Below are 136418 nucleotides of genomic sequence, written 5' to 3' on the forward strand. Positions count from 1 at the left end.
CAGCTCCGGGGGGGCGGGGGGGGCGTGAGGTGCAGCTGTTGTCAGGGCTGGTTTCCCCGGAGGCCTCCCTCCTTGCGTGGAGACCGTTGTCTTGTCCGTGTCCTCACATGTTGGCCCTGGGCCTGCCTGTCCTAATGTCCCCCAACGGACCCCAGTCTTATCGGATGAGGGTCCACCTTAATGTCCTCGTTTTAACTTACTTACCCCTTGAAACAGCCACCTTCAAACACAGGCACACTCTGTGGTCCTGAGTGAGGACTTCAGCGTGTGACTCGGGAAAACAGGCTAGCCCGTCGCTCCAGCCCGAGGTGGGGACGGCATGCGGCCCTCGGGTTTCTGCAGTAAAAGCGGGCACCGCTCTCCATGAAGACTTCCCAAGGTCGGCTCCCCCGGGAGAGTGAGGTGCTGGTAAGAAGGGGCTCCTGGTAACAGAGATGCTTAAAAGGACCAGCGTTCACTAAACACTCTTGTTTCTACTCGGTCTTCAACCAGCACTCCTCAGGCCTCTGTCCCCAGCCCGGCCCCTGAGATTGAGCAGCAAACATCCTAAGCGCCTCCCCAGGGCCACGCTGGGCTCTGCTCAGCCTTTTGCACTGTGACTTCTCCCTCCCTGCAGAGGGGCCTCTGGGCTCCCCGTTTGTTTTCCCCGTAGCCCGCCTCCCGATCTGCTCCGTCAGCAACTCTCGGCTGGTGCACGCTTCCAGGGCCAAGTTTCTGTCACGGCCCTGCCCGGCGTCCCTGTCCTCCTGCTTCCCCTTCTCCGATCCTCTCCAGTCAGATTCGTGGTTACCCTGACCTAGAGCCTCTGGCGGGCCTCACAGGGAGCTCCTCGAATTACAGGGAAAAGGGGTACATTTTCATTTGTTCTTAGGAGAGGACGAAAGCTTTTACCAAAAGTTTAAAACATCCACTTGTCTCCTAAACTTGTCCTCTGTCCAGACCTGTCCTCTGCGCTCCAGGGCCACGTGTCCCCTGCCTGCTTGACATCTCGCCTGAAATCACCACAACCACCTGCACCCCACACTCTCCGCCCCCAGCCTGCTCCTCCTCCCCGTCTCCAAGTCCATGAAGTGGACACCATCCTCCTGATCACCCGCATCCAAGCTGAGCCTCGCCCAGACCCCTCCGCCACCCCTCCTGGCCCATTGCTCACCCACATCCTGCCCACTCTACCTGCTTCCACGTCTCCAGTGCAGGCCCACTGCCCTGACAGACAACCCTGACTCTCGCCTGGGCTGTTAAAATAACCCCATGCCTGTTTCGTTCCCACGGCCAGGGTTTCTTTTCACAGACCATGGGAACCTGTGCTCAAATTCACATGGAAAGTTAGGAGCCCCTGTGGGTCACGACCCCAGGGCATGGGCATTTTAAATTTGAAAGAAAATGTCGATGGAGTTACTATGGGGTGAGGGACACTTGCAGGTCTGAAAACTGAAATGCCTGCTCTCCGTACAGAGGCAGCGGACAGGAGGGAGAAGGTCTGAGATGGAGACAGAGACCCTCAGGGACACCCTCCCTCGTCCCAGTCTTGTCCCCAGGGTCCAGCTATCCCCTTCTTGGCACTGGGTGGCCCCAGCCCCGCTGGGTGGGGCAAATGCCCTGAGATTTCTGAGGATGCCCCAGGGACTGTCACCTGGTCTCAGCACAGACCCACGTGGGGCAAAGGGACACGCCCACCTCCGCTTCTCCCCCAGGCTCTGCCCCCAGCCCCCCCCTGGGCTCCCTTGTCCAAGTTTCGATCGGGAGTAAATAATGCTCCCAGAAAAAGGAACTGCTGAGTAATGGGGTGCAGGGGGGCTGCTGACTTCCTCTCTCAAGCCAGCTCCTCCGGGCACTCGCTCACCCTCACGGCCAGCATGTGGCAGCTGCCGCTTCCCGCGGTCCTGCTGCTCCTGGGTAAGTGGCCTGCCGCTGAGGGAGACACTCAGGACGCCTGGGACCGGGCCCCGGACGGGACCCTTCTCAGTCGACAGGCAGCCAGGCCCAGACTGAGCTCGTAGGACAACCCGCTGGGAGGCTAGAGACAGGGAGGCGCGCTCTGAGCTGGGCCCTGTCAGGAGGTGAAGGGACTGCGACGCCTCCGTCCCCATTTCCCTATGGGCACGTGGAGAGTCCGGGCCAGACAGGCGGTCCCTGAGGTCTGTCTCTCCCATGGGACCCCTGGGCCTCCGCTCCAAGACTTGGATCTCTGTTCTGTCCAGGGGACTTGGGTTGAGGTTGTTCCTATGCTTTCGTTCAGGGAATCCAATCCGTGCCATTAGTTAGGGCGTTGGAACGGGACCAGGAGTGACGGATGCTTTTGAAAACAGGGACTTGGGCGGGCCACGGGGCAGGGCAGGAGTCACAGACTTCGGAGACCGAGGGTAGGCAGCGGGACAGCTGGCCACTGTCTGTGTCCTGGTGGAGGGCCCAGGGGCGAGGCAGGCAGGGGCCCGAAGCTCAGCCCCCTGCAGCCCCCACTCCCTGCTCTGCTCAGTTTTTGTTTCACTCTTTTCTCTGCAGCGTCAGCCGGCCCCCGAGCTGGTGAGTCCGCTTCCAGGTGTCAGACTGACCCAGTGAGGCCCTGAGGACGCAGTAGCCACGGGCTGTGGCCACGCCGGGGGAGGGCCAGCGGGGACGATTGCCCCCACTCGGTGGGCCTTGGCGCTCCGCTCCTTTAACCCGTTTTCCTCAACATAGAGAGGCCGGTGTGGGCCGTGCCTCCAGGCCAAGATGCTCTGAGGCCGAGTCCCAGACGCGGAGGAGCTGCCAACTGTGGTTTGGCCGGGCTGGTCCGGGGATGCAGGGCGGGGACCCCCCTCGGCCGCCCCCGCCCCCGCCGCCTCACCCACATTCTCCTGTCTCCTCAGATGCTCTCCAGAAGGCTGTGGTGTCCCTGCATCCGGAATGGGACAGGCTGCTCGAGAGGGACAATGTGACTCTGAGGTGCCAGGGGGCCCAGGCCGAGGGCCACAGTTCCACACGGTGGTGGCACAATGGCCGCCTCCTGCCAGGCCGCAACTCCAACCACGTCATCGCCTCCGCCAGCGTGAACGACAGCGGGGAGTACACGTGCCAGACCGGCCTCTCCAACCTCAGCGACCCGGTGCAGCTGCAAGTCCGCGCTGGTGAGCGGGCGAGGGGGCGAGGGAGTCGCCAATAAAGGGTGACCCGGGCCGGAGAGGCTGGGGCAGAGCCGGGTGGTGTTCGAGGGGCGAGGACTTAGTGAGGGGACCCGTGAGCCCCGTGAGGCGCATCAGCGTTGGGTCCGGCCCCTGGCGGGACCTCGAAGTAGAGACACAGGTCTGCTGCCCGGGCCGGCCGCACGCAGAGGACGCACAGTAGCTTCATTGCAGGAGGTAATGGGTCTGTTCTCAGGGCCTCCGCCTCCTTCTCGCTCTCAGGCCCACAAAGCCCTAAGCTGCCCCACACCACCCCTATGGCCGAGCTAGGGAGAGCCCATGCGAGCGGACCTGCCACAGAGTCCAGGCAGCTGAGCCCCAGCTGGTTTGCGGCTCCCCTGCCGCTGCCTGTCCGGAGCTGACACGTCGCGCACAGAGCTCCGGGGGGAGTTAGTAGCTAGCTGGGAGCAGAGTGCCACCGAAGACCAAATAAAATGGGGATTTGCCAACCGGAAGCAATAGAAAAGTCAAGTCTGAGAGTTCTCAGTTTGTCTAGAGACGGGCTTCAGAAGGCCAGCCAGTGAGGACTGTGTTAAACTGCGACCCGGCCACTAACCTCTCCAGGGGCGTCCCTTGGGGACCCATCTCACTCCTCTCCTCCGAGGGCTCCCTCTGCTTCACTTCCCTCTGGGGGACCCCTCGGCTCAGCCCCGCTGCCCGCAGCCCCGTGACTGCAGCACTCACCCCTCCACTGGGATATTTCTGAGTCTAAACTGCAGGTGCTTTGGGGTTAGGATCACGGTCCTGGTCATCGGGGTGTCCCCAGTTTGCACATCAGAGTACATACTTGATGTTTGTCAGATGAACACATGAGTCCAGGACAGGACAGACTTTTGGGAGACAAAAGTCACCAGGCCGCATGCACACGCACATCATCTTACAGCCCCACGTCCCGTTACTGACGGTGCCTCTCCTCACGCAGTGAGTGGGTCTAAGGGCGTGGCCTCTTCTGATAAGTGATATTTATTGGTGAATGATGACCGTTACCTTCTGTTCGGCAGATATTCCAGGTAGAGAATTTTTATGTTCTGCCAATTTTGTTTAGCACAAGGTCACCTATTCTTTAAATTATAATTAGTTCTATTGTTTTGTTCTGCTCTCAGAAGCCATTTGGGTTTTCATAAATGTGTGGAAGTGAAAGGGAGACACGGTCGTGTCTGAAAACCAAGTGCACGGCTTCCTTTGTTTCCGTGGGTGTGTCCTTTTTGCAGGAATATTTCTCATGTCATTTCAACTATATTTGTACTGATTTCAGAGAGGAAGGGAGAGGGAGAGACAGACACATCAATGATGAGAGAACCATCGCTCAGCTGCCTCCTGCACCCTCCCCCTTCCCCGGCCTCTGACGGTGGCCTGGGCGAGCGGCTCTGTCACCGCCCTCGCAGCCCCGCAGCCCCGCAGCCCCGCAGCCCCGCAGCCCCGCAGCCCCGCAGCCCCGCAGCCCCTCCCCGCAGGGTCGCCCTCGCCGCTGGACAGCGGCCGGCGGGTGGCTCCTCCTCCTCTTCCCACCGCGGACCCGGGCGCTGAGCCGCCTGTCTTCCAGCCTGGCTGCTGCTGCAGGCCCCGCGCTGGAGGCTGCGGGAGGGGGACCCGCTGGTGCTGCGCTGCCACAGCTGGAAGAACGTCCCGGTGCGCAACGTCCAGTACTTCCAGGACGGCCGGGGCCGCCGCTTCTCCTACCGCAACGCCGCCTTCCGGGTCCCGCGGGCGACGGGCGCGCACAGCGGCTCCTACTTCTGCCGGGGCCTCATCGGGAAGCTCAACGTGTCCTCCGAGGCGGCGGTCGTGCTGGTGGAAGGTGAGGCTGCAGCCTGGCCCCGCCACCGAGTCCCCTGACCCCGTCCTGTACCTGGGACAGTGACGGCTGCGGGCCGACGGCCGCGCACCCGAGCGGATGAGGCCGCGGGAGGCTGGGGCGAGGGGCGGTCACCTGTCCTGTCACACAAAGGCCCGACCCGCCGATGCAGCCAGGCCACCACGTGGGGGCGCTGTTCACGCACCCTGTCTTCTGGTTGGCGGCCCAGGACGGGTCAGAGCGCCCCACCCCCGTCACACACACACACCCTCTCACACGCGCGCGCACACACACACACACACATTCACACACTCACACTCACATGCGCACACACACATTCACACACACACACCCTCTCTATCACACACACATTCACACACACACACACACACACTCACAAACACTCATACACACACGCTCACACACACATTCACACACACGTACACTCACACACACATTCACACACACATCACACACACATTCACACACTCACACATTCACACACACATTCACACACACACAAACACACACACTCACAAACACTCATACACACACACACGCTCATACACACACATTCACACACACTAAAACACACACATTCACACACACGCACACTCACACACATTCACACACTCACACATTCACACACACATTCACACACACACTCACAAACACTCATACACACACACACGCTCATACACACACATTCACACACACTAAAACACACACATTCACACACACGCACACTCACACACACATTCACACACTCACACACACATTCACACAGTCACACATTCACACACATTCACACACACTAAAACACACAAATTCACACACACGCACACACACTCACACACACACACACACACACACACTCACACACATACACACACACTCACACACACACTCACACACACATTCATTCACACACACATTCACACACACATCACACACACACATTCACACACACACATACACTCACACACACACACACTCACACACACAGCGCTCCTGGGCTCCTGGTACCACAAAACGTCCACCTGGAACCAGACTCAGACCCAGAGCAAAGCAGAGATAGACCCGCACCTAATGCGACTTTAACACAGCAAAGCCATCATTTGTGTGAAAATAATCTCATTGTGTTTAAATTTAAAGTAAAAAACATTCTCAACTGGTGAGGGAAAGAAAAGACAAATAATGCAGCAGCTGGGCCAGAACGCCAGCACTTAGCAAATGCAGGGAAAGAAGGGCGAGTGTTCTCTGTATGATTCTGGTAACGTTTGATCAGTTTGAAATTAAATCAAAATTAAGAGTTAAAAGTTGAAATTAAAAATCAAGTATAGCCTGGTCACAGTGGCCCAGTGGTTGAGCGTCAACCTGTGAACCAGGAGATCATGGCTGATTCCTGGTCGGGGCACATGCCCACGTGTAGGCTCGATCCCCAATCATGCAGAAGGCAGCGATCAATGATTCTCTCTCATCACTGATGTCTCTATCTCTCTCTCCCTCTCCCTTCCTCACTGAGATTTTATACACTATAGCATAGGCCTGGTGCACAAAATTCGTGCACGGAAGGTGTGTGTCCCTCAGCCCAGCCTGCACCCTCTCTAATCTGGGACCCCTCCAGGGATGTCCTACTACCCTCTCACAATCCAGGACTGCTGGCTCCCAACTGCTCGCCTGCCTGCCTTCCTGATTGCCCTAACTGCTTCTGCCTGCCAGTCTGATTATCCCCTAACCACTCCCCTGCCAGCCTGATTGATGCCTAACTGCTCCCCTGCAGTCCTGGTCACCCCTAACTGCCCTCCCCTGCAGGCCTGGGTTCCCCCCAACTGCTCTCCCCTGCAGGCTTGATCGCCCCCAACTGCCCTCCCTTGCAGGCCTGGTCCCTCCCAACTGCCCTCCCCTGCAGGCCTGGGTTCCCCGCAACTGCCCTCCTCTGCCAACCATCTTGTCGTGGCCATCTTGTGTCCACATGGGGGCAGCCATCTTTGACCACATAGGGGCAGCCATCTTGTGTGTTGGAGTGGTCAATTTGCATATTACTCTTTTATTAGATAGGGTATATAATTTCTGTATTTTTAAATCCAGTATAATGTTTCCAGTCTATACACAGCAGCAAGGAATGAGTCTAAAGCTTGTCATCAGGGGCTCAGGGGTGAGAGCCCGAGCCCACCTCACTCCCTTTGGATTAGTTCCTGCCGATAAGGAGCAAATATCAATGGCTCGCTGTTTGTCAGATTTCCTTTAGTGACAACGAGCAACGTGCGGGAGAGCAATGAGTGTAAGTTTGAGACACCGAAATTAAGAAATAATGTTCTCACACCAACTTAAACTTTGACAACGTTCAAAATCCACACCAAACCCCACATCCCAACGTGCTTGGCCCTCCCAGTGGCGGCCTCGCTCAGCCCAGCCAGGCAGAAGCCAGTGGGAGGAGCAAAGGCAGTGTCTGCGTGGCCCTCCACTAATGACCTTGCTCTTGATTCCAAATTTCTGCCTTAACAACGGCCGTTTCTCCGCCCCTCTCCTCTCGCACAGCGCTGGCCATCTCCCGCATCTCCCCAGGGCGCCTCATCCTGCTCTGCCTGCTGCCGGGACTCCTGTTTGCCGTGGACACGTGGCTGTATTGCTCCGTGCGGAGAGGCCTTCGAAGCTTATTGAGGAACAGGACAAATGTCACCGTCACTTGGCGCAAGAGCCTCCAGGACAAGCAGGAGCAATAAAGCAGAACCGCTGACCTTCAGGCCTCAGAGGGAAGGCGGGGGGAGGGGGCGGGGACAACTAAAGGACTGGTGTGCATGCGTATCAGCATAGCCAATGGGCACAGTCGTAGGGGGGAGGGCACGTGCTGGGGGGCAGGAGTGGATGGGGAGAGGTCAATGGGGGGAAAGAGACATATGAAATGCTTTCAACAATAAAGAATTAAAATTTTTTTAAAAAAAAAAGCAGAACCTCTGAGCCCCTCTGTGTTCACAGCTCCATCGTCCCAGACCCCCCTGGCAGGGGCAGGAACTCCACCCATCAGCCTGGGCTGAGGGGCCTTCCCCCAACTCTGTTTTCTCTTGCTCTGTGATGGAAAGGAACGGCCTGCAGTGTTTTTTTATATTATTGTCATTTTTAGTTCTCAATCTGTTTTTTTAATTTTATTTTTAATTACAGTTGACACAGAACGCCATACTATTTCAGGTGTGCACACCACAGTGAGGTCGCAGAGCCGAACAGCACCTGGCAGGGCAGAGCAGAGCGCAGTCTCTCGGGTGGCGAGCCTTGCTGTAGGAACCTGTTTTTAAGTGACTGGGCCAGTGGAGAAGAGCATGGATGGCGAGTGCCGGCGGGCAGTGGTCCGCATCCTGCTGTGGGACGGGCGCCACCGGCTGCTCCGAAACTCCTCCGGACAACAGTGGGACTGCTGGGGTCTAGGAGAAGCGGCAGGACGGGTGAAGGGGGGCTGAGAAACAACAGGCGGTACAGGACAGACTAGAGTGTTGGGGACACAAAAGACTTGGTTGGAAAGTTGGAAGGAGGACATTCTGAGAAAAGGGGAGTGTGTGGAAGGTCTCCTGCCCTGTTTATCGGAATTCCGACTTAGGGGAGTGCTGGAGGCTAAGACCAACAGTAGCTCGCATATTAATGGATATTCATCAGGGCTGAAAATCAGCATAATATTGCCCTGCTGTTGGCCAAATGGCTCAAGGCAATTCCCTAACCTGATACTTCTTTTACTGTTTACCAGACTTTACCTTTGATTTGCCTGTATGCATTCCTAAAGGGCAAATGTGTATTCAAGTGAATAATAAGCTGACAGGACCCAGTTTTCAGGGAGCTTCTCCACTAGAGGAAAGTTTTCCCCTGGCCCCATGCCTTCTAAATTCCTATTTCTTGTCTAGTGTTTTCATTTGTGCATGGCCCCTTCTTCAGATCCTGAACCCTCACTGCAAATGGATGTGGATTCACAGGGGAGAGTTAGGGGTGTGTTGAAGGCAGCACCCCTGATTATTCCTTGACCTTTCCAAACAAGTCTGTGCACGTGCAGACCCCGGGTGTTCACTGGAATCCTTACGCTTAATCCCTGGATGTCCTTGCCTAGAAGACAATGTAAACACATGTGTCCTCCCAAGATTACCCACCCTACGGATTGCACCTAAAGATAAAAATTCCAACAAAGGCCTAACCAGGCAGGCCCCTTAGCCCTCTCTTGCACAGTCAGACTGTGGCTTGAGTAATCTGTTCATCCATCGTCAGGGGCAACCCCCGGGCTGCCTGTGCCGTGTCCAATCAGGAAGGCAGGGTTGAATCATAGAAGGCATTTATTGAGAAGGCCAACCACAAAGACAGGGCGCTTACAAGCATCCAAAACCTGCCTTTCCACAAGGGGAGGGGACAGGATTACACAGGAAAAGTGGGCTGGGGCGGGGTTGGGAACTATGCGGTGGCATGCAGTCCTGGGATCAGCAGAATCCAACCACTGTGCTTGGTTGTCAGGCGATGAGATGACAGCTTGGCTCCTGGTGGGGTGGGCCTGGCCATGCCTAAGGGTTCTGCTTGTGCGCTGGGCACCGTGCACCTCTCAGTCACTTCGCCTGGGATCAGAGGGAGTGCAGGTGCAGGGCCTGAGGAAGGAAACTTAGGAAAGAACTTAACCCTACACAGATGTTCTTCAGAATTTCAGACTGATGTGATCACCTCTCAGGTTAACTCAGGTGTCTGTCTGTCAGATCATAACCCCTATCACTTCGAATCCCTCAGCGTGGCCCGCGCGGGGGTGGGAGGGTGGAGCAGCCGCTGCGGGAAGGGAAGAAAGCTGCCGTGCGCTCTGCTTTAGAAGCTCCACAGGACAGCTGTCGGCTCCAGCAAATCATTTTATCAGACCTTGCTTGCTGCTCTGAGAGAAGACGGAAACACCGTGGAGAGAAAGCATCAAGGACAAGATCCTTCTGTCCTCCCGTGGGGCGGGCTGGATGGACACCCCCTCCATCACAGCCTCCGGCCGCAGCTCCCATGAACCAACCACTCAGCTTGCTGATTCGCCACGTCCTGTCCGACACGTGGCCCCGGGGCTTTTGCAGGTGTAGGGAGGGGAGGGCGAAGGGGAACAGAGGCGGTCCAGAGCCCGGGCAGGTAGGAGAGGCGCCGCGGGAGGAGGCGGGGGCCTGGGCAGCCACGCTGCTGGGGAGAGCTGCGCGCCAAGACTGAGCGCGGTGTGAGCGCGAGACGGGCCGCGGGCAGGAGGCGGTCCACCGGGAGCCCTGCCCGTTCCCCTCCGCCTGTTTGGTACCTGCGCTGGACGCCGGGAGCACCGACACAGCGTCACCCCGGGTGTCATTCTAGTGGGAACAACTAGTGACGAAGGAGGTGAAGAGCTTCCTTTGCGGGTGTGTGTGTGTGTGTGTGTGTGGTGTGTGTGGTATGTGTGGTGTGTGTGTGTGTGTGTGTGTGTGTGGTATGTATGGTATGTGTGGTGTGTGGTATGTGTGTGTGTGTGTGGTATGTGTGGTGTGTGGTATGTGTGTGTGTGTGTGTGTGTGGTATGTGTGGTGTGTGGTATGTGTGGTGTGTGTGTGTGTGTGTGTGTGTGTGTGGTATGTATGGTATGTGTGGTGTGTGGTATGTGTGTGTGTGTGTGTGTGTGGTATGTGTGGTATGTGTGTGTGTGTGTGGTGTGTGTGGTATGTGTGTGTGTGGTATGTGTGGTATGTGTGTGTGTGTGTGTGTGTGTGGTGTGTGTGGTATGTGTGGTGTGTGTGGTATGTGTGTGTGTGTGTGTGTATGTGTGGTATGTGTGTGTGGTGTGTGTGTGTGTGTGGTGTGTGTGTGTGGTGTGTGTGTGTGTGTGTGGTGTGGTGTGTGTGTGTGTGTGGTGTGTGTGTGTGTGGTATGTGTGATGTGTGTGGTATGTGTGTGTGTGTGTGTGTGGTTTGTGTGGTATGTGTGTGTGTGTGTGTGTGTGTGTGTGTGTGTGTGTGTGTGTGTGTGTGTGTGTGGTGTGTGTGTGTGTGTGTGTGTGTGTGTGTGTAGGACGAGCGGGGGTTGCCAGGCAAGGAGAAGGCTGATCCAGGAGCAAAGAGAGCCAAGATGCAAAGCCGGAGTAAGAGCGAGGGCGAGGCGGGATCCAGGGCCCGACGGTGCAGGGCTCCGCCTCCCAGGCTGAGGGCCAGCGCGGCCGGCGGCCCGGGGCTTGGAGCGGAACGGGTGGCGTTTAGAAGCCTCTGCGCCGCGGCTGGGGAGGGGGCGCTGAAGGCAGACACCCGCCAGCTTCCCGCGGGGTCGGGAGTGGCGGGGAGGGAGGGGCCGCGGGGCTGGAGGGGCGGCGCCTACTCCGCCGTGACGCGGGGAGCGACAGGACGCGGCGTGGCTGCAGGCCCAGGTTCCCACGAGCCAGGAAACAGTGGCGGTCAGGCGGGAGCCGGCTTGGGGGCGCCTCCCTGCGGGTTATCGGGACGCCCCGGACGCACTCGGTAAAGAGCCGGTCCGTGCAAGCTCAGTAGAACCTCCGTCCAGCAGCCAAGGGTTTTATTCCCGAAGACAGCCCCGCGCAAGTGCGGCCTCGTCCCCGGGGCCGGGGGGGCTGGGGGGGGGGGGCGCCGGGGAGCCTCATCCAAAAGAGGTCGGCCGGCGTCTGGACTGGACGCACGACCCAGGCTCAAAACGGACACCGCGTCCCTGGGTGGGCTCGAACCACCAACCTTTCGGTTAACAGCCGAACGCGCTAACCGATTGCGCCACAGAGACAGGCACAAGCAGCTTTTCCTGGCAAGTCAGTTAACCGACAACAAAGCCCTAGCGCCCGTCTCCAAACACCGCGGCCGAGGCGGCCTGGGAGCTCGAGGACGGTCCCGCCCCGCGCCTGGCGCGCAGTTGCGCGTGAACCCAGCCGGTCTCCACCCGCGCTCCCCTCTGGGATCCGGAGGCTCAGGAAGGGGGCGTCGAGGGTGGATGGACCAGGGGTCTTTGGGGAGCCAAGGTGAGTGCTCCCTGTGCTCCGGAGTCCACTGGTTCTGCTCAGAGAAGTACGTCCACAAACTCTGTTGCTGATCTAGACAATTTACTAATTCGTGTGTACATGTGCGAGTGCTAACTCACAATACTCTCGTGGCGAAGATTTAAAGTACCAGCTGTGTCCTGCAGAACACAAAACCTCAGGGAGGGGGCCTGGCGCCTCCCGCCCAGCGGTTCTGAAAGGTCCCTGCTGGGTGTTAGGGCCCGGGCAGAACACGCTTTTTAGATGCCTGTGGTTGAATGACTTTCACAGGCTCCATCGAACCCAGATCTCGGAGGGCAAAAACTCCTTTCCCAACATCATCAACCCGGGCTCCGGGTCAGCGCCCCCGCCCCAGAGGAGAGAAGCTTCTGCCCGTGTCCCTGGGCCATTCCAAGGCCACAGGGTGCGTGAGTCCCATCACCTTCCCCGGGCGTGTCTGGGCACTTGCCACACCGAGTCCTCGCCGCACTGGGCACGGGGGCACCGTCTGTCGTCACCCGAGTCCCAGGCCCCTCGAGGCCTCCACGCAGAGCCTCCCTCTCCGTCCTGCGCGCCCTACGCCCAGGGAAAGGAGCGCCTCGTCTGGGAAAGCCGAGCCTGCACACGCGTCTCCTCTCACGTCCGAGGCTGACCCTTGAACTGGGTACGGACTGAGCAGACTCCGGGGCCGGGGAAATCATGGCAGAAGGCCAAAAGCTGCCGCCCCAGAGGAGACAGGAAAATACTGGAAACTGCATAACTGTTCAAAAGTAGGAGAATTGTTTAAAAAAATTATTATGTAGCCATAGGGTACAACACAATGAAGTCATTTAAATAATGTTTTAGACTAATATTTAATGAATATAGAAATATTCACATTTTAAAGTAAACACTCAAGTAGGTTTAAAAAATATGCACAGTATGATTCCAATTTCTCATTTCAAAATGCCAGGGGTAAACATACAGCAAAATATGAATAAGGATTTCCTGGATAATAAAAAGATGACTGGCTTTTCTTTCTGTTTATTCTTCATATTTTCTACAAAGGCTATACATTACTATTATATCCGGGGAAAATAGCATTTTTTAAAAAATGCGCATATACTATGTGCCAGGTGCCGGTGCAGGGATTCCTGCGGGAACTCAACGCCGCCAAAGGTCTCTACACCTTAGAGGTGGCCCCGTCACACTGCAGACCGGAAGCCAGCGCCCAGGGAAGCTGAAGGCAAAAGCAGCCTGTTGGTCGGTGATAAAAGCAGGTCTCCGTCTGAGCCGCGCTCACGTCTCGGTGCCGCCCGAACAGCCAGAAAGGCGTTTCCGGGAGGCCGGCGCGCCGGTTGGCGCGCCTTCGGGTTGTCACGGTGGGGACTCGGCTGCCACCGCCGCACATCGGTGCGCGAAATGAACCAAAAGGGACGGTGGGAATTTAGAGTTTGGGGCTGAAGGCAGAGCTGGGACCCTGGGGTTCTCCTCGGGTGGGCGGGAGAAGGCAGGTCGGGGGGCAGCGGCCGGCAGATCAGGTGGAAACTTGATTGCAGTGTTAATGATCCAACGCATTTCCCGCAGAACCAGAGTCAAACCGCACTCACCAGAACTGTTGCCCGTCACCCACGAAATTCTCAGGCGAGACGAACTCTGCAGAAAACCTAGCGTTCTGCAAGAAGAATTTTTGTTTCAGCAAAAGGAAAACGTAGACAACAGCTTGGAGCGAGAGGGGGGTAAAAAAAAAAAAAGCGTGGACCCTCCCCGTCGGGGAATCGAACCCCGGTCTCCCGCGTGACAGGCGGGGATACTCACCACTATACTAACGAGGACAAGCACATCAAGGGCTTCAAAATCACTGTTTAGGAATGTACTTCTAAGCTTCCAGAGCGATTTCTTCTGGGACAGATGCAAGCTGCTGGCAAAGTTGCACATTTGCTGTCTAGAACGGGCGTCAGACCCTGTTGGCGATTGGGACGGAGGATCGAGGGGAGACCGCCCGCAGGGGGCACAACGTAATGGGAGTCCGATTGAAATTTAAATTTCCCAATGGTCACATTAAAAAAAAAGTCTGAAGAAGCAGGTGATAATTTTCATAATCTACCTTATTTAACCCAATATATGCAAAACATCATTTCAGCATGCACACATTAATCAGATTCCTTTCTGTACTTGGTGCTACACTCACACAATTTAGCTCGGACGTTACATTTTCACTGGTCAGTGCTTAGATTTCATAATCTCGCTGATGGAGGGAATGAGAGAGCTCACCAGTCTGTTCTTGGCGCGGGGAAAAACACGTATGCGTTGGCCGGGAATCGAACCCGGGTCAACTGCTTGGAAGGCAGCTATGCTCACCACTATACCACCAACGCCTCGAGTAGTTTCTTTTCGGAAATCCATACATGAGGCTAGTGCAAGCCGTGCACTTTCCCCTTCTGTTTTCTTGTGTTTTGTCTGTGACCCCGAGGCGTCCTTTGAGAAAAATGCATCCCGTACTCACTCCTCCTGTCCTCTCGGCCATGTGGTGCCCCAGCACCGGGTCCACCGGGCGTTGGACCCTAACCACGATTTGAGACGAGGGTGGAGTGAGACCTCCCGCAAGGGGCCACCAGGCGTGGCTCGCCCGCCAGAGAAGAGGCGCCAGGGAAAATAGGTCTTTACCGTTTAGGATGGTGAAGAAGGTGGGGGGTCGGAGGCAGTTCTATTGGCGAAGGAGTCCAGGAACAGTTCCATTTTATTTAAAATCATAAACTTCACACTGATGTCACCTGACATCATGACACCGCGTTGTAAGATATGTAACCTTAGGGTTAAAGAGAAACTCTTTCCCGTAGTGTCAGGATGGCCGAGCGGTCTAAGGCGCTGCGTTCAGGTCGCAGTCTCCCCTGGAGGCGTGGGTTCGAATCCCACTCCTGACAAAATGAATTTTTTTTTTTTCCCCCTCCAAATCGACCTGTGAAGGTTGTTCTGCATTTCAATATGGAACTCGGTATTTCTTCTGTGGGCAGGAGACTGGTCTATGAAATTAGGGAGCAGTTGAGACTAAAGTCTATCCCTAACTATGAAAAACACTTTTTCTTTAGACTCCGGTTTCTCAGTGCCTATTTATTCTTTTTTTTCTGTAATATTTCTTTCTTTAAAAAAATCTTTATTGTTGAGAGTCCACACTTTGCTCCCCATTGCCCTCTTCCACCCGGCTCCGGCCCCACCCCAGGCCTTCACCACCCATTGTCTGTGTCCACAGATAATGCATATAAGATCTTTGGTTAATCTCTTCCTGCCTCCCCCTCCCACTTCCCTCTGAGATTCATAAGTCTGTTCCATATTTCCATGCCTCTGAGTCTATTTTATTCATCAGTTTATTTTGTTCGTTAGATTTCTTGTTCGTTTATTTTGATTTTTAGATTAAATTGTTGACATATCTGTATTTATTGCCATTTTATTGTTCATATTTTTTATCTTTTTTTCTTCTTTCTCTTCTTAAAGAATACCCTTCAACTTTTCATGTAATACTGGTTTGGTTATGATGAACTCCTTTAGCTTTTTCTTATCTGTGAAGCTCTTTATCTTACTTTCAATTCTAAATGATAGCTTTGCTAAGTAGAGTAATCTTGGTTGTAGGTCCTTGCTACTCATCACTTTGAATATTTCTTGCCACCCCTTCTGGCCTGCATAGTTTCTGTAGAAATCAGCTGATAGTTGTATGGGCGCTCCCTTGTAGGTAACTAACTGTTTTTCTCTTGCTGCTTTTAAGATTCTCTCTTTGTCTTTAGCCCTTGGCATTTTAATTATGATGTGTCTTGGTGTGGGCCTCTTTGGGTTCTTCTTGTTTGGGACTCTGCACTTCTTGGACTTGTTAAGTCTATGTCTTTCAGCAGGTGGGGGAAGTTTTCAGGAGGTATATCTCAGCTGCAGAGGCTTCCTGTGAAAAGCAAGGAGTCCTTCTTTCCAAACACCTGCCTGATCATGAACAAAGCTGGGTCAGCCTCACTGCGGGGCCACCGCCGTAGCTGCAGGGAGGGTCCGTCCCGCCTGCCAGGGAGTCAGCAGGTGGAATAGGGTTGGGTGGAGTCACAGAAAGGAAAGGTAAAGTCATGGAGTTGCTTATTCCAACTCCTTTTTCTTGATGATGCAAAGAAGCCAGTTTCTGATTTGGGAGCAGCTGGCGATGCAGAAGTCTTGCTGTCGTTTGGGGAAGAGGGAGCGTGTCAGCGGAAGAGGCTGAGTGTGTGAGGTCCCTAAGCGTGAGGACAGAGGGCCTTGGGCTGATTAGTGTAAGTCGGCCAAACTGCACTCTTGGTTATTTCCTAGACTCTGCTCTTAGAAATGCCTTTGACCTCTTCCTCTGCTTGGAGTAAGTGGAGGTGGCATTGCTGGTAGTGAGGTAGCCTAGGAGCTTATTAGCAATGCAGACCTCAGACCTGGGAACCGCATTATAAGACCTCCAGGGGCTCCATTGCTTGTTGAGTGTGGTTAGCACTGGGCTGTCTCAGCTATCTTTGTGACGGCTGGCATCTAACTTGGGCTGTTCTGTCCCTTCTGCTCACCAGGCCCCCTTTCTCTGGATCATCTGAGCACTTACACGGTGCCTAGAACAAAGGCTACAAAAGTTAAATTACAAAATGTGAACTGAACACGACGGCGGTGCACTCCCAGGAGACAATGAACACTGAAGCCAAGCTGGACCTGCGCCTCATGGTCGAGGTAAATGTAACAGGCCAGTGAGCCGGGACAAGTGGGACAGGGAGACTGAGGCAGAGAGCGGAGCACACTGCAGAGCAATGCACAGCAGATGCAGAAGGTCCGCTCCCGAGAGATGACGGACAGCTACCCTCCTGGTATTTCAGCTCCCGGCGCACCAGGCCCAGCGGTGATGACTGACGGCCCCCTGTCCTGACCTGACCCATCGGTGGAGACCACGGCCCTGGAGGAGCCCACCGGAAAACTGGTGAATATTCTGCCGAAACCCTCCCCTCTGGCCTCCCCTGAGGTTCCCGCCTGCAAAGGAGAAACAAACGCCTCCAGACAAAGGACCAGGGCCCGCTCTCCCTCTGGAGGGCGGCCGCGCCAGTCCCTTCCCCTCCTCTCCCCCCACGGCCGCCCCCAAAGGCACCTCCTAACCCCAAAGGACCCCACCAGGCTTGCAACCAGGGAGCACGGGCAGCGGCAGCTCCCCCCAGGCTCCCCGGTGCTTCCGGAGGAGTCACGGAGACTCCACACACGCTGATATGACGCGGTGAGACAGGCACTCGCCCTGTGACCTTCTTCCCAAACCCCTGCCTGATCCTGAACAAAGCTGGGTCAGCCTCGCTGCGGGGCCACCGGCCGTAGCTGCGGGAGGGTCCGCCCCGCCCCGCCTGCCAGGGAGTCGCAGGTCGGCGGCAGGGGCGGTGGCTCACGCCGGCAGTGTGATCGCTGTTTTAAAGTCTTGGCACCGTTTGGCCTTGAAACGGACCGGCAACCTTCCAGATTGGGAACAGAGGGGCCCCGGTCCCGCCGCTGCTGGAACCGGAGGTGTGCACGCGGAGAAGGGTGATGCGGAGAAGGACGCCGCCGGGGGCATTGGTGGTTCAGTGGTAGAATTCTCGCCTGCCACGCGGGAGGCCCGGGTTCGATTCCCGGCCAATGCAACGGGCTGTTTTAACCCTTTTCCCCTTTTACCGCCGCGCAGGCAGGAGAAGGCAGCCCCCCCGCTCCCCTCGGGCTTTGCTTGGCGTCAAGGACTCGGAGCCGCGGAGGTGGAGTCGGAGGAGAGAAGCGCAGGGGCCGACCGCCCCCCGGGGTGGGACCCGCCTGGCGGCGCAGGGGCGCCCCGAGGCCCCCGGGCCGGCCCGCTGTGGAACGCCCCAGCCTTCCTGTGACCGTGGTGATGTGCCGATTCAAATGAAACTACTTTTACGGAGAAGCTGAAAGTGGCTCTTTTCTCCTCAGATGGCTCTCCTCCTGCAGGGAGCTGGGCCGGGGGCGGGGCGGGGCGGGGCCGGTGAGGAGCCCTCCGTCAGCCCTCGCTTCCTCCAGGCTGCCCTCCGGGTCCCCTTCCTCTCGGGTCCAGGCCACCGGCCGGGCGGAGTTGGGCATTTTAGCCAAGAGCTGAGAGGGGGGACCGGTGGCCTGGCCCCCGCAGGGACTGCCTGTCCCAGCTCCCTCCACCTTCCCCCCAGCCCTGCAAACCCACCACCCACCAGAGCTCCAGCCCAGCCGCAGCCAGCACCTCCGAGCGGGACATGGAGCAGCACCCACCAATCCCACGCTTCCGGGGCGCCCACCGCTCCCCCGTGAGCTCAGACTCCGACTCACAGCCCTGCTCACGTGTCCCCTGTGAGCTCAGACCTCCCGATTCACAGACCTGCTCACGTGTCACCTGTGAGCTCAGACTCCGACTCACAGCCCTGCTCACGTGCAGGAACTTCGTTTGAGCATCGTGGAAAACAGAGCAGACCTCAAAGTGATGGCCTTCAATAGGCGCTGTGAAGTGGGTGAGGCTGATGGCCCGGGACAAAAAGCAAGTTGTAGAACAAAACGTGTCCTATGTCCAGAACCACGTCCATAAAGGTCTGCGTACATACACTTGTGACATCACCCACCTGGACGTCCTGAGCAAGGTCATTCCGAGCATCCGGCCACTGCTTCCTCCGTTTTAAAACGAGGAGACTGCACTGCATCGTTCCTAGATTTAAAATTGCCTACATTTGCTAAAGAATTTACTCATTCCACACACACTGGTTGAGTTCTTTATCGCGTGCCCGGCGCTGTGCTGGGCTGTGGGTGCAGAGCAGTGAACAAAGGCCCTGCTCTCCGGGGCTCCTTTCCGAGGGCGGGAGGCTGGAAATGAGCACCATGAGGAAAAGCACGGCAGACGGGGGTCCGGAGAGGGTGGGGGTGGAGTTATAGTGAATGATCAAAGAGACCTTACGGATAACGGGACTTTTGGGTAAAGACCATGATGAAGTATGATGACACATCTGTAAGAAAGAACATTCCAGAAACAGGGAATAGCATGAACCCTGGGCAGAAGTATGGCCAGTGTGTGGAAGGAAGGAAGGAACAGGAGCCGTGAGGTGGAGGCAGTGAGGCCTGAGAGCACTGCAAAGGCCTCGGCTTTTACTCTGAAGTGCAAGGGGACGCTATGGCGAGGCTTGGAGCGAAGACGCGCCGGTAAGCACATTGAAAGATGGCTCTGGGAGGACACGGTGCCGGAGGGTGCGGGGGTGAGGGCCAGCAGGCCTGGAGGACGGAGCCGTGGTCAGGTGCTGGGCTGATGTGAAAGTGGAAACAGGACTTAGGGAGCGCGTGTGTGTGTGTGTGTGTGTGTGTGTGTGTGTGTGTGTGAGGAGCCTCTGTGAGGGCCTGTGGAGACACGGGTCAGTCCTCTTGACCAGCAGGAAGTCCGTGAGGGCGAGCCTGGGGGTGGTTGGGCCCTTCCTGCCCCAGGCCCCGGCAGCTCCAGCTCGCCCAGCAGGAGGCGGGGAGGGCAGAGGGCGGGCCTGCAGACTGCAGCTCCTCCCGGGGAGAGGAGCGGTTACTTGTCCTCAGGGCTCTTGGTCCATGTGACTGTGTCATTCCTCCCGTCCCGCGCTGGGCTCCGGAGTTCTCTCTGCACCAAGAAGTACAGCCCCGTGTCCACCGCAAACAGGAGCCCCATCACCAGGCAGAACGCGATTTGGGACCACGGAGGCAGGACGGGTGACATGGCTGCGGGGTGGAGAAACGACAGCTGTTCAAGGCCCCGGTCAGAACCCACAGCCAGGTCCCCAGGGCTCCCCCCGCTGTGGAGGCTCCAGGCCAGGGGCCCAGGCCTGCCAGGAGCAGCAGGTCGAGTCTCCGCCTCCCCAGCACAGCCTGCCCGGGTGCGGGTGCGCTGCGCCTGCTTGGAGGGACCTGACGCAGCTGGCGGGCTCCCCACGCGGTGCCACTTTGGCATGTGGAGGATTTGAGCTGAAGGCAATCGAGACCCTGTGGGCTCTTGAGAAACGTTTCCCATTGATTTTAGAGAAAGTGGAAGAGAGAGGAAGAGACAGAGAGAAACATCGATGTGAGGAACTTGGATGGGTTGCCTCCTGCCTGAGCCTCGACCAGGGCCCGGGCCGGGGAGGAGCCTGCAACCGAGGTACGTGCTCTTGACCAGAATCGAACCCGGGACCAAAGGGTCTGCAGGCCGAAGCTCTATCCACTGAGCCACACCAGCCAGGGCCAGAAATAACTTTATGGCCTGTGTAGAGGGCAGAGAAAGCTAGCTCAGTACTGAACATCTGCTCTTCTCATCATCCTGCATGACCTTCCTCCATGCCAAGCCCCCCCCCAGCCTCATCTCATCCTTAGCTCAGAATGTCTTGTCCCTCATTATCCCTTTGTCTCTGATCTCCCATGTCTGTGGGTCCCCATACGTATGTGTGTAATTAAATTTGCTCGTTTTCTTGTTAATCTATGTCATTTTAATTATTAGACCAGATGAGAGAAGCTTCAAGGGTAGAGAACATTTTTCCTCCCCCACAAAGTCATAGAGGAAAAGGTTTCTGTGGTCACGTAGGTTTTGCAAATGCCTCATGAAATTTAGTTTAAAAGTTTTCTTTACAACAAGGCTTCTCGAGACTTAAATGTGCGCCATGAACATAAAACGTGCCTGGGCACCGGCTTGGGGAGAAGTGAGCTCGGGAGCCCGCACACTCCTCAGCGCGTCCTGAGCCAGGGCGGGGCAGCGTCACTGCCTCGCACTCATCCGGCCGAAAAGGCCCCGAATGTCCCTGACAGGACAACTCCGAGGTCACGGCGCACAATTCTCAAGGTCAGAAGGCGGCCTGGTGCTTTGTGTATCAGAGACTGCCATGCCGCCGGCTGCCCGCAGCCGAGATTGGCGCCGGGTGGAGAGGGTCTTGGGGAGGCACAGCCAGCCTCAGGGCCTCCGGAGGAGGTGGGAAGAGGGAAGGCGGCGTGTCTGCTAGATGGTGAGAGGGTGAGAAGGTGGCTTTTATCCCCTGAGAGCTAAAACTCCGAGTGAGTGGCGCCGTCTCTTTAGTCCCTGAGGAGGGAGCTGGACCAGCGCTTCATGCCCACCCAGCCATCAGTCAGCTAGGACGGGAGGTCCCGCTGATGCCCACTCAGGGGAGCGCCGGTGCTGAGGGGGCCCTGCCCTCCCCATCCTTCCAAGGCCTGCAGCTCCCACCTGGGACGGTGATGCTCACGGGCTGCGAGGCGTGCAGCGTCTGCCCCAGGAACCCTGAGCAGTGGTACGCGCCACTGTGGCTGGCGTTTGCATGTGGGATGGAGAAGCTGGAATTCGTATATGAAAACCACTTGTACTTCCCGTCCTGGAAGAATGTGATCTTGTAGAGGCGCCAGTTCCTCCAGCTGTGGCACCGCAGCACGATGGGGTCCCCCGGCGGGACCAGGAGGCGGGGCGTCTGGAGCAGCAGCCAGGCTGGAAGGCACAAGGGAAGGGAAGGGTCTGAGGCTGCAGCTCATGGGGGGCGGCCTCACTCCAGGAGCCAGGATGTGGCCCAGCAACGGCGGTGCCTCTGGCAGGTGTGCGTCCCTTACCTGTGAGTCCGGGGGCCTGAGGAAGGAAGGCTTGGGGAGTCTCCAATGTAAAGAGTAGGAACCCCCTCAGGCGGCGCCAGGAGTCAGAAGCTTCCCCGGAGGGGAGGGGGCCATGCCCCCAGCACCCGGAGGTGACAGCAGGACCTGGACCTGCTGTCTGTGGGCACAGCATTGCGGTCTGGGGCTCCCAATGGAAGGACACTTCTGAACACGCTTGGGAAGTGGAGGAGTGACCGTGGGGGAGGGGAGGCCTCACCCACCTTCCACCCGCGAAGGCAGTGGCAGGTGTGCGCTTGAGTTCAGGTTCAATGTGACTGAACAAGAGCAGCAGTTACACGGGCTCTACGTGTGAACTCGTTTTCCCACCTGCCTGCGAACAGCGCTCCGGACCGCCGCCCCCCGCCCCTCACTGACAGAGGAAGCAGAGACCGGAAGCCAGTGCTGTGGAGGACAAGCTGTAAAGAATGTTCCAGACACTAGAAAAGCCCCATCACTCTAGTTACTATAAAAGTGCATGCCAGAGTTCATGGTGCCTCAGTTAAATGATCGCTTATTTCAGACAACCACATGCTGACTATGCTGGATTAGGGGGAGTTGATGAGACAGCAGGAGACAAATCTGGAGTCAGGATTCTGATCCTGGCTTTTCCCAGGAGCTCCTGGGCTCTGAGGTCCATGGCTGCGCTTCTTTGCACAGTGAAGGGGTGGGACCAGGTGGCTTCCCTCTAACTATCCTTTGCAGGAAACCGACCATTGTCTCACTAATAGAAAAGATGTAAAAGGCTGGTCAAGCCAAAACCGGTTTGGCTCGGTGGATGGAGCGTCAGTCTGCGGACTGAGGGGTCCCGGGTTCAGTTCCAGTCAAGGGCATGTGCCTTGGTTGCAGGCGCGTCCCTGGTGGGGGGTGTGCGGGAGGTGGCTGGTCGATGTTTCTCTCTCATCGACGTTTCTGGCTTTCTATCCCTCTCCCTTCCTCTCGGTAGAAAATCAATAAAATATATTTTAAAAAAAAAAATAAAAGGCTGGTCAACCTTGAAGCTCTGAAAGGTCAGAGCCACTCCCTATCTAATTGGGACAAATGGTAACTGAGGCAACTTCCCCATCTTATAATCATGTAAATCCTTACTGATATGATAATCCGCTTATTACCTGCCTAAGGGCTATGGCTGTATCCCAAACCTGCTTAAGGGCTATGGCTGTATCCCAAACTGCCTAAGGGCTATGGCTGTATCCCAAACCTGCTTAAGGGCTATGGCTGTATCCCAAACCTGCCTAAGGGCTATGGCTGTATCCCAAACTGCCTAAGGGCTATGGATGTGTCCCATAGTCTCAATAAAAGGCTTAGCAAGGCCAGAGCCTAGCGGCAGTCCTCCCACTAGAGGTGGGCTCCCGCCTAGCCACCCATATCGCCAAATTAAATTTCTTCTAGTCTCTTTCATTTGTGTGCGGCCCTTCTCCAGAACCCGAACCCTGAACTGGAACCCTGAACCACGCGGGATGTGAAAGGGTTCCCACATCTGGCGCCTGACTGTGGGACATCTGGAGGAGAAGGTATTTTTCACCTAAGAGCAAAGGAAGGAAAAAGTACACCGAGGAAAGGTGAGGAAAATTCACCAAAAAAAGGTGAGTGAGGTTCAACCGCACGCAAAAGCCCACAGCCAGCTGCAGAGTCACTCTGTAAGTAGGGTGGGAACAACTTTTTTAGCCAGGCTAATGGGGAAGAATTAGGTTATAAATATAAAGTAAACTTTATTATAGACTTTTGGTTTGCATACTTAAAGAATGTGGTTTCTTGTTCAAATTAAGAAATTAGTTTGTATTTGGAATTTAAAATCTGTAATAAGAAATGAAACTCCACTGCTGAAACCGCCTCTGGTGTGGAGAAATTCAAAGGTGGCAGGAGAGGGCAAGGTTATCTGGTCTCCCGCAATGAGATTACTTAAAGTTTCATTTAAAAATTATAAAAGAACTCGCAGGGAAATGCAAATCTTGGCCAAATTGGGTGCTAGTTATTCAGAAAGTGAAAAAGAAAGAAAAAATTTAAGATCTATCTATCTTTTAAGCATGAAAAGAAATTCGGCCAGATCGGTTGTTGAAACTTCCCCTGAAGTAAGCAGGATGTGGGGGAAGGGAGACACGTGGCGAACCAATATGGACGCCCACTCTCCCAGTATACTAATTTAACGTTTCCTTTCTTGCCATGAAAAACTCTTAAAAATTTTAGAAATGTGTCTAGGACTTCTGTGCTCGTGGGGAGAGAACCTAGCTATAAGACAGAATACGCGCATGGTCCGATTTTGGACATTTAGATTGTCTTCAGCTGGAATCTCTCTGCAAAAGCTATAGAAAATGAGAAATCCAGAACTGTTTCTTTTTCCTAAGAAAAATGATGAAAATGTCTTCTTGAAAGAAATTCAAGATAATTCCAACAACAGGATTCGCATTTCCATAATAAAGAGTAGTTTTAAAAATGCTAATGAACCTTGTTAAAAAGTTAACTTTTTAAGGCCTTCAAGAAAATAAGTAAATTTGTCAGTTATAGAATTTATCCAAAGTAAATGCCTTAAAATAATTGGAATTGGATTTGAATATCAAAAAATTGTTGAAATATAGATAAATAATGTATTAATTGTAAAGATCTAAGTAGCCCTTTGTTAATGGAGGAAGGGGTAGACGTCCTTCCCCCAGAAGACAGGTAATCTAGTTTCCCGCCAGGAGCCATCTCTGAAGAATGTGGTAATTTACATTCAAATAAACCAAATCTGGTTTTCCAGAGCTGCTGGCAAATAAAAAGTAAAGTTTAAATTTGCCTCATAAAAAACCTAGAGGACAGAATTGAAGCTATTAATTGATTATGTCTTGTATTTTTCTTAAAAATGTAAAGTGTTATTAATCTAGGAAACACTAAATATATTTGACTTGCCAGCTTTAAAAGTTCAAAGTACAAATTAAATTAGGAGAAATTATGTAGTTGTGGTAATTAAATGTCTAAAGTATAAGAATTTATTTTTGAGCAAATAAAATGTTGTGTTTTCTCTAAAAATTAGGAATTCAAAATAAGTTGCTTATTATTAGTCTAATTAAAAGAGGATTAATTCTGTGATTCCAACCAAAATTTTTCTATGCAAAAACTAGTTTAAAATCTAATTGAGCCGAAACCGGTTTGGCTCAGTGGATAGAGCGTCGGCCTGCGGACTCAAGGGTCCCGGGTTCGATTCCGGTCAAGGCATGTACCTTGGTTGCGGGCACATCCCCAGTAGGGGGTGTGCAAGAGGCAGCTGATTGATGTTTCTCTCTCATCGATGTTTCTGGCTCTCTATCCCTCTCTCTTCCTCTCTGTAAAAAATCAATAAAATATATTTTTAAAAAAATCTAATTGATATCTTAAGATAATTATAAAAAGTATTATAATATTTAAATCACATATAGATATTTGTTTGATGGTGTTTTCCCATGTTAAAATTTCAAGGCTTTAACAGAGATGATTCTTGGAAAGCTCCAAGGGCCTGGAGTAATACAAGAAATTTATTCTCTTATACTTGAAATTGCATGGAAAGCCTTATCAACACATGGCTTGCCGGTCCCCTGGGGGCCACCATCTTGAAATAACAAAGGCCAACCCTTTCCTTTGGAATAATCCAATGCCTTTGTAAGCAATTTGATTAAGTATTCTAAGAAAGTTACTGGAGGCCTCCCATGATCCCTCTGTGGATGCAAAATAAACCTAAGGGGATACTCTTTAAAAAAATAAAATTCTAGCTTAATAAAAAGGAGAAATTTGAAAATTTTGAAATCTCTTTCACTGGTATTTACAGGATAAACTGAGGATTGTTATTAAAATATTAAATCTATTCCATATTAGTGGTCACCATAACCTTAAAAGAAATTGTTTCATGTGACAAAGATTTTTAAATGAAACTCTCTGTAGCCTGAAAAATTATTTTAGAAGAAAATAAAGAGAGGTTTCCTTCAAATATCGTACGGATTATAATTGATAACCAAAGCTGATTGTAAAAAATGCCTGACGCCTCTGAGAAGAAATAGTACCATTACAGAGATGGTTCAAGCATGTCAAAATGTGGGATCAGGCACTTTTCAAACAAATTTACTCGCTGCTTCAGTAACAGGTAGAAATAAGAGGTGTTATAATAAGTGTGGAAAAACCGGACATTTCCAAAAGGACTGTAGGCAACCGAGAAGGACACAAGGTAGCGCTCTAGGAAGAGGCGTGAACACCCCGCCTCCAGATGTAACCATCTCTCCGTGTCCTAGATGTCAGAAAGGGAACCACTGGGCCAGTTTTTGTAAATGGAAATTTCATAGAAACGGGCAGCCTCTAGATCCAGATAGAGGGCATGGTCAACCACGGGGAACGGCCAGAGGGGCGCCCCCGGCCCTGTCATCAATAGGGGAAATCTGCCCTGCAAGGCCCACAGTGGGTTCCCTCATCCCAGCAACTCCAGGAAGCGCAGGCCTGTATCTTAACAGCACTATTGAGGTCACTTTGACCCCCGATATTGCTCAGCAAACTATTCCTATAGGAATTTGGGGACCTTTAGGATTAATCTTAGGGAGGAGTGGAAACACTCTAAAAGGACTAACTGCCCTGCCTGGAGTCATTGATTCAGAGTATGAAGGAGAGATTAAAGTTATACCAGAATGTAATCATGTTATGCAAGTTACTCCAGGACAAAGAATTGCTCAGATACTGCTTTTACCTTATGTTCAGCACAGTGAGGCTACAAATAAGAAAAGAGGAATGCAAGGATTTGGAAGCTCAGACATCTATTGGATACATGAAATTAGCAAAACCCATCCTATGATTAATTTAAGAGTAGAGGGAAAACAATTTAGGGGTCTAGTGGACACTGGAGCGGATGTTAGTGTTATCAGTAAAGAATTCTGGCCTCCAAGTTGGTCCACGGCAGAAGCTATGGGCTCAGTTAAGGGGGTAGGAGTACCTGATGACACACAACGTAGTGCTGCAGTGTTAAGGTGGCAAGATGAGGAAGGACAGACCGGATGGTTTCAGCCCTACGTCATCTCTGGAATTGCAGTCAACTTATGGGGCCGGGATGTTTTAGAGGGTTTACAAGCATGTATTGTTACCGGCAAAGGAAAGCAGTTAATAACTCAGACAGGATATCAACCTTTTTAGGAGCGGTCACTGCTCAGTCTCCTCACCCTCATGCTGATCCTATACAATGGAAAGATGATAGACCTGTATGGATGGATCAGTGGCCATTAACCAAGGAGAAATTAAGTCATATTCATGAATTAATACAAGAACAAATAGAAGCTGGTCACATAGAGCCTTCCAATAGTCCTTGGAATATGCCTATATTTACAATCCCTAAAAAGGCGACAGGAAAATGGCGATTGTTCTTAAAGATTGTTTTTTCACCATTCCCTTAGAAAAGGTATCAATGGCAGGTTTTACCTCAAGGAATGGCCAATAGCCCTACTTTGTGTCAAAAACATGTGGCTCAAGCTGTTCAGCCTTTAAGGAACAAATACTCCCAATGTTACATTATTCATTGGGACCCAGGTAACAGACACAGGCTTGGCCCCGCTCAGATCAGGACCTAGGCAACAGACAGAGACTTGACCCTTACACGGATGACCTGCTCTTAGCAAGCCCCCGGGAAGAGCAGACTTTGGCCATGTTTTCCCAATTAGAAGAGGAGCTCCCTAAATGGGGCTTAAAAATTGCTCCAGAAAAGGTACAGAAAGAAACGCCTTTCCAATATCTGGGAACCATAATTGAAAACCAATGCATTAGGCCTCAGAAGGCGGAGATAAGAAAAGATTGTCTTAAAACTTTAAACAATTCTCAATCACTTGACAACAGGCAAAACAGATTATTAAGGAATGTCCCACTTGCATGTTACATCTACCTCAAGGGCCTAACACAGGAGTCAACTCTAGAGGTTTGCTAAAGAGACCATATCTGGCAAATGGATGTAACGCATTATAATTCCTTTGGACGTCTTGGGGCATTACATGTCTCTGTAGATACCTTTTTCAAAAGTCCTATGGGCTACTGCATCTACAGGAGAAATGGCAAAACAGGTTATTTTATTAATCATTGCCTAGCTGCTTTTGCAACAGCATATTGTACAATTATTCCAAACAAACTTACAAAACCAATTCTTTGAATGATTGGCAGCAATATAAAAAGGACATGAAAGGATTTAATCCCTTCCACTGTGTGGAAGGCCCCTTGGGAAGGCACTTGAGCATTCTATATTGGCCCCTCTTGTCCTTTTTTGCCAAGAGGATCCCTTTTCTTACAATCCAATTGCCCACAGCTGTTGCCTGAGTTTTCTGTTCATGCTGAGGTTGAAACCTCGTGGTGGCAGGTACCATAAATCTGTCTCTCGCCCAATGGTGTGAGCTGGGCCCTCCCTGGAGAAGAAACCTGGGTTCCCCAAGACATGTGATCAGTGCTGGGGCCCCACCAGTGGCCAAGGTGGGATCCCAAGGCAGGTGCTGGGCGTGGAGGCCACGGAGGCATAGGGTACCAAGGAGACAGAACTGAACCTCACATCACCCTGTTTGGCCCCGGAGGATGGCTGGTTAGCCAGAGACGGGTAAGATTCCTCAAGGAAGGAACAACCTAAGACAGGCACAGTCGCAGAAGGGCCATCAGGAGAGAACTTGGGGGTCAACAGAGGTGAGGCACAGACCCTCACCCCCCCCCCCAACCTTGCAGGGGCCTGAACCCTAGCCTCTTCTGAGGGAGGTCTCCTGCCCCATGGCTGCTTCGCTTCCCACGCCCAGCTCAGATTGGGACCCAGGTAACAGACACAGGCTTGGCCCCGCTCAGATCAGGACCTAGGCAACAGACAGAGACTTGACCGACAGCAGCTGCCCTATATCTAAATCTAGCCTAGCATTGAGAATACTCAGAGCCTACTCAAGAACGCAAAAAAGTCCTTTCCACTAATATTTACAGGGTAAACTAAGTTTGTTGTTAGAGTACTAACATTTGACAGTAAGATAGTACTTTTCAGATTAATTAGCTAATTGTAATAAGTAAATATGCAAGAAATTTTAATTGTACTGGACAAAAAGCTGTTCCTAAAGTATTAACTAAAATTTCTATTGGTAGTTCATCTCATGGTAAAATTGCTTAACAAGCAACGAACCTAAAGCAGTCATATTTCTGTGCAAAATTTTAAAATTTAAAGTTATCAAGACTGCATTATAAAAATCTTTCAAAAGCCTCCTAATAATTAGATCAAAAAAGGGGGGATAGTGGAGTAATGTTATGTAAGAAAAATATCCTGAAAGTCAATTACATTTAGAAAATTTTTACTTTGAAAACTAATTTTTCATTTGTAATGCTAACAGCAAGACACCCATGAAAAACACACATGGTGTCAAAATAGGTCAAGGAAAATTCATTTGGGCAAGGACGGAAAGGATTCCAAGTCAAATTTGCAGAAAAAGATTCCTTTATTAACCTTTGGTCGAGAATATGTTTGTGTATTTTCAGAAAACAACTCCAAGACCATGTGGATTCCTGCAACAGAGAGGAATTGACAGAAATGCTCCAGCCATGAAGACAAGAGGAGAAATAGTCCAGAGATGGAAGACACTGACGACGCCTTGCCATGCTAGCAGTCAGCAGCTGTGCATCACTGCAGGTTGCCCAGGACCAAACCAGAGAGGGTCGAACCTGTATTACTACCATTTGTCCACCATCCATAACTGAAATATCATTGCTGACATGTACACATAAGGAACTGTTGGACATTGAAACTGGGACTCAAACATTTTTTGTTCTTATATGTTTATTTCTGGTCTACAGATGCAAGATTTTTTAAAAGAAAGAAACAGGGGAGATGCTAGAAACCGATCATTGTCTCACTAATAGAAAAGATGTAAAAGGCTGGTCAACCTTGAAACTCTGAAAGGTCAGAGCCACTCCCTATCTAATTGAGACAATGGTAACTGAGGCAACTTCCCCATCTTGTAATCATGTAAATCCTTACTGATATGATAATCCACTTATTACCTGCCTAAGGGCTATGGCTGTATCCCAAACCTGCCTAAGGGCTATGGCTGTATCCCAAACTGCCTAAGGGCTATGGCTGTATCCCAAACTGCCTAAGGGCTATGGGTGTATCCCAAACCTGCTTAAGGGTAATGGGTCGGGGGAGGAACCAAGATGGCGGCATAGTTAAACAACTAATCTGCTGCCTCACACAACAATTTCAAAAATACAACTTAAAGACAAAAACGTCTACCACCCAGAACCACGGGAAAGCTGGCTGAGTGGAAGATTTACAACTAAGAAGAGAAAGAAGCACAATCGCTGAAAAGCTGAGGTACGGAGGCACGCGAATCGGGCTGGCGGCAGGCGGCTGGGTGCGCGGCTTTTCTTCAACCCAAAGGGAGACAAGCTCCCGATCACTCTGAAATCCAGTTTCTGGGGACACTCGGGGGACCCAGGCAACTACGGGGAGAAGCTGGACTCTCGGCCATCGGGTCGGAAAGTGAGAGTGACTTTTTTGCGGTGGTGCGCCCAGCAATCATTGTTTACTGCGCTGGAGCGCCGGGCGAAGGGACTTGGAAACGTGGAAAGGCAGAGACGGCTGACGGCAGCCATCGCCGTTGGCCACGCCCCAGCCTAGTGACGCCCTGAGACCCCGCCCAGCCCTGAGGCCCCGCCCCGCCCATTCTACAAACCCGCCCAGGCTCCACACAGCGGCTTTTGCATATAAATGGCCTGTTCTGGAGCAGCTTAACCAACTGCAGCTCCAGTCAGACTGCTCCAAAACCGCCCAAGCAAAGGAGGAGAAAACTAGCCCTTGCTGTAGCTCCTGCTGGGGGACACACAGTACACAAGGGTACACCAAGAGTGTCCACCTCAAGTAACTGGGAGGCTGACCCGTTGAACCAATAGGACACCTAGTACACAATACTACCCTACCAACTCAGGGAAGCAGAGAATATGAGAAGGCAAGGAAACAGATCACAAACCAAAGAAATGGAGGAGAACAAGCGACTGGACATAGAGTTCAAAACCACGGTTATGAGGTTTTTCAAGAATTTCATGGAAAAGGCCGATAAATTCAATGAGGTCCAACTAGAAATTAAACATACACTGACTGAGATAAAAAATATTATACAGAGACCCAAAAGCAGACTAGAGGATTGCAAGAATCAACTCAAAGATTTGGAATACAAAGAGGCCAAGGACACTCTTCCAGAGAAGCATGAAGAGAAGAGAATTCAGAAAGTTGAAGATAGTGTAAGAAGCCTCTGGGACAACTTCAAGCGAACCAACATCAGAATTATGGGGGTACCAGAAGAAGAGAGAGAGCAAGATGCTGAAAACCTATTTGAAGAAATAATGAACGAAAACTTCCCCCACCTGATGAAAGAAATAGACTAACAAGTCCAGGAAGCACACAGAACCCCAAACAAAAGGAATCCAAAGAGGACCACACCAAGACACATCATAATTAAAATGCCAAGAGCAAAAAGACAAAGAGAGAATCTTACAAGCAGCAAGAGAAAAACAGTTAGTTACCTACAAGGGAGCTCCCATACGATTATCAGCTAATTTTTCAACAGAAACCATGCAGGCCAGACGGGAGTGGCAAGAAATATTCAAAGTGATGAATAGCAGGAACCTACAACCAAGACTACTCTACCCAGCAAAGTTATCATTCAGAATTGAAGGGCAGATAAAGAGCTTCACAGATAAGAAAAAGCTAAAGGAGTTCATCACCACCAAACCAGCATTATATGAAATGCTGAAAGGTATTCTTTAAAAAGAGGAAAAAGAAGAAGAAAGATAAAAATTATGAACAACAAATACATATCTATCAACAAGTGAATCTAAAAGTCAAGTGAATTAAAAATCTGATGAACAGAATAAACTGGTGAACTTAATAGAATCAGGCATAGAATGGGAGTGGATTGATAATTCTCAGGGGGAAAGGGGTGTATGTGTGGGGAGTATGGGAAGAGGCTGGACAAAAATCATACACCTATGGATAAGGACAGCGGGGGGGGGGAGGTAAGGGAAGAGGGGGGGTAGGAACTGGGTGGTGGGGAGATATGTGGGGAAAAAGGAGAAACAATTGTAATCTGAACAATAAAGATTCATTTTTTAAAAAAGGGTAATGGGTGTATCCCATCCTACCTAATAAAATGGTAATATGCAAATTGGCCGCACCTTCGCTACGCCCAAGCCACGCCCACCAGCCAAAGCCATACCTACCAGCCAATCAGGACGAATATGCAAATTACCCAACAAAGATGGCGGTTAATTTGCATACACTGAGGGAGGGAGGAGTGAAGACTGAAGACAACTTAGGAGGAAGAGGGAGGAAAAGCGGAAAGCAAGGTAGCTGCCAGAGGGAAAGTCCTGGGTGGGCGGGGTGGGCGGTAGCAACGATCGGATGCAGGCGCAGTGGCTGCAAAGGTGGCGGCAGCGGCAGGGCACGCAGCTGCAGCGGCCGCTTGCAGGATTCTTCCTGCAAATGTGCTACTAGTAGTCTCAATAAAAGGCATAGCAAGGCCAGAGCCTAGCAGCAGTCCTCCCACTAGAGGTGGGCTCCCGCCTGGCCCCCCATATCGCCAAATTAAATTTCTTCTAGTCTCTTTCATTTGTGTGCGGCCCTTCTCCAGAACCCGAACCCTGAACCACAAGGGACGTGAAAGGGGTTCCCACAATCCTTCAGAGCAAAGGTTTTAAAATCTCAAGTTTTACATTTTTGTAGGAAAAGTCAAAAGCACAACCAGCTGTTGCGGCGGCCGTGGGCCAGAGAGCAGACGGAGCTGCGGCTGCTGCTGGCAGGTTTTGAGGCTGAGTTGGGGGAGGAAGAGAACCTTGTAGGTTCTTGTGTGGTTAATAATTAAATAGGCATGAGATAGAGTAACCAGGAACAATGAGCACGCTTAAGTGCATACATACTAGTATGTACAGGAACGCAGACTTGAGGGACAGGAAGGATGATGAGGGATGTACGACCTTCTGACTAAGGGTGAGGCAAGGCACCGGGGCTTCGGAGAGGAGGAAGGTCAGGGCAGGACATACGAAGAGGCGCTGTGCAGTAGTTAGTGGTTTGCCCCGCCCTCTACATAGGCCATAAGCAGTTCTTGCTGGTGATGACTGCATTCCTTTCAGGGAGCGGTGAGGGTTCCTCAGGAACCTGCTGGGTCTCCATCATGTTCAGCTCAAAATAATTCCCAGGCCAAAGTCGCCCAGGCTGGGAGCGCTGTTCTGGATCCCTGGTCAATACTGACTGCCGGTTCATTGGGGCTCCGACAGAAACGGGGCTCTCGGGAAGCAGGATCTAAAAGACGACCCCCAGCCCCCTCACACAGGACTTGGCCCTGCCTGCCTCCGTGCAGCCATCTGCAGGGCAGACGCCCCAAATCAAAGTCCACTACAGTATAAATGTGCTCCCATTTCACACACTGGGTGGGCGTGGTTCGTGTGTAGGAGAATCTCCACAGAATCTATTAGACTGAACACTCAGACATATATGTAACCCTAAGGCAGATCAATTTAAAGCATCTAATGACCTCTCCTTCAGGAATAAAAGATGACGTCATTGCACCAAACTCCAAGCCCCCCCTCTTCTGCCCTCATCTTCCAGATCCCATGGCCCCCTGGGCAGGAGGCCTCCTACTTAGGTCTGACAAAAAATTGAATCAGTACCCCCTCCCCTGGGAGCTGACCTTCAGGCCACTTCACAATGGACAGGCCACCTGCTTAGACCACATTCCACTGGCTGAGACCATTCTCTCTCCCCTCCGGACTTTCCCGGAACCCACACCTGCACAGAGAGTTCTCCGCCCAGAGAAAGCCCGCCCAGAGTCCTTAACAACCTGACTCCCCGTCTTTGGGGGCTCAGCCCATCCGGTGCCCAGATGGCCTAATAAATTCATAATCCCTCACCACTTTGGCCTCGTGAGTTCCTCCTCTGTTGATCCTCACCCTCCTCACCCATGCCCGGCATGCCCACCCGCGGCCTCTGCCTCCTGTGGGTCTCCAGCCGCCGTGCTGACCGCTCTGCCATGAGGGCAGGAAGGCTGTCTGGAACACACATTTCCTTCTGCTGCTCTCACCGCCGGTGGCCTGTCTGTGGCCTTGTCACCTTCTTGCTCAATCAGGACTGAGGCCAAGCACCCTCACACATTCCGAGGCACCCACACAGAAGCAGAGAGGCGGGGTGCGAGGGGCACCCACACAGAAGCAGAGAGGCGGGGGTGCGAGGGGAAATGACTGGGCAGAAACCACTTCCAACAGCTCGGCCACACTTCCCAGAAAACGGCTACCCCTTTCCCAAACCCTCTGCCGGCCGGCCGCTCCCAGGCCCGCCTCCCAGGCTCCCCGCTCCCCCACTGACCGGAAGTCACGTCCAGGTGCACAGGGTCGCTGAGGCCGGTCTGGCCCGTCCGGCACCTGTAGTCCCCGCTGTGGCTGCTGCTGGCCTTGAAGCTGTAGCTGGGCTGGGCCTGGGTGGGGATGGCGGTCCCGTTGTGGAACCACTGGGTGGAGCTGTCCCCCGGGCTGCGGGCCCCCTGGCAGCTCAGAGTCACGTTGTCCTCGGGGAACACCTGCAGCCAGGGGGGCTGGAGGCTGACCACGGCCTTCGGGAGACCTGGCAGAGAGCAGACAGGGCGGGTGAGTGCCCTTGGAGCTCCCAGGGCCTTTGGCCCAGAGTCCACTGTAGACCCAACCACAGCCCCATGTGCTTCCGGCAGCCGCATCCCTTTGTCTTTGTGATCCAGCAGGAGTCTCACCAAGAATCAAACCCCAGGCCCCTCTAAAGCACAGGACTGCCCACGCCCCGCTCTTGGTGGGACAGGCAATAGCACTGTAACTACCAGGCGGCATCCAGCAGACTCACCAGCTCCCCGGTCTGCAGAAGCTGTGAAAGGGAAAAGAGAAGAGGGCGGGTCAGCGGGTCAGCCGGCAGGGGAAGCCCGGGAGCCGATGCAGTTGTGTGTGGGGGTGGGGGAGGGGGAGCCCGCACACCCTCTTCCCGGAGGACCCACAACAAGAGCCTGCTTCCCTTGATGTGAAGATGCTCACTGCTCACTCCCTAGTCTCATCTCTGTCTCCCCTACAAAGCCCACGGGAGTGCCTGGTGCAGGCCTGTGGAAGGGCCTCTGAACTGTGGCTTAGGGACCCGCCGGCGGGTAAGAGGCAGGCTTCTCTCTCTGCTGTCGGTCCGTCCCCAGCTCCATGGGCCCAGCCTGCTCCTCACCAGCAGGTCCCTGGTGGAAACCACCTGCCCCAGAGTGGCCCTCACTCACCCAGAGTGGCCCTCACTGCCCCAGAGTGGCCCTCACTACCCCAGAGTGACCCTCACTCACCCAGAGTGACCCTCACTCACCCAGAGTGACCCTCACTCACCCAGCAGCAGCAAAACTAGAACTGGCCGTGGGTGAAGCAGCCGCAGGCGACTGCAATGTACATTCTGAAGCATTTTGGTCTTCAAAGTCCATGCAGAACTGGGGCTGAGCCCAGCAGGGTTCAGGAGGTGAACCAAGGAAAGAGGAAGGAAGCTGGTCACCCTCTCACAGAACTTCCAACAGTCACCAGACTCCATTTCTGCTAACGAATCAGCAGCACGACCAAACGACAGACCCGTCTGCCCTGAGACAAACCCTTTCCCGTGTAGCTTGTTCTGGACTGGACTCCGGTGGGTTACGGCGCCCAGGAAGCAGCGCTGGGGGCGGGCCTCCCAGGCGCCCTGTGCCGCTTCTCGCCGGCACCCAGAAAGCGCTAAGGGACTGTCCCAGACAAGACAGAGAACCCGTTATGTCCGCAGCCAATAGGATGTCTGCTAAACAACCACAGCGGAGGGAGTAGTTATCTGTGGGCAACACCCAACCCCAGACAATCTCTGAAGACACCATGTCCCTCCTTCATCTGCACTTCAAACCCCGACTCCCACAACCCTCCAAATACAGAAGAAAGTTTTCGAGTTTAAGAAATAATGTTGTGCCCAGATGGCATGGCTCAGTGGTTGAGCGCAGACCCATGAGCCAGGAGGGACAGGCCAGTTGCGGGCTCGATGGATGTGCAGGAGGCTTCTCTCTCATCATTGATGTTTCTATCTCTCTCTCCTTCTCCTCTGAAATCAATAAAGACATCTAAAATATTTTTAAAAAATAATTTTGTTAAGAGAGCCGTACAATAATTTTAAAGGCTATATATCCTGTGCAGGTGGCTGGATAGTGTACGTTAGTAGAACATGAAATAACCATTAGAAGTCAGATTATGGGGGCAAAAATAGACAAATGGAACTACATCAAATGTAAAACTATGTATTAGCCCTAGCCGGTTTGGCTCAGTGGATAGAGTGTGGGCCTCTGGACTGAAGGGTCCCAGGTTTCAATTCCAGTCAAGGGCACATGCTTGGGTTGTTGGCTTGACCCCCAATAGGGGGTGTGCAGGAGGCAGCTAATCAATGATTCTCTCTCATCATTAAAGTTTCTCTCTCTCTCTCTCTCTCTCTCTCTCTCTCTCTCTCTCTCTCTCTCTCTCTCTCTCTCTCCCCCTCTCCCTTCCTCTCTGAAATCAATAAAAATATATTAAAAAATACAAAAACTGTATTAGTCAACAGAGTGCAAATGAGAGAAAACCATTGTCTGGTGAGTTTAAAATCCACAATATATAAAGAATTTCTACAACTCAACAAAAACAAGTAACCTGATTTATAAAATGGGTAAAAGACTTGAATAAACATTTACCTACAGAAGACATATAAAGAGCCAACAAACACGTGAAAAAGACGTTCACTATCACTAACTGGTGAGAAATGCAAATCAAACCACAAGCTATCATCACCTCACACTCAGCAGAGTGGCCACAACACAGGAGGGAGTCCTATGCACGGTGGTGGGGATGTGAGGTGGTGCGGCTGTTACAGAAGTCAGTACGGGACTCTTCGAAAAAATCAAAGACAGAACTTCCCACCTGATCCGGCAATCCTGCTTCTGGTTACTTATCCAAAAGAGCTCAAAGCAAGACCTCAGATATCTGCACACGCCTGTTTACTGCAGCCTCTTCCCAGCAGCTAACCCAGATGTTGCTGACCGGTGAGCGAATAAACAAAGTGGCCTGTAATCCAAGGAATGGAATATTGTTCAGCCTTTAAAAAGGAGCTCCTGCCATGGCTACGACATGGACGAACCTTGAAGACATTATGCCACGTGAAATAAGCCCGTCACAACACGCACCCGCCTAGGAGAGCCTTAGTGGTTAAACTCAGCAGGCAGGAAGCAGATGGTGGCCGCCGGCCGGGGGAGGGGAGCTGTTTCGTGCAAGGGGACAGTTTCAGTTTCCCACGCGGGAGCTCTGGAGGGCTGCTGCTCTGCCAGTGCACGGACACGCACCGCCAGGTGCACGGACACGCACCCCCAGGTGCACAGACACGCACCGCCAGGTGCACGGACACGCACCCCCAGGTGCACGGACACGCACCCCCAGGTGCACGGACACGCACCGCCAGTGCACGGACACGCACCCCCAGGTGCACGGACACGCACCCCCAGGTGCACGGACACGCACCCCCAGGTGCACGGACACGCACCGCTGACTGTCTTCTTTAAAATGTCTCCGATGGCACTTAGCTCCCAAAGCTCAGTTTTCTCGCCTGTAAAATGGACACTGTCTAGTACCCAATAAAAATTCAGTTAAAAGAGGTTTTATTTGTGTGAGTGTTCCCATGGGTGTTTAACCTTCGGCTTCTTCTGGAAGGTGACTCCCCCACGTGACCGGGACTTGGTGATCTGTTTCTCTCTTGGTCGGGATCGTCCCAGCCCTTGGCGGCCCGGAGTCCGGCCCGGACGCTCCGCTCCTGCCAGGCTTCTTCGCAGGCCGAGGGTTGGCGTGAAGTTTCCGTATCTGGTGACCCGCTCACCCTCACGGCACACCTGGGCTCCGCGACCCTGCAGCTTTCTGCAGCGCCTTCCTCCCGCTGCCCTGGAGCGCCGTCCCTGAGCCGACCTAGCGCCAATCCCGTGTCACCGCGCCCACCGGAGCGGTCACCGCTGTGGCTGGACCTGGCGGCGCAGGTTAGCACCCCGAGTAATGGCCAGACGCCCCTTCACTCGGGAGGTGGGGGACAGAAGTGTCCGTGTCCGGATCATTTCAAAATGTGAATTTATGAGAAACTGTGTGGTGGATGTCTGCTTGTAACAAAGAAACAAAAAGGCAAAGTGTGGCGTCTGGTAACAGCGGATTCAAGCTCCTTACACCAGAATTTAAGGGCAGAGATTCACTCACAGAACCACAGGCATCGCACGCTCACGTCCAAGGCCTTCCTTTGTATGAATGAGGAAGCCATGGCCCAGACCAGGCCTGAAGTTGCCCCAGGACACACCCCTCTTAAGTCCTGGGTCGGGGTCTTCACCGCCCCCACTCTTTCACCTGCACTTCCCACTCAGCACCTACCGGTGACCAGGGGACCTATCTATCTGTCCATCTCTCACGTTGTCTGTCTTTCCATAATCACAAGGTCATCAGACTGGGAGTTCCTCTAGGCCAGAGTCCAAAGGCGGTAACGCACTTTCCTGAAGTGGTAAGTGGGCACGAGAAGGCCAGACTGAGCCCACTCCTTGAGAATCAGACTTCATGACCCTGAGTCCACTGACGGCCTCCATTACTGGCTCTCCTGTCCAGTAATGGTCAGAAAGAAGGCTCGGGGCAACCGTCTCCAAAATGACACTGTGGAGGGGATGTTTCCCTGAAGCTCAGGAGTACATTTCCTCTCATTAGCCGATGGATGAGGAAGTGCGTCCAGGCCCGACATCGCGGGAAGCCCATGACGGCACCTGCACCGATTTACAAACGAAACAACAGTGAGGCCCTGGCGCTCGACACCAGGGAGTACAGTCACGGTGGCATTCACCAGAAAACCATCCAAATGGCCGGTCCTCAGAGGCTCTCTGTGCCTCAGAGACCAATGCTGGTGTGCTCATTGATTGGCTGATTCCATAACACGCATCTTTTTATTGCTCCTCCCTCGTAGCTAAGTCAAGCAGGTCTGGTTCCTGAGGGGTCAGGGTGAATGGGTGGGTGTTGGTATATTGGCAGCAAAAAACACCTATGGCTGGAGGTGTATGGATTTCAAGGACAAATTTAAAATTATGTTCAGGAAAGAGTATCAAGTGTCAAAGTCAGAGAATTCTTCCAAATAGACCATCAAGAGGATTTGAGAGTCTGAGAGCTGGAGACGACGGAGAGAATGTTTTAGATGAATATCGAAGGCAATGCCTGCTGCCATTTGCTAGTGAGAGATGGACTGCCACGTTAACCAGGGGTGTGGGTCCCAGGCGTCACCGGGCTGAGGGCGTGGGGAGGAAACAGCTTCCTGTAAACCTGATAGGATCGATTCAGCGCTAACCGCGTCTGCAGAGCAACACGCTCCGACAGAAATGCAATATGAGCCACATGCATAGACTCCAATTTCCCAGCAGCCACGTTTTAAAAAGCACAAATAAACAAATAAATAAAAGCAGCAAATCATCCCATACCTACAGTAGCATTTATGAAATTACAAGTGTATAATTGCTACATTACTTTTTGTTACACATCCAGATACACCGGCCACATCCTAAGGAGAAAATGGGCGCCATCTGTGTGAACACTGGGGCGGCTGCCTCCAGCCCCGCCGCTGAGGGCCGCCAGCGCCCACTTCCTCACAGGCCGCCACCTCCCGCGGCCCCCGCGCAGCACTGCCACGGAGGAGGGTTCGAGTGACAAAGATGAATCAGGTGCAGATTTTCGTTAGATGATGGACAATCACAGAACCAGCCCCTGTGAGGACCATGTGGGAGAGGGAGGGAGAGGGAGGGAGCGGAGGGAGAGCAGAGAGAAAGAAGTACAGAGAACAGCAGAGGGCCTTCTGGTTCCAGCTTCCCAAACCACTTTCAGCTTCCCGTCCAGCCCACGGCGGGCAGCTCGGTGCCCCGCCTCTGGATGTCTTTGCGTTTCCTCCACATGCTTACAGTCTGCCCGTCTTCCCTTAATCTGGTTGGAGTGGGTTTTGTTTTCTTGCAATCAGCATTTTCTCTTGGTGAGGACACGGTCGTTAACATCTTAGGGAGAACAGCTTCGCCGGCTGGGGTGTCATCAGAGGCAAAGATGGAGCATGGTGGCCCGTGGCCGTGGGGGCGAGTCTCAGGGAAGGGATGGGAGCTAAAAGCATGTGACTTACAATCTTACTGAGGTGTTTATTTGCCCAATCAAACAGGATCGCATAAGCTATTCTTCAAACAAAAATACTTCAGAGAAAAAATCCAATAAGTGATGCACTCTCCCAGATTCTGCTGCCATTGCCCACCTCCACTGTAACTCTTTTTTTAAAATATATTTTTATTGATTTCAGAGAGGAAGGGAGAGGGAGAGGGAGAAACATCAATGATGAGAATCATTGATCGGCTGCCTCCTGCACGCCCCCCACTGGAGATAGAGCCCACAGCCTGGGACCCTTTAGTCCAAGCGTGTCAGACTCAAAGGCTAGCACGGGCCACATAAACAAGGTTTAAGTTTATGTGGGCCGCAAAAAAGCAAAAGCTTCCATTTTCATCGAAACGCAGGCTTATTTCTATAGAGACATGCTGAATACAAAGGGCTGAAATAAATGAGTCATCGTTCACATAAAATAATAGAACATTTTAATAAAAATTAATATTTTTCTTGAACATTAACTTACCAGACACTGAATAACTGCACAAATGAATAAGCATAACGCAAATAAACCTATTTTTCTTGTTCTCCAAAAGCGAAATATCTCCTGTTGCGAGCACCAAACAAGTCAGTACAAGACCAATGACATGGCCATCGGCTGCTAAAATATTCGCCACTAGTGTTAGTGGAGAGAAATTGTGCACCTGTGCATAAGGCACGTAAGGGAAATGAATAGAACATGATTATAATAATCAGACATTAGCGAACGTTGTAGTTCGTTATTAATAACTAGAGGCCTGCTTGGCCTGGCAGCCCCGGCTTCATCCGGAAGGTCGTCCGGAAGGTCGTTCGGCTGTCTGGTCTAATTAGCATATTACACTTTTATTATTAGAGATTACGTATAACAGAATATTGTAAAAATTAAGTTATGAACTTTGTATTAAAATGTTTCTTACATACCGTTATATTGACTGGGCCACAGAAATATTCACTGTGGGCCACATGTGGCCCGTAGCCGTGAATTTGACGTGCTTGCTTTAGTCCCCAGGCTGATGCTCTACCCACTGAGCCAAACCAGCTAGAGCTCCAGTGTCACTCTTGCCTGTGATGTTCTCCTCATTACTCCTCGGAGCTCTGAGGGCAAGAGAAGGTGTCCCTTCCTCTGCAGGCGCGGGGAGCGCTGTCCCACGGCAGGAAGTCCTGTAGGTCCACAACACCTTACCCACCACACTATGTGATAAAAAACGGGCTTGTTGTGTTTAAAATGGGTTTGCACAAGTTTTTGGAAACCCATGCACCTGTCCATAGGGTATTGAAGAGGGAAGAGTCAGGGCCGCTTCAAGAGGGAATATTAAGAAAAGGGTAAAATTAGTTTAATAATATATTTGATTTAACTCAGCATACAGGGTGTTCCAATAAATGTATCCACACTTGAACAGCTGAGAGCTCGGTGAGATGACGTGTATCTTAGCAAACAGCCTCTATGGTCAGTCACAGCGCGGGCACACGTCCTGGGGACAGCCTGCATCAGTGCTCTAGGTCTGCCATCACAAAGTACCACAACTCAGGGGCTTAAAGGACAGAAACGTGTTGTTTCACCGTCTCGGAGGCCAGACCTCAGACCAAAGCCTCAGCTCACTTCTCCCAGGTCCCTCCCTGCAGACCAGCTTGGTCACCGCCCGCAGGGGGCGGGGCAATCAGAAGGGCCTCCGGGCGGAGGTGCTGAGAAGAACCCTTCAGCCTCAGGGCAGCTTTGGTGGCACCTGCGTCCCTTGGCTTGTCGCAAAGTAACCTCAGGCTCCGCCTCCATCTCCGCCTCACGTGGCCTCCCTACGTGTCTATGTGTCGACACTCTTTTTACAGGGAGACCAGTTATTAAATTTAGGGCCACCCTAAGTCCAGAATGATTTTATCTTGAGGTCCTTAGCTAATTACACCTGCAAAGGCCCTATTCCAAATAAGGTCACATTCTCGGGTTCAGAGTAGATTCGAATCTTATGACACTATGAAGCCACTGCCACGTGTTGGGAGTACAGTCCTCTCACTTTTGCTCTTAGTATGGAAGTACTCCTGTTATGCTGGATGTTGGGAGCCATTTAATGCCAGTGGTCTTGATCCAACATCTGCAAGGGGGGTTCAGAAATCTGGAGAAGGGGCTGTGCGTAAATTAATAAAGAGTCCAGAGATGAAACCTAATTTTGAAAGGCATATGGGGGGGTGGGGGCAGAGGAGCCTGGCTAAAGAAACCAAGTTCTCCTTGTCTCAGGACCCCTTGCTTTTTATTAACACAATTTGTCCTAAGGCAAGGTGGAGACATACACTTCAAAGGGTAGGGTTTCTACAGAAGCATTGTCAGATTGGGGAATTGCCTTCGGCTGTTCAGGTGTTTGGCCAGGAGGAGGCAATAATGTGTAGATTAAGATGCCCTGAGCTGTCTGCCAGCAAACAATCAATCTATGTATCCTTTTCAGGTTTGGGGGAAATGCCTTCAGCCATCTCCAACAGGCGATAATATATGTGACTCAGCCCTTGTTGAGTCCCCAAGTTCCATCAACCTTTCGATGAAACTCTTGCAATTATGACATGTTGGAACTGGCTTCCGGCACAGTTAAAGAGAGGAGGGTGCTTAAATATCGCAAGCTGGCGTAAGTTAGCCCGCAGGTTACCGCCAGAAGGGCAAGGGGCTTGTCTATCAGAACTCCACTTATGAATACCCTCATGGATGCTACATATTTGCCATCTGTCCTGGTCTCCTTTTCTTACTGATTTCTGAGAAAACATGATAGAGAATATAACTGATTTCCCTTGTTCAAATATTGCAAATGTTTTTGTTGTTCTATTTTTGCCATTTAACCCTGCATATGGGGATTTTGAGCAGTTGAATGTTTTCATTAAAAAAACATGTGACTTTCCAGGCTGGTGTTGCTCAGTGGTTGAACCAGGAGGTTACAGTTCCATTCTCTGTCAGGGGGCATGCCCAGATTTCGGACCCCACCACCAGTGTGGGGCCTGCAGGAGGCAGCTGATCAATGATTCTCTCTCATCATTGATGTTTCTTTTTCTTTTTTTTTCTTTTTTTAATCTTTACTAGTATTGTTGAAAGTATTACATAGGTCCTCCTTTTCCCCCATTACCCTCTTCCAGCCACTCCCATCCCCCCACTAAGCCCTCACCACCCCCCTGTCTGTGTCCACGGGGTATGCATATATGCATACAGGTTCATTGGTTGATCTCTTCCCACCCACCCTCCTCTGCCTTCCCTCTGAGGTTCAAGTCTGTTCATGCTTCTATATGTCTCTGGGTCTATTTTTGATCACCAGTTTATTTGGTTCATTAGATTCCACATATGAGTGAGATCATGTGATACTTATCTTTCTCTGACTGGCTTATCTTTCTCAGTATAATACTCTCCAGGTCCCTCCATGCTGTTGCAAATGGTAAGAGTGCTTTCGTTTGTATTGCCCCATAGTATTCCATTGTGTAAATGTACCACAGCTTTTTTATCTAGTCGTCTGCTGATGGGCACTTAGGCTATTTCCAAGACTTAACTTTTGTAAATTGCACTGCTATGAACATAGGGGTGCATATAATCATTGATGTTTCTCGCTCTCTCTCTCTCTCTCTCTCCTCCCTCCCTTCCTGTCTCTAAAAATCATTAAAAACAAACAAACATGTGACTTTGTCATACAAAGAAATAATCTACCCACACCAATATTATAATTGCTCTGGCACCATGGTTTGAATTATGTAAGTTTGAATATTTGACCCATCACAACTGAATGGAGGTGTACAGAGGCAGTAAAGAAACAATGAGCCTAAGACTCCCATAAGCCCCATCCTGGGGACCCAAACCATTTTCCCATAATGTGTCAGAAAGAAGCATACCAGCAACAACCTAAAGAACCATACATATCTAACAGGACACCAGCTGCTCCAAAGGACAGATCTATGAAACCAGGAAGTAGACTGTAACTATGATTATTTTGATACCAGAGGCCCATTACATGAAATTTGTGCACTGGAGGGAGAGGGACATCCCTCAGCCCGGCCTGCGCCCTCTCACAGTCCAGGACCCCTTGGGGGATGTCTGGGACCCCTCGTTCCTTACCGCCTGCTCGTTGCTCCTCACAGCTAGGCTCGCTACTCTCTAGCCGAGGTGGGAGAGGTTCCCGCCACCGCCACTGCACTCACCAGCCGTGAGCCCGGCTTCTGGCTGAGCAGCGCTCCCCTGTGGGAGCGCACTGACCACCAGGGGGCAGCTCCTGTGTTGAGTGTCGGCCCCCTGGTGGTCAGTACGCATCATAGTGACGGGTCATTCTGGTTGTTCCACCTTTAGGGTAGCTTAGGCTTTTATTGTATAGACTAGAGGCCCAGTGCACAAAATTTGTGCACGGGGGGGGGAGGGGAGGGGGTTCCCCTCAGCCCAGCCTGCATCCTCTCCAATCTGGGACCCCTCGGGGGATGTCTGACATCCCTCTCACAATCCTGGACCACTGTCTCCTAATCACTCACCTGCCTGCCTGCCTGGTTGCCCCAACTGCCCCCCTTGCTGCCCTGGTCACCCCTAACTTCCCGCCCCCCCACCAGCCTGGTCGCCCCTAACTGCTCCCCCCCCCCCTGCTGGCCTGGTCACCCCATGCAACCTGCTTGTTCAGTCATTTGGTGGGCCCTCACTAACCCCCTGCCAGCCTAGTCGCCCCATGCAGCCCGCTTGTTCAGTGGTTTGGTCCTCACTAACCCCCCTGCAGGCCTGGTCGTAGGCAGCCATCTTGTGAGGGCGTGACGATCACTCTGTATATTACCTCTTTATTATATAGATATAGATGAGATAGAGATATACCAGATGATATAGATAGATAGAGATATAGATATAGATATAGGTATAGGTATAGATATACCAGATAGAAATATAAATATACTAGATAGAGATAGAGATAGAGATAGAGATATACCAGATATAGGTATAAATATGGATATATAGATATAGATATAGATGATATAGATATAGATGATACAGATATAGATATAGATAGTGAAATATTTGGAAAGGTTAACATTCACACAACACACTGGAAATCAGGGTGGTCCACAGCACAGGGAACAGGATACCAGCACAGGTGAAGATGCCAAAACGACACCTGTATGCTGGGCCACAGCCAGGGCGGGAACCTGCCACCAAGGAATGAAGGCCGCAAAGGACCGCTTTGCTGAAATGAACTCTCACGCTTGGAACCTAAACTCAACCCCATGGATTAGCCATCCAGGCCCCTGGACCGACCGGCCTGGAGGGTGACAGACCGGGGAGCAGGGTGCGGTCAGCCGCGGGATGGAGCGGACCCCAGGGGGCGCTGCCAGTTCTGTTCAAATCAATGGCCCTGCGAAGAGAAGCCCCCTGAGGGGCAAGAACTCCAGGTCCCCAGACCAGAGGCCCAACGAAAGGACTTGTCAAAACGCGGGGACACGAACGGACGGGTTTCGGAGGTTGTAACCGAGCGTTCGTTCCACCGCGTCCTTCCGACCCTGCGGGCGGAGGAGACCCCCGTGGCCGCCGGTCCGCGAGCCGGGGCTCCAGCTGTGGGCCAGGGCAGGTGCGGGAGCGGGCGCTGGTCACAGCCCTCCGGAAGGAAGGCAGAAAGCGGACCCTCCGCGGCGGTAAAAGCCGTTTCCGCCGGGAACCCCTCTCCGGGCGCCTCCGGGGAGGCGGGGATGGAGGCGTCACCGGGCAGGTGGGCCCCAGGAAAAGGAGGGCGCGGGCGTTGGCTGAAGGTGAATGGGCTGCGGGCTCGCTGAGGACCAAGAAGAAAGCTTCCCTGACCGGGAATCGAACCCGGGCCGCGGCGGTGAGAGCGCCGAATCCTAACCACTAGACCACCAGGGAGCGGCAGGCTGGGCTCCTGGCCTGCGCCTCCTGCTCACGCGCCAGCGCCTCTGCCTTTCCCAGCGCAGCGGCCGTCGCCCCGCCCACCGTGCCCGCCCCGCTCCCCGCCCGCCGCACCCTCAGCCACCGCCAGCCTCCGGCTCCCACGCTCGCCCGCAGCCGCGCGCCCTGCAGGAGGCCCGCGACCCAGGTGCGGCCCCGGGTCCCGCACTCCGCTGCGGCCGGGAATGGAGCCGGGTCAGTACCGGCAGCTGTGCTCCCCCTGCGCCACCGACTTCCCTGTGGGTAAGGGCTCACGCCTGCCCTGCCCTCGACGCCCTCCCTGCCGCAGCGCTCCGTGGCCGAACCCCAGCCTTTCTGAGAGCAGGGCCCGATGCTCAGCGCACGGAGTCGCCCCGCCGCCTACCGCGCCGGCCCCGCACGGCGCTCTCCTCCGCAGGCCGGGCCGCCTCCGGGGCCTCTCGCTGCCCGGCTGCTCCTGGTCCCTGGGTTCCTCGCCGCGGCATCTCCAGCGCCCTGGTTCCCAAAGCCCTTCTCCACCGGGTGACACTGCCCGCACCGACGGGGCTCCCGCCGACCACCAGCGGCACAGCTGTGCTCACGTCGCCAGTCCTTTCCCGCCGCACTCATGGCGGCCGGTCGGCAGGAGCTGCGGCGGCGGGAGGCCTGGCTGTGAGTGGGCGGTGAACCGAGGGTGTAAGGTGGAGGCCGCGTTTGCAGGGGCCCCAAGGATGCCAGTCAGGAACCGGCTGTCAGGCGGGAAAAAAGATGCGGTGGATGGGGGTGCTGGGGCCCAACAGGAAACAGTTGGGGTCTGGCCTCCAAGCGGGGCTGAGGGCCGAGAAGGGCCCACGTCTTCCACCTGCGCCAGCGACCACAAAAAGCTGTGTGACCTCCCCGTCGGGGAATCGAACCCCGGTCTCCCGCGTGACAGGCGGGGATACTCACCACTATACTAACGAGGACGGCACAGAGACCGGCTTCAGAGACTGTCTTGTGTGAAAGGCTCACCCTACCCGTGCCCTCGACGCCCTGCGGGATACAGAAGCTCCACCTGAATCCCTGCGGCTCCCAATGAAGCAGCCGGTGAGCGCGAGCCTGAGCCGACCCCCACCCCGACAAGGCGGCACTGAACCCTCCGAGTGCGCGCGGCCCGTGGCCGCCAACGCGGGGTGCGCCGGGAGGAGGCCCAAGAGGGCGAATGAGGCCCCGAAGCCGAGCCGGTTGGCGCGCGTCGTGCCCGGGCCCAGGAAGGGCGAGAGGCCGCGGGCGGCCGAGCCAGGCCAGTCGGCTGTCCTTGCTCCCCGGCGGCCCGCTGACGGCACCCGACAGCCGCCTGAGCAGAGAGACGTGGGGTGGAGGCCACAGGGGCTCACAGTTGGGTGTCAGCCACGTGAGCGCCCACACGGCCTAACCTGTTGTCAGGATGGCCGAGCGGTCTAAGGCGCTGCGTTCAGGTCGCAGTCTCCCCTGGAGGCGTGGGTTCGAATCCCACTCCTGACAGCTGCCCAAACTTTTGCACGAGCCTCCCCTGGCCGCATTACATCCATCGCAGCCTTTTCCCGCCTTGCAGCCGGTTCCTGACTGGCACCCTTGGGGCCCCTGCAAACTCCGGCCTCCACCTTATACCCTCGGTTCATCGCCCACTCCCAACCCGCACCACAAATAGGCAGAAAACCCAGACGCCGAAGGGACCGTGGGCGCTCAGCTATTCCCTCCACACGTCACCTTGCCGGGGTTGGGATCCGAGCGCGGGCCAGGCTTGGTCCCGCTCCTGGCCTCCTCTGGTGACACTGACACTCTCGCGGCGGCCCTGGACCGCTGAGAACACACAGCATTGGCCGCAGAGTCTGCCTTGGTCTCTTGGTCCTTGGTTGGCTCTGAGCCGCGCGAGGGTCCTAGACGTGCCTGCAGCCTCCGTTTTAGGTCCCGGGCTGCCTCCTGCTCAAAAGAAACAGGTGTTGGCATCGGGGTCTGATACTGCCCTTACTGGTGCATGGGTGGTTCAGTGGTAGAATTCTCGCCTGCCACGCGGGAGACCCGGGTTCGATTCCCGGCCCATGCAGCTAGTTCCACTTTTGGTCCCACCGCTCTGTTCCCGCGCACCTGCGGACTCCTTCCGCCATACCTCTTGCAACACGACTACAGAGCCAGGCCTCCACGCCCGACACCTCTCTGGTCTCTCTTCATCAACCAGATACCGTTTGAGTCACGCCATTCACTACAAAGGAACACGCACACAGCTGGCACCTGCGCACCCCCTTCACTACCTTTCATCGCTCCCTAGCTCTCTCCCACCCTACCTCTCAAAATTACACCGAGCCCGCACAACAACCAAGAGGTGGGATGGACATCGTGTCCTCCTGTAAGGTCACAAGTCAACATGGCGCACAAGTAGGTGGAAAACAATTCCCGTCTCATTTCACAGCATTCCCCACGTTCCCTTTTCAAACACTGGGCCGCTGCTCCACCATTAACACCGAACGTGCAGGAAGCCAGGTTGCATCAACTGGGCCGCGCGTGGGGGGGAGGGAGCAGAGCGCTTTGCCTAAAATGAGTGTGGCCGTGCTGTAGAGGCGGAGGAAAACTTTCCCTGACCGGGAATCGAACCCGGGCCGCGGCGGTGAGAGCGCCGAATCCTAACCACTAGACCACCAGGGATCAGTGCGCTAGGGTTGTGAGCAAGTGTCTCCTGTATTAAAGCACTTCCGGGCCACCTACGTGAAGCTTGCACAGTTCGTTTTCCTTGCTTTTCCAAGTACAGCTGTCCTCTCTCCCCTACCCACACGAGCCCTTGCCCACTTCCTGCCTGCGCACCTGCAAAACTACACGCCTCCTCCTGGCGCTAACACGGCCCAGGTCGCAGGTGCATGGGGCAAAAGTATCACATCGCTGCGTTGGCCGGGAATCGAACCCGGGTCAACTGCTTGGAAGGCAGCTATGCTCACCACTATACCACCAACGCCGCGGGAGAAGGGCGCTTCAGAAACTCTAGTCCTAACTGGCACCAGCGCAGGGACTTGCCGCCGCCAACCGAGCCAGCCTCAAGCAGCCGCTCTAGTTGGTCGCTCCAACTGCCTCTCCGCTCCGGGACGCTCTCGCTGGCCAACTGCTCCTGGTCCCTCCGATTCCACGCCGCTGCCCCCGGGTCGTGTCTCCAGCCCCGGGGTCGCCAAACCCACCTCCACTGGGCGACACCGCCCGCACAGAGGGGCGCGCATCCTCCGCCCACCAGCTGCGCTTCCCCTCCACCAGCCGCCTTGGGAGGGCCGCTCACAGACGCTGCGGTGGCGGGAGGATGCCCCTGCGTGCCTGCGGGAGGAAAAGTGGGGAGAGGGATTGTTGGGGAACACCCGGCACCACCAGTTGAGGCCCTGGGCCTCGACGCAGGGCGAAGGAGCGAAAAGAGGGACTCTTGTCGGCCAGCTACAGGACAGAAAGAAGGCGGTACCAACGACCAAAAAGGACACGCCTCCCGGTCGGGATTCCCCCGTCTCCCGCGGGACGGGCGGGGATACTCACCACTACACAACCGGACAGGCACAGCAGTTCCTACCCCTGCCCTCCCCCCTCTGCCTTGTCCAGTGCGGCCTGGGGTCCCCGACCCGACTTCAAACCAACAGCGCCCTCCCACAGAGCACGACTGATCAGAGCCTGAGCCCGCCCCCACCCGACACGGCGGCACTGAACCCTCCGAGTGCGCGCGGCCCGTGGCCGCCAACGCGGGGTGCGCCGGGAGGAGGCCCAAGAGGGCGAATGAGGCCCCGAAGCCGAGCCGGTTGGCGCGCGTCGTGCCCGGGCCCAGGAAGGGCGAGAGGCCGCGGGCGGCCGAGCCAGGCCAGTCGGCTGTCCTTGCTCCCCGGCGGCCCGCTGACGGCACCCTACAGCCGCCTGAGCAGAGAGACGTGGGGGGGAGGCCACAGGGGCTCACAGTTGGGTGTCAGCCACGTGAGCGCCCACACGGCCTAACCTGTTGTCAGGATGGCCGAGCGGTCTAAGGCGCTGCGTTCAGGTCGCAGTCTCCCCTGGAGGCGTGGGTTCGAATCCCACTCCTGACAGCTGCCCAAACTTTTGCACGAGCCTCCCCTGGCCGCATTACATCCATCGCAGCCTTTTCCCGCCTTGCAGCCGGTTCCTGACCGGCACCCTTGGGGCCCCTGCAAACTCCGGTCTCCACCTTATACCCTCGGTTCATCGCCCACTCCCAACCCGCACCACAGCGCCAGAGGGACTTGGGGTCGCGCGGGGGGGGGGCGCTAAAGGGACTGTGTGCACTTAGCCGCTCCTACCATATGTGGCCTGCTGGGCTTTTGATCCGGGAGCCGGCTAAGCTTGGTCCCGCTCCTGGCCTCCTCTGGTGACACTGACAGTTTATTATTTATTTATTTATTTATTTATTTATTTATTTATTTATTTATTTATTTATTTATTTATTTATTTTAATGCTTCACGAACTTGCATGTCATACTTGTCGCAGGGACCATGCTAATCTTCTCTGTATCTTTCCAATTTTATTTTTTATTTTTGTTTGTTTTGTTTTTGTTTTAAATTTAATAAATCTTTATTGTTCAATTATTACAATTGTTTCTCCTTTTTTCCCCCATAGCTCTGCTCCACCCGGTTCCCACCCCACCCTCTGCCCTTACCTCCCCCCCATTGTCCTCATCCATAGGTGTACGATTTTAGTCCAGTCTCTTCCTGCACCCCCCACATCCCTTCACCCTGATAATTATCAATCCACTCCCTTTCTTGGCCCCTGATTCTATTATTCACCAGTTTATTCTGTTCCTCAGATTTTTAATTCACTTGATTTTTAGGTTCACTTGTTGATAGATATGCATTTGTTGTTCATAATTTTTATCCTTTCCTTTTTCTTCTTCCTCTTCTTAAAGAATACCTTTCAGCATTTCATATAATTCTGGTTTGGCGGTGATGAACTCCTTTAGCTTTTTCTTGTCTTTGAAGCTCTTTATCTGACCTTCAATCTGAATGATAGCTTTGCTGGGTAGAGTAGTCTTGGTTGTAGGTCCTTGCTATTCATCACTTTCAATATTTCTTGCCATTCCCGTCTGGCCTGCATGGTTTCTGTTGAGAAATCAGCTGACAATCATATGGGTGCTCCCTTGTAGGTAACTAACTGTTTTTCTCTTGCTATTTTTAATATTCTCTCTTTGTCTTTTGCCCTTTGCATTTTAATTATGATGTGTCTTGGTGTGGTCCTCTTTGGATTCCTCTTGTTTGGGGTTCTGTGCGCTTCCTGGACTTGTAAGTCTATTTCTTTCACCAGGTGGGGGAAGTTTTCTGTCATTATTTCTTCAAATAGGTTTTCAGTATCTTGCTCTCTCTCTTCTTCTGGCACCCCCATAATTCTGATGTTGGTTCGCTTGAAGTAGTCCCAGAGGCTTCTTACACTACCTTCAACTTTTTGGATTCTTTTTGCTTTTTGCTTTTCCGGCTGAGTGTCCTTTGCTTCTTTGTATTTCAAGTCTTTGACTTGATTCTTGTATTCCTCTAGTCTGCTGTTGGGTCTCTGTATAATATTTTTTATTTCAGTCAGTGTATGTTTAATTTCTAGTTGGTCCTTTTTCATATCCTCGAGGGTCTTGTTAAATTTATCGGCCTTTTCTAGGAAATTCTTGAAAAACCTTATAACCGTGGTTTTGAACTCTATGTCCAGTCGTCTGTTCTCCTCCATTTCTTTCATTTGTGGTCTATTTCTTTGACTCCGCATTTTCGCTGCTTCCCTGAGTTGGTAGGGTAGCTTTGTGTGCTAGGTTTCCTATAGGGCCCAGTGGCTCAGCCTCCCCAGTTACCTGAGGTGGACACTCTTGGTGCACCCCTTTTTGGGCTGTGTGCACAGCCTTGTTGTAGTTAAGTCTTGATTGTTGTTGTTATCACTGGGAGGAATTGACCTCCAGGCCAATTGGCTGTGAGTATCAACTGTGTCTATGCTGGGATACCTTCTGTATTGGAGACAGCCTTATAGGACCAGACTTGCAAAATTGCAAAAGCCTCTGTGCTCAGCTTGAATGGGGCGGAGTCTGAGGGCTGAGCCGACAGTCTTGGCTTCCCGTCAGCCCTGCCCTTGCACGTGACCTCTGCCTTCCACGGATCCCCTGAGTTTCCACCTGACAGTCCAGATTCCCCCTGTAAGAGGATGGGCTGGCAAGTTCGCCCGAGTCCTCTGTCCCCTGTCTCTGTGCTGTGCCCTCGAACCTCTGCTGCCTGGCCTCCCTGTTTCAGGCCCTGCTTCTGTCTCCTGCACACACGGAACGGGTGCCGCAGCGGGGCAGTGGCCGCCTCTCCACGGGCGCTGTCAGCGCATGAGTGGCTCAGCGTAGGGCTCTTGCCTGCCACAGGGGAGGCCCGGACTCCATCCCCAGGCCCTGCATCACCGGTCCATTAGGGTCTGCAAGCTGACATCCAGCTTCCCAGCTGAGGCTTCCCCTTCAGACACCGGTCCTGCACCTGCACCCCCCACACGCTTCTCCTTTTGCTACAACAGGGGACCCACTGGACCTGGGAGCTGAACCCCAAGCCCCAACATCTTGACTGCTCAGCCCCTCCTGCGCCCAACACCTCGCTTGTCCCTTTTCACACGCCCGCCGCCGAGTCAGCCCTCACTACAGAGAACACCTGCTCCTCGCTGACCGGCACCGCACCCGCCTCTCCCTCTGTCACCACCTTCCTAGCGCCTGGCTCCATCCAGCCCGCACTCCCCAAACCCCATCGTGTCGCAGGCACAGCCCGGAGCAGGAACGTGGCCACTCTCAGGAGATGGAGACAGTTCCTTCCTGGAGGGTCCCGGGTCAGCATGCGCCGGAGCCCGAGCGGAACAAGCCGCGGTCTCATCCCAACGCACAGCCCACAGCCACGGGCTTCCCACACCGGCCGGCGGCTCCACCCCAAACCCACTCTCTGGGCCCAGCACGACCACCGCCCCCACAGCACGGGGCCACCCCAGAGCACTGCTGGCCGCCCCTCCGCGGCCCCACCTTTCACCCCACAGCGCACCCTCCCTCTCCCACCCCGAGCGCGCAGCCCAGCGCTCAGCGTGTTTAGGGGGTCAGCTGGCCCTCCCTTCACCCCTCGTGGAAGGCCACCCACGGGCACCACCCTTCATGCCTCACCCTCACCCACCGGGAGGGAACCGCCTCGGCGACAGGGCTCCGGGCCTCGGGGTGCGCGGGCCTCGGGAGAAGCAGCGTGGACAGAGGTGGGGCTCCGTCGCTGAGGGAGGAGGGGGTGCTGGCGCCAGGGGAGCGCGGGCAGGAAAGACGGGGATGGGGGACGGAGACCCCGCTCGGCGAACCTGGTGTGGGGCGCGGAGGGGCCGTGGTAGGAGCCAGGCGCCGTGGGAGTGTGGGTGCGGGTGGGGAGGGCGGGGAGGTGCCTTCCTGACTTTCCTGCGCGTTAGGAGAGGACGGAGAGCGTCCGGGAAGCGAGTTGAGCGCGATGGTGGCCAGGACGCAGCCGTCACGCCTCTGCCTCCACCTCCCCCGCAGCGGGGCGCGGGAGCCGGCGGCCTCCCCGTCGCCCGGACCGTCGGGCAGCGGTGGGCCAGCTCTCCGGACGCCACCCCGTCCCCCCCGAGCGCACACGACGCCCCGGGGCCCATTGCCACCCTCGATGGAACAGCGGTCCGAACCCGCTCGCAGCGGGAAAGGCCCGGCGGCCGGGCTGGCAGGAGCCTCCGGGGGAGGCGCCCGGGCCCTGGCAGGCGGCCCGACTTGAGGTGTAAGTGGTTCCCAACGCCCTGCCCTCCCGGGACCCCCTTCCGAAGGGCGGCCTGTCCCTGCGAGGCGGGTCCCACCGACGCCCGCGCAGCGGTAGAGCGGGAGCGCGCGGAGCGGCCCGGCTGTGTGCGCGGTGCCGGGGGAGGCCGGCCGCGCTGGCCCCTCGGGTGCAGGAGGGGCGAGCTCCCTAGACGGAGGGGAACCGCCGGACTCAGAGGGCGAAGGGAGCCAGCATTGGCTAAAAGGTGGGTGCGCGGACGTGAAGAGAAGAAAAGCTCTCCTGACGGGAATCGGACCCGCCCCGCGGCGGTGAGAGCACCGAATCCTGTGCCCTGGACCACCCGGGGCGGTGGGGGAACCTCGCCGGCGCTCCCAAGCGCCCCTGCCCGCGCCGGCCCCCGTCTCCGAGTTCAGTCTCCGGTGCTCCTCTCCACCGTGCGCCCTCGCTCCCTTCCGGCCTCAGAGCGCTCCGAGCCCTCGTGTCCGCACTCGCACGCAGTCGCGCCGGCGTCTAGGGCGCGGGACCCCAGGGCTCTCCAGGCCCTTCCTGGATGCTAGCATCGGCCCCTCCCCGCGCACACTGAGGTCCCTGGAGCCTCGCAAAAGGTCCAGGCCCCGCCGCCCCGAGGACTCGGGCGGAGGACCAGGTGGGTGACCTGTGGGACAGAGGGCGGAGCCAGCGACCAAAACGTGCGCGCTACCTCCCCGTCGGGGAATCGAACCCCGGTCTCCCGCGTGACAGGCGGGGATACTCACCACTATACTAACGAGGACGGTGCGGGGCCTGCACACTGCCCTGCCTGTGGCCGCCGGCGCCTCACTGCCCTCCAGCCCCGCCGGGTGCCCAGCCAGCGGCGTCCAGTAAAGCAGCCGGCAAACGCCACCTGGAGATGGCTCGGAGCTGCCCCGACCCAACCCCGACAGGTGGCGCTGGAAACAGAGTGCGGGCTGCCGGTGGCCTCCAAGGCGGGGGCTGCGCCGGGAAGAGGCCGGAAAAGGCAAGCGGGACCGCGAGGAGAAGCTTCCCCACGCCCAGTCGGCTGTCCTTGCTCCCCATCCGCGAGGCGGCCCCAGGGCACCCGATCGCCGGCCCAGCGGAAGGCACAGGGGTTCACCATGGGTCTCAGCCTCCTGAGCGCTGGGCTGAGCACGTCTGTGGTCGGGATGGCCGGGCGGTCTGAGGCCCTGCCTTCAGGTCGCGGGAGGCGTGGGTTCAAACCCCACTCCTGACAGCCTCCTACTTTTTGGCTCCCACAGAGCGCGGCCGCCTCCCCCATTGTGTGACACTGTGTCTTACCTTCTGGCGAGTGCGTTGGAAGGTGCCGCCTCGCATTTCTACCTTCTTTCCGCTTAGAGACACTCAGACTGTCACCATAGGTTCCGACGGCCTGGATCGGTAAGCTGAGCAGCACGGCCCCTGTATCGCCCCAGTAACGAGCTCGGGAGGAAGAAGCGCTGTGCCCGCAGATCGTGGCCCAAGCGCTGGCGGTGTTTTGAGAACAGGACGGACAGCCTGCTTAGGAATGGAGTCCACACTGAGGAAGGACCAAGAAAAGCAGGATCATTTAGGGGGCTGTATCAAACCCAGATTCACCTAGGAATGTGAGGTAGTTTCCCCTCATTATTAAAGCCAATTTATGGATTTTCTGTTAGAGCCGCTCAACCTGATAAACTCTGCTATCCACTGAGCGCTCCGTCCACTGGCATTTCTGATGTCTCTCGAGTTCCACACGGGCTCAGCCAGGTCACCTACCATCCTGGGGTTCTCACCTACCCCCCCCCGCCCCCCAAACGCCCTCTCCTTTGCTTATTTAGCCTACACCCACATTCTCCTCCAGGCTCCTGCCAGACCCCAGCTCTGGGAGCAGCCAGTCAGCAGGTGCCACTGCAGTGCGCTGGGCATTTGCACCAGCCAACAGCAGGTGAGTGGTCACTGCTGTCTTAGTAATTCTCTCATCCTCTTCTTCATGTTCTAATGCCTTTCTCACCTGTTTCATCCCCAAACTGTCTCCATTCCCTGCCTCCCCAGGTAATTTCACTCCACACCATTGAGAAGATGAAGTCATTAACCTCGGCTGTCATTTTCAGCAAGGTGTTTGGGGTCCTAAACGCCATCCACAGAGGTTTCTTGCACCCATCCAGGCCCACTCTCTCACTGGCCCCGGGTGGGTACGTCTCCACTCTCTCGGGCTTCCTCGGATGAGAAGGTGCAGTGCCTATAAGACCAGGTATAACCCGATGTTAGCGGCTGTCAGATTGACTTAGCTCAGTCTCTTTGTCTTTGCACATTTTAAAACACCGTTAACACTTCATTGCAGTGTTAGAACACGAACTGTGAAAGTGCAGGGAAGGGAGACCTCTACACGAGCTCTCCATCTGTGCGTTTGCTGTCCCGAGTCCCATTAACACCGTGCACAGCGTGTCACTCCTTCACTATGTGCGGCTTCCCCACGCCCAGCAATTCTGTGACCCGCTGGGTGTCCTCCAGTCAACTGTGGGGGGTGTTTGTGCGTTTAGTGACGAGACTCCCAGGAAAGAAAGACACAAGAAGGAGCAAACAGAGTTTTTCCTCGACAAGTGTTTCCTGAATTAAGTGCTGGCAAATGTAAGGTGTATTTTTATTTTTTCAAATATGAGCTGGTGTCCTGTGTTGGCCAAGTCCCAGGTCTCCCGCTGCCTTCGTTGGCACCATTTCCTGGCCGGGGCGCCAGGGAACCACGCTCCCTGCCGGGCTGCTCAGGGCACCGCTGACCAGCACTGAGGGGCCCAGAGCCCAGTGGGCAGAGCGAGGATTGCAGTTCCAGGGCACCAGGGAGGTGGGTTGCTGGGAGTGGCACCTGGCAGGGACGCGCCCTCAAGGACTGTGAAGGGCTTTTCAAACACACCTGCCACTGGCAGTTTCCGTAGTGTAGTGGTTATCACGTTCGCCTCACACGCGAAAGGTCCCCGGTTCGAAACCGGGCGGAAACAGCTAAGGTGCCTTTTGCCACGCTGCCCCTACCTGTCCCCGTGTCCATCTCCTCCCTGAACTGTTCCTTTAAAAGGCAACTGAGGCCTTAACTGGTCAGTGGATAGAGCATTGGCCTGCGGTCGATTCCGGGCAAGGGCATGTACCTTGGTTGCATGTACATCCCCACCAGTAGGAGTGCAAGAGGCAGCTGATATATGTTTCTCTCTATCAGGGCTTTCCTTCCCCCCTCCCCCCACCCACTCCCTCTCCCCCTGTCACAGCTGGAAAATCGCACCCGCCTTGGCTGGCCTGGCACCAATGGGTGTCATAGTGTAGTCATCAGATGGTTGTTCCGCTGTTTGGCCATTTGGTTGATTTGCATATTACACTTTTATTATTATAGATAGAGGCCCAGTGCATGAAAATCCCCTGGGGAGTAGGCCTAAGCTGGCAGTCAGACATCCCCCTGGCAGGGCAGAGGGCAGGGGAGCCTCCTGGCATGGCCGCTGTGCTCGCAGCCATCAGCTGGGCTTGTGGCTGAGCAGAGCTCCCCCTGTGGGAGCACACTGATCACCAGGGGGCAGCTCCTGTGTTGAGCGTCTGCCCCCTGGTGGCCAGTGTGCATCATAGAACAGGTCATTCCCAGTCATTCCTCCCTTAGGGTCATTTACATATTACCCCTTTATTATATAGGATAGCCAAGACATAGAAACAACCTAAGTGTCCATTGATGGATGAATGGATAACAAAAATGTGCACACACACACACACACACACACACAATGGAATACCATTCAGCCATCATAAAGAATAAAATCTTGCTATTGTGACAGATTGGATGGACCTTGAAGGCATTATGCTTAGTGAAAAAAAGTCAGAGGAAGACAAATACCATATGATCTCACTGTATAAGGAGTTAAATAAAATGAACTTAGGAACCTAGACTTTTTAGTGTTCATTACTTTTGTGTTATTGAAAACTGTAAAGGAGATTAGAGATGCATGCTGAGGTGGCAGCCCTCAAACATTCTCTACAGAAGGCGAGACCACAGTGTGACAGAACGGCCCGTACTTTTCGGGGAGGTTCAGCACTAAGCCCCCCACCCCCACCCCCCGGGAGTTCACTGCTGAGGCCAGATGAGATGTAGGGTGGCCCCCACACAAGGCCTTTCTCCTCATCCCCCTGGAGGCCACATTCAGGGTGGGCTAGTCTCTTCCAGGAACTGAAGAGGATGTGCCAGCTCTCCCTCCCCCATGCCACCTGACATCAGTGGTCAGCGAGACCGGGGGTCCTGTGGGCAGGGGACATGCCCCCCCCCCGCCCCTCCCCCCCCCCCCATCAGCCTGGCCTGGCTCAGGAGACTCTGCATCACTACCAGGCACTATTTCTTACCAGGGTTTCTCCCAGGCAACGCCTTGTGGGGGATTTCCTAGGCACACAGAGACATGGCTGTGTATGACCTCCGTCTGGCCAGAGGTCATGGTGATCTTCCACTAAGAAGAAGCTGAAGTTTCTTCCTGATTCTCAGCTGAAAAATGCAAATCTTGGCTCTTAGAGCCTCTCACGCCTCTTCCCCTACTTCCTCTAAAACCTGACTGTTGCTGATTCTGCTATTCCTGGCTCCTCGTCTGCCCCACACCCGGGACTCTAATATCTGAGCAACTGAAGGGTGTGGCCGAAGCAGACAGGGGTGGTGCAGGGTGTGGGGGCTAGTTCTGAAACTGCTCTCCCATGGGGGAGACTTGGCTCAGGAGAGAAAATGAGTCCTGCTCAAGTGGCTGAGCAGTAGCCCAGGATCCAGGAGGTCACTGGTTTGATCCTGAAACTGTTGTAATTTCCTAGGGACCGAAGGGTCTTTGTTCTAATGAGGCGACTCTGGTGGCTCCTGGATGGGGCTGGTCACCTGAGAGGCCATGATGAGAAGCCTGGAATTTTCAGTCCCACCACAATCCTCCAGAGGGGAGGGAAGCTGGAGATGGAGTTAGTGATCCATTAGGCCTGTGTGACGAAGGCTCCATAAAAGTCCGAGACCTTCCAGATGGGTGAGCACATGGAGGTGTGGGGAGAGGGAAGCCCGAGCCCTTCCCACAGCCCTTGCCTCAGTCCCCGTCCGCCTGGATGCTCACCTGTACCCGCTATCACATTGTTTTTAAAAACACAGATTTCAGCCCTAACCGGTTTGGCTCAGTGGATAGAGCGTCGGCCTGCGGACTGAAGAGTCCCAGTTTCGATTCTGGTCAAGGGCATGTACCTTGGTTGCTGGCACATCCCCAGTGGGGGGTGTGCAAGAGGCAGCTGATCGATGTTTCTAGCTCTCTATCCCTCTCCCTTCCTCTCTGTAATAAAATCAATTTTTAAAAAATATATTTTATTGATTTATTTACAGAGAGGAAGGGAGAGGGAGAAACATCAATGAAAGAGAATCGTTGATCTGCTGCCTCCTGCATGCTCCACACTAGGAATTGAGCCCACAATCTGGGCATGTGCCCTGACCAGAATCAAACTCAGGACCTGTGAGTCCACAGGCCAACGCTCTATCCACTGAGCCAAACCGGGTAGGGCTATCATACCCTTTTACAATGAGCTGGTAAACAGTAAGTAGTGTTTGTCTAAACCTTGTGAGCTGCCCTAGCAAATGAGCTGGACCTGAGGAGGGTCATGGGAACCTCTGACGTACAGCGGATGGGTCAGAATCACAGGTGACAACCTGGACTTGAATGACCTCTGAAGTGGGGGTGGACTTATTGGCGGAGCCCTTACCCTGTGGGCCTGAGCTCTCTCCAGGTGAATGGTGTCAGAACTGAGTTAAATGGTGGAACACCAGCTGGTGTCATGGGATGGCCTGGTGTCAGGAGCGCTGTGTGTCAGTGTGACAGGAGAAACCCAGGGGGCAGACGCTCTGCAGGAGCTGCCCCCTGGTGGTCAGTGCACTCCCACAGGGGGAAGTGCCGCTCAGCCAGAAGCCCTGAGCCCACACAGAACAACACTGAAACTCTCGGGTACTCTTAACCCCTTCCTGTTGCTCTACCCTCACACCTAAGTTTTATTCCTAGTTAATACCTGTGGATGACAATCAGGGCCTATTCTCCTTCTCACAAACTCTCCCTAACCTCTCCTCGTTGATAGCTGTACTATGTGTACAAGGTTGCCAAGAAATCTGGAAATATAAATGAATACATATGGTTTGTTGATATTCTATTTCAGTACATTATAAATAACTAGGGGTCCGGTGCACAAAATTCGTGCACTCAGGGGGGGTCACTCAGCCCGGCCTGTGCCCTCTTGCAGTCTGGGAGCCCTTGGGGATTCCAACGGACAGCTTAGGCCCGTTCCCTGTGGCAGTCCGGCAGTCAGACATCCTTAGTGCTGCCATGGAGGCAGGAGAGACTCCCACCACCACCACTGCACTTGCCAGCTGTGAGCCTGGCTCAGGGCTTCTGGCTGAGCGGCACTTCCCCCTGTGGGAGTGCACTGACCACCAGGGGGCAGCTCCTGCAGAGCATCTGCCCCTGGTGGTCAGTGCACATCATAGCAACCGATCATTCTGCTGCTCGGTCAATTTGCATATTAGCCTTTTATGATACAGGACAGTATCTATTTCCAGACGGTATGGCCACCCTGTGTACTGTGGAAGCGCACAGCTACCACATACTACACTCTTCCATTATAACCACCATTTACTCTTAGCCATGCGGGTAGGCAGAAGCTAAGGGCTAGGGGAGGCACTGATGTCTCTTCAGTTGCTGATTGCCTGCAGCTTGTCCTCCAAAGGCCTCAGGAAGTGCTGTTACCCACTGTGGGGAGCCGCCCATGGCCTTCACAGCAGAGAGGTGTGGACAAGGAACCCGGAAGGCTGGAGACCTTGAGCTCTGGCAAAGGTCAGAGCCATACACCCACTGTCTGGTGGAGACAAAGGGAGCTGAAGCAACTTCCGCCTTTTGTCTCATGTAAATCCTTGCTGAGGGGCTGTCACCAGCTGTCACTGGAATTGCCTGCCTGAGGCTATGGGTGTACCCAAACCTGAATAAAAGGGATGGCAAGGCCAGAGCAGAGCGGAGTCCTTCCGTGGGCTTCCCTGGCCCCCAATTCCCAAATTAGTATTGTCTTGTCTCGGCCCAGTGGTTGAGCGGCGACCTATGAACCAGGAGGTCACAGTTCGATACTAGTCAGGGCACATGCCTGGGTTGTGGGCTTGATCCCCAGTGTGGGGCGTGCAGGAGGCAGCTGATCAATGATTCTCTCTCATCATTGATGTTTCTATCTCTCCTCTCCCTTCCTCTCTGAAATCAATAAAAATGTTTAAAAAATGATAGTTCTGTTTTATGGCGTATGGGGGAGATAAATAGCCATTTCCAACAGAGGGAGGCCTAGATCCTCCCAGGAGACAAAGCAGCCAGAGTGTGCTGTACAGGATCGCCTGCACTAGGCTCTGTCCTCGTCCTGCTCCAAGTCCCGCACCAGCTCCTCACCGCCTCAGCCAGCCCACCGCACACCTGGGGCTCCAGGGAATGAAGGAGGACAAGGAGTCACGTGAAGATCACGGCCAAGATATGCTTTTCTTTCAGGGAACAAATGTGAGTCAGCCGCTTTTTAAAACACTATTCCTTTGTCCCCGTGTCTGGGTGGATACAGTGGCCCCTACCAACAGGCCTCGGCAGTGCTGACCCCTGACTGAGCCGTGGCATCATCTGGTTCCGTACTCACTCTGCCTCGCATCCTGCGAAGCAGGGCTCTGCCATCCCCATGCGAGTCCAGTGCCCAGTGCCACACAGCTCCTATGTCCCCATGGTAAGTAAGGCCTCGACCCCAGGTCTGGCTCTCAAGTCCATGCTACCCTGCGCCACACGGCCCAAGAACACACCTCTGGGGGACCCTGGCTTGTCACTCGAGTCAAAGACCACCTGGAAGTTGATAAAAGTGGGGTGAGTTATGCTAGAAGAAAAGGGTTGCTGCCCATCCGGACTCAGCAGTTGAGCGTTGACCTACGAACCAGGAGGTCACGGTTCGATCCCAGTGTGGGGTGTGCAGGAAGCAGCCAATCAATGATTCTCTCTCATCGTTGATGTTTCTCTCTCTCTTCCTCTCTGAAATAAATAAAAATACTTAAAAAGAAAAAAAAGGGTTGCTATTCAGCTAATTTTCTCCCATTTACATACTCTTAGCTTCTAGGAAAAAAGGTCAGGGTAGAGTCATCCAAGGAAGTGAGTAAGGAGCTCAAGAGCAAGGGGCCTGCCTGCTCATTGGGAGGTTGTCTCCAAGGCCAGCCTTCTGCAGTTGCTAGGCAACCAATGTAAACAGCACGAAGTTGCAGGATCATGGCCACTAACTACAGTGCCAACCAGGTATGTTCTCTTTTTCCATCTCTTTAACGTTTTTAATTTTGCCTTCAAAATTCTACCTTTGGACTGACACCTCCCCTAGGATTCTGGTCACCGAATGGCTGGCTGGCTGAGAGGGGTGAGGGAGCATTTCCAGGCTCCTCAGGGTGGGGAGGGCCGAGGGACCAGCAAAAGGCATCTCTGGGTTCCTTTTAAGGGCTAAACCAGAGGTCAGCACATTTTCTGTAAAGGGCCAGAAACTAAACATTTCAGCTTTGTGGGCCAAATGACAAAACGAGGTAGTAGACACTTACACAACAACAGAAAACACAGAAGTCAGAGTGTAACCACCGAGTGCCATTGCTTGTAACACTAGTGAAAAGAATGGATTCTTTGGGGAGAAACATTTTGCTTGATTGGGATACAAACTTAGAGTTCCCTTTTCTCAAATTAACTGCAAACGTTCATCTATAAAAACCGTTCTCCGCTCTCTGAAGCAGTCCGGGCAGATCTGGCTCATGCCACTGGGCTAGACAAGCATGGTCTAACAAAAAGATAATGCGAATCACAGATGCAAGTTTAACTTCCTAGTAGCTACATAAAAGTTTTAAAATGGTTAATTTTAATAATCTCATTTAGCCCAATGAATTCAAAATATTATTTCAACATTTAATCAATATTTTAAAAGTTACAATCAAATATTTTACGTTCCCTCTTTTGTACCAAGTCCTTCAGATCCGGGTGTGTTTTGTGTACAAGCACCTGTGTGGACGGCACATTCCAAGTGCTCAGGAGCGGCCACGTGTGGCCAGAGGCCCCATCAGGACAACACACTTTAGTCCAAACAAACTGCCCCTCACCCGCCAGGCAGTGCAGGCCTTTGATCCTCGAATCCAGCGACCAGTGTGGCTGTCATCCGCGGGGCAGGGCTTGGAGCTCAGAGGGCTTCCCTTCTCTCCACAGTACGAAAAAGCGTTCTCACCCAAGTATCTGCAGAACTGGTGTCTCGCCAAGCCAACGAAAGAGGTATCCATGTGCTTCTACGTAATCGCTGCCACCAGCCTTCTTCCCGCATCCGCCTTCCCCTCAGCCCTCCCTCCGCTTTCCCTCCGCTCCGCCAGCGCTCCTCTTCCACTTCCCCCAGGGCACTCCTTCCCACGAAGGCTACACTCAGATTATCGCCAACGACCGTGGCCACCTGCTGCCTGCAGTGCCCCGGTCCCAGGTGAGACACTCCCGCCTTCTTACCGGCAACTGCCGCGGCCTGGGAAGTGGAGTCCGTCTCCTTCACATGGGGACACGAGTGCCCCAAGCGGCCAGTCTACCCCACAGGGCAGGGCACTAGCACCAGGTCCCCACACGGCGGGGGACACTTGTGGTGGGCACGCTGCCAAGCAGCCCGAGGACGCAGCAGTGGAGCCAGCAGGTCAGGCCACGGAACAGGGTCACTGCGCGGGGGAGGGGCTAGCTCCCAGTCCGGTTTCATTGCCACCCGGGCCCAAAGGAAAGGGATGGATACAGGGTCTGCCAGGCAGGCCCCTGCCAGGAGTGAGAAGCCCTGCTTCTTCCTTTTAGGCAAGTCCTTGGGGTTCCTTCATGGGCACCTGGCAGATGCCTCTGAAGATACCCCCTGCTCGGGTGACCCTGACGTCCCGGACAGCTGCGGGTGCTGCCTCCCTCACCAAGTGGGTCCAGAAAAACCCCGACTTACTCAAGGCCTCCAATGGGCTCCGTCCAGAAATCTTGGGCAAGGTACCTCCTCATCCCAGCGTCTCAATTCCATCCGTTATGACTCGGCTACTCCAGCAGGGGGCCCTCTAACCATCTGGCTTGCCCGGTGTCGTCCCTTAGCACCTTCAGGGCGCTTAAGGGCTGAGCTAAGGACACCTTCCCCCACAGCACAGGGCCATCTGACCTCACCAGGGTCAGCGAGCGCATCAGCTCTAACGCTTCTTGTTTGGAACCTGACCGTTGGCCCATGGTGCGGGGAGACACAGAATTCTCTGCTTGGGAAGGCCTAGGCCTGACCGGGCTCTCTTCTATTCCACCCGACAGCCCCAGGAGCCAGCCAGTCAGAAGAAACCCCGGAACTCTGTCCAGCAAGCACCAAGTCCAACCATCATCCCCAGCTCCCCAGCCACAAACCTCAGTTCCCCAGACCAACCCCCAAGTGCACACCCCTCCGCAGGGCACACCCCGGGTCCCCCCAGCCCCGCCAGCGCTCCCAAGTGCCCACCTGGAAGCCCATGCACGTAGGACCTGGGCGGGTCACACTCTGGCCGGGCCAGGAACCCAGCCTGGGACTCCGCGGGCCCACTGTCCAGAGATGAGTGCAGTCAGAGCCCAGACAGGGAAATAATAGGAATAAAGGCAAATTGGGAAAATAAACATCACTGTTTACTCTTTCCCTGATTCTGATTTTTCCCTCCTGCCTCCTATCACCCATAACCAGAAGGGTTGGGGAAGGGGAAAACATGACAGGCTAGGAGGAACACATCTGTACAAGGACCAAGTTGGTTACACTCCAGAAATGGCCAAGGGAAGTTGGTCTGCATCACAGCACCACCCCACACCCTCCGTTTCCCCGGGCACACCAAGGTCAGCGCGGGGTCAGCGCTCTCACTGCCCTGCGCAGCGTGCTCTTCTAGAACCCGAGGCCACTATTTGGAAAGAAGCCCCTTTGGTCGAAGGTGCTATAAGCCACGCCACCGACCAGCAGGTGTCGTTAACCAGCAGGTGCTGGCTCAGAGACTAGCTCCTGTGTGGCGGCTGCTGCGTGGGGAGGATGGACTGTTAACCAGCCGGGTGCGGCCGCCTGCTTCAGGGGCTGCTCTGAAGAGCTGTTTGTCTGGTGGCTCCGGGGCAGCCATGGCTACTTGGGCTACAATAGACTCTCTTCTATGCCCAGACTTATGTCTCCTCCGTCCAACAGCCGGCATCCCAGCAGGTCCCGTCCCTGGCAGAGGAGCGCGGACCCAAGCTGGCATCGCGGAGCAGGAGGGAGTGAGCACTCCCAGCGCACCTTCCTCTCGGAGGCTCCTGCATGGCCGTAAAGCTCCGCTCCCGGGACTGAGGCCCTGAAAACCTCCCCGGTTGCAAAACAAACTGTTTCTCTCCTGAGAGAGGTCAGATTGGGGGACGGAAATGCCTGCGACCTGAGGGAAGAGGGGAAACTGGCTCCTCCTCACCGCCATTCTCTTGGTTCCTCTAGGTTTCAAGGAAGAGTCAAAGACAAAATTAGTATTTTAATTATTTTCAGAAAAAGATGTCACATGAATGTCGATTAGAAAACATGACAATTAGAGGCTTGTTTTTCTGGAATTGCAAGGAAAAGAAATAACCTTTAACAGGTTCAGCAATACTTTTTTGGATCTTCTCTTGTATCAAAAACTATATATCTTCTCCCCAAAGCACCCGCTTCAAAAGCCAACCCACCCTCTCCCCCACCTCTGGCCGGGACAGTATAATCTCCCACAGGGGGTGCGAGGGCCCTGGGTCTGACCAGTGAACAGAACTGTCCTTGAAGCCACAGCCCACAGGCAGTGGCGCCCACAGCCCCACTCCCAGGCCGATGGTGCAGGCCACAGAGCTGGCTTTGTTGCACCGTCTCGGGAAGAGGCCAAGAGCTGACCCTCAGCACAAATCAAGGCCCAATATGGAGAGATTAAGGGCTCCTAGGCCCCAAGCAGGCTGCAAGCGGGGGCAGGAAGAGGGAGCTGCTGCAGCCCCCCATCTTTAGAAACAAGGGGACCCTGGGACCTTTCTGCAGCTGAGCTCCAGGGGCAGCGCAATCACACAGGTCTGAGCGGCGGGAGCGGAGGAAATCTGGTAACTGATCATCTGAGGGAGGAGGAGCGGGGGCGGCGGGGGGGGGGGGAGCTCTTCACATGGCCGCCAGACCCACCGAGGACAGCACGCTGAGGACCAGGACAGCCACCCCGGACTGCGTCAGCTGCGGGACCTTCAGGCCTTTTCCCAGGTCCCACATCTGCAGGAAACAGAAAAAGAAAAGCAAGAATCTCAGCAATCAGGACCCTGGGCAGGGCCACGGCGCCCTCCTCAGAGAGAGCACCTGGCGGCGGCCGCAGAGGGTTCCAGGGAAAGGCCGCCCTCGCCGCCCCAGCGCAGCGCCCAGGCAGCCCGGCCGGCCATGGCACCGCCCAGAGGGCAGGTTTCCAGACGGAACAGGCAAGCTTCCCAAGCGCCTCCTTTCAAAAACTCTCCTCAGAATGCTAACGGTGGCGGGGGGAGTAGTTTTGTGGTCAAATCAACTTGGTCAACATTTAGCGGCAAGACTTCCAAACTGTATGGATGTGCACTGAGTCTCCGAAACGGGGCTGCAACTGACACCATCTCCTAGATACAGTCCCCACGGCGTCCCTCTGACAAGGGCTATCGGCCCCAGAGGCCTAACCAGCATCTAGAAAAGACTCTTTGGAATCTAGAACACTATTTCTCAATTTTGTCTTGACTGTGACCCCCCACTAAGAAAAAATTACACACACACACACACACACACACACACACACACACATATGTATGTGTGTGTGTGTTAAATATCTGTACTGGTTTTTAGAGAGAAAGGGAGAGGGAGGGACAGAAACGTCAATGAGAGCATGACACCCACATTGACCACACCGCCACCGAGGGCCGCACGTGAACCCTGAGCAGTGCTGAGCCGGAATCAAACCGGCGCCTTTTGGTGCCTGGGACAATGCCCAACAACTGAGCCACACTGGCCAGGGCAAGAAATACATTTTTAACTCGTACCCACTTGTGTTAAAGGAAAAACCACAGACTCCCGAGAAACATCCCTCAGCCAACCCGCCTGAAACTCGCTGGGCAGCACCAGGAGGGCCGCTGGCGCCGGGCCCTCTCGTCCCCACAGGAAATGAGGCCATCGGCAGGACAAAGCCCTGCTCCTCTCTCCCAAACCCAAAATAACCCTTTCTTTTCTGTTGTCAACACCTCCCTTGCCCAACCGCTCTTCCTATAAAATCCTTCCCCCCGACACAGCCCCTGAGCGTCCTCCCAGCCGCCGGAGGGGATGCTGCCTGCTCAGGACGCCTTCATAGAGCCGACCCGGTCTTCCAACGTACTCAGCTGACTGTTACTAACATCTGCACAGGAGAAGTTCATGGAATAAAAAAACAACACTTATAATCACCATGTGCTACATTCTATGTGTAATAATCCACTTAAATTTCTTTTTTTGTTGGTAGCAACCCACTAATTGGTTTTCTACCCATTGGGTCAAAACCCACAATTTAAAACCACTTAGACTCTCTCGTGCCCCAGAGAATGAACACACTGTGCTCGGCGCTGCTGAACGATGGATTCCTTATGGTGAAGGGAAGGCCTTCAGATTCCACACTTTGCCACATGACTGGCCCACACCCGCCCCCACTCTGAATGTGCTAGTAAACGTGACTAAATTAGCCGCACTTCAGAGAAAAGAGAGCCCAGAAGAAAACCAAAAGGATGCCCACCTCAGCCCCAAACAGCTTCTTCCCAATCAGGGAGCCCGGCAGTCACAGAAAGCTGTGCTCCCAGGCCCGGCCTCACACCGGAGTCCTGCCGGGCGGGGGGGGGGGGGGGGGGGGGGGGGGGGGGGGGGGGGGGGGGGGTGCCTCTGGAGCACCAGCATCAGCTGGGCGGACGAGAGTCCTGGCTGCGCAGAACAGAACGCCTGCCCCGCCCGGAGCCGCACTTGCTCAGAGAAAAGGAACAGCAGGTGCAAAGGCGAGGAAGCCACACTGCTCTGGCTCGGTGGCTCAGGTGGGCGGCGTCCTGCCACCAAAAAACAGGTCGAGGGTTCAGTGTTTCTCTTTCCTTCCTTCTCTCTTCTCCCTCCTTCCCTCCCTCCCTCTAAAAAAAAACCAGAATCAGCCAGTATTAAAAAAAAGCCACACCTTAGTTCTGAGATTCTTTGCCCCGCCCCCTCCGCCTGAGAGGAAAGCCCCCGATGCGAGGCCCGGCCGGCCGGATGCCCGAGGACACTGGCACTGCCCCTCAGAGCTCTGCCCTGGGAAGAGGCCCACGGAGGAAAGCCCTCCCTCAGGGAGGTGAAGCCTCTTCGATCACACTGAGCCGAGCGCTGTCCCACAACAGCCGACAGACACACTGACCTTTACAGTCATGTGTCTCTCACTTTTCTGTTCCTTTAAACTGTCTATTGGGCCAGACTGGAACACACAAAGTGCTTGTCTCTAGGCTCTGAAAGGTCAATGAAGGCAAAAGCACCCACGTGACAGATGGCTCAGGCTGGGAAGTAATGGGAAACCAGAAAGAACTGAACTGTATTTGTCTTCCTGGGAAAGGAAGCAGGACTAGGGGTGGGGAGACGCAGAATTCGAAATCTCAAAGGTGCTGGAGGAGGGAGTGATCTTTTTTTTTTTTTTTTAATATATTTTATTGATCTTTCACAGAGAGGAAGGGAGAGGGATAGCGAGTCAGAAACATCGATGAGAGAGAAACATCGACCAGCTGCCTGCTGCACGCCCCCTACTGGGGATGTGCCCGCAACCAAGGTACATGCCCTTGACCGGAATCGAACCTGGGACCTTTCAGTCCGCAGGCCGACGCTCTATCCACTGAGCCAAACCGGTCAGGGCGGGAGTGATCTTTATAAAGAAGAGACACGAGTCTAAACTGACCCCAAGGTTCCCAGGCCATCAAAACATTCGTACAGCCGAAACCGGTTTGGCTCAGTGGATAGAGCGTCGGCCTGCGGACTCAAGGGTCCCAGGTTCAATTCCGGTCAAGGGCATGTACCTTGGTTGCGGGCACATCCCCAGTGGGGGGTGTGAAGGAGGCAGCTGATCGATGTTTCTCTCTCATCGATGTTTCTGGCTCTCTATCTCTCTCTTCCTCTCTGTAAAAAATCAGTAAAAAAAAACATTCCTACACCCAATATCAAAATCTGGGACCCGCCCTAGCTGGTTGGGCTCAGTGGATAGAGCATCGGCCTGCGGACCAAAGGTTCCCAGGTTCGATTCCTTGGTGGCAGGCTCCTCCCAGCCTGAGCCTCCCTCCCCATCCCATGCAAGAAGCAACCAATCCATGTGCTTCTCTCACATCGATGTTGCTGTCTTTCCTCTCTCTTCTATTCTCCCTAAAAATCAATGGAAAAATATCCTTGGGTGAGAATTCACACACAAAAACTAGAAAAAAAAAACAAAAAAAACCCCAGAAACCTGGCATCCTAGGCAGTTTCTGTTAAAAATAAACAAAGATCAAAAACAGGTAATGCAATTCAATGTCAAGATAGCAAAAGTCAGCCGAAACCGGTGTGGCTCAGTGGATAGAGCGTCGGCCTGCGGACTCAAAGGTCCCGGGTTCGATTCCGGTCAAGGGCATATACCTTGGTTTCGGGCACATCCCCAGTAGGGGGTGTGCAAGAGGCAGCTGATCGATGTATCTCTCTCATCGATGTTTCTAACTCTCTATCCCTCTCCCTTCCTCTCTGTAAAAAATCAATAAAATTGGCCACTTTGGCTCAGTGGATAGTGTGTTGGCCTGTGGAGGTCTGTGGACTGAAGGTCCCAGATTTGAAGGTCCCAGATTTGATTCTGGTCAAGGGCACGTACCTCCATTGCAGGCCTGATCCCCGGTCGTGGTTGGGGTCAAGTATGGGAGGCAACCAATCGGTGTCTCTCTCACATCAATGTATCTCTCCCTGTCTCTCCCCCTCCCTTCCACTCTCTCTAAGAATCAATGGAAAATATCCTCGGGTGAGGATGAACAACAACAAGATACAAAAGTCAGTATATTTGGCACCAGCCACCCCTCACTCTGGGCCGACAGGAATGTCAGCCTGAGAGCAGCAGCCACGCTCCTCTGCTCACAATGGAGCCCCCGGGCCTGCCACAGGGCCTAGGCCAGGAGGCACCGCGTCCTCGCCGAGGAAACACGTCTTCCAGGCCCGATGGGTGGCCTGGCTTGGGGGGTCCCAGTAACAACCCTCTTAACGCTGCCAGGCCTCACAGTGTCAGCTCTGTCCCAGCAGAGCTGCCCAGGAAACCCCTGAGCAAAGGCCCAGCACAAGGAACTCTCCGAGCAGCACTGAACCCAGACAACGAAGGAGACAGCCCTTCCCCCCTCTCCACCTCCTTCCCCCGGAAACGTCCGGATCTCAATGAACTTACCAAGTGTCGGATCCCGTTCCAGGTGTGATACATGAGAGGGAAGGCGAGAGCAAACTTGGCTGAATGGATCAGCACCGGCCCCAGACTCAGGGACTTCACCAGTTCCAGATGAGACTCAAAGTTCCCCGGGAGCAACAGGGCCGACAAGCCGAAAAGAGAGACCCCTGTGGAGACAACCACAGAAGCCATCACCGCTGCCCTCCAGCCACCACCAGGTACCACCGGGCTGGCCGACAGCACCCCAACGTGCTGGACCGCCCGCGTCAGAGCACGGGTCACTCACAGCCGTTCCTCTGAGCGCCTGCTGTCGGGCACCGTGTCTTCCCTTCCTGCGCTCCCTTTCCCTGCTGTCTGCTCATCACTAACTCACCCTGTCCCAGGCTCCCTCAGCTCTCACCTGCCATTCTCAAGGACTTTACCTAGTCTCACCCAGATTTCCACACCATCTTCACTGTGAAAAATCGTGAGTATATTAATCTCCACAGAACCTAAGCAATGGAAGGTTGTTACTAGCCATCACTTCTATCTTTTAAAGAATCGTTTGTAAAGTTCTTTTTCAATAAATTCTATTTTAAAGTCAAACTAGTGTCAGCCTTCTTTTCAAGTTCAACATGCTTTCTGGAGTTCTACATTGGCCACCAAGTCTCTACCGTCTGAACAAATACCTCCTGTCTCGGCCAGCTGCTCTGCTGCTGGAAGAAACGAGAGCAGGAACCTCTCCGACCCCCACGGCCACGGGGCCACGTCCCAGCGTGTGCACCAAGGCCACTCCGCGCTCTCCCACAGGCCTGCTCTCAAGCAGCAGCCCAAGTCATCACTCCAGCGACTGGCGCTTCCAATCCCTAAGCCCGTGGCTAAGGTCACTTCTCTACTGGAATGCCCTCCTCCACCTCCTCTTCATGAACTTTCAACTCACCCTTCCCTCAAGCTCGCCAACTCCTCAGCTGGCCTCCCCTGAGGTCGCCTCTCTATCAAAGCTATCACAGTGCATTGTAAACATTTGTCTTACTCCTCATACTCCTCTACCCTGAGGAGAGAGGCTATTAATATCATTCCCCAATTTCCAACGTGTAATGGGAGATGAATTAGAAGGAATGAACAGTTCTTTCTGAAATGACACTGCGAGCAAACATCCATTTATTTACTCGTTTAGTAAATAAAGATTTCCTACATGCTAGAGCGTATGAGTGTAAACAAGACAGACGCAGTCCCCACTCTCTACAGCCTAATAAAAGAGACAAGTTTATAAGAATTAAGCAAACAAAATAATTACAAAGTATATAACACAAACTATGAAAGAAACAACCAATGTGATAAGAACTATGAAGGACAGTGCTTGAAACTGAAAACTAACAATAGATCTAGCAACAGAAGCCACTTCAGACATGGCAGTGAGCAAAGGACATCAAGATGGCACTTTGTGAGGAAACTAACCACGCATGGCACAGCAGCGGCTCTGTGCCGGGACCTGAGGGCCCGTGACGAGGGAGCAGAGCGAGGGGGCAGATTAGGCGGAGCATTTAGGCCGTGGTGGAGGCCTGAATTTCAATCTAAGAGAAAAGGCAAATAATCCTATCTAATAAAGAGGGAATATGCTAATTGACTCCATCACAAAGATGGCTGCACCCACAGCTGAGGCCAAGTTCCCATAAGGAGCCTTAACGAGCAATCAGCAGGGACCTGAGGCTACGCCCTCCCCCACCCGGAAGGGCTTGACAGGGGACCTCAGGGTGCGCTTCCCGTCCTGGTGCTGGGCTAGGGGACCTCAGGCTGCCCACCCCCCCCCGCCCCAGCGCCAGGCCGGGGGACCTCAGGCCGCGCCCCCCACCAGGTGGGGCTTGACAGAGGACCTAAAGGCATGCCCTCTGCCCTGGTCTGGGCTGGGGAACCTCAGGCCAAGCCCCCCATCCTAGCGCCAGGCCAGGGGACCTGAGGCTACGTCCACTGCCCGGCAGGGCTTGACAAGGGTGGGAATGGCTGGGTCTGGATCTAGCCCAATGGGGGGGGGGGGGGGGCTGTCGGGTCTGGGTTTCATGTGATTTTGAGGTTTATGTGGGTGGGCGGGGACTTGACTCTGGGTCCCGTGGTGAGCCCCCGACTCTGACAGGAGGAAGGTTTTCATATACATTTTACTAATTTTCTTTCATCTCTGACACTTCTATTATAGAGAAAGAGCAAATAGCAATATTAAATTATTTCCTCTAATTAATCCCCTTTTAATGTGCACAAATTTCGTGCACTGGGTCACTAGTAGTATTAGAACAGGGAAAATAAAGTAGAAGATTCTAAGCCTGACATGACTCAAAAATATTTTTAAAAAATTTTTCTTGCTGTTGTGTGAAAAATATATTGGAGGCGAGCCACAACGTGCAAAGATCATGTTGCTGGGACTGATTCATTTCAGGCCAACGAAGCCGAGTCTCGCTGCCATCTGGCCAATGCACTCCGCCCTCCGAGAGGCTGTGGCTATTAAATTAATTGTGCTTCTCATCCCTGTTCCCGTAAGTCAACACCTAGAGTCTAGTTTCTTGAAGTCCCATCAATGCTGGGAGAGGCATTATTAATGTGTCATTTTGTAGGAATAAACTGAGGTTTAGAGAGTAGATGAAGTGGCCTAAGTCATCCACCTGACGACCTCTGCTCCTGCTCCCTTCAGCACTGGAGGGAACAGGGGGCTGCTGCCACAGAGAACAGCTACTACCTCCCGCCCTGGAGCCAGGAGATCTGGGAAGAACAGGGTACATGCTGACTACATGGTCATTCAAAGGGGTAAAGGAAAATAAAAGTAATTACTAAGTACAGTTGTGAAAAAATACATTTAATTTCAGCAAAAGAATACTTGATCATCAGAGTCCACGATCAGACTGTCCCCATCAGTGGTGACAGATACGCTTAGGCAACACAGGGAACCACAGCCAGAGAAATAAGCTGCTCTGCTCTCGATACCCTCATAAGCAGAAAGCATCCACCGAAAAATGACAAGACTCAAGCAAGCAGAAACACAGTAACGATGAACTTACAGTTAAAATAGCCTAACCTTGAACGTATCCCGTTACTTCAGTGCAAGTAGGTTAACCAGCAGAAACCATCCCCGGATTCCCAGGTGACACAGTCATCCTCCGGCCTGGACTCCATCCCTCCCGCCCAAGGAATGCAGCACCGGATCTCAGCTGGGGGTGCCCATCCTCACTTCGCCACCAGCAAAACGAACCTGGCTGCGTGCAGCGGAGACGTGGCTTTGGATCAAGTCTGCCACGGTCTGAGCTGCAGCTCCCTAACTGCAGGACTCCTACACGGAAGCCACCAGTCTTGCTGAAGACCACGACCACTTCAGTACAACAGTCCTCAGAAGCCTAGGAGCCCTGGCCGGTTTGGCTCAGTGGACAGAGCGTCGGCCTGCAGAGTGAAGGGTCCTGGGTTCAATTCCGGCCACGAGCACATATCTCGGTTGCAGGCTCCTCCCTGTGCAGGAGGCAACCAATGGGTGTGTTTCTCTCACATCAACATTTCTCTGTCTGTCCCTCTCTCTCCCACTCTCTAAAAATCAATGGAAAAACATCCTCGGTGAGGATTAAAAATAAATAAATAAATACAAAAGCAGCCCAGCCTATTATGAAAAACAAAAATATCTCCATGTCTCCAGCAGAGGACGTTTAAAACACAGCTGATCCTCTTACAAACTATCTCCCTCCTGTGGAAAGACGCATCCAATCGCAGAACCTGTAACAAACCTCACCTCCGGAAAAGGATGGATGAGACCAGTGTACAATCACCGGGGCTCTATCTACATCACATGAACAGGCAGGCACTGTGGTCTGTGATTGAGACAGGGAGACTGGAGAGTGAGTCAGGCATTGGGCCTGATCAATTCTGAGTGACAAAGAATGGGGCTAAAACGGAGTCTAAGAATAAGGCTGATGACTGACCTCAGATTGAGTTGGGTCAGCGTTCAGTCAGCCAGCCCATCTCTATTACATTTCTATCTCTGCACTGTGATTTTAGTAAATATACCAGCAGGATGTGCTAGGGATGATTTTAAAATCCCTAAGCAAAGAACCTGAGCATAACGGATACTCTTAATTAATTGTTAAAAGTAATGAATGAAAAATAAGCTTAAAACAGACTCATCTTTTTCTCTAAATCAAGTTGCTGAGTTGCAAGGAAGGCAGTGCCCGGAGCCAAAGAAACAGCAAAGTTATTCACAGAAGTTTGTGCGCGTGTGTGTGTGTGTGTGTGTGTGTGTGTGCACAAAAACAGACAGACGTACCTGCACTCAAGGCAACACCAGTGCCGCGGTGGCCAATGGACATCGCCATGGGAAGAGACCAACTGCAAAGAAACATAAAAGCAACTGAAAACAGGAAAAGATGAGCCCCAGGTTGGCCAGGGTGGCTCAATGGTTGAGTGTTGACCCATGAACCAGGAGGTCACGGTTCAATTTCCAGTCAGGACACACCCCCCAGCTGTAGGTTCATAGGCTCGATCTCTAGTAGGGCTTGTGCAGGAGGCAGCCGATCAATGATTCTCTCTCATCACTGATGTTTCTATCTCTCTCTCTCTTCCTCTCACTCCCTTTCTCTGGAACCAATAAAAAAACATACTAAAAAAAGAAAAGAAAAGATGAGCCCTAGCCAGTTTTCTCAGTGGTTAGAGCATCAGCCCATGGACTGAAGGGTAGTGGGTTCGATTCTGGTGAAGGGTACGTACCTTGGTTGCAGGCTCGATCCCGGCCCCAGTTGGGGTGCATGTTGCAGGCAACCATTAATATGTCTCACATCAATGTTTCTCTGTCTCTATCCCTCCCTTCTACTATCTATAAACAAGCCAACAGGATCTCCTTTGGAGAGGACTAACAAAAAAAAAAGGAAAAGATGACACACACTAGAGTCCACTCTGGCAAAGAGAATAGAAACCACTGTGGAAACAAGCAGTATTTAAACAGAAACAATCAGCTTTCACATTCCTGTGTGTCCACGTTCTCGTTTTTAGTTAGAGCACTGATCTATTTAAGCAGCAGCCTTCCCTTTGACCAGACTGTACCGCAGACGGAGCTGAAAAGAGGGATGAATGGTAACGCAAGCACCTCCTTTCACAAAGAGAAGCACCATGCTCAAAGAACCAGTGAATCTGCAGTTAGGAGACAGTCACTGGAATACAGCCCCTGGTCCTTCCGTTTCTCCATCATAAAACTCAAGTAGAAGAAAACCTAAGTGAGATTTATTTATCCACTGTTTCATATAATATACAACTATCCTTGAGCTCTTTGTTTTTTTAAATTTTATTTTCAATTACAGTTGACATACAATGCTATATTATGTTTTTATTAATGTTTAGTGAGAGAGGGAGAGGGAGAAAGAAACGTAAATGGGCTGCCTCCTGCACGTCCCCTACTGGGGATCGAGCCCGCAACCTGGGCATGTGCCCTGACCGGGAATTGAACCGGTGACCTCTTGGTACATGGGAAGATACCCAACTGAGCCACACCTGCTGGGCTAAAATCTTTTTCTAACATCCTTTTGAAGAACTCATTTTCTCTTGATACCTTAATCCCTATATACACTCTTGCTTTGATGAACTGACTCAATATACTGAACTACAGAGTGCTTCAGAAACAGCTAACTCAACCATTCACTTCAATGCCTCCTCCAAAACACTCCAGAACTTAGAAACAGGAATTATGATTCCAGACATCTTGGGCGTCTTTCCCAGACATGTCACCTTAGAGACAGCCCTGTTCACTGCTCTCTCTCTTTTTTCCCCACAAGCGTGTCTAGAATTTCAAAACAGGACGAACAAACAAGACTCACCTCACCAGCCACTACCATTTGTTATATGACCCATGAAGAAAGGCCAGGGCTTTAAATATAGATTCAGAATACTTTGAAGAGCTCTTTATCATTATAATCCTCCCCCAAATCTTTTATGTCTAAAAAAAAAGTTTCACCATAAAGTAGTAAGGATTGAGATCACTTATCAGTATCCTTCTGTTTTAATATTGGACATCTGTCCAATTTCTGCAATCAGAATTATTTCTGGAATCTGCCTTAGAAAAAATCTGAAGGGCTGTGGTATGTGTGGAGGTGGCTGAAGAATGGCCAGGCTCCCTGGCAAGAACACAGGAAAGAGGGCAGCAGAGCTCAGGATGCTGCGCTGGGTTAGCCAGAAGGAGCAGATCTTCGGGAAGACACTGGCGTTACAGCTATCAGTGCTACTTCTGAGGACAACGGGTAACAGACACACATGTGCGTGTACACTGTGTGCGCACACGTGCCCTAGCTCTATCTACTGACAGGGTCTAGAAGCAAGGACAGCTGGGAGCAATGAGCACATGTAGCACCAGGTCAGGATGTCACAGGACCCCCCAGAAGAACGCCCACTGGCCAAGCATGGAGCAATCTGAACATCAAAACAGATGAGCGTAACAGTGCAACCCTTTGGGCAAAAGAATAAGACATCTACCTACCTCTGCCTCTACGCTCTGCCCTGGTTCCTGAAACAGAGCGCCTACCCTACAATCTCCCGGGAGCAGGGGCGCCAGGAGCATCTCTGTCTAACATTTGGTCTCTGACCCTGGCTCCTGACCCGCAGTTCCTAAATCCATTGGAATGTCCTGGGTGGGAAGAGCATCCTTTGTTCTAAAGAAGTGACTCTGGCTGCGGGCTGGTCACTAGAAAGACCAAACCACGATTAGAAGGTTGGAACTTTCAGCCCTGCCCCACCTTCTCCCAGGAAAGGGGAGGGGCTTGAGTTTGCATTACTAATTGATCAGGCCCATATGAGGAAGCCTCCATAAAAAACCCAAAAGTACGGGGTTTGGAGGGTTTTTGTTTTTGTTTTTGCTGTTGTTAATCCTCACCCAAGGATTACATTCCCATTGACTTTTAGAGAGAATGTAAGGGAGGAAGAGAGAGAAAGGAACATCGATGTGAGAGAGACAAATCCATTGGTTGCCTCCCGCAAGTGCCCCGACCTGGGGCTGGGGATTGAGCCTGCAACTGAGATACATGCCTTTGACTGAAATCGAACCTGGGACCTGTAGGTCTGCAGGCCGATGCTCTACCCACTGAGCCAAACCGGCTAGGGCTGGAGAGTTTTTAGGTTTAAATACATCTTCAGGTCAGGAACCTATATACACACAGGAACCTGTATCATTTGTAATACCCTTTATAATAAACGAGTTAATGTAAGTAGACGTTTCCAAGTTCCGGGAGCCCACATCACTGAACCCAAGGCAGGGATCGTGGGAAGCCGACTGATACCTGGCCAGTAGAATACAGGTCCCAACCGATATGAAGTGGGGCAGTCACGTGGGACTGAGCCCCTAACCTGTGGGGCCTTCGCCACCTTCAGACAGTCAGTGTCATAATGTCAGGTACGTAGTGTTCAGATCACAGAAGGTCCAATTGGTGCCGAGTTGGAAAACTGGTCGGTGTGGGGAAAAACCCTACACATTGGTGACACTGAGAAGAAACTGTGGTGTTTTCTTTTAGTTGGTTTCACAAAAGTGGAGGAGATACGAATGAGTTTTTCCTTTTAGAAACCCTTGACTCTGTACCAATGAAGAAAGCAAGCCTCACCCTAGTAATAAATAAATCAAGAAGGTGTGATGGAATTAGAAAAACCACTGCTTGGCAGCCATCATAGTAATAACGATTCAGGTGGGTAAAAGTCTGATGAGAAATAGAGTAATTATAGGCTCAGGGTATCTCCCCACAAAATCAGTATTAATAACACAAACCTAGCAGACACATCTTAATCCATGATGCAAGTTTGCGCCAGCAGTAATGGACCGAACCATCAGGTGCCTCCCCAGACACTAAGAGCACAGCATCTCTCAGAGGCAGTCCTGCCCATAATGTGTCAATCACAAGAGTGCATCAGACAAACCTAAAATAAGCGACACTCTAAAAATGTCAAGGTCATAAAAGATAAGGAAAAACTAAAAACTGTTCCATCCTGAGGAAGGTTAAAAAGACCACTGAGTGATACACAGCCGGTGGGGTCTTGGACCTATATGAAGGACATTACTGGGGCAACCAGCAAAATATGTGTTGGACCTGATGATCAGATGCTGACTGGATCAATGTAACTTTCTTTCTTTTTTTAAAAAATGATTTTATTGATTTTTAGAGAGAGAGGAAGGAGAGGGATAGAGACAGAAACATCGATGATGAGAGAGAATCATTGATCGGCTGCCTCCTGCACATCCCCTTCTAGGGTTGGAGCCAGAAACCAGGCATATGTCGTGACTGGGAATCGAACAGTGTTCTCTTGGTTTTTGGGTTGACCCTCAGCCACTGAGCCACGCCAGCCGGGCGTTACCTCTCTGACGGTGATGATTGCACAAGGAAGAGTCCTTGATTTCAGGAAGCACAGATGCAGTATTAAGGCCCGGTGGTAGGCAGAACAACCTCCCTCGTACTGTAAGACTGCAGATGAGCCGAAACCGGTTTGGCTCAGTGGATAGAGCGTCGGCCTGCAGACTGAAAGGTCTCAGGTTCGATTCCGGTCAAGGGCATGTACCTTGGTTGCGGGCACATCCCCAGTGGGGAGTGTGCAGGAGGCAGCTGGTCGATGTTTCTCTCTCATCGATGTTTCTAGCTCTCTATCTCTCTCCCTTCCTCTCTGTAAAAAATCAATAAAATATATTTAAAAAAAAAAAGACTGCAGATGAAATGAAGGTTGCTAACAAGCTCACCTTACAATAAGGAGGCCACCCTGGATGATCTGGATGGGCCCAATGTAATTGCAAGGGTGGCAGAAGAGGACAGTCAGGGAAGAAATATGAGATGGAAGCAAGGTCAAAGTGATGATGGGAGACACATTTGACCCATCACTGCTGGTTATGAAGATGGAGGAAGGGGCCACAAGCCAAGGAATTCAGAGCAGCTTCTAGAAGCTGGAAAAGACCAGGAAGTGATTCTGCCCTGGAACCTCTAGAAGGGACCGGCCCTGCCCACACCTTGGCTTTAGCCCAGGGAGACGCTGTAAGACTCTGACCTCAGAACCGATAGATAATAAATGTTTGTTGTGAGCCACAATTGTGCTAACTTGTTACAGATGTAATAGAAAACTGCATCTCTGCATTTGTTCTTTTTTTTTTTAAGTAGCACATTTTTAATGTTGTTTTTTAAAAATATATTTTTATTAATTTCAGAGATGAAGGGAGGAGAGATAGAAACATCAATGATGAGAGAGTCATTGATCAGCTGCCTCCTGCACATCCCCTACTACGGATCAAGCCTGCAACCAGGCACGTGCCCTGACCGGGATTGAACCAGCAACCTCTTGGTGCATGGGACAATACTCAACCACTGAGCCACACCAACCAGGGCTGCCCTTGTTTTAAAGTCCTCAGACATATGAATACCTTGTGAGTCCCAGTAAGTTACACTGGAACTCTGTGTACTATTTCTGCAACATTTAGGCAAATGTGAAATTGCTTCAAAACAGTTTGTGGTTTTTTTGATGGACAGCATTTTTACTTACCAGGATTTCCCAAATGGTAGCTCTGTAGAATAGATTACCCTTATAAGCCCAAAAGATAGAATTTAGCCCTCTCTCTATATAAAAGGCTAATATGCAAAGTGTCCCTTCAAGAGTTAACCAGGAGTTTGATGATCGCTTGCTATGACATGTGCTGACCAACAGGGGGTGGCGTGGAACCAAAGAAGGCCCTGGCCAGAAGCCGGAAGGCCCCGATTGGCCCCTATCGCTGGCCAGGCCTAGGGACCCTACCCATGCACAAATTTTATGCACCAGGCCTCTAGTCTTTTTATAAAAGGCCTGATGAAATAACCAGGGAGGCCATGGGCCAGTCCAGCACTTTCGCCCACACCTGCTAGGTTCCCTGGTCCCAGAGCCCTTACCTGTAGATAGTGATATGAGGAGAAAGAGGGCGGTTTGAACCAACATTCTTATTCCAGAATCTCTCCATCTCTTCCTTGGCTGAGGTTCCCAAAGGAACAGCACTAAAATGAAACCAGAAGGTTTTAAAATGATTAAAAGTAAAGTTGGTTTAAAAATTTTTATATAGCAGGAAGTTAAAAATAATAAAAGGTAAGCTGGGCTGCATGACACACTGTATAAGGAAAACATGTTCAACCACTCACCTTATCTTTATGCCAAGTGTGACTCCGTTATTAATACCCTCAGCCACCCAATGAGGTCACATCAGAGGGTAATCTTCTTCGCATCCCCCACGCCCAGGTGCACCACCAGAAGCTCTGCTCTTTGTGGTTGGGCATCAGGGCAAACATAATACTTCAAACCAGTTACAGAAATGGGCTGCCCTCTTCCCAGGCCACACGTGCGGCCTCACACGTTCTCACCTGCTCAGCTGCTCAAGACTCCCTGTCAGGTTCACAAAACTCAGGAGCTGCATTCAGCTCAGCGCCTCTGAAGGGGTGCTGGGTTTCCCTGTCCCTGGGCTGGGTGAAACCCACTGTCAACAGCTATGTCAACAGCGTAACTGATTATGTGCCTACACTTAGCACGACTCCACCCCCTCAGAGAAGTCTCTTCCCAGAGATCAGGTACTAATTACAAAAGAAAAAAACAGTACCTGCAGGCTGGACAAAGCCTAGTAGACATTTCCTTAGCAAATGGTCACAGTTGAAATCACTGATAATGAGACAAATGGCCTCATGCGCCCCTCCTCCAATTTACTGAGGCTGCACCATCACTCACATACCCTTCCTGCCAGGAATGGGTAACCTGACTACTCATCAGGGCAGTCAGACAAGTCAACCTCGCAGACACTCCTCAAAGCAATGGCCCTTATCCTTCAAATAAAAGACAACGGAGGCTAAGAAACAGTTCCAGATTCAAAGACACTAAAGAAACATGACAACTAAATACAATGTGTGAGATCCTCGATGGGAACAGGCGAACTAAATTTCTATAAAAGTGCATTATTTGGGACAAATAGAAAATCTGAAAATGAAGGGTATAGCAAAAAAAGTACATCAATGTTAAATTTCTTGAGCTGACAGTTGTACTTGTATAATTATACCGTGTTCTGTACGATCATGTTCTTGTTCTTATGAGTAGTTACAAGTAAAGCGTCACGATTCCTGCAACTCAATAGCAAAGAACTCAGAGAAAATGATAACAAAAATTAAATACACAATGAACTACATTAAATTACCAGTATCAGACCTGGTTAGACCTACGAAAATACCAATCTCATATGACACAACCTAAAATATACGGTACACAGACCTTCACTGTATTAGTCTTCCAGCTTTTATGAATGTACATTTCCAAAATTAAGTTTTAAAAAAATAACAGAGGCAACTGTTGAAGTCAATAGACTAGAAATGAATTTAGCAGAGAAAAATATAAAGATTAATTCCTGCCCAAAATTAAAGTTTACAAGAAAAAAAAAGCATTAAAGAAAGAAAGACTAATCCGAAAGGAAAGTAATTAGTTATCAAGGAAGGATCAAAAAGTGGATTAAATCAATGGAGTTATATATAACAGAAAAGCTGAAAGTGAGGAACATTTTTAAAAGAACAAAGAAATACTCTTTAAAAATTTTTTGATTTACAGAGAGGAAGGGAGGGAAAGAGAGAAACACTGATCGGTTGCCTCCTGCACGCGCCCCAACCTGGGACTGAACCCACAATCTGGGCATGTGCCCTGACTGGAAATCAGACTCACCACCGTTTGGTGCACAGGATAATACTCTAACCAACAGAGCCACATCGGCCAGAGTCCATAGAAATATTTCTATCTTTCCTTCCACTACAAGATGAGAAAAATAGTAACCACAATCACTGTATTTTCAGCCAACTACGTACAACGTCTTGCTTTTATACATATCCCCAAAATCTAAGCTAACAATCTATTGCTTTTCTCTGAGGGAGAAAAATTAATAACAAAAACCATCCCTGGCTGGTTTGGCTCAGTGGATGGAGTGTCGGTCTGTGGACTGAAGGGTCCCAGGTTCGATTCCGGTCAAGGGCACATGCCCGGGTTGTGGGCCCGACCCCAATGGGGGACGTGCAGGAGGCAGCCGATCAATGGTTCGTTCTCATCATTGATGTTTCTATCTCTCTTTCCCTCTCCCTTCTTCTGAAATCAATAAAAATGTATGTTTTTAAAATAATAATAATAATAATATCCACAAATTTAGAAACTTACTTTCTGATACAGAGCCGAGGACTGAGGTGGCCACGGAGGCAGTAACGGCCAACAGGTCTGCAAGACAAGAGAGCCAGAGTCAGTGCCACTCAGAGGGCCCTCCGGAGAGCCTTCTCTGCTGCCGCACTGGACAGACTTAGGGGGTGAGGGGAAATTAAGCATAAGATGGAAGCAATGATAGTATCAGTGTCCTGGAGATTATGTTCACAAATCTTACTTACAAATACAAAATAAAGTTTTGGCTAAATACAACACAAGGTAGAAAAAGATCAGAGTTGGTAGTGTTTAACAGAAATAAAGAAAGTGACTTTTTAAGTTAGGTCTTAAAGGAGGTGACGGTTAAGACATGAGTTTTTCTAAAAATTAAAAAAAAAAGACCAGGGTAAGCCACTGACAACTCCAAGCACACAGCTGACTGCAAGAGGAGGGTTAAGAGGTGGAGAGCAGGGGTCTGCAGGGAGGGTCCTGAATGCCAAGTGCTCCTTTTGGAAAGCACACCAGTCCCTGACAACCTGGGTGGCCTCCCAGTCAGTCTCACATAACCGCACCAAACGGGGAACAGGCTTCTTTACTGCCGACAGGAGCAGGCACCTGAAGAGGACACACACGTTTTCTACTAAACAAGTTGCTACTTGTCAAGTCTGAGACTGAAATGTGCCCAGACCGTCTGCCTGAGGAGGAAGTGCGCTGACCCAGGGTTACACAGTGTGACGACGTGATGACTACACCATTCACTCACGTTATATCAAATCTTCCCAAAAGCGCCCTGACCGGTGTGGCTCAGTGGATAGAGCGTCGGCCTGCGACTCAAGGGTCCCAAGTTTGATTCCGGTCAAGGGCATGTACCTTGGTTGCGGGCACATACCCAGTGGGGAGTGTGCAGGAGGCAGCTGATCGATGTTTCTAACTCTCTATCCCTCTCTCTTCCTCTCTGTAAAAAAAATCAATAAAATATATATTTTAAAAAAAATCTTCCCAAAAGCACTTAAGAAAGTTATCAGACGCCCTGGATGGTTTGGGTCAGTGGATAGAGCATCGGCCTGCAGACTGAAGGGTCCACAGTTCGATTCCGGTCGGGGGCACGTGCCTGGTTGAAGGCTCAATCCCCAGTGGGGGGTGTGCAAGAGGCAACCAATCAGTGATTCTCTCTCATCATTGATGTTTCTCTCTTCCTCTCTGAAATCAATAAAAATATATTAAAAAGAAAGTTATCAGAGTGAAGTTCTGGGACTAAAATTTAAATACACTGACTCTGCACAAGTTCACTGTCTCCACTATGTCGAGGGACAGAGATTTATCAAGACCCTGTGGTCTAAACAAGCTCACGATCATCCGCCCACCACTGAGAGGAGATGCATCAACATTTCCAGAACCTCATTCTTACACTAGGAAACGAGAAGGACCCATCATGTGAAGGACAAATAATCCAACCAACACTTCCTTCAGCTCTCCCCTCTTTCCAGCTTTGGAGGCAAGAGGTGAATACGGACATTGTGTCTCCAAGGCTCCCAGAAAGAAAGAAGTGGGAGCAAATCTCTTTCAATTGAAGTAATTGTGACTCTGAAGTTGCAGGGCTCACATTCCTCACACCAGGCGAGTCCAGTCCCTCGGCTCCCCAGCAAGCGCCTGCAGATGTGGGCTGGAATCTACAGCCGCTCGGGTCTAGTGCTATTGTTTCCCAGACAAATACCAAAGCAAACTTTCCACGAGGCTCCAAGAGAAACCAGCTGCACCAACTCCGTAACTTTATTTGCTATGTGACGAAATATTTCTCTCTCCTGCCTTTCATGTGAAACCAGGAATTATGAAAAGACCTTTTCCCACCCAGGAACAGCACTTTACATGTGATAGCTAGAAAGTAATAGTATTCCTTTTTTATTTATAATTAACAAGCCTAGGACTTACCATCTCTATTGAGTGTTGTCCCCTTCTAAATGCATTACCCATGCCTCCCCCCAAATGTAATCATTGCTCAAATCATTTTTGCAACTTCTCTGGGTTGGGCAACAACAGTAATGTAGAAAAAACACTGGACAAAGTAAAAAGCCAGATGGAATTCTGAAGTTGTGTAACATTAGCGTGGCACTGAGCTTCAGCGTCTTCATTTATAAAATGCTATTGATATTATTTGTCTTACTGGTGCTGAGAGGGTTATATGAGAAAATATATGGGAAAGCATTCTCTAAACTGTAATGTACCACATATATGGAAGATATTAATATTTCATTGGTCTCCCCAAGGTCTTTAGAATTTGCATCACATTCTATTTAAAACCCTCAGAGGTGATAAAAATATTTGTCTGCTGAAAATGAATTTGAATTTTTGGAAGAAAAAAATTCCACAAATTATTCAAAGCCAAGTCCAAATGATCAAATTGAATAAAGCTATTTTTTGGCCCAAAATAAGATGTGACTATAATATAATGAGTTTCTCTTACATGATCTCTACACTTAATCTGATGTTATGCCAAACAGTTTCATAAATGTCTGGGACAGCAGCAACACTAAATAGATGTATAGCCCTGAAAAGCAATCACTGACGTACAGAAGTTCTGATTTATGGTGATGAGCCCACAACTAACTCCCAAGCTACAATGCAAGTCACCCTTGATTTCTCCTTTCCTCTCACCTCCTTATATGCGAGGCATCCCCAAGCCGACCAACACCATCCAGAAACGTCAGTCCACTGTGTCAGTCCGCACGCTCTTCTTTCTCACTAGGAGCACCGTCACAGAAGCTCCCGCACCATCTCCCTGGCACCGGCTCGTCCCTATCGTTCAGTATTACCAGAGCTGACGCACTAAAAAACAAAGCTCATTTCCACTGCTCTTCTGCCTAAAAGTCTTTAACCATTTCCTACTGCTTACAGTTTAAGGTTCCTACTGTGGCCAAACAAGGCCCTTCTCAGCACTGCCCAATCCAATCTCTGGACCTATTTTTCAACGAATCCCCTTTAGCCCTATACTTTCCCACATTGGATGCTACGTCACACCCTCATGGCGCAACCCCTCTTATGACCACAAGCCTTTGCTCATGCAATTCTCTGACTGGAACCTCCCTCATAACCTGATAAACTCATCCTTCAAAACCCAATAATCCCTAGGTGGCAACTTCACCATTTCTTTCTTTCTTTTTATAAAATACTAGAGGCCCAGTGCACGAAATTCATGCACGGGGTGGGGGGTCCCTCAGCCTGGCCTGCACCCTCTCCAATCCAGGACCCCTCGAGGGACATCCCTCTCACAATCCGGGACTGCTGGCTCCTAACTGCTCGCCTGCCTGATCGCCTCTAACCCCTCTGTCTGCCTCCCTGATTGCCCCTAACTGCCTCTGCCTCAGCCCCTGCACCCAGTACCCAGGCTTCCCTCCTCTGGCCGGCCACAGGCACCTGGGACCCGGGCTGGCTTCACCCAGGCGGGCTGCAGGCACCTGGGACCCCAGGTGGCTTCGCCCGGGCCCGGCTTTGTCAGGAAGGACACCCGGAAGGTCGTCTGGAAGACATCTGGTTTAATTAGCATATTACCCTTTTATTAGTATAGATTAGAGGCCTGGTGCACAAAAATTCGTGCACTTGGGGGGTTTCCCCCAGCCTGGTCTGTGCCCTCTTATAGTGTGGTAGTGCAGGAGCCCCGTGACCAATCGCCCCAAAGAGGTACGCCCCGCCCACCCATCCAGGGATCCTCAATGGATTGCCCCAAAGAGGTAGGCCAGAGTCGGGGGTCCCGTCTCCGCGCCGCACAGAGCCACAGGACCCGCCCCGCCCACCTGTGCGTGCCTCATTGCACATGCAGCCCTGCCCCGCCGCGCGCGCTATGCCACACGCAGCCTCCTGGTGATGGCTCATTATGGCATGAGGGCATCACAGTGTGAGGGCATCATGCCCACAGGCTTTTATTATACAGGACTAGAGGCCCGGTGCAGATTCATGCAAGGGGAGGTAGGTCCCTCAGTCTGGCCTACGCCCTCTCGCAATCCGGGACCCCTTGGGGGAGGGAGCAGTGCACCAAGCAGCAGGCGGCCAGGTAGGAGCCCAAGCTGGGCTTGCTGTGCCTGCCACCACCTCTTAGGAGCACTGCCAAGGAGTCAGGAGGCACCTGCTGCTGCAGCTGCACTCACCAGCCATGAGCCCGGCTTCTGGCTGAGTGGTGCCCCGGGAGCACACTGACCACCAGGGGGCAGCTCCTGCATTGAGCGTCTTCTCCCTGGTGGTCAGTGCGTGTCATAGTGACTGGTTGACTGGTCGTAACAATCACTTAGGCTTTTATATATATACTAGTGGCCTGGTGCACGAAATTCGTGCGTATTAAAAGGGGGACCCAGAGTCAAGTCCCCACCCACCCACATGTGCCTCAAAATCGCATGAGACCCAGACCTGGCCGCCGCTCCCCCCCCCCCCCGCATTGGGCTAGATCCAGACCCAGCCAATCCCACCCTTGTCAAGCCCCGCCAGGCAGGGGGCATAGCCCCAGGTCCCCTGGCCCGGCACCAGAATGGGGGCATGGCCTGAGGTCCCCCAGATGGGGCGGGGGGCATGCCTGTGGTCTCCCATCAAGCCCCGCCAGGTGGGGGACACGGCCTGAGATCTCCTGTCAAGCCCCACTGGGTGGGGGCATGGCCTGAGGCCCCCCGTCAAGCCCTGCTGGGTGGGGGGCGCGGCCTGAGTTCCCCCAACCCAGCACTGGGGGTGCACCTTGAGGTCCCCCGTCAAGCCCAACTGGGTGGGGAGCACAGCCTGAGGTCCCCTGTCAAGCACTGCCAGGCAGGGGGGCACAGCCTCAGGTCCTCTGGCCTGGTGCTGAGGCAGGGGGTGCAGCCTGAGGTCCCCCGGCCTGGTGCCGGGTTGGGGGGAGCGGCCTGAAGTCCCCTGTCAAGCCCCACCTGGTGGGGGGCATGGCCTGAGGTCCCCCGGCCTGGCACTGGGGTGCGGGGAGCAGCCTGAGGTCCCCTAGCCCAGCACCAGGATGGAAAGCGCACCTTGAGGTCTCCCATCAAGCCCCGCCGGGTGGGGGTGTGTGGCCTCAGGTCCCCTGGTCTAGCGCTAGGGTGGGGGGCATGGCCTGAGGTCCCCTGGCCTGGTACCAGGGCGGGGGGAGCAGCCTGAGGTCCCCCGTCAAGCCCTGCTGGGTGGGGGTGTGGCCTGAGGTCCCCTGTCAAGCCCTGCCGGGTGGGGGAGGGCGTAGCCTCAGGTCCCTGCTGATTGCTCGTTAAGGCTCCTTAGGGAACTTGGCCTCAGCTGTGGGTGCAGCCAGCTTTGTGATGGAGTGATGGTCAATTAGCATATTCCCTCTTTATTAGATAGGCTAGATGTTTTTATTGATTTTTTTTTTTTTTAGAGAGAGGAAAGTGATAGAAACATCGATGAGAGAGAAACATCATTTGAATGCCTCCTGCACACCCCCCACTGGGAATTGAGCCCACAATCTGGGCATGTGCCCTGACTGGGAATCAAACTGATGACCTCTTGGTTCATGGGTCAACACTCAACCACTGAGCCACACCAGCAGAGAGACTTCACCATTCCTTTAGCCTTACCTGCTATACTTGTCAAGATCCCACACCACTTGTTCATATCTCTACATCAACATCCTTCATAATAGAGGTAATATGTAAATTGACCATCACACCCTTACACAAGATGGCTGCCCCCATGTGGTCACAAGATGGCCACCACAAGATGGCCGGCAGGGGAGGGCAGTTAGGGGCAACCAGGCCTGCAGGGGAGGACAGTTAGGGGTGACCAGGCCGGCAGGGGAGGGCAGTTAGGGGCAATCGGGCCGGCAGGGGAGCAGATTGGAGAGGGTGCAAACTGGGCTGAGGGACACTGCCCTACCAGTGCACAAATTTCATGCACCTGGCCTCTAGTCTATTAGGATGCTTAATAATTAACCTATTTTTTATCTCCTCTCTAGACTTTGAGCTCTTCAAGGTTAGGACTGGAATACTTTGCATCTATACCTCTAAATGTCTGACACATAGAAGAGGCTCAAGAAAATGGTCTGTGAATGAGCATGCTTATTTTAAAAAGAATGTCACAAACATAGTTAAAACTTGATTTTGGAGATGTTTCACATGTAGAATCTAATATGATGAGCAATGCCCAGAAAGTTAATGATTCTTGGTGACTTTGGGCTTAAGTGGCATGAACATGGTCACATAGAAGCCCAGCTGTTCTCTATCTCTCTGCCTTGGCTTCGGCAAGTCATTCCTTAACTGAGTGCCAATGGAGTTTGGGTTACTCTGCTGGCTATTGGTCACTGGCTAATCCATGAACTGCTTAGGAAGTATCTATATATCTAAAAGCCTAATATGCAAAGTGTCCCCTCAGGAGTTCGACCGCTAGCTGTGACATGCGCTGACCACCAGGGAGCAATGCAAAATAAAGGAAGGCCCTGGCTGGCAGCTGCTAGGAACCCTACCCATGCATGAATTTTGTGCAGTGGGCCTCTAGTCTTTACACATAAAAGCCTAATATGCTAAGTGTCCAACTGTTCGACTGTTCGCTATGATGCACACTGACCACCAGGGGCAGACGCTCCCACCGGTAAGTTAGCTTGCTGCTGGGGTCCGGCCAATCAGGGCTTGGTGAGAGGGGCTGGACATGCCCTAGAGCCCTCCAGCGGTCCCTCCCCCACCAGGCTGAGGGACCCCACTGGTGCACAAATCCCTGCACCAGGCCTCTAGTATAAAATATAGACTGTTCGCCAAAACCGGTTTGGCTCAGTGGATAGAGCGTCGGCCTGTGGACTGAAAGGTCCCAGGTTCGATTCCGGTCAAGGGCATGTACCTTGGTTGTGGGCACATCCCCAGTGGGAGGTGTGCAGGAGGCAGCTGATCGATGTTTCTAACTCTCTATCCCTCTCCCTTCCTCTCTGTAGAAAATTAATAAAATATATATTAAAAAAAAATATATATATATATAGACTGTTCAAAAGCCATGACATACAGTACTCTGTTGACTAATAATATTTAAGCAAGTATTAAAAATGTTTAACCAATATTTCTCTTCAGTGGGCCCAAGTTATTACTATTTTCTTTTTTTTACTATACATTTTTATTGATTTCAGAGAGGATGGGAGAGGGAGAAAGAGAAATATCAATGATGAGAGAGAATCATTGACTGGCTGCCTCCTGCACGCCCCCTACTGGGGATCGAGCCCACAATCCCGGCATGTGCCCTTGACCAGAATCGAACCTGTGACCTTTCAGCCCACAGACTGACGCTCTATCCACTGGGCCAAACCAGCTAGGGCGAGTTATTACTATTTTCATTCACAAATAAGGAATCCATAATCACGGAACCAATGACCTTGAGGTGTTACCAATAAAGCAGTGACACTCGAACTAGAAAACAGTCCGAATTTCTGAGAAGGTATTTTCCTTTGTGGTTAACTCAGCACATGATCAACAGCCCAAATCCCTCTAGTGCAGTGAGTTAGAACTAGAAAGTCATCAGGAATTTTATTTTATTTAAAAAAACAAAAAACCTTCTATAAAATCCCTGTGAGAAATGAACAGAGAAGTGCCCTCCTATGAAAGCCTCGGATGGCCACTAATGAAAAAGCCTACTTCTTGGCACGGAATCATGGTGGTGACAGTCCTAAGAACTGAAGATGATGATGTCTAAACACAGTTCATGAGGATAATGATCCTCAGCTTCTAAACCCGAACTTGAAGCTCCTAAAATGAACTGTTTAGAAATAGTCATTTCAAGCTAAATGTTCATTCCACCAATACCAAAATAATGATACATCAAAGAATCCAAAAGCATTCAATTATGGAGGCAATTCTGTGAAGGGGCAAGGCACACCTTAGGGAAAAAGGACTCATGGATATATACATGAGCCAAGCAACCAGAACTACCCAAGGACCTGTCGCTGTGACGCACACTGCCAAGGCCAACCACCGATGGGGCCCCAATCGCCCCCCAACGTCCGCAGCCCCTCGTCCCCCCACCCCCAAATGCCCTATCGGGCGCTGGCGGGACCCCACCCCTGCACGAATTGGTGCACCAAGCCTCTAGTTTGGAAATAAGAGGCAGGGAGAAAAATAAAGGACTAAAAGGACTCATTCCTGATCTCAGCTCCAAAAGGAATCATTTTGTCAACAGAGAGAAACTAAATAAAGTCTATTTTCATACTGGGTGACTTAGTGGAAAGTGAGGAGACATGTGGGTAAATCAGGAATTAAATCTCAAGGGCATTAAAGCTAACTTTCCATAACAAATAGTTTCCAAAAACAGGGCTGGCACAAAACCACGCTGGGATTTGTACGGAGCGCAGAGCCGCTGAGCACCAGGCTAGGCAGGCGGAGGCGGCGAGGCCCGGCCGCAGCAGTGCGGAGGGCAGCGAGCCTCTGTTTCTTTGCACAGGAACCGACCCTGCAGAGAACAGCTGGCATCTGCGCCTCCCCCACAACGTGACGAAAGCCGAGCTCCTGTTCATCGCCAGCCCGGACAGCCCAGGCCTCCTGCCGTCGGCGGCGGAGCCGGTGGGAACTCGGACGCGGCCCGCGATCTCCGACCCAGGCCCGTCCCAGGGGCTCGCGGACCTGAGCGCGGGCCGTTGGCTTCACGGCGCCTCGCCAGGCTGTTTCTCTCCGAAAGGCAAGGCCCCGCGCCCCCCGCGTCAAAACTGCGGCTTTCCCGCGACCCCCACCCTCGCTTTCCTGCGTGGCCCGAGGTCCGCCTGCATTCCTGTCTCGGCCCGGCTCCCGGGCGGCGGAGAAGGACCCGGGACGAATTCAGAGGTGGGAGCAGCGGACGGGGAAAGACGGCGGCGATGACCCCAAGCCCGCGAGAGGCAGGAGCGGCGGGCCGCGGGGTCCCGGCGTGGGCCCCGCACAGGGCCTCCCGCTGCCCGGGCACGGTGAACAGCCGTCACCGCGAAGCCAGCGGCCAGGCGGGTCTCCGGAGGAACGCCGGCACCGATCCCGCCCCACACGAAAGTCACCTCAACAAGAGCGCAGCCATCTTGGTTTCCGGCCTGGACGGAAGTGACGCGCAGCCCGGCCCTCGGCGCGGGGCGGGCCTCCGGGGCGGGGCCTCCGGGGCGGGGCGGGGCCTCCGGGGCGGGGCGGGGCCTGCGGCACGTGACCGCACGGGGCTGAGGTGCGAGTGGGAACCGCTGCAGAGGCCGGGCCCAGACGCCCCCCAGGACCTGTGGGTCCACCCCGTCCCCGTGGGTCAGAAACGCCCGGTAGCCACTGTGATGTTCCCTCCGGGTCTAACGCGCGGCCCCGCGCACAGAAAGGCACAAGTGGAGACCCAGTTGGGAGTGAAGTGGGTCTGGGGGAGAACTCGCAAACCCCCGTCCCCAGGACCCGGGCTCTAACGCCCCGCAATCCGCCTGAGCTGGACGCCCACTAACCAAGGACAGCGCTCCCTTGTCCCTTGGTTCAGGTTTGGGGGTGACACCCTCAGCCCGAAGACCCAGGGTGAGCTGGGGAGAAGTCGCTTGGATTTGATGTATAGGAACAGTTTTGAGGAACCAAGCACAGCAGTCACTCCAGAGACAGAACTTCGGGGAGAAAGTGAGCAAGTGAGAAAGGAATGGGGAGGGGAACGTTTCTTGAGTCTTTTGGGGGGCAGAGGGGAGAAGGGGGTGAAGGGAAGGGCCTAGACAACTCCTGTTCCACAATAAAACACATTATTACATTAATATTCAGACCTTACTTATATTTAACACTGCTGCACCTTTCCTTTCAGGATTTACTAGTAAATAGCATAAATGCACTTATTTCTGTATCAAATGAAAACGCTATTTTGCATTTCCATAATGCAAAGTTAATACTAATCATGGGCCCACCAGGGGTGCCCAGAGGAGGTGCAGGAGCTGTGGCTTTCCAGGCGAAGCTGCATTGTCCTAGAGCAGGAACAGCAGTGATCTCTCCCCTCAAATAACTTCCAGAGCCCAGAATTGGTGGAAATGATTCATATTGAAACGCAAACCAAACATTAAGTCAATCCTCTTAACACCAGGACTCATCTTAGAAATAAGCAGGAGAAGAAGCAGAATCTACCCAGGGCTGGGGATGAGAAGAAGGCAGGGAAGAGAGAAGGGAAGACATTCCAGATGGGAGTCTGAGAGGTTCCATGGAAAGCAAAATCATTTCAGATGATTCCAAGGAGGGAAGGAAGGAGGCGACAGTCAGGAGAGCTCTGATCTGAATGATTTCCTGGCCAGGTTTGTCGTAAAAGTCAGCTCTGAGCATATAGACACTCCCATTATTAACTTTAAACACTATTCCCAAACTCCAGGAAGTTCTTAGAATGTAAATTAAATCCACCCTTGTTAGTCTGAATGCTAAGGCCCATCAAAACCACCTTCAACTTTCCTGTACAGATTCGCTTCCTACGATGCCTCTTCAGGTTCTCCCAAGTCACAGTGGATGGCCCCAGATCTGCCTGGAATATGCCCAATACTTCACAGACCTTCTCAACACACACACACACACACACACACACACACACACACATCACCACCACCACCACCACACACAACATACACCACTACCACCACACACAATGCACACGTTCTTACCTCTGTGTCTCTGCTTTCGCTGTTTACCTGCCTAGACACTCCCCTCCCCGGGTTCATTTCTCTTTTTCAAAATGGCACAAATCCTTCATGGTTGGTCCACAGCTAATATTGGCTCCCAGATATGACTCCCCCTTCCTCTGAACTTCATTTATTAAGTAAACCTTCTTTTACATCTCCGTTACATAACAGTCTCCTGCTGTGCAGCTGAATGTTCCTCCGGTCCCAGCACATTGTTCCTCACTCCGATGGCGGGTGTCACAATCTACTATGGGCTTGTCCTCTGACCCTCCCCTCTCTGCCTTCCCAAACTAGATTCCGAACTCCTTGAAGGGGGGACCTAAGTTTTATTCTTCTCTCTGTTGCCTGCACACCCGCATTTTACACTAGGTAGCACGGTATGGTTTTGGTGACTTGTTCTAAATTGAAGTAGGTTAAGACTGCAGCATACGGCACTGAAGGACTTCCTGACAAAGAGGGAGAAGATAGGAGATTCTTCCCTGGACATTTTCCAGGGAGAAAGGCTTCCATCTGGGAAGAATCGCCCAGCACGCAGGGAGGCGGGCCCAACCCGAAGGCTCCAAGGGCCCGGTCCTCTCAGGAAGCCGGTCCTGCAGCCCTAGGTCATCAGGACAGTGGACGCCCGCTTCCCAGGTTCTCTTGGGAAACCTGCCTGTAGCTCCCAGGGTCCTAGGGGAGTCACCTCAGGCAAGGCATCTGGGGAGGAATCCCCTTCTCGTGGCCTTAGGACTCAGGTTCCCCTGCCCATCTGTCCCTTAGAGAAGTGTGTTTGTGTCCCTTTTTCTGTCCCTCTCCCTCACCACCACCCTCGACATTCCAGCCTGGGGCAGGGGGAGGCCAGCAGACACAAAGCCCTCTGTGTATGGGGTGGTATGTGTACCCCACCCTCCACCCAGAGGACACAATGCTCCTTCTGCTCCCTGCAGTCGGCCCCCTACCACCACCTCTCAACTGCACATGCCAGGCTGCAATTGGTTACTGGCTCAGGACAGCCCCCTCATACTGGGGCCCTGGGGGGTTTTAAGCGGGTTCCAGGAACCCCCTGCTCAGTTCCTGGTCCCCCACTCTCCTGACCCTGCAGACCCTGCCCAGCTATGGCTCCTGGGGCTCCCTCGTCCAGCCCCAGTTCTGTCCTGGCCGCACTGCTCTTCTCCTCGTTGGGTAAGTGGAGCCGCCCCAGCCGGGGGCCCTGGGACGCAGGTTCTCTCCGCAGCCTTCCCGCCGCCTCCCCTGGACTGCTCACTGCAGTTAAAGAGAGCGGGAAGGACCAGGAAGGGGACACTCTATCCAGAAAAGCAATCGTTTGGAGGGAGGCATAAGGTATTCCGTGAAGGGAGGAGGTAAGAGAATGCGGAGAGCTTCCCTGAGGCGGACCACACTAGACCCAGGCTGGGGGCAGCAATGCTAGAGCAAGACAAGGGCCAGGGCCAGACACCAGACTCATGGTCTAGTACGGACCCTTGGTTTCCATGAAGGAAAGGTCCAGGGATTGTGATCCAAGGAAAGTTCCAGGTTTGTGGTCCCAGCTCCTCGGGCCCTTTGCCTCTCGGTGCCTCAGTTTCTCTCTGTGGACCAGTTTTCTATTATGTGGGAGGAAGGGTTTATGAGCTTCTAGGATTTTGTTCATCGAAAGCTGTCTCCCTTCATAAGTTGATCGACCCCTTCCTTGCCCCAGGGTAGATGCTGGGTGAGCAGGGTGAGTGAACGGCTCCTTCTCTGAAATGCCCTGGAGTGGCCGGCAAACGAGTGGGGGCTGCTCAGGATGTCCCACGTTCTCTGCTGTCAACTTCTTGTCCTCAGCCCAAACAGACTCTTCTGGGCTGTACTGGACTATTCAGGGCCCCAAGGAAAGGCTGGCGAAGGGCGGGGAGAGGGGTGGGGACAGGGGATCTTGAAGTATAAGGGGGAGAATTCTGTCCCAGCACCTGCCCCACTCACTGAGCAGAGCTGAAGGGCAGTGGGGGACATTAGAACAGGAAGACTCGGAGGTAGACCCAGTGAATAACTTTCCTTGTTGCTTTTGGGAATCCCAAGAAGGCTTTAAGGCGGAGGTCCTAGGTGGCGAGTCAATGATGTTACATGCTGAGGTGGGAGATTCAGGACTATGTGGGGGTGGCATGAGCCCCCAACATTGCTCAGACAGTGGATCTCTCTGTTTGGCTGCTTGCTCCCCATCTTGTAGAACAAAAGAGTCTACAATTGCCCCCACTCGGCCAGCCCACGCACATAATCTTCCTGGAATGGCCTTTCTTGTGGGGGTGAGTCTTGGGCGTGGCGCTGACCCAGAATGGCCGAGAGGAGGGGGAGCAGGGTGGAACCACAGAGCGCTCACGTGCAGTCTCTGAGCTCTGCGCTTGGGGTTTTGCCTGGTGCCCAGCTCCCCCTGGGTATTTCCTTCCTGATCTCCCAGTCACGAGGAAGCAAGATAGCAACCAGAGATTCAGCAATGAGGCCCATTGGGCCAGGGAAGAAGACTTAACATTTTCTAGTTACCTTCTTTTTTTTTCCTGTAGAACGTTTTGATTTTGCTCTACTAAGAAATACTGTGCAGCTTTTAAAAAGAAGATTATCTCTCTGAATCAACATGGAAATCCCTACATATATTCTTTTATATACATATATTCTTAAGCATAAGTACCTGCATATCTTGAGTTTATTAAGTTTATATTGAATTTGATTCACAGAAAAAGGCTACACATTAAACTGATAACAGCCTGGCTGCTGGGGCTCAGTGGGTGAGTGTCAGTCAGGAACCAAGACGTCCCTGGTTCAGTTCCCAGCAGGGCACAGCCCAGGAGAGGTGTGCAGGAGGCAGCCAATCAGTGATTCTCTCTCATCATTGACGGTTCTCTCTCTCCCTCTCCCTTCCTCTCTGAAATCAATAAAAATATATATTTTTTAAAAATGATAACAGACAGGAAAGGAATTGGTTGAGGGGGCCTCAAGAGAGACTTTAGCCTTATCTCTATTGCTTGAGTAGTTTATAAGAAGAATGTAATATGTGTTACCTGTATAATTTATTTTAAAAATTAAAAATTGTGAAGCCTGCGTCATAGGGACGGCTTATGGGGTACTGAGCCCATGGGAAAGGGAGACTCGCCGGCGAATGCAAGCTGCGGTAGCCCCCAGGGAGCATCACTGCCCCCTCCCTCCGCCGCGGCCAGCTTGGACCACGGCGTTCCAGGCCGCTCTTCAGTGAGCCGGACGGGGCTCCCGCCGCCGCGCCTGAGCAGCTGCCCTCCCTCTGCCCGCAGTGCTGCCCCCGGCCCAGGCCATCGTCGTGTACACGGACAGGGAGGTCCATGGCGCCGTGGGCTCCCGAGTGACCCTGCACTGCTCCTTCTGGTCCAGCGAGTGGGTGTCGGACGACATCTCCTTCACCTGGCGCTACCAGCCCGCGGGGGGCCGCGACGCCATCTCCGTGAGTGCGGGGCCACAGGGCGGGGAGCTCGGGTGGGGGCCCTGTGTGAGCCCAGCCCAGCCGGGCAGGGGAGGGCCGTCCGCACGGTCCCCCCCCCCGCACTGCCCCCCGCCGTCCGCACGGTCCCCCAGCACTGCCCCCGCCGGGCCGTCCGCACGGTCCCCCCCCACTGCCCCCGCCGTCCGCACGGTCCCCCCCCCCCTGCCCCCCGCCGTCCGCACGGTCCCCCCCCCCCTGCCCCCCGCCGTCCGCACGGTCCCCCCCCACTGCCCCCGCCGTCCGCACGGTCCCCCCCACTGCCCCCCGCCGTCCGCACGGTCCCCCCCCACTGCCCCCGCCGTCCGCACGGTCCCCCCCCACTGCCCCCGCCGGGCCGTCCGCACGGTCCCCCCCCACTGCCCCCGCCGGGCCGTCCGCACGGTCCCCCCCACTGCCCCCGCCGGGCCGTCCGCACGGTCCCCCCCCACTGCCCCCGCCGGGCCGTCCGCACGGTCCCCCCCCACTGCCCCCGCCGGGCCGTCCGCACGGTCCCCCCCCCACTGCCCCCGCCGTCCGCACGGTCCCCCCCCACTGCCCCCGCCGGGCCGTCCGCACGGTCCCCCCCCACTGCCCCCGCCGGGCCGTCCGCACGGTCCCCCCCACTGCCCCCCGCCGTCCGCACGGTCCCCCCCCACTGCCCCCGCCGGCCCTGCAGCTGGAACTGCCCCGCCCGCTCCCGCAGATCTTCCACTTCGCCAAGGGGCAGCCCTACATCGACGAGGTGGGGACCTTCAAGGAGCGCATCCAGTGGGTGGGGGACCCGCGCTGGAAGGACGGCTCCATCGTCATCCACAACCTGGACTACAGCGACAACGGCACCTTCACCTGTGACGTCAAGAACCCCCCGGACATCGTGGGCAAGACCTCGCAGGTCACCCTCTACGTCTTCGAAAAAGGTGCGGGAGGGGGCGAGGGCGGGTGGGGGCGCTGGGAGGCGGGAGGCGGGAGGCGGTCCAGGGCCCCGGCTGACGCCGACGGGCGCGGGGAGGGGGGCAGGCCCGGCTGGTCTCTCACTGGCTCCCCCCCCCCCAGTGCCCACGCGCTACGGGGTGGTGCTGGGCGCCGTCGTCGGGGGCGTGCTGGGCGCCGTGCTGCTGCTGCTGCTGCTCTTCTACCTGGTGCGGTTCTGCTGGCGGCGCCGGCAGGCGGCCCTGAGGCGGCGGCTCAGGTAGTGGCGCCCCGGGGAGGGGGAGGTGGAGGGAGGGGGAAGAGAAGGGGGAGGGAAGGGGAGGGGGAAGGGGAGGAGGGGGAGGGCCTCGGGGCAGGGGGCTCCGGCAGGCCCCGCCCACACCGGGTCTCCCCGCAGCGCCATGGAGAAGGGGAAGCTGCACAAGTCCGGGAAGGACTCGTCCAAGCGCGGCCGGCAGGTTAGCGGGGCCCGGGGCCGGGACCGCGGGGAGGGCGCGGGGCGGGCCGGTGACTGACTGCGCCCCTCCCCAGACGCCCGTGCTGTATGCCATGCTGGACCACAGCAGGAGCACCAAGGCGGCCAGTGAGAAGAAGTCCAAGGGGCTGGGGGAGTCTCGCAAGGATAAGAAATAGCGGTTAGCGGGCCGGGCGGGGGCTCGGGGCGCAGGGGCGGAGGCCCCCCAGGGCGCGCAGGTGGTGGTCATCGAGATGGAGCTTCGCAAGGACGAGCAGAGCTCGGAGCTCAGGCCCGCGGTCAAGTCCCCCAGCAGAACCAGCCTCAAGAACGCCCTCAAGAACATGATGGGCCTGGACTCGGACCCGTGACCAGCCCAGGCCCTGCCAGAGCTGGGCCCGGGCTCCTGACGCCCCTCTAGGTGCTTTCCGCCTTAGCACCCAGGCTGCCCTGCCCTGCCCTGCCCTGCCCTCACTTCCCTCTGAGATGTAAGTTTCATTCCAAAATTCATTCCCCAGGCACGTCACATTCTCCCCCACCTCCACCCCCTGGCTTTCTGGGAGTCCAGGGCCTGATCCTACCCTGCACCGCCCCCAAGGACTGTGTGTTTGGTGCCTGTCCCTCCGGCACCGAGAAGAAAGGGACCTTGCTACCCCGCGCCTCGACTCCAGGCCACCTGCACCCCTGCCCTGCACCCAACCTGTTCCGCTGCCTCTTCCCGCTCTGACCCCCCCACCCTCCCAGGGGTCCTGCCCATACTGTGTGCTCTCCGCTAACACCAGGACCATCCAGATCAGCCTCTCCTGCAGGGTTTATTTGGGTTATTTTTATTTTTTTAATCCATGCTTGTTTGTTTGTTTGCCGGTGCCCTTGCTCTGACCCCCATGACTGAGTACCAATGACGTCATGTGGATGTTTGGGTTCCCGCCCCCAGTACATCCTTCAGGGAGTCAGCCCAGCGCAGGCTGCTCCTGAGCACGGTCCTGGAACTCGAGGTCCTGGGGGAGGAGAGACCACGGCCCTCAGGGCAGGAGGTGAGGAAAGGGGCAAACGAGCCTTAAGACACGGCTTTTAAACAGCTAAACAGAAAGCAGGAACACAATGGGAACAGGGTGAAAGGGAAGAGGCTACCCTCCCAGCCACAGGGGATTCTTAGAACTTTCCTACCGTCTGTATATTTCTTCTCAACCCCGAATGCCTTCTATGTTTAATAAACACTGACATTTCCAGAAGCTGCTGCCTCCATCGCTGTTGCCTCGTTCTTCTGGGAATAACCCCTGCCCTCTCCATCCCTCCCCGCGCGCACAACTGGTTCCCACTAAGAGCTTGGTGGTCTGGTGTGGGCTCACAGCGAGGGGAGGGGACTCTGAAATAGGCTCACAGACACACCCAACATCCACAGCACCCAGGAGGCTCCTGCTGCGTGCGGCCCGCGTGGCAGGCTCTGCCCTTTCCCTCGGAGAGCAGATGGTGAGGCGAGGCAGCAGCTCACTGGAGTGACCGCAGGGAAGACTGGGAAGCTGCGGAGGCCACGTGCTCTGCAAACAGCTCCAGAAATGATGGAAACCCAGCAAGGGGAGCGGGCCAGAGCGGCAAAGGCGGGCTGGAAGGAGCTCCCTGAGAGGGAGTTGGGCAGGAATGAGATGGAAGAGACCCACGCGGGACGCTGAGGTGTTGGGGCAGGATGGAGGAGAGGGCAATGGCCGAGTCCCTGGCTGTAGGTTTTCAGGAAAGCAGGATCCTGTCCCTTCAGGGGGCCTGACTTTCTGCCAAGATCATCTCCCAGTCTGGGGTGTGAGAACGTACCCCGAGCACCCTGCTCCGGCCCGCAGACTCCACCTCGGGGCTGCACACCCAGCTCAGCCGGCGGCCACAGGAGCCGGGGAGAGGCGGGCCGCAGTGCTTCCCCGGACTGTCCAGCTCCGGCTCTCCTGCTGGCCCGTGGGAGCCGGTGTCGCTCACAAAATGGGCACTCGAGCAAGTCCTTGGCGACTGGTGTTCAGGGTTGTGTCTCCAGTGGTAGGATCTGGGGGGATAGGAGAGAAAAGGGGTTCCAGGGCCCAGGAGGAGTTGGGGCGCAGAGACGGGTTTCAGCCTGCGCTGGGAGTGACACTGGCTCTGCAAAGGGGGCCTGGCCCTCAGGTCAGAACTCTCCCCAACTGCAGCCTGTTTGCTGCCACCCCCACCCCCCCCCCCCCCCCCCCCCCCATCGTGTATGAGGCAAGTGCAACCCTTTCGGAGCAAGAAATGGGAAACTCATTTCAGCACCAGACGGCCCTCTGAGCAGTGGAGCCTGCAGGCGGGCTGGTGACTGACCCACCGCCTTCCGCCAGCCAGGCCCGAGCCTAACCCCAACCCCCCAGCCGTCCCCACGGGAGTCCTGCTCTCCCGCCCCTCCAGGGACGGAGGGGACAGGAGGAGGCAGTCACACGGCCTCCCGGTGAATGAGCTCCACCCTCCCATGCCCTGGGCTTGGAGGCACAGGCGCCTGGCTCCCCGCTCACAGCTGTTACGTGGTTTCACTTCGTGTTTGGCTCTGGTTACATGTACGAAGGTCACAATGCAAACTCACTTGAAAGCCATCATTTTATTTAATTCATGGTTTACAGTCTTCAGTGTGACCCAGTCTTCTTCCTCCACTGCTTTTGCTGAACAGCTGTGTGTGTCGGGGGAGGGGGCAAAGCAGCAGGGGCAGCTAGGACAGGCCACGTGGGGACAGAGAGCAAGATGGCTGGGTGTGCCCTCGGCTGGAGGGGGGGGGGGCACCAGCAGGTGCGGGGTGGGGAGGCAGCAGTGTGGGCGTGAAGCGAGGTGTGGGCAGGTCGGGAGACAGGGAGGTGGCCTTCAGTGAGAAAGTGCTCAGGCACCTGCCCGTGTCACCCAGCACCGCCTGCCGTTCCAGGGGCCAGCTCCAGCCAACATTCACACTCCTCCCAAGAAAAATCACAAGTCGAGGTTAAATGACTCCACTTCAGGGGCTTTGTTATTTTCTGTAATTATGAAACATGCTAACATCTCAGAGTGGCTTTCCACTTCTGTCCCGATGCCACAGTGGGGCAGGTAGCGCTCCGGGGTCACCTGGTCGGCGTGGCCTCTGGGGAGGCGAGATGTGGGGTTAGGGGCAGGCAGGCTAGCACTGCCCAGGAGTCCTTCCCTGAGCACTCGCCCTCCCCGGCAGCAGCCTGTGTCCTCAGAGATCCCTCTCAGTCTTTCCTCCCACATCTACCCCCACCCCACTCCCCTGCCTCTGCCCTGCCCCAGCCTCAATGGTGAGGGCCACGCCCTTGGCTTTGCCCAGGCCCCTGCGTTCCTTGGGACTCATCTACTCAGCAGGCACTGATGTGAAAGCTGCTGTCCTGGGTCTCCCAGGGGCAGGGGGCCCCGTCCCCACCGTGGCTTGGCACACAGCAGCAAGTGGAGGTGGCAGTGCAGAGGGTGTGAGGGGAATGTTACCTGAAGTGCGGCTGCTGTAAGGACAGGCAGACAGTGTGTATCCCCCCCCAAGCACCCTACTCTGAAGACTTCCCCTCCCTTCCACATTGTTGGGGCAGCGGGGGGGGGGGGGGGGGGGGGGGGGGCTCAGCCTCAAAGCCTCTTCCACTTCCACTTCATGGGAGAGAGGTACCGGTCAAGGAGGCTTATTCCAAGCAGAAGCTGGCCCACCCTCAGGCAAGTGGCTGCCAGCCGAATCCTTCCCCTTTCCCACCTGCCTCCTGCTCTGCTGCTGTGATGACTTGAGGGGCCACAGAAAATAGCAGATAAGGGTCAGACTTGCCCTAATGAGGGGCTAGCAGGGTGGGGACGCTCTCTCTGCCGAGGGCCATGTGGGTATTTATAGCATCACCACGGGCCACACAAAACCGTCAACGGAAACATTACCGCTGTATTTGGTCAAACATTTAACTCGCCCGCTGCCTGGGCAGGGCCAGACCGAATAATTGATTTTGTGGACCGCACTCGGCTCGAGGGCCAGACATTCCCACCCTGGGAGAGAGAGGGACAGGGAGACAAAGGTACAGGGAAGTCGGAGCTGTGGAGTGTGGGGTGGGGAGGGCGAGGCGGCATTCAGGAGCTGGGGTCCTTTCTCCTCTTCTGGAATCGCCGGAACTTGCCCTGAATGGCCAGGGCAGCCTTCTCTGTCTCTGGCGCTGACAGGTCGATGTCCACCTCCTCCTCCTCCCCCTCCGCCTTCTTGGCGTTGCCAGCTTCCCCTGCAGGTGGGTGAGATTCCCACGTGAGTGACCTGCACCGCCCAGCCCTTCTCCGGGCCCCCAAAGCCCAGGCAGAGCCCACTCCCTGCGGCCTCTGCTAGCACCGAGTGTCGCTCCTGGAGGCAGGGGCCGGGCCCAGGGAGCGCCACCGCGCCTGCGCCAAGACCACAGGTGTCCTCTCCCCACTTGTCCCCGAACCTACAGGCCCACCCAGAGCCCATCCTGCTCCCGCTGTCCCTCGGCTTCCAACTGAGACCGCGGCTGCGAGTCCGGACCGGTTCCTTCCTGCCGTGGGCCTGTCTCCACCACTCCGGAGCCCGTTTCCAAGCTCAGAGTAAACACTGGAAGGTGTCCTTGGGGAAAAGTGGCAGGAAGCCTGAGGAGCAGTAGTTCTAACCCGGTGCTTTGTTCCCTTATCCCGCTCAGGGGCCCCAGCTTCCAGCCGGCCTGTCTTCACGCCCAGGAAAACTCACCTGCTCTGAGCTGCCCAGCCCCCCACTCACCCTTTTCCTCCGGGCCAGGTGCCTGGTTGGCTGCTGGGGACGTTTTGGTGTTGAGCTGGGAAAGAAAAATCAGAATATTGGACATTCATGGCAGCATCATGGTGCCATCCTCAGCATCACATCCCAGCCCTCCTATGACGAGGCGCATTCCCTAGTCTTTTGAAAAAGTGGGTACAGAGGTCAGAAAGGTACAAAGTCATCAGAATCCAGCCCACAGGTGATGACTGGTGCCAGGGAAATTGCAGAGGACAAAGCAAAAACCTCGCCCTCGTGAAGTTCACATTGAGTGTAAAGATTAATAAAACGACCCCTGGCTGGGCGGCTCAGCTGGTTGGAGGTCATCCTGCGAACCGAAAGGTCACGGGTTTGATTCCTGGTCACAGCTCATGCCCAGGTGACGGGTGATCCCCAGTTGGGGTGCAATTGGGAGGCACTGATTGATGAGATGTTTCTCTCTCACATCAATGTTTCCCTCTCCCTAAAATTAATAAAAACATGTCCTTGGGTGAGGATTTAAAAACCAAAGTAAAACAACAACACGGGTATTATGTCAGTGGTGCTAAGTGCTACAGAGAAAAGGCAAGGAAGGGAGGTAGGGGTGCGGGTGGACGTGGAGAACTATGGCTCCACACCCAGCGAGGGCTGAGGGAGAGGAGTCAGGGTGTGGTGTCCAGGCCAGAGCTCTCAGGGGCCTGGGGGGCGGGGGCAGGTGACTGTCCTGTGTGAGGGACTCAGCTGGAGTGGAGAGAGGAAGGAGGGAAGGGTAAGGAGAGAGGAGGAGGGAAGGGTAAGGAGAGAGGAGGAGGGAAGGTATGGAGAGAGGAGGAGGGAAGGGTATGGAGAGAGGAAGGAGGGAAGGGTAAGGAGAGAGGAGGAGGGAAGGGTATGGAGAGAGGAGGAGGGAAGGGTAAGGAGAGAGGAGGAGGGAAGGGTATGGAGAGAGGAGGAGGGAAGGGTAAGGAGAGAGGAGGAGGGAAGGGTAAAGAGAGAGGAAGGAGGGGAGGGTATGGAGAGAGGAGGACGGAAGGGTATGGAGAGAGGAGGAGGGAAGGGTATGGAGAGAGGAGGAGGGAAGGGTAAGGAGAGAGGAGGGAAGGGTATGGAGAGAGGAGGAGGAAGGGTATGGAGAGAGGAGGAGGGAAGGGTAAGGAGAGAGGAGGGAAGGGTATGGAGAGAGGAGGAGGAAGGGTATGGAGAGAGGAGGAGGGAAGGGTATGGAGAGAGGAGGAGGGAAGGGTAAGGAGAGAAGGAGGGAAGGGTAAGGAGAGAGGAGGAGGGAAGGGTAAGGAGAGAGGAGGAGGGAAGGGTAAGGAGAGAAGGAGGGAAGGATATGGAGAGAGGAGGAGGGAAGGGTATGGAGAGAGGAGGAGGGAAGGGTAAGGAGAGAGGAGGGAAGGGTATGGAGAGAGGAGGAGGAAGGGTATGGAGAGAGGAGGAGGGAAGGGTAAGGAGAGAGGAGGGAAGGGTATGGAGAGAGGAGGAGGAAGGGTATGGAGAGAGGAGGAGGGAAGGTAAGGAGAGAGGAGGAGGAAGGGTATGGAGAAAAGAGGAGGGAAGGGTAAGGAGAGAGGAGGGAAGGGTATGGAGAGAGGAGGAGGGAAGGGTAAGGAGAGAGGAGGAGGGAAGGGTAAGGAGAGAGGAGGAGGGAAGGGTAAGGAGAGAGGAGGGAAGGGTAAGGAGAGAGGAGGAGGGAAGGGTAAGGAGAGAGGAGGGAAGGGTAAGGAGAGAGGAGGATGGAAGGGTATGGAGAGAGGAGGGAAGGGTAAGGAGAGAGGAGGAGGGAAGGTATGGAGGGAAGGGTATGGAGAGAGGAGGAGGGGAAGGTAAGGAGAGAGGAGGAGGGAAGGGTATGGAGAGAGGAGGAGGGGAAGGTAAGGAGAGAGGAGGAGGGAAGGGTAAGGAGAGAGGAGGGAAGGGTAAGGAGAGAGGAGGAGGGAAGGGTATGGAGAGAGGAGGAGGGAAGGGTAAGGAGAGAGGAGGGAAGGGTATGGAGAGAGGAGGGAAGGGTAAGGAGAGAGGAGGAGGGGAGGGTAAGGAGGGAGGAGGAGGGAAGGGTAAGGAGAGAGGAGGAGGGGAGGGTAAGGAGGGAGGAGGAGGGAAGGGTAAGGAGAGAGGAGGGAAGGGTATGGAGAGAGGAGGGAAGGGTAAGGAGAGAGGAGGGAAGGGTAAGGAGAGAGGAGGAGGGAAGGGTATGGAGAGAGGAGGAGGGAAGGGTAAGGAGAGAGGAGGAAGGAAGGGTAAGGAGAGAGGAGGAGGGGAGGGTAAGGAGGGAGGAGGAGGGAAGGGTAAGGAGAGAGGAGGGAAGGGTATGGAGAGAGGAGAAGGGAAGGGTAAGGAGAGAGGAGGAGGAAGGTATGGAGAGAGGAGGGAAGGGTAAGGAGAGTGGAGGGAAGGGTAAGGAGAGAGGAGGGAAGGGTATGGAGAGAGGAGGAGGGAAGGGTAAGGAGAGAGGAGGAGGGAAGGGTATGGAGAGAGGAGGGAAGCGTAAGGAGAGAGGAGGAGGGGAGGGTAAGGAGGGAGGAGGAGGGAAGGTATGGAGAGAGGAGGAGGGAAGGGTATGGAGAGAGGAAGAGGGAAGGGTAAGGAGAGAGGAGGAGGGGAGGGTAAGGAGGGAGGAGGAGGGAAGGGTAAGGAGAGAGGAGGAGGGAAGGGTATGGAGAGAGGAGGAGGGAAGGGTAAGGAGAGAGGAGGGAAGGGTATGGAGAGAGGAGGAGGGAAGGGTAAGGAGAGAGGAGGAGGGAAGGGTATGGAGGGAGGAGGAGGGAAGGGTAAGGAGAGAGGAGGGAAGGGTATGGAGAGAGGAGGAGGGAAGGGTAAGGAGAGAGGAGGGAAGGGTATGGAGAGAGGAGGAGGGAAGGGTAAGGAGAGAGGAGGGAAGGGTATGGAGAGAGGAGGAGGGAAGGGTAAGGAGAGAGGAGGGAAGGGTATGGAGAGAGGAGGAGGGAAGGGTAAGGAGAGAGGAGGAGGGAAGGGTATGGAGGGAGGAGGAGGGAAGGGTAAGGAGAGAGGAGGGAAGGGTATGGAGAGAGGAGGAGGGAAGGGTAAGGAGAGAGGAGGGAAGGGTATGGAGAGAGGAGGAGGGAAGGGTAAGGAGAGAGGAGGGAAGGGTATGGAGAGAGGAGGAGGGAAGGGTAAGGAGAGAGGAGGGAAGGGTAAGGAGGGAGGAGGAGGGAAGGGTAAGGAGAGAGGAGGGAAGGGTATGGAGAGAGGAGGAAGGGAGGGTAAGGAGGGAGGAGGTGGGAAGGGTAAGGAGGGAGGAGGAGGGAAGGGTATGGAGAGAGGAGGAGGGAAGGGTAAGGAGAGAGGAGGGAAGAGTATGGAGAGAGGAGGAGGGAAGGGTAAGGAGAGAGGAGGGAAGGGTATGGAGATAGGAGGAGGGAAGGGTAAGGAGAGAGGAGGGAAGGGTATGGAGAGAGGAGGAGGGAAGGGTAAGGAGAGAGGAGGGAAGGGTATGGAGAGAGGAGGAGGGAAGGGTAAGGAGAGAGGAGGTGGGAAGGGTAAGGAGGGAGGAGGAGGGAAGGGTATGGAGAGAGGAGGAGGGAAGGGTAAGGAGAGAGGAGGGAAGGGTATGGAGAGAGGAGGAGGGAAGGGTAAGGAGAGAGGAGGGAAGGGTATGGAGAGAGGAGGAGGGAAGGGTAAGGAGGGAGGAGGAGGGAAGGGTATGGAGAGAGGAGGAGGGAAGGGTAAGGAGAGAGGAGGGAAGGGTATGGAGAGAGGAGGTGGGAAGGGTAAGGAGAGAGGAGGGAAGGGTAAGGAGAGAGGAGGAGGGGAGGGTAAGGAGGGAGAAGGAGGGAAGGGTAAGGAGGGAGGAGGAGGGAAGGGTAAGGAGAGAGGAGGAGGGAAGGGTAAGGAGAGAGGAGGAGGGAAGGGTAAGGAGAGAGGAGGAGGGGAGGGTAAGGAGGGAGGAGGAGGGAAGGGTAAGGAGAGAGGAGGGGAGGGTAAGGAGGGAGGAGGAGGGGAGGGTAAGGAGAGAGGAGGAGGGAAGGGTAAGGAGAGAGGAGGAGGGGAGGGTAAGGAGGGAGGAGGAGGGAAGGGTAAGGAGAGAGGAGGGGAGGGTAAGGAGGGAGGAGGAGGGGAGGGTAAGGAGAGAGGAGGAGGGGAGGGTAAGGAGAGAGGAGGAGGGAAGGGTAAGGAGAGAGGAGGAGGGAAGGGTAAGGAGAGAGGAGGAGGGGAGGGTAAGGAGGGAGGAGGAGGGAAGGGTAAGGAGAGAGGAGGAGGGGAGGGTAAGGAGAGAGGAGGAGGGGAAGGTAAGGAGAGAGGAGGAGGGAAGGGTAAGGAGAGAGGAGGAGGAAGGTATGGAGAGAGGAGGAGGGGAGGGTAAGGAGAGAGGAGGAGGGAAGGGTAAGGAGGGAGGAGGAGGAGGGAAGGGTAAGGAGAGAGGAGGAGGGGAGGGTAAGGAGGGAGGAGGAGGGGAGGGTAAGGAGAGAGGAGGAGGGAAGGGTAAAGAGAGAGGAAGGAGGGGAGGGTATGGAGAGAGGAGGACGGAAGGGTATGGAGAGAGGAGGAGGGAAGGGTATGGAGAGTGGAGGAGGGAAGGGTAAGGTGAGAGGAGGGAAGGGTATGGAGAGAGGAGGAGGAAGGGTATGGAGAGAGGAGGAGGGAAGGGTAAGGAGAGAGGAGGGAAGGGTATGGAGAGAGGAGGAGGAAGGGTATGGAGAGAGGAGGAGGGAAGGGTAAGGAGAGAAGGAGGGAAGGGTAAGGAGAGAGGAGGAGGGAAGGGTAAGGAGAGAGGAGGAGGGAAGGGTAAGGAGAGAAGGAGGGAAGGGTAAGGAGAGAGGAGGAGGGAAGGGTAAGGAGAGAGGAGGAGGGAAGGGTAAGGAGAGAGGAGGGAAGGGTAAGGAGTGAGGAGGAGGGAAGGGTATGGAGAGAGGAGGAGGGAAGGGTAAGGAGAGAGGAGGGAAGGGTATGGAGAGAGGAGGAGGGAAGGGTAAGGAGAGAGGAGGGAAGGGTAAGGAGAGAGGAGGATGGAAGGGTATGGAGAGAGGAGGGAAGGGTATGGAGAGAGGAGGAGGGAAGGTATGGAGGGAAGGGTATGGAGAGAGGAGGAGGGAAGGTAAGGAGAGAGGAGGAGGAGGGAAGGGTATGGAGAGAGGAGGAGGGGAAGGTAAGGAGAGAGGAGGAGGGAAGGGTAAGGAGAGAGGAGGGAAGGGTAAGGAGAGAGGAGGAGGGAAGGGTATGGAGAGAGGAGGAGGGAAGGGTAAGGAGAGAGGAGGAGGGAAGGGTATGGAGAGAGGAGGGAAGGGTAAGGAGAGAGGAGGAGGGGAGGGTAAGGAGGGAGGAGGAGGGAAGGGTAAGGAGAGAGGAGGAGGGGAGGGTAAGGAGGGAGGAGGAGGGGAAGGGTAAGGAGAGAGGAGGGAAGGGTATGGAGAGAGGAGGGAAAGGGTAAGGAGAGAGGAGGGAAGGGTAAGGAGAGAGGAGGAGGAAGGGTATGGAGAGAGGAGGAGGGAAGGGTAAGGAGAGAGGAGGAGGGAAGGGTAAGGAGAGAGGAGGAGGGGAGGGTAAGGAGGGAGGAGGAGGGAAGGGTAAGGAGAGAGGAGGGAAGGGTATGGAGAGAGGAGGAGGGAAGGGTAAGGAGGAGAGGAGGAGGAAGGTATGGAGAGAGGAGGGAAGGGTAAGGAGAGTGGAGGGAAGGGTAAGGAGAGAGGAGGGAAGGGTATGGAGAGAGGAGGAGGGAAGGGTAAGGAGAGAGGAGGAGGGAAGGGTATGGAGAGAGGAGGGAAGGGTAGGGAGAGAGGAGGAGGGGAGGGTAAGGAGGGAGGAGGAGGGAAGGTATGGAGAGAGGAGGAGGGAAGGGTATGGAGGAGAGGAAGGAGGGAAGGGTATGGAGAGAGGAGGAGGGGAGGGTAAGGAGGGAGGAGGAGGGAAGGTTAAGGAGAGAGGAGGAGGGAAGGGTATGGAGAGAGGAGGAGGGAAGGGTAAGGAGAGAGGAGGGAAGGTATGGAGAGAGGAGGAGGGAAGGGTAAGGAGAGAGGAGGAGGGGAAGGGTATGGAGGGAGGAGGAGGGAAGGGTATGGAGAGAGGAGGGAAGGGTATGGAGAGAGGAGGAGGGAAGGGAATGGAGAGAGGAGGGAAGGGTATGGAGAGAGGAGGAGGGAAGGGTAAGGAGAGAGGAGGGAAGGGTATGGAGAGAGGAGGAGGGAAGGGTGAGGAGAGAGGAGGGAAGGGTATGGAGAGAGGAGGAGGAGGGAAGGGTAAGGAGAGAGGAGGAGGGAAGGGTATGGAGGGAGGAGGAGGGAAGGGTAAGGAGAGAGGAGGGAAGGGTATGGAGAGAGGAGGAGGGAAGGGTAAGGAGAGAGGAGGGAAGGGTATGGAGAGAGGAGGAGGGAAGGGTAAGGAGAGAGGAGGGAAGGGTATGGAGAGAGGAGGAGGGAAGGGTAAGGAGAGAGGAGGGAAGGGTAAGGAGAGAGGAGGAGGGGAGGGTAAGGAGGGAGGAGGAGGGAAGGGTAAGGAGGGAGGAGGAGGGAAGGGTAAGGAGGGAGGAGGAGGGAAGGGTAAGGAGGGAGGAGGAGGGAAGGGTAAGGAGAGAGGAGGGAAGGGTATGGAGAGAGGAGGAGGGGAGGGTAAGGAGGGAGGAGGTGGGAAGGGTAAGGAGGGAGGAGGAGGGAAGGGTATGGAGAGAGGAGGAGGGAAGGGTAAGGAGAGAGGAGGGAAGAGTATGGAGAGAGGAGGAGGGAAGGGTAAGGAGAGAGGAGGGAAGGGTATGGAGATAGGAGGAGGGAAGGGTAAGGAGAGAGGAGGGAAGGGTATGGAGAGAGGAGGAGGGAAGGGTAAGGAGAGAGGAGGGAAGGGTATGGAGAGAGGAGGAGGGAAGGGTAAGGAGAGAGGAGGTGGGAAGGGTAAGGAGGGAGGAGGAGGGAAGGGTATGGAGAGAGGAGGAGGGAAGGGTAAGGAGAGAGGAGGGAAGGGTATGGAGAGAGGAGGAGGGAAGGGTAAGGAGAGAGGAGGGAAGGGTATGGAGAGAGGAGGAGGGAAGGGTAAGGAAGAGAGGAGGGAAGGGTATGGAGAGAGGAGGAGGGAAGGGTAAGGAGAGAGGAGGGAAGGGTATGGAGAGAGGAGGAGGGAAGGGTAAGGAGAGAGGAGGAGGGGAGGGTAAGGAGGGAGGAGGAGGGAAGGGTAAGGAGAGAGGAGGGGAGGGTATGGAGAGAGGAGGAGGGGAGGGTAAGGAGGGAGGAGGAGGGGAGGGGTAAGGAGGGAGGAGGAGGGAGGAAGGGAGAGGAGGAGGGGGAAGGGTAAGGAGAGAGGAGGAGGGAAGGGTAAGGAGAGAGGAGGAGGGGAGGGTAAGGAAGGGAGAGGAGGAGGGGAGGGTAAGGAGGGGAGGAGGAGGAGGGAAGGGTAAGGAGAGAGGAGGGGAGGGTAAGGAGAGAGGAGGAGGGAAGGGTAGAGGAGGAGGAGGAGGAGGAAGGGAGGGTAAGGAGAGAGGAGGGGAGGGTAAGGAGAGAGGAGGAGGGGAGGGTAAGGAGGGAGGAGGAGGGAAGGGTAAGGAGAGAGGAGGGGGGAGGAAGGAGGGAAGGAGGGAGGAGGAGGGGAGGGTAAGGAGAGAGGAGGAGGGGAGGGTAAGGAGAGAGGAGGAGGAGGGAAGGGTAAGGAGAGAGGAGGAGGGAAGGGTAAGGAGAGAGGAGGAGGGGAGGGTAAGGAGGGAGGAGGAGGGAAGGGTAAGGAGAGAGGAGGAGGGAAGGGTAAGGAGAGAGGAGGGAAGGGTAAGGAGAGAGGAGGGAAGGGTAAGGAGAGAGGAGGATGGAAGGGTATGGAGAGAGGAGGGAAGGGTAAGGAGAGAGGAGGAGGGAAGGGTATGGAGAGAGGAGGAGGGAAGGGTAAGGAGAGAGGAGGGAAGGGTAAGGAGAGAGGAGGAGGGAAGGGTAAGGAGAGAGGAGGGAAGGGTAAGGAGAGAGGAGGGAAGGGTAAGGAGAGAGGAGGGAAGGGTAAGGAGAGAGGAGGATGGAAGGGTATGGAGAGAGGAGGGAAGGGTAAGGAGAGAGGAGGAGGGAAGGTATGGAGAGAGGAGGAGGGAAGGGTAAGGAGAGAGGAGGGAAGGGTATGGAGAGAGGAGGAGGGAAGGGTAAGGAGAGAGGAGGGAAGGGTATGGAGATAGGAGGAGGGAAGGGTAAGGAGAGAGGAGGGAAGGGTATGGAGAGAGGAGGAGGGAAGGGTAAGGAGAGAGGAGGGAAGGGTATGGAGAGAGGAGGAGGGAAGGGTAAGGAGAGAGGAGGTGGGAAGGGTAAGGAGGGAGGAGGAGTGAAGGGTATGGAGAGAGGAGGAGGGAAGGGTAAGGAGAGAGGAGGGAAGGGTATGGAGAGAGGAGGAGGGAAGGGTAAGGAGAGAGGAGGGAAGGGTATGGAGAGAGGAGGAGGGAAGGGTAAGGAGAGAGGAGGGAAGGGTATGGAGAGAGGAGGAGGGAAGGGTAAGGAGAGAGGAGGGAAGGGTATGGAGAGAGGAGGAGGGAAGGGTAAGGAGAGAGGAGGGAAGGGTATGGAGAGAGGAGGAGGAAGGGTATGGAGAGAGGAGGAGGGAAGGGTAAGGAGAGAGGAGGGAAGGGTATGGAGAGAGGAGGAGGAGGAAGGGTATGGAAAGAGGAGGAGGGAAGGTAAGGAGAGAGGAGGAGGAAGGGTATGGAGAAAAGAGGAGGGAAGGGTAAGGAGAGAGGAGGGAAGGGTATGGAGAGAGGAGGAGGGAAGGGTAAGGAGAGAGGAGGAGGGAAGGGTAAGGAGAGAGGAGGGAAGGGTAAGGAGTGAGGAGGAGGGAAGGGTATGGAGAGAGGAGGAGGGAAGGGTAAGGAGAGAGGAGGGAAGGGTAAGGAGAGAGGAGGGAAGGGTAAGGAGAGAGGAGGAGGGAAGGGTATGGAGAGAGGAGGAGGGAAGGGTAAGGAGAGAGGAGGGAAGGGTATGGAGAGAGGAGGGAAGGGTAAGGAGAGAGGAGGAGGGGAGGGTAAGGAGGGAGGAGGAGGGAAGGGTAAGGAGAGAGGAGGAGGGGAGGGTAAGGAGGGAGGAGGAGGGAAGGGTAAGGAGAGAGGAGGGAAGGGTATGGAGAGAGGAGGGAAGGGTAAGGAGAGAGGAGGGAAGGGTATGGAGAGAGGAGGGAAGGGTAAGGAGAGAGGAGGGAAGGGTAAGGAGAGAGGAGGAGGGAAGGGTATGGAGAGAGGAGGAGGGAAGGGTAAGGAGAGAGGAGGAGGGAAGGGTAAGGAGAGAGGAGGAGGGGAGGGTAAGGAGGGAGGAGGAGGGAAGGGTAAGGAGAGAGGAGGGAAGGGTATGGAGAGAGGAGGAGGGAAGGGTAAGGAGAGAGGAGGAGGAAGGTATGGAGAGAGGAGGGAAGGGTAAGGAGAGTGGAGGGAAGGGTAAGGAGAGAGGAGGGAAGGGTATGGAGAGAGGAGGAGGGAAGGGTGAGGAGAGAGGAGGAGGGAAGGGTAAGGAGGGAGGAGGAGGGAAGGGTAAGGAGGGAGGAGGAGGGAAGGGTAAGGAGAGAGGAGGGAAGGGTATGGAGAGAGGAGGAGGGGAGGGTAAGGAGGGAGGAGGTGGGAAGGGTAAGGAGGGAGGAGGAGGGAAGGGTATGGAGAGAGGAGGAGGGAAGGGTAAGGAGAGAGGAGGGAAGGGTATGGAGAGAGGAGGAGGGAAGGGTAAGGAGAGAGGAGGGAAGGGTATGGAGAGAGGAGGAGGGAAGGGTAAGGAGAGAGGAGGGAAGGGTATGGAGTGAGGAGGAGGGAAGGGTAAGGAGAGAGGAGGGAAGGGTATGGAGAGAGTAGGAGGGAAGGTAAGGAGAGAGGAGGGAAGGGTAAGGAGAGGAGGAGGGGAGGGTATGGAGGGAGGAGGAGGGAAGGGTAAGGAGGGAGGAGGGAAGGGTATGGAGAGAGGAGGAGGGAAGGGTAAGGAGAGAGGAGGGAAGGGTATGGAGAGAGGAGGAGGGAAGGGTAAGGAGAGAGGAGGGAAGGGTAAGGAGAGGAGGAGGGGAGGGTAAGGAGAGAGGAGGAGGGAAGGGTAAGGAGAGAGGAGGGAAGGGTATGGAGAGAGGAGGAGGGAAGGGTAAGGAGAGAGGAGGGAAGGGTATGGAGAGAGGAGGAGGGAAGGGTAAGGAGAGAGGAGGGAAGGGTATGGAGAGAGGAGGAGGGAAGGGTAAGGAGAGAGGAGGGAAGGGTATGGAGAGAGGAGGAGGGAAGGGTAAGGAGAGAGGAGGGAAGGGTATGGAGAGAGGAGGAGGGAAGGGTAAGGAGAGAGGAGGGAAGGGTAAGGAGAGAGGAGGAGGGGAGGGTAAGGAGGGAGGAGGAGGGAAGGGTAAGGAGGGAGGAGGAGGGAAGGGTAAGGAGAGAGGAGGAGGGAAGGGTAAGGAGAGAGGAGGAGGGAAGGGTAAGGAGAGAGGAGGAGGGGAGGGTAAGGAGGGAGGAGGAGGGAAGAGTAAGGAGAGAGGAGGGGAGGGTAAGGAGGGAGGAGGAGGGGAGGGTAAGGAGAGAGGAGGAGGGAAGGGTAAGGAGAGAGGAGGAGGGAAGGGTAAGGAGAGAGGAGGAGGGGAGGGTAATGAGGGAGGAGGAGGGAAGGGTAAGGAGAGAGGAGGGGAGGGTAAGGAGGGAGGAGGAGGGGAGGGTAAGGAGAGAGGAGGAGGGGAGGGTAAGGAGAGAGGAGGAGGGAAGGGTAAGGAGAGAGGAGGAGGGAAGGGTAAGGAGAGAGGAGGAGGGGAGGGTAAGAGGGAGGAGGAGGGAAGGGTAAGGAGAGAGGAGGAGGGGAGGGTAAGGAGAGAGGAGGAGGGGAAGGTAAGGAGAGAGGAGGAGGGAAGGGTAAGGAGAGAGGAGGAGGAAGGTATGGAGAGAGGAGGAGGGGAAGGTAAGGAGAGAGGAGGAGGGAAGGGTAAGGAGGGAGGAGGAGGAGGGAAGGGTAAGGAGAGAGGAGGAGGGGAGGGTAAGGAGAGAGGAGGAGGAGGGAAGGGTAAGGAGAGAGGAGGAGGGGAGGGTAAGGAGGGAGGAGGAGGGGAGGGTAAGGAGAGAGGAGGAGGGGAGGGAAAGGAGAGAGGAGGAGGAGGGAAGGGTAAGGAGAGAGGAGGAGGGGAGGGTAAGGAGGGAGGAGGAGGGGAGGGTAAGGAGAGAGGAGGAGGAGGGAAGGGTAAGGAGAGAGGAGGAGGGGAGGGTAAGGAGGGAGGAGGAGGGAAGGGTAAGGAGAGAGGAGGGAAGGGTAAGGAGAGAGGAGGGGAGGGTAAGGAGAGAGGAGGAGGAAGGGTAAGGAGAGAGGAGGAGGGAAGGGTAAGGAGAGAGGAGGAGGGGAGGGTAAGGAGAGAGGAGGAGGGGAGGGTAAGGAGGGAGGAGGAGGGAAGGGTAAGGAGGGAGGAGGAGGGAAGGGTAAGGAGAGAGGAGGAGGGGAGGGTAAGGAGGGAGGAGGAGGGGAGGGTAAGGAGGGAGGAGGAGGGGAGGGTAAGGAGAGAGGAGGGAAGGGTAAGGAGAGAGGAGGGGAGGGTAAGGAGAGAGGAGGAGGAAGGGTAAGGAGGGAGGAGGAGGGGAGGGTAAGGAGAGAGGAGGAGGGGAGGGTAAGGAGGGAGGAGGAGGGAAGGGTAAGGAGAGAGGAGGGAAGGGTAAGGAGAGAGGAGGGGAGGGTAAGGAGAGAGGAGGAGGAAGGGTAAGGAGAGAGGAGGAGGAAGGGTAAGGAGAGAGGAGGAGGGAAGGGTAAGGAGAGAGGAGGAGGGGAGGGTAAGGAGAGAGGAGGAGGGGAGGGTAAGGAGGGAGGAGGAGGGGAGGGTAAGGAGGGAGGAGGAGGGAAGGGTAAGGAGAGAGGAGGGAAGGGTAAGGAGAGAGGAGGGGAGGGTAAGGAGAGAGGAGGAGGAAGGGTAAGGAGGGAGGAGGAGGGGAGGGTAAGGAGGGAGGAGGAGGGGAGGGTAAGGAGGGAGGAGGAGGGGAGGGTAAGGAGGGAGGAGGAGGGAAGGGTAAGGAGGGAGGAGGAGGGGAGGGTAAGGAGGGAGGAGGAGGGGAGGGTAAGGAGGGAGGAGGAGGAAGGTATGGAGAGAGGAGTAGGAAGGTATGGAGAGAGGAGGAGGGGAGGGTAAGGAGGGAGGAGGAGGGGAGGGTAAGGAGGGAGGAGGAGGGGAGGGTAAGGAGGGAGGAGGAGGGGAGGGTAAGGAGGGAGGAGGAGGAAGGTATGGAGAGAGGAGGAGGAAGGTATGGAGAGAGGAGGAGGGGAGGGTAAGGAGGGAGGAGGAGGGGAGGGTAAGGAGGGAGGAGGAGGAAGGTATGGAGAGAGGAGGAGGAAGGTATGGAGAGAGGAGGAGGGGAGGGTAAGGAGGGAGGAGGAGGGGAGGGTAAGGAGGGAGGAGGAGGGGAGGGTAAGGAGGGAGGAGGAGGAAGGTATGGAGAGAGGAGGAGGAAGGTATGGAGAGAGGAGGAGGGGAGGGTAAGGAGGGAGGAGGAGGGAAGGGTAAGGAGGGAGGAGGAGGAAGGTATGGAGATGAGCAGAGATAAATGGGGCTGGCAGCTCCTAGGGCCTTACCAGTCTCTCTAAGGAGTTTCCTTTTACTAGTGAGAGGGGGTGGCGTTCAGTTGGCATGAAGGGGCCTGAGAGGAGGAGGACACCTGCAGGAGGTTGTTGCCGAAAACCAGGCGAGGGTGGTCAGCCTGGGTCAGCGCGGTGGCACGGGAGGGGTGAGCTGTGGTTTGATTCTGGGTATATTTGCAAGTTATGAGCAACGTGACTGGTTGACTGAGTGATTGGATAAGAGACATTGCAAGAGAGGAGTCAAGGATGGCATCCAAAGACTGTCATTTGGCCTGAGGAACTTTAAAAAATGGAGTTGCCATTTCCCAAGATGGAGGAGTCTCAGGAGGAGCCTGCGAGGGTCAGGAGCTTCTCTGGGACCATCTGAGATGCCCATTAACGATCCAAGAGGAGAGGCGGCACGAGCAGCTGGGTACTGGAGGTGAGGTGGCGGGCAGCGTCCGCCCTGCCGAGAGGAATGAGCAGCGCTTCACATGTGGATGGCGTTCAAAGCCAGGAGATTGGATGAACCCCCCGGGTGAGTTCAAACAGAGCAGATAGAGAAGAGAAAAGGGTCAAGTCCTGGAGTATTTAGTGATTAGAGGTTACAGAAATGAGGAAAAATCAATAAAGAAATGGAAAAGCCCTAGCCGGTTTGGCTCAGTGGATAGAGTGTCGGCCTGCGGACTGAAGGGTCCCAGGTTCGATTCCGGTCAAGGGCATGTACCCAGTGGGGGGTGTGCAGAAGGCGGCTGATCGATGTTTCTCTCTCATCGATGTTTCTGACTCTCTATCCCTCTCCCTTCCTCTCTGTAAAAAATCAATTATATATATATATATATATATATATATATATATACATTTTTTTTTTTTATTAAGAAAATGGAAAAGACATCAGGAAAGCCAAGACAGAAACCACGAGAAGCAGACACGTCCCGGAGAAGGAGGGCTGCCCACCTGCAGGCCTGTGCTGCACGGAGGGCTGAGCACTGACCACCGGGTTTGCGGCAGAGATCATAGGACACTGACGAGAGAAGGTGCGGGGAGGTGGGAGCAAACCCTGGATGAGGTGGGTTCCTGGGGCAGGGAGGCACATTCTATGGTCACATGATCTCTGGCTTCAAGTCCAGCTCTGTCGCCAGCACATCCCTGACTCTGGTCCTCGCTTTATTTATTTATTTTTTAAATATATTTTATTGATTTTTCACAGAGAGAAAGGGAGAGGGATAGAGAGCCAGAAACATCGATGAGAGAGATACATCGACCAGCTGCCTCCTGCACACCCCCCATCAGGGATGTGCCCGCAACCAATGTACATGCCCTTGACCGGAATCGAACCTGGGACCCTTCAGTCCGCAGACCGACGCTCTATCCACTGAGCCAAACCGGTCTCGGCTGGTCCTCGCTTTAACCGTTTTCTTCTGTTGGACTGTGAGCCTGTTCCCTAACCCACCCACTCTTCCCTCACTGCAGCCCTCTAGTCACCTCCCCTCTTCAGCTCCACATCCCTTCCCACGGCAGCTAACTGAGAACCCACTAGGCAGGAATGTGTGTCCCGACTGAACCCCACAGGCCAGCCTCTTCCTCTGCACCCCCTGCCAGGTCCCTTCCTGAGTCTCTCCTGAGATCACTGACCCGGAATGGAGCCACGACACAGCTGCCGCCTGGCCCCAGGCTCACAGTGAAGCACAGGCCCCCGTCACCTCTGTGTTGTAAGAACTGCTGTCTGAAATTTCCCACTAACCATAGGGGGTCCTTTGTCCTGTGAATTAACTCCGCTATTCCTGGCTTCTGTCAACGCGCTTGCTCAAATAATAGGGGAAATAAGCTCAATTATCTGGCCTCGTGGGCCGCTCTGCTGACGTAGGGTCTGGTCCGTCCCTGGTCCTCCCAGGCCAGGTGTCTTTTAGTTATCTGAATGTGCTGTGCTCAAGGCTACAAGCTTCCTGCACAACATCTCCCAGGACACAGGGCTCTTTGTAAAGCCTGCGAGAGGCCGGAAGCCCCATGTTGGGGAGACAAAGAAACCGGGAGAGTGTAAAGGGAAAGCTCCCTCCATGATGCTTTGCTCAGACTCTGGAGGCCACTCCTCTGAGGCCGCTGACAGAATAAGGACTCCTCGTTTGGCTGACTAAGGCATCCTCGCTCAGCTCGCTGGTTCCCAATATAACAACAGCTCCATTAGGCTTACATGTATGAGAGGTCACTGGGGAGATCAGAAAAGAGTGCTTTAAAGAGAAGAAACCCATTACCCACAATGCCCTCCGAAGCACATAAACCATCTCTCCTGACCAAGTTCTACCATTCACCTTTGTACATAAAGATGATTCTGTAAACCCCTCACCTCGAAGGAGAGTTTGTCAGTATTGTCTTGGCAAAGCGCCTGGAAACAGTCAAAGCAGAAGCGATTTAGATGTTCCCCTGTCGCCACTCTGGTGACAGGCCCTCGTCACTCCCGCCCACTGGTCCCGCCGTCCCCTAGCTGTGCTTCGTCCCCTCTGTCTCCTTTGTTTTGAATGGTGTTGCCTCAGCAACCACTGTCGCCAGGAGAGGCAAGATAGTGTCACCGCCTCTGCTCCAAGCAGCAAGTGCGAACTCACCTGGGAAAGGGAACCCACCAGCTCTCCCGCTCCGGGGCCCGTGGTACTCTTTAGGGGTCACCGGGCGTTGGCAGTACATCACCGCTGCACAGCAGGGCCCTGTTCTGCAGGGAACAGCTTGGATGCGTGCGATGGAAACACGTCGCACACGGTACAGCAGCGTGGCCAGAATCGCTCTGTCCCGTGAACAGGCACTCAGAACCCGGCCCCCAGCCCCGGGCAGGGCAACGTAAAAAGAGCCCCAATTCCCCAATCCTCAACACAAGCCCAAGCCCCCGCCTGCCTGTGCGCCTGTGCACCGCCGGAGTCCTGGGCGCGGTGAGCTGCCTGCTCGCTGCAGAGGCAGGAGGGGAAGGGACAGGAGTTGCTTCCAAGTGAAGGCAGAGACTTGGCCTCCCTGCCCCACCAGGCCCTGTCCCTGCTGGCATTCTCCCCGTGTCGAGTGAAGGTCGCGGCCAAAGGGCCCAGAGGGCTCGGCGCGGCGGTGCCAGAGCCCGCCTGCGGCTCCCGGAGCACTGCCGGGGGAGCACTGCCGGGGGGAGCACTGCCGGGGGAGCACTGCCGGGACCAGTCCGCCTCGGTCTGCACAGCCAGCTGCAGTCCTCCACAGCTTCAGAAAGACTCGCTCAAGGTCACCCTCAAGGTCATAACAGAAATAGAACTCGGTGCACATTCTTCTCCCAACACATGGAATAAAACCCAAATACCTCCTATCCCAGATGCCTCCTACCAGGACTAGGGTCCCCAGCCCCGGGGCCTGTCCCTCTGCCCTCAGCCACCTCACCCTGGGTCCTGGGAGAGCAGGAGCCCTGGACGGCTCAGGGACGGTGAGTAACCGCCCTTCCCGCTCCCAAGGCAGGGCTGTGGCCCTTTAGTGAGCGGTTATTTGTGGGCTCGGCCACAGCAGAGGGGAGGAGGGAGTGGTGCCAAAGCATCGCTCCTACTATAATCTCAGTGTGCACCCCACCGGCCCTGATGCCCCAAACAGAGGCACCCATCCCCGCCCCCCTGAAAGCACTTGCTGGAGGGTTCGGGTGGGAGGAGGCAGCACCGAGGACCACAGCCAGCGGTGGGGGTGGGGAACCTCGGCGGGCCAGCCTTCCCCTCCCCCCAGCCCCAGTGAAGCAAGTCAGGCTTCGGGGAGAGGATGAGAAGGGCTAGGGCTGGAGCCTTGTTCAGAGGCGCTGGCAGCGATCCAGGTCTCTGAGAAAGTGGTTCTGGATCTGCTTCCGACTGGGCTGACTCACGCAGGCAAAGCAATTCCGGGGCAAACTGAGCCGTCTGCGCAGCAGATCATGCACGGAGCAGGGGTCACTGCGTGCTCGGCCAGCCTCACACACCCTCCTTCCCCTCGGAGGCTTCTCCTCCCAAAGCCTGCGGTCTCCCTGGAAGCCCAGGGGCCAAATGCCCGAGGACCACACCCGCCGCGGGTCCCCAGGCGCGCAACTAGCTTTCCGCAGGCGCCTGCTTCACTGCACTGCGGCCGGCACGTCAAACGCTTCTGCTTTTCAGCAAAAGCCTGTCTTCTGGTCCTCGCTGCTCTGCTGCTCTGGGAACGATGATGGACAGAAACGAAGCACCGCCCCCTTCGCTCACTCCCTCACTGATTCCACGTTGGCACCTCACCACACCGCTCACCACACCGGCTTTAAAGGCACGGCACCCAGTGAGGAAGGAGAGGATGTGCCCTGCCTTGTATCTACCAGATGCACCCATTGTAGATACCATCTGTGTGGCTCTCTCTTCTTGCTCTGTCCTCTTGCTCAGCATTCATTGAATCACACTGCTTAGATTTCCTATAAAGTATTTATAATATATTCCTTAAAAGTTGCATGTTAATGAAGTAGTTATTCTTTTTTTTTTCAAAATGAGATTTATTTTTTATTTTTATTATTTTAAAATATATTTTATTGATTTTTCACAGAGAGGAAGAGAGAGGGATAGAGAGTCAGAAACATCGATGAGAGAGAAACATCGACCAGCTGCCTCCTGCACACCCCCTACTGGGGATGTGCCCGCAACCAAGGTACATGCCCCTGACCGGAATCGAACCTGGGACCCTTGAGTCCGCAGGCCGACGCTCTATCCACTTAGCCAAACCGGTCTCGGCAATGAAGTAGTTATTCTATATTCACTGGAGTAACATGATAAAGAAATCTATGGAAAATTCTTTTGGGATGAGAAGTCAGCAGTCTGCCCTAGTCTTGGTTCAGGTACTGTGTAAATTTAGGTAATGTTTGAGTCGGTTTCCTTACATGTTAAATGAGAATTTTGGACCAGATGATTTCAGGGCTCCTTAACAAATCTAAAATATCACTAAAGTGTTTTGATATATTATTTGAGATTTTCTTGGTAAAAGATATACCTGTATTTCTACCCTGAAGAATGTTTGCAAAGTTAAGTTTATTTTTTTAATGATAAACGCATGAAAGACAAATTGAAACTATAGATAAATAGAAAGAAAACGGGGAGACATTCACAGAACCATTCCCTAGAGAAGATTACCGCCCTGACCTTCCTCCCTCCCCTCCCTCGCCCTCCCTCCCTCTCCCCATCAGCGAGGACCCCACAGACAGACATGGAGTTGCATGAGGTTTGCGTGTTTGGACCCCAGCCATGTTCCTCAGGGCCTGCCCCGCAGACACCTGACATTCTACGAGGTAACTGATCACAGCGGCGGCTGGGAAAGAGCTGTCCATATTCCCAGGTCACGGATGGCAAAGTCACCACTTGGACTAGCCAGAGGCTCCTGCCAAGCAGCTAAAGCCGACACCGGGATGGGGGCTGAGCCCTGGTTCTCTTACTTCAGAAGACAGATGTTCCCAGCGGGGAAAGGCATCCCCATCTTAGGTGCCCGATACAGCCATGACAATAACAACTACCAGTGAGAGAACCTGGATTTCCTCCGCGCCCCACCAGGGTTCTAACAGCTGGCTCACAGAAGACATACACGGTGATGGCTCCCTGAGCAAACGTCCATCACACAGACTCAGGCAGAGGCACAGGAAAGACATGTGATCCCCTTAGTGTGAGATCCCATTCTTAGTATTTAAAAGGACAGCAGCAGAATGATAAAGGAGGGAATACCAGTTCTAAGCTCTCCCCTCGTGAGATTTCTAATTGATCTGCCCTTTCTGCAGCCCCTGGCTGTCAAAACAGGGCAGACACCACGAGCAGTCACCGTTGTCCATGACCTCTATGTCAATGGAATGACTGCGGGTCCAACAGACTCCTCCAGCTGAGCTCCTCACATTGAGGAACCCACAGGACTTGCCAGCGTGCCTTAAACAGCGAGCTACATCACATGACAAGGGATTACGGAAAGAGCCCTCAGGGACCGAATGCATCGCCCCTTCTCATCCTTCGCTGAAACCAGAGAAAAGTTATTCAGCTGTAAAAGCAGACTGCGATTCACAGCAATCAAGTCCTGCCTGCAACTGTGAATGCAGACAAGCTGGAGAGAAGTCCCGCAGCCTTTCTGTGTGTGCGCGTGCACACACACACACACACACGCACACACACACGCACACACGTGCACACACAGCCGAGGGACTGGAGGCTTCCTTAGTCCATCCCCAGCCCCAGAGGAGCTGCATCTTCCAGGAGGGCTTAGTGGACATGGCAGCCAGGACGGCAGAGCAGTGGGCACTAATTGGCTCCCTGGACACCGGCTTCCGCAGGAGACAGCAGAGCTCACTGAAGATGGAGGTCTGCCCTGAGACCAAGGCTCCACCAACCCGCATCCTTGAGAATTCTCGTGCTAGTTTCCCGTCACACTCTAATATATATATATTTTTAAATGGAGAAGACAATAGCTAGCTAGCCTGCTTGCCTGCTCTGTGCCAGGTACCGTCCTAAGTGCTTTGTAAGACAGCTCAGCTCATGGTCATTTGACAGACGAAAGCCCGGAGGCAGAGGGGGGGGCCACAGCCGGTAAGCGTGTGGGCCGAGTGGCCTGAGAAGCGCTGGGGGCCCCCGGAGCTAGCAGGGCTGCAGACACCAGCGGTGTGCCGCCGCCAGACCGGCTCCGGGGCGGCAGGGGGGGGGGGGGGCGGACTCCGGACAGGGGGCTGGCCGAGGGCGGAGAGCTTTCCCGCCGCGGCCGGCGAGCAGAGCCCGGGAGAGGACACACTGAGGTGGCTGGGTCTGGCTGGCTGGACCCCAGGAGCCTCACAAGACCCAAGATGTCCGCAGCGCTGCGGGCAGGTCCGCTGGAGGCCCCCAGGGGCTTCGGACGCAGGAAGCCCACCGCGCGTCTCGGGCTGAGCCGGGTCTGGCTGAGGGCCCGTCAGGGCGTCCGGGGAGCCCGGCAGCCGTCGGGCAGATGCCGAGGGGGCCGCCAGGACCTCAGCCCATCGCGCCCCGCAGCGGGGACTCGGCGCCTCCCCTCCCGTCACTTCGCAGAGCCCGGAGGTGGAGGGTCTCCGCGGACCCGGAGCTGCCCCCTCGCCCCGCCCCCCCGGGACACGGAGCCCCTCGCCCCCCCCCGGACACGGAGCCCCCTCATCCCTCCCCGGACACGGAGCCCCTCGCCCCCCCCGGGACACGGAGCCCCTCGCCCCCCCCCGGACACGGAGCCCCTCGCCCCCCCCGGACACGGAGCCCCTCGCCCCCCCCGGGACACGGAGCCCCTCGCCCCCCCCCGGGACACGGAGCCCCTCGCCCCCCCCGGACACGGAGCCCCTCGCCCCCCACCCGCAGCACCTCTCGTCTCCGCACCGGGAGCGCAGGGCCGCTCACCTCGCTCATCTCGGCGGACGGACAAACGGGCGGACTGACGGAGCGGGCGGCACGTGCAGCGTGGCGTGGCCCTGGGGCGACGGCGGGAGTTGCGGGCCGGGGCACGGCTACCCGGTGGGGCGAGGAGAGTCGGTGCGGGGCCTCCGCTCCCCGCCCGGCTCGCTCCCGCCGCACCGGCTGCCGGGCTCCCAGCCGTCAGGTCGCCGCCCGCCTGGACCTCCCGCTTCGCGCCGCCTCGGGCCCCGCCTTTTATAGTCACTCGGGCCCCGCCTCCGGCCCGACCAATAGGCGCCCCTGCTGCGGAGTGACAGCCGCTTGCATCCAATGGAGGCGGGCCCAGAGGTCTCGGCAGCTCCAACCAGGGCCAGGCAGTCGGAGCGCGGGCAGGAGGGGGCCCCGCCGCGGCCGAGCCGGGAAGGCGGAGCCGGAGCCGAGGAGGAGGGAGCGGGCGGGACCGCCCGAGGCGGGGCGGGAGCAGCTGGGAGGAAACGCGGGGAGGAAAGCGGAGGATGCGGGGATGCGGGAAACAACAAAGGAAGGGGTAAAGGCGAGAGATGTTGCCGACGAGGATTTAGGAAGAGGGTAGCAGTCGCAGGAGAGAAGGGCGAGGGCGGGGAGGGGACAGACCCGCCGAGAGACGGAGGGCGGGCGGCAGGGGACAGTGCTCGGCGCCAGGAGCAGGGATTGTCAGGGAGCCTGTTTGAGGTGGAAGTCTAGGAGCTGAAAGACATTTAGGTTCATCAATGCTACATCCCACCTAGTGAAAACAAACCACACACCAGCCAGCCAAACCAACCAACCTCCCAGCAAGGTTAATGAGCTCCTCCCAGAACCTGTGCCCTCCATTGTACCAGGCAGGCTGGCGAAGCTAAAAACAAGGAGGTACCCTTGCTGTTGGAGACCGGGTGGAAGCTGGCGCGGCCTCGCACTCCAAGCCCCCGCCCACAGCTCTCCCAGGCCTGTTTGGGTGGCGTTATCAGTAGAAGGAGAGCAACACTTCATGCCGTACCCAGAAGTCTGGAACTATTTACCGAGATTTGCTGCACCGAGAATTTGTCCTTCTGCTCTGTCTCTGCCTTAGAGATTAAGAGGAACAGAGAGTGCATTCCTCTTCACAGACCTCTATTCAGTGTTTGTGTACAAAAGGCTTTACGCAGTTAATAAACGACCAGCCTCTCGATGACCTGTAGTCCTCCCGATCCCGCTGTCCTGTCTTTCTTTTCTCAGTTCCCACCTCCCACCTCAGCCCGGTTCAACCGTCAGGCTCGCCCTGACAACTTACGACCTTGTACCTATTGTTGCCGTTAGAATAGCTTTCAAGGCCTGGCCGGTTGGGGTTAGTGGATAGAGCCTCCGCCTTCGGACTGAAGGGTCCTGGGTTCGATTCTGGTCAAGAGCACATGCCTGGGTTTTGGGCTTGATCCCCAGTTGGGGGACGCGTAGGAGGCAGCCAATCAATGATTCTCTCTCATCATTGATGTTTCTATCTCTCCCTCTCCTTTCCTATCTGAAATCAATAAAATATATATATGTATATTTTTTAAAGTTTTCAATATGCAAGTTCCATGCCCTAGAGTCTTGCTTGTTTCTTTCAGCAGTTCGGGTAGCAGCCCATTTGGTGGTCCATGTTTGAGGACCAACACTAGCCACGTGGACTGTGCCCAGATGTAGGGACCTGTTGTGAGAGATGACTCCCACAGTCCAACCTATGCAGATCATTTTTTAATAAGATGGAGTTTTAGGGAGGAGGAGGGAGTGGAGTGGAAGGGATCAGTAAGGAGGGGGCGGGGGCATCTGTAATACTTTTAATAATAAATATAAATTAAAAACATAATTTACTAAATACTGTGTTGTATAAGTTTTAAGAAAAATATGAATAGAGCAAGATTAAAAGAAATAGAATGCCCAGGCAAATGTCATGATCTTTCTAATAACTTCAACTGCTATTCCTGTTTATCTGAATATCTAGCTTTCCTTCCAACTTTAAGGAAGTCCTTCCAGTTCTCTGGCTTGGGACCCTCCTAGGCATCGTTCAGCCTCTTAGTCAGCCAAAGCCACACACTTTCACCGGGACATCCTCTTGACAGATTCTTTCCTGAGTCCTTCACAGCTGAGCCTCTCGGCCACAACCACGGGTCTCCCTCCACAGCAGTTTCAGGGGAGATCTCAGTGCCCTTTCTGTAGCGCCGCCCTCTGGGCTTGTACATTTTCTCTGCCAGGTCAGAAACCGAGGAGATGGGAAAAAGACCCGTCTTTCCCCATCCACCTGCAGCCCTGACTCTCACTTTCCCATGGGAGCCTGGCTGCCTAAGTTACTAAGTTTCTAAGTTGGGGTATCCTACTCTTCTGGCGTCCCCCACCTTTCTAAGGAGTGGCTAATTAGCATGGGAAAGCTGTGAAGCAGACCTCTCCACAGTTCTTAACCAGCTGTGCAAGAGGATAGAGGAGTTCGAGATCCTAGACCAGAGGTCTGCAAGCTTTTTCTGGAGCAGCCAGAGAGTGAATGGCTGATGGTCTCTGTTGAAACTCCAAGTCTCTCCTTATAGTTTGTAAGCACAGGCAGTATGTAAACCCATAGGTGGGGCTATCCTATCTAATAAAGAGGGAATATGCTAATTGACCCTCATATTGTCACAAAGATGGCGGCACCCACAGCCACAAGATGGCGACGCCCAGTCCCCTCAGCCCTGCCAGGCAGGCCTGGCCTTGCTGCACCTGCCTCCGGAGTCCCCCAGTCCCCTCAGCCCTGCAGGGGACCAGCCCAAGGCGCAGGCAAGCCCAGCCGCCCAGGGCCACCGGAGGCTCAGGTAACCAGGGCCGGCCGAGGCTTGCGCTGCTGGCAGTGGGAGCAGCAGAGGTGTGATGGGGCGTCGCCTTCCCCTGATCGCCCCTGAGGGCTCCTGGACTGTGAGAGGGGGCAGGCCGGGCTGAGGGACCCCCCTCCAGTGCATGAATTTTCATGAACCAGGCCTCTAGTGTTTTAATAAAACTTTATCTGTGGACACCAAAGCATGAACTTCATATAATTGTTATGTATTATGAAATATTCTTTTTCTTCTTTTAAAATTTTAATTTAAAAAACATTATTAGTTCAAAGGCCACAGACCAGATGTGGTTCACAGGGCATAGACTGCCCACCTTGCCATAGGTGATTAAATGCCCAAGGACAGCCTTAGCTGGTTTGTTTCAGTGGCTAGAGCATCAACCTGCTGACCGAAGTGTCCTGGGTTTGATTCTGGTCAAGGGCAGGTACCTTGATTACAGGTTCCTCCAGGCACAAGCATGTGCAGGAGTCAACCAATCGATGTGTTCCCTCACATTGATATTTCTCTCTGTCTTTCCCTCTCTCTTCCACTCTTTCTAAAAATCAATGGAAAAATATCCTCAGGTGAGGATTAAAACACACACACACACACACACACACACACACAAACACACACACAAATGCCCAAGTACACTACAACAGTAACTTGTCCTATATAATAAAAGCCTAATGTGCTAAGTGTCTGACTGTTCCTTCAACTGTTCAACCAGTTGCTATGACCCGCACTGACCACCAGGGGGCAGACACTCCAACTGGTAGGTTAGCTTGCTTCTGGGGACTGGGCAAGATGGCCCCTATTGGCCCCAGTTAGCCCCAATCAGGACTGGACCAGACAGGCCAGACACACCCTGGAGCCCTCCCGTAGTCCCTCTCCAGCACCTATCGGCCTGGCCTGTGCCCTCTCACAATCCAGGACCCCTCAGGGGATGTCGGAGAGCCAGTTTCGGCCCGATCCCCACAGGCCAGGCCAAGGGACCTGACCCCACCAGTGCATGAATCCATGCACCGGGCTCTAGTATAATAATAAACAGTATCAGGTCAAAGAAGAAAGACACTGTTCAGGACCAAAACAGTCCAAAGCTTCCTGGCGAAAATGGGGTCTGGGATGGATCTTAAAAGAAGAGTGAATCTCAGGTTGCGAGTTTGGTTCTCAGTCAGGGTGTGTACGGGAGGTAAGTGGTTGATGTTTCTATTTCTCCCCCTCCCTCCCTCTCTCTATGAAAAAATCAATAATGGTGGCTAGTGGTTGAGTGTCGACCTGTGAACCAGGAGGTCACAGTTCAATTCCCAGTCAGCACGTGCCCAGGTTGCGGGCTCAGTCCCCATTGTGGAGTGTGTAGGAGGCAGCTGATCAATGATTTTCTCTCATTGATGTTTCTATCTCTCTCTCCCTCTCCCTGCCTCTCTGAAAACAATGAAAATATATTTAGAAAAAAAATCAATAAGAACATATCTTTTAAAAAGGGTAAAACTTAGACAAATGGTGGAAGGGAAGGAGGAGGGAAAGATGGGTCTACCTGGCATCTGGTGATGAGAGAAAAATGATGACAGAAGACTGAGTTTTATGATGGAGAAGCTGTGAGACGTGCACCAGAATAAGGAACTCAAACCTGATCCTCATAGAAATAACCTTTTAGGTTGTTCTTCCTGGGAAACAGAGGACCCATCTAACAAGAGGAGTCAGAACAGGAGACCCAGAAGGGGAAATCGTCACTGTGGGAAGTAAGAGGCTGAGGGAGGGAAGTACAGCAGAGGAGGAGGGGCACGGAGAGCCATCAGCACAAAGAACCAAGGAGACTTGGTGACTAACAGGGTTTACTCTATTTTACAATCTTTATTGTTGAAAATAGTATCACATAGGTCCTCCTTTTCTCCTCATTAACCGCTTCCAGCCGCTCCGGCTCCCCTGCCCCCCCAGGCCCTCATCACCCCGCTGTCCATGTCCATGGGTTATGATATGTGCATACAAGTTCACTGGCTGGTGTCTTCCCCCCAGGATAGCCTCCCCGCCCTTCCTTCTGATGACTGACAAGATTTACAAGAGGCCAAAACCAGTGTGGCTCAGTGGATAGAGCGTCGGTCTGTGGACTGAAAGGTCCCAGGTTCTATCCCAGTCAAGGGCATGTACATTGGTTGCGGGCACATCCCCGGTAGGGTGTGTGCAGGAGGCAGCTGGTCGATGTTTCTCTCTCATCAATGTTTCTAGCTCTCTATCCCTCTCCCTTCCTTTCTGTAAAAAAATCAATAAAATATTTTTAAAAATCAATAAAATATGTTTTTAAAAAAAAGATTTACCAGAGAATTCAAAGTGGCTTAGGGTTCAGGATCAGAAAGTGGTGAAAGCTCTTCAATTACTCATAGGTGACTCAGCACGCTTCACAGCCAGACCCTGGATGGGCATTGGGAGAAGACCCATGGCCTAGAGCTCACAGCCCGTGGGGAGAGACGGCCATGTGAATGCACAGAGCAGTGCTGTCCCGTGTGAATGCACAGAGCAGTGCTGTCCCAGGTGAATGCACAGAGCAGTGCTGTCCCAGGTGAATGCACAGAGCAGTGCCGTCCCATGTGAATGCAAAGAGCAGTGCTGTCCCATGTGAATGCAAAGAGCAGTGCTGTCCCAGGTGAATGCACAGAGCAGTGCTGTCCTGTGTGAGTGCACAGAGCAGTGCTGTCCCAGGTGAATGCACAGAGCAGTGCTGTCCTGTGTGAGTGCACAGAGCAGTGCCGTCCCAGGTGAATGCACAGAGCAGTGCTGTCCCATGTGAGTGCACAGAGCAGTGCCGTCCCAGGTGAATGCACAGAGCAGTGCTGTCCCAGGTGAATGCACAGAGCAGTGCCGTCCCAGGTGAATGCTCAGAGCAGTGCTGTCCTGTGTGAGTGCACAGAGCAGTGCTGTCCCAGGTGAGTGCACAGAGCAGTGCTGTCCCAGGTGAATGCACAGAGCAGTGCCGTCCCAGGTGAATGCACAGAGCAGTGCCGTCCCAGGTGAATGCACAGAGCAGTGCTGTCCTGTGTGAATGCACAGAGCAGTGCTGTCCCAGGTGAGTGCACAGAGCAGTGCTGTCCCGTGTGAATGCACAGAGCAGTGCCGTCCCAGGTGAGTGCACAGAGCAGTGCCGTCCCAGGTGAGTGCACAGAGCAGTGCCGTCCCAGGTGAGTGCACAGAGCAGTGCCGTCCCAGGTGAGTGCACAGAGCAGTGCCGTCCCAGGTGAGTGCACAGAGCAGTGCCGTCCCAGGTGAGTGCACAGAGCAGTGCCGTCCCAGGTGAATGCACAGAGCAGTGCTGTCCCAGGTGAATGCACAGAGCAGTGCCGTCCCAGGTGAATGCTCAGAGCAGTGCCGTCCCAGGTGAATGCACAGAGCAGTGCCGTCCCAGGTGAATGCACAGAGCAGTACTGTCCCAGGTGAGTGCACAGAGCAGTGCTGTCCCAGGTGAATGCACAGAGCAGTGCCGTCCCAGGTGAATGCACAGAGCAGTGCCGTCCCAGGTGAATGCTCAGAGCAGTGCCGTCCCAGGTGAATGCACAGAGCAGTGCCGTCCCAGGTGAATGCACAGAGCAGTACTGTCCCAGGTGAGTGCACAGAGCAGTGCTGTCCCAGGTGAATGCACAGAGCAGTGCCGTCCCAGGTGAATGCACAGAGCAGTACTGTCCCAGGTGAGTGCACAGAGCAGTGCTGTCCCAGGTGAATGCACAGAGCAGTGCTGTCCCAGGTGAATGCACAGAGCAGTGCTGTCCCAGGTGAATGCACAGAGCAGTGCTGTCCCAGGTGCTGCGGGGAAAGTCTGGGGCTTGCCTGTGCATCCAGAAAAGGAACTGAATGAGATTTAACCTGAACAGGCATCAGAAGAAAATCCTAAGAATAGCAAGATCCCCTGGACCTGGGGTTGTAGATTTTGGAGACACTCACGTACTAGACCGAGGAAGAGAGCTGAAACTAGGAACGTACAGGTGGGCTGTAACCGTGATGTTAAAATGTTGGCTATGTCTACATGTTACTAGAGCCTTGAGAATTGGTGAACTGTTAGGAACATAGAGACAGGTAGGGAGGTTGAAACTGAGCCTTAAAGAAAAGCCTATGATTTCTCGTAACCCATAGGCTTAGAAGAAAAGGGGAATCCAATGAAAGGAAAAGAGAAAAGAGCTGTTAGAAATGAAGGCGGAGAACCAGGAATGTGTAACATCATGGAGGCTAGTGAGAAAGAACTGGCGTGGGAGAAACCCAAGAGGAAGCCCATTGAATTCAACAGCCACGGGAGCAGTGGTGAGTTCAGAGGAAGACTGAAACCAGATTACAGGTGCAAAGGAAAGGAGCTGGTGTAGCTGGAACACTTCAAGCAAGTGTTTGTGCCAGAACCTGGGGGCAAATAGGACAGAGCAGTCTCAGACTGGAAATTCGGCTCAGTGGACACCTGAGTGAGGTCAGCACATGTCAAATGCAAACAAGGCAGGTAGCAATGGTTCAGAAGACAGAATCAGAGTCAGACCAGGAGACTGATGAGTATCTGCTCAGAGAGTCAGGACAGCAAGGCTCACCAGCCGGGAAGGAAAGCCACAGGGGGGAACACTGTATCCAGGGAGAGGTGGAGCCCTCGCCGCTGGAGCGTGCCTGGCACAAGCAGACACCTGTCGGACGTTTGCCGAATGAATACACGCAGCACAGATACTAACAGCATGCCACATGGAAAGAGTATGACTTTGGGATCAGACCTTAATTCATATCATAACCCATCCTATATAATAAAAGGGTAATATGCAAAATGACCCTATCCTGGAACCGCCAGTCGCTATGACGGGCACTGAAGTGGGGGTGGGGTGGGGGTGGGGCAGAAGCTCAATGCAGGAGCTGCCCCCTGGTGGTCAGTGCGCTTCACAGGGGAGTGCTGCTCAGCCAGAAGCTGGCTCATGCTGGCCAGCGCAGGGGAAGGGATGGTAACCTCTCCCACCTCCAGGGCAGCACTAAGGATGTCTGACTAACGGCTCAGGCCCGCTCGCCGAGTCAGTCGGACATCCCCCAAGGGGTCCAGGACTGTGAGAGGGCGCTGGCCGGCCTGAGGGAACCCCCGCCCAGTACACGAATTTTCGTGCACCCGGCCTCTAGTTTAATTCATAAAGTCCATAAACAGTTGTTACATGTGGCAGGAGTACACAAGACTCTGTGATCCAAAATAAAAGACTTCGACCACTCACAGTTGATTGGCATTGCTCTGCAGTGTGGTGCGTGCTGGGACCAGCGTGTGTACAGAGGTGTGGCTTTCGCCCCCAGACTCCCAGAGGTGGCGCTCTGTGCTAGGGCCTGAAGGGCAAGAGGCCAGGAGGGCCTGGCAGTTAGGGCACATGCCCGGGTTGTGGGATCGATCCCAGCAATGATTCTCTCTCATCATTGATGTTTCTATCTCTCTGTGCTTCTCTCTTCCTCTCCGAAATCAATAAAAAAAAAATTAAAAAACAAAAAAGAGGATCAGGAGGACCAGGGGCAGGGCCAGGTAGTGATTCCAAGCAGAGGGAGTAGCAGGGCAGGTGCTGGAGGTGAGTGAGCACAGTGTGCGCAAGGAGGTGTGCAGCCGTGAGCACATTAGAGCAGCGCAGGATGCGTTCAGGCAGGGCAGGGAGAGGGGCTGGCCTAGAGGAGGCCAATCACACAGACTTAGTGACGTGCTAAAGCGATTCGATGATTAGATTTTATCCTGAAGGGGATGGGAAGCAAATGAAGAATTTTAAGTAGTGAAAACACGATTAAATTTGCATTTTAGAAATAGCGGCAGCATGGAGGATGGGTTGGAGGAGAGCGCTGGTTGGAGAACGTGCATAGGCTACTGTAGAACTAAGGGGGCGTGGTGCGGGCCTGAACTCAGCTAGAGGCAGCGGGCACACGCAGGTCCGGGGATGGGATGACGGTGGGGGGGAGGTGAGGACAGAAAGCAGGCCCTGTCTATAGCTCAAGCCTCGCCCCATCTCCCCAGACTCCCCGCCGGAAACATCACTCCTGCAGGGCCTGTCGTGGAGCTGCCATGTCCACTCAGTATCTGGCTTCTTGAACTCCTCAGATGGTGCCCTCTGCCTGAGCTGGCCACGTCCTCCTTTTCCTCCTTTTCCTCCTTTTCCTTATAAACATCAGCTCAGCTGTCACTCCTCCAGGCCGTCCTCCCTGCCTCCTCCTCAGGACCCCTGCCCCCCTGTTCACGGGGCATCAGTGACACCCCCCATATTTCTTTTTTTTTTTCTAATATATTTATTGATTTCAGAGAGGAAGGGAGAGGGAGAGAGAGATAGAAACATCAATAATGAGAGAGAATCATGGATTGGCTGCCTCCTGCATGCCCCCTGCTGGGGATCGAACCCACAACCCGGGCATGTGCCCTTGACCGGAATCGAACCCAGGACTCTTCAGTCTGCAGGCCAAGGCTCTATCCACTGAGCCACACCAGCTAGCCCCCCCCCCCCCATATTTCTTTATATCTACCTAAAGCTGTCTCCCCCGCCCCAGCATGTTTAAACTCCATGACGACCAAGAACATCTTATTCTTTTTTCTTTCTTTTTTTTGACGGTCACACACCTGCCTTTATCGTGAGCAGCAGGAGGGACATTCCAGCAACGGGGCAAACATTAACCTCCAGCAGCAGGTCCGAGCGCCGCCCGGCTGCACCCTTGGGAGCTCACACACAGACGCCGGCGCAGAGCAGCAGGAGAAGCTCTGTGTGTCGGAGAGTGGGGTTGGGGCGCTCCGGAGAGGCCGTGGCCTGTGCCCCAGATAGGGCTGACAGTGCTGACACCAGGCCAGGCCTTGAGATACGGTCTCATGGCCCCTCCCCTTGCACCTCACAAAGTAGCCTTGTGAGACAGAACACTGTCAGCTCTCTGAAGAACAGGATGACCCTGTGAGGAACATGGTCGTCAATAGCATGGCCCTGACATTATTTGGGAAAAACTGTTTTGTCTTGGGTTGCTTACTCTGCAAAAACAGGATGTGGTTAATGTGCTTACAAGGTGGTCTTGCACAAAGGGTCGGGGCTGCTCTCTGACCTCCCTGTGTGGAGAGAGAACAGCCGCCGGCCGGCAATAAAGGCTCCCTAAATTTTAATTTGGTTTGGACTCCACAACATTTGTAGTTCACCAACTAGTGGACATCATTCTCCCCAGGCCCTCTGCATCTAGGTCATGGGACCCCGACCCCCTCCTGCTGCTCTGGGGGGCCCTGGTCCTGACGGACCCTGGGCAGGCCCGCACTCCCCAGGATATTCCACACCGCGTGTCCCGGCGCCCGGCCGCGGAGAGGCCTCCACATCCCGTCCTGCGGGCGGGTGGACAGCCACGCAGAGGGGGAGCCCCGGGGCGCACGCAGCAGGAGGGCGCAGATTTGGGAAGTGCACCGAGACAGCAGGGGCCATGCCCAGACTTCCCGGTGAGCCGGCAGGTGGCCCCGCTACAACCAGAGCGGTCGGGGCCCCACACCTCCCAGGGGCCGGCGGGCTGCGACCTGGGACCAGCCGGGCGCCTCCTCCGCGGTTCTGAGCAGTTCGCCCACGATGGGCCTAGTGCACCCACTGAACGAGGGCCTGCGCTCCTGGTCCGCCGCAACCTGGCTACCCCGAGAGGGAGTAAGGGGCGTGGCTTCGCAGGTACCTGGAGAGGGGGAAGGAGACGCTGCACCACGCAGATCCCCCCACACACACTCGTGACCCACCCGCCCGCCCCTGACCGGGAGGTCACCCTGCGGTGCTGGGGCCTGGGCTTCTAGCCTGCGGACATCACCCTGGCCGGGCAGCGTGACGGGGAGGACCAGACCCAGGACATGGAGCTGGTGGAGACCAGGCCTGCGGGGGGCGGGACCTTCCAGAAGTGGGCAGCCGTGGGGTGCCCCCTGGAGAGGAGCAGAGACACACGTGCCATGTGGAGCAGAGGGGCTGCCCGAGCCCCTGACCCTGAGATGGGGTTTCCTGATCCGGCCCTGGGCCTGTGGTCACAGTTCTGGAAACTCTCTGGGCCCAGGACTAGGGCTTCCTTTAGGACCTCATGGCCCTGCCTCCGCCCTGGCCTCTCCGGGTGGAGAAGGAGGGAGCTCCGCTCAGACTGCCAGCAGTGCCCGTGCCCTGGGCTCTGGGGTGTCTCTCCAGGCCTCTAAGGTGTGAGGCCGCTGTCTGATGGGGAACTGAGCGATACAAGATGAGCTGGCGCCCTGCTTTGTGACGGAGGACCTCCAACTCCCCTTTCTGCAAAGGGCACCGCATGTCTGCGTTCCTGTCAGCACGTGTGAGGAGCGAGGAGCTGGCCCGGCCCTGCCCATGGGGCCTGCCCCTGCCCCCACACCATCGTGCACACTGTGCACATTCAATACAGTATTTTGTATATCAATGAAACCTCAATAACGTTGTTTAAAAATGAAAAAAAAAAGCTTTTTGTAGAAGTCACGAGTGTACTTGGCGGAGGCGATCTCACAAACGGTGAAGAGCGAGCTGCCGGCCAGGAGCCCCGCGGCCACCGGGCTGGGTGTCCGCGCGCGGCCTCGCTCCATCGTGCCGCACGAGGTAATCGGCCACTCCGCGCCGGAGAGGCACACGGGCAGGAGCCCCTACGCATCTGTTTTTTAATATATTTTTATTGATTTCAGAGAGGAAGTGAGAGGGAGATAGAAACATCGATGAGAGTCTCACACAGCAGGTTCTCAGCCAGTATTTGTTGACTGAGTGCATCAGCGTGAATTCGAATAGAATCACACTCAGGCAGATACCAGCAAACGCATCCGTGTAAACACACTCACCTCTTCCAGGACCAGGTCTGCGCCTGCGCTCGCCCATTGTAAACACCGAGTTACGCGGCTCTTGGGAGTTGTACTTGAGAGGAAGGGCTCCCCTGCCCACTCTCAGGGCCGAGGAGGCCCCTTTAACCTCAGTCTCCCCCTCGCTCTGTGCTGACTCGAGCCTGCACTGGTCTTAACGCCCGCAGAGCAGCATTCCTTACGTGACTCGGCTGAGGAGCAGCAGGCACAGAGCTCGTTTCGGTGGGAGGACTGTCCGTACAGACAGCCGGTGCCGGGCAGGGCAGAGCCGAGGCCTTTACACCCAAACACCGGGACTTGGACTCTATCCAGGTGCGCAGAATCAGACTTACCTAAGAGACATACCCCACATAGTGTCCACGCCCAGACACCCAAGCAGCGTCTGAAATTCCTTTTTCTAGCCCGGCTGGTGTGGCTCAGTTGGTTGGAATATCAATCGATGCACCAGGTTATGGGTCTGATTCCCGGTCAGGGCACATACCTCCGTTGTGGGTTTGATCCGGGTCAGGGCGTGTATGAGAGGCAACTGTAGCTCTCTCACATCGATGTTTCTCTCTTTCCCCGTCCTCCCTTTTTAAAATCCATTAAATACATATAAATAAATTACGTTGTCTGTTCATAGGTGTTGGGAGAGCACACACTTCTCACACTTGCAAAAATGTTCTTCACTGTCAGCGAAACACAGGACAACCCCAGGGAAGACTCCTGCCTCTGAGCCTTAAGCCTGTTAGTTGGACAGGACCAGATATCTGCGGGGCCCCATGAAAACAAAAATGCAAGAAAGAGCTCCTTCTTAAAAAACCACTAAGAATTTCAAGACAGCAACACCAGAGCACCAAAGCGAGCCCAAGAGCCTTCTCGGGGGCAAGAGCGTGGCAAGCTCACCGCCCACGGAGCCTGCTGGGGCCCGAGAGTCCCCGCCTACTGCCGCCTCCTCCAGTCTGAGGGCCTCCTGCTTAGGAAGCAGGGCCTCTGGCTCTGGGCTCTGAAGCTGGCCCACCGCTCTGCTCTGCGGGGAGAGCCGCTCTGCCCTCCCTCTGCCGCCTTCCCAGGACCACCCACAGGCTGCTGCCGGCGGAAGCTCCTCGGTCTGCTTAAGAGCATCTTCCAGTGACTCCAGAGGTCCCCACCCGCCAGGGTCCCTCCCCACGTGCCAGCAACCAGAGCCACGGGCATGCTGGGAAAACCTCCCCAGGCCTTTGCCCAGGGCCAAAGTCTCCGAGAACCGGAGGCCACACCTACAGAAGGCCCTGAGGACATGACCCCTGACCTGGGCAGCTCCAGGGATCCCAGGGAAAGAGGTGGGGTTTGGGGAGGTGCCCTGCAGGCGACAGGCTGCCTGAGAGGAGCAGGCAGGCCCCCTTCTGGGGCCAGAAGAAAACAACACCATCAGGCACCGCAGGGGCTGGCCCGAGGCGTCCGGAAGCCTCTGCAGAAAGGGGAAGAGCCAAGGGCGGCCCAGAGCTGCCACCCCCATGGGGACTGGACTGCGACAGCCACCCCAACCCCAGGAGGCACGGCTGGGGGCGGGGAGATGGGCCGCGGACGGTTCCTCTGCCCTGACTTGCGAGGCAGCAGGGTTTCTTCAGGGAAGAGCCTCCCCCCAACAGAAACAACCCAACTGCGCCGAGCGTGCCGCGCTCCGGGGCCAGCTGGCTCCGCGGCACCCGCTCCACACCGCAGGCGGCATCATGACGAGGAAGGGCCACGTCTGTCCCAGGGACATGCCCTCAGTCAAAGCACTTACGGTGCTCACTTCCTGTGAACACAGGCTTCCGGTGACCCTGTGCTGTGCCCACGCCGCCCTCACAGGCCCGGGGCACAGCGCGGAGTAACCTGTCATCCGGCCCTCACGCCTGTCTCTCACAGGAGCAGTGGGCACGGGCCCGCCTGCCTTTTGCTGGGACCTGTAAAAGGTCAGCGGGCCCGGAGGCACCAGCCGGCCGGCGGAAGTGCCTGGATGGGCAGGAAGGACAGTGAGCGGCCCTCCCATCCCAGGAACCCAGACTTCGTTCTGCTTCTCCTTGTTCCCACGGAGCATTCGCCTCAGCAGGCAGGCTCTTGAAGACCAGTCAGATGATGTCACTGTTCTGCCCACCTCCTTCCAGGCCATGACCTCATGGCCTCGCTCCCCAGGCCACCTTCATGGCTCCGTCCGCCTTTCTCAATGCATCCCAGCCACACAGCCGTGGTGCCACCCTCAGACACGCCTGGCACCCCTCGGCCCTCTGCGCTTGCCCGACCATCCCTCTCCCAGAATGCTCACGGGATGCCCTCGGCTTGCTTTCTCTTCTCTCCGGCAGTGCCTGCCACACAGCAGGTGGCTGGTAATTGCTGAGTTAATCACGATGCCTTTCTGTGTCCGCGTTATGAGGCTACGCTCCCGACGTAATGAACGGGGCGCGCAGTCAGCATGCCCAGGTCACTCAGCTGAGAGGCTGTGGAGGCAGCATGCAGACTCGCGGGTCTGATTTCCAAACTCTTGGTTCCCATGACGTCGCACTATTTCCCTGTGAGCAGTGGGCACTGTAGAACAATCTTGATTTGAATTCAATCTACATCCCTTCACTATTCTGTGACCTTGAATCTCCGCCTGTCTACATTTCTGAAAAGTATGGATACAACACCTGTGGGTAACAAATCCTGTGCCTACCCATCAGGTGTGACCGCGGAGCCTTATTCTGGGAGAGGGATGGTCGGGCAAGCGCAGAGGGCCGAGGGGTGCCAGGCGTGTCTGAGGGTGGCACCACGGCTGTGTGGCTGGGATGCATTGAGAAAGGCGGACGGAGCCATGAAGGTGGCCTGGGGAGCGAGGCCATGAGGTCATGGCCTGGAAGGAGGTGAGCAGAACAGTGACGTCCTGCCGCACGGACATAAGGCGACGCTTCCGGTGTCCAGAGCCCTCCCTCTTCTACGTTCCCTTAGGAGCCAGCCCAGCCTGTCCCCACCGCAGCGCCTTGCTCTGCCAGGCCACAGGCTGGAGGAGGTGGTAGCCACCCGCCACCCGCAGCCTCCGGGACTCCAGCCACGGCCAAGCAGGCCTCCGGACCCCCTCCCGCGCCTCCTTTGCTGTGCAGGGTGGCCGGGCCCCAACCAGGCCGGCAGGGAGGTGCTCTCTGCTCAAGTCCAGAGCTTGGCTGCATCTCTTGCCGGGCACAGTGATCC

At 54.6% G+C, this 136418-nt stretch overlaps 6 protein-coding genes, 14 non-coding genes and 1 pseudogene across 23 annotated transcripts; 9 read left to right on the top strand and 12 right to left on the bottom strand.

Annotated features, from left to right (window-relative positions):
- Positions 1-1844: 1844 nt before the first annotated feature.
- Positions 1845-7712, top strand: LOC103296485 (low affinity immunoglobulin gamma Fc region receptor III-B). 2 transcript variants are annotated; one of them, XM_008153082.3, is made up of 5 exons: positions 1845-1896; positions 2503-2523; positions 2850-3107; positions 4705-4959; positions 7498-7712. In XM_008153082.3, the coding sequence occupies exons 1-5, from the start codon at positions 1857-1859 to the stop codon at positions 7680-7682; spliced, it is 759 nt and encodes a 252-aa protein (XP_008151304.2). In that variant the 5' UTR covers positions 1845-1856; the 3' UTR covers positions 7683-7712. The 2 variants fall into 2 exon arrangements, with proteins under 2 accessions (XP_008151304.2, XP_054567675.1); XM_054711700.1 differs by lacking the exon at positions 2503-2523 and having other exon boundaries at positions 1850-1896.
- Positions 7713-11614: 3902 nt separating this feature from the next.
- On the bottom strand, positions 11615-11688 carry TRNAN-GUU (transfer RNA asparagine (anticodon GUU)). The gene has a single exon. It is a non-coding gene; the product is annotated as a tRNA-Asn (tRNA).
- A 1971-nt stretch (positions 11689-13659) lies between these two features.
- TRNAD-GUC (transfer RNA aspartic acid (anticodon GUC)) lies at positions 13660-13731 on the bottom strand. Its single transcript has one exon. It is a non-coding gene; the product is annotated as a tRNA-Asp (tRNA).
- A 471-nt stretch (positions 13732-14202) lies between these two features.
- Positions 14203-14274, bottom strand: TRNAG-UCC (transfer RNA glycine (anticodon UCC)). Its single transcript has one exon. It is a non-coding gene; the product is annotated as a tRNA-Gly (tRNA).
- A 463-nt stretch (positions 14275-14737) lies between these two features.
- TRNAL-CAG (transfer RNA leucine (anticodon CAG)) lies at positions 14738-14820 on the top strand. The gene has a single exon. It is a non-coding gene; the product is annotated as a tRNA-Leu (tRNA).
- Positions 14821-17461: 2641 nt separating this feature from the next.
- On the top strand, positions 17462-17532 carry TRNAG-GCC (transfer RNA glycine (anticodon GCC)). Its single transcript has one exon. It is a non-coding gene; the product is annotated as a tRNA-Gly (tRNA).
- Positions 17533-18627: 1095 nt separating this feature from the next.
- LOC103296484 (low affinity immunoglobulin gamma Fc region receptor III-like) lies at positions 18628-35120 on the bottom strand. The gene is made up of 5 exons (XM_028127780.2): positions 34826-35120; positions 34317-34337; positions 33813-34067; positions 21063-21317; positions 18628-19594 (listed from the first exon to the last, which is right to left on the bottom strand). Exons 1-5 carry the CDS (start codon positions 35019-35021, stop codon positions 19422-19424), a joined length of 900 nt encoding a protein of 299 aa, XP_027983581.1. The 5' UTR covers positions 35022-35120; the 3' UTR covers positions 18628-19421.
- Positions 35121-45416: 10296 nt separating this feature from the next.
- TRNAE-CUC (transfer RNA glutamic acid (anticodon CUC)) lies at positions 45417-45488 on the bottom strand. Its single transcript has one exon. It is a non-coding gene; the product is annotated as a tRNA-Glu (tRNA).
- Positions 45489-46381: 893 nt separating this feature from the next.
- On the bottom strand, positions 46382-46453 carry TRNAD-GUC (transfer RNA aspartic acid (anticodon GUC)). Its single transcript has one exon. It is a non-coding gene; the product is annotated as a tRNA-Asp (tRNA).
- Positions 46454-46908: 455 nt separating this feature from the next.
- On the top strand, positions 46909-46991 carry TRNAL-CAG (transfer RNA leucine (anticodon CAG)). The gene has a single exon. It is a non-coding gene; the product is annotated as a tRNA-Leu (tRNA).
- A 491-nt stretch (positions 46992-47482) lies between these two features.
- TRNAG-GCC (transfer RNA glycine (anticodon GCC)) lies at positions 47483-47553 on the top strand. Its single transcript has one exon. It is a non-coding gene; the product is annotated as a tRNA-Gly (tRNA).
- A 524-nt stretch (positions 47554-48077) lies between these two features.
- On the bottom strand, positions 48078-48149 carry TRNAE-CUC (transfer RNA glutamic acid (anticodon CUC)). Its single transcript has one exon. It is a non-coding gene; the product is annotated as a tRNA-Glu (tRNA).
- Positions 48150-48381: 232 nt separating this feature from the next.
- Positions 48382-48453, bottom strand: TRNAG-UCC (transfer RNA glycine (anticodon UCC)). The gene has a single exon. It is a non-coding gene; the product is annotated as a tRNA-Gly (tRNA).
- Positions 48454-49463: 1010 nt separating this feature from the next.
- On the top strand, positions 49464-49546 carry TRNAL-CAG (transfer RNA leucine (anticodon CAG)). The gene has a single exon. It is a non-coding gene; the product is annotated as a tRNA-Leu (tRNA).
- A 373-nt stretch (positions 49547-49919) lies between these two features.
- Positions 49920-50010, bottom strand: LOC114226924 (U6 spliceosomal RNA; annotated as a pseudogene).
- A 3915-nt stretch (positions 50011-53925) lies between these two features.
- On the bottom strand, positions 53926-53997 carry TRNAD-GUC (transfer RNA aspartic acid (anticodon GUC)). Its single transcript has one exon. It is a non-coding gene; the product is annotated as a tRNA-Asp (tRNA).
- A 2124-nt stretch (positions 53998-56121) lies between these two features.
- TRNAV-CAC (transfer RNA valine (anticodon CAC)) lies at positions 56122-56194 on the top strand. The gene has a single exon. It is a non-coding gene; the product is annotated as a tRNA-Val (tRNA).
- Positions 56195-61470: 5276 nt separating this feature from the next.
- On the top strand, positions 61471-63897 carry CFAP126 (cilia and flagella associated protein 126). Its single transcript, XM_008153154.3, has 5 exons — positions 61471-61516; positions 62456-62518; positions 62637-62717; positions 63068-63244; positions 63548-63897. Exons 1-5 carry the CDS (start codon positions 61490-61492, stop codon positions 63746-63748), a joined length of 549 nt encoding a protein of 182 aa, XP_008151376.1. The 5' UTR covers positions 61471-61489; the 3' UTR covers positions 63749-63897.
- Positions 63898-65318: 1421 nt separating this feature from the next.
- SDHC (succinate dehydrogenase complex subunit C) lies at positions 65319-90789 on the bottom strand. Of its 2 annotated transcripts, XM_028127777.2 has the most exons (6): positions 90734-90789; positions 81787-81843; positions 79509-79610; positions 73907-73968; positions 69640-69803; positions 65320-65480 (listed from the first exon to the last, which is right to left on the bottom strand). In XM_028127777.2, exons 1-6 carry the CDS (start codon positions 90751-90753, stop codon positions 65376-65378), a joined length of 510 nt encoding a protein of 169 aa, XP_027983578.1. In that variant the 5' UTR covers positions 90754-90789; the 3' UTR covers positions 65320-65375. The 2 variants fall into 2 exon arrangements, with proteins under 2 accessions (XP_054567948.1, XP_027983578.1); XM_054711973.1 differs by lacking the exon at positions 81787-81843 and having other exon boundaries at positions 65319-65480; positions 90734-90761.
- A 2546-nt stretch (positions 90790-93335) lies between these two features.
- Positions 93336-98396, top strand: MPZ (myelin protein zero). Its single transcript, XM_008153079.3, is given in 6 exon segments — positions 93336-93502; positions 95596-95762; positions 96484-96697; positions 96834-96969; positions 97108-97168; positions 97242-98396. Coding segments are annotated over 6 exon segments (939 nt in total). The 5' UTR covers positions 93336-93435; the 3' UTR covers positions 97536-98396.
- Positions 98397-101027: 2631 nt separating this feature from the next.
- PCP4L1 (Purkinje cell protein 4 like 1) lies at positions 101028-121870 on the bottom strand. Of its 2 annotated transcripts, none has more exons than XM_054712089.1 (3): positions 121632-121870; positions 101879-101933; positions 101028-101375 (listed from the first exon to the last, which is right to left on the bottom strand). In XM_054712089.1, the coding sequence occupies exons 1-3, from the start codon at positions 121659-121661 to the stop codon at positions 101230-101232; spliced, it is 231 nt and encodes a 76-aa protein (XP_054568064.1). In that variant the 5' UTR covers positions 121662-121870; the 3' UTR covers positions 101028-101229. The 2 variants fall into 2 exon arrangements, with proteins under 2 accessions (XP_054568064.1, XP_054568063.1); XM_054712088.1 differs by having other exon boundaries at positions 121617-121870.
- Between the last annotated feature and the right edge of the window lie 14548 nt (positions 121871-136418).

This window comes from Eptesicus fuscus, chromosome 22 (genome assembly GCF_027574615.1).
Source record: "Eptesicus fuscus isolate TK198812 chromosome 22, DD_ASM_mEF_20220401, whole genome shotgun sequence".
Taxonomy (NCBI): Eukaryota; Metazoa; Chordata; class Mammalia; order Chiroptera; family Vespertilionidae; genus Eptesicus; species Eptesicus fuscus.

Coding starts and splice junctions, on each gene's coding strand:
- CFAP126 (XM_008153154.3), top strand. CDS start 61,490: ATGGCCACTAACTACAGTGCCAACCAG. Junction 61,517..62,455: donor CTAACTACAGTGCCAACCAG/GTATGTTCTCTT, acceptor TTCTCTCCACAG/TACGAAAAAGCGTTCTCACC. Junction 62,519..62,636: donor TCGCCAAGCCAACGAAAGAG/GTATCCATGTGC, acceptor CACTTCCCCCAG/GGCACTCCTTCCCACGAAGG.
- LOC103296485 (XM_008153082.3), top strand. CDS start 1,857: ATGTGGCAGCTGCCGCTTCCCGCGGTCCTGCTGCTCCTGG. Junction 2,524..2,849: donor GTCAGCCGGCCCCCGAGCTG/GTGAGTCCGCTT, acceptor CTGTCTCCTCAG/ATGCTCTCCAGAAGGCTGTG. Junction 3,108..4,704: donor GCAGCTGCAAGTCCGCGCTG/GTGAGCGGGCGA, acceptor CCTGTCTTCCAG/CCTGGCTGCTGCTGCAGGCC.
- PCP4L1 (XM_054712088.1), bottom strand. CDS start 121,661: ATGAGCGAGGTGAGCGGCCCTGCGCTCCCGGTGCGGAGACGAGAG. Junction 101,934..121,616: donor TCCCGGTGCGGAGACGAGAG/GTGCTGCGGGTG, acceptor TTTCTTTCCCAG/CTCAACACCAAAACGTCCCC. Junction 101,376..101,878: donor ACCTGGCCCGGAGGAAAAGG/GTGAGTGGGGGG, acceptor ACCCACCTGCAG/GGGAAGCTGGCAACGCCAAG.
- SDHC (XM_028127777.2), bottom strand. CDS start 90,753: ATGGCTGCGCTCTTGTTGAG. Junction 81,844..90,733: donor ATGGCTGCGCTCTTGTTGAG/GTGACTTTCGTG, acceptor CTTGTCTTGCAG/ACCTGTTGGCCGTTACTGCC. Junction 79,611..81,786: donor CCTCGGCTCTGTATCAGAAA/GTAAGTTTCTAA, acceptor GTTTCATTTTAG/TGCTGTTCCTTTGGGAACCT.
- LOC103296484 (XM_028127780.2), bottom strand. CDS start 35,021: ATGGAGTCTGGTGACTGTTGGAAGTTCTGTGAGAGGGTGACCAGCTTC. Junction 34,068..34,316: donor TTCTGCAGACCGGGGAGCTG/GTGAGTCTGCTG, acceptor GCTCTCTGCCAG/GTCTCCCGAAGGCCGTGGTC. Junction 19,595..21,062: donor CGTGAGCATCACCGTCCCAG/GTGGGAGCTGCA, acceptor TCCACCCCGCAG/CCATGTCACCCGTCCTGCCT.